The following is a 114,636-nucleotide window of genomic DNA, read 5'->3' as shown; positions in this document are numbered from 1 at the left end:
CCGTCATGCCGTCATTCGATTCCCTCTGGGTTTTTTTTTTTCTTTTTAATGCTTTCTGATTTGGCCGAATGTTAACGGTGACAGAATAGTTGTACGCTTTAGCACCACGGCAGATTGGCGAAAGGCGTGTGACACTTGGGGCCTTGGGCTGTCAACACCACCAAGAGCAGAGACGCGTGGGGCGGCGGTATTGATGGATGTCATGAGATCATGGTTTTTGCCGAGTTGGGGACCACTAGTTCGCTTCTCGCTTCCTTTTCGAGCGTAACGCAGACAAACGTGCATCACGGCTGGTGTTTGAAGGTTGCGAGATTTCCCTTTCTTGCTATAACGTCTTTGGATGGTTGTATCAAGACTATTATGTGACACTGATTCTTATTCATCGAAAGTTCGAAACTACCGTTGGTTCCACACTTCCACTGTTTAACCACGGCGGGAGCAGGAACGACCCAGCCCAGAGACAAGTCCCGAGCCAGCCTATGCTAATTTCTCATGGTAATTCTAGGCAGAGTATCTTCCTTGTAACTATGAGGGTGTTTGGGAGAGCTACTAAACTTTAGTCCCTCTCTCCAAAAAATTAAGTCCCTAGATTTAGTCCCTCTCTCCTAAACACCCTCTATATATCTCAACATGACATGATGAGTAGTCGGACTTCTGATCCTATTCAAAAACATCGGACGGTGTTTCATGGTTTCTTCGAATTGCGTTAGCATCGATGGCAAGGGGTGCTCCCTCTGCACCATCTTTTTCTGAGGTAGACATTGTGTCCCTTTCTTAAGAATCAGTGGACGACATGGCATGATCCACATGGCGGTGGACCCACGACGAGGTCCAATCATAACCATGACTAGTCGAGCGTGTCTGAAGAAGACCACCGAGCAATATGGCGATGCGACCCTTTTGTCACGTCATTGGACTTACCACCCCTAGACTCTCGATGGTTGAATAGCTAGCTCGCTCAATGGTCTCCCTCAGCCACACCTAGTTAGTCATGGTTATGGTTGGATCTTACCATGGGCCTATTATTGCGTGGACCACATCGTATATCAATCACTATTAAAGAGATGCAAATTTTGTCACTCTCAGGTAAATAGGAGATGAACATTACATATCTATGCCTGTGAAGCTGACATACGCGCTATTTTTTAATCATCTATCGTCATGGATAGCCGCAAACCTATACAATAACCCCTGTGTATGCATGGATGAACTTCATTTCACTTCCGTATTTGTTGATCTAATAATGACACTACAGTTGCCCATGACATCATCACTATTTTTTTTACCATGCATGACATCACTATTTCACTAAGATGATGTTTAATAGAGCTCCTGGGTGGGTCGGGGGCTTTACCACAGGATGAGGACATGAGAACTGTGCCAAATTACGCCGACAGGATAGGATGGCCACTATGAAGGGAAAAGGTGAGGAGGGCATGGCTAGTGTGCTTCTCGATGTGATTAACGGCTAAGCTAATATAACGTGAATGGCATTTAAGAAGAAATTTTAAAACAGTGGCGACCAGAGAAGAATACTACTCCCGATAATATAACAACTTAAAATCAGGTGAAACATTTCAGAGTACAAAGAATTTAGTCACGAGCTTGTCAATATTCATTGTATTATAAGGTAGTGTTTGGTTTTGGGACTAAGTGGGATGGGATAGAACCATTCCTGATTTTTGAGTTGGGATGATTCCACTCACATGTTTGGTTTGTAGGATGGGACGATCCTAAATTTTTGTTTGGTTGAAGGGACGAGGGAGAGATGGGATGGACGCTGTTTACAACCACTGTCAACGATCACCTGATCTGCCCCCACAGTCCTCCCCATCGCCGGAGGAAGAGCAAGAGGAAGAGCCGGCAGCGAGCAAGAGCAAGAGCAGGAAGAGAACCATGGCTTGCTCACCTCCCCATCACTGGATCCGCCGCTGCCCCTCAACCTCCTCCTCGCACTCCGCCGCCGCTCCTCCCTATCGCCGAATCCGCCACCGCCCCATCGTCGGATCTGCCGCTGCCCCTCAACCTCCTCCTCGCATGCCGCCGCCGCTCCTCCCCATCACCGAATCCGCCGCCACAGTCCTCCCCATCGCTGGATCCGTCGCCGCCGCCCTCCCCACCACTGGATCCGTCGCCGCCGCCCTCCCCACCACTGGATCCATCGTCGCCGAGTCCCCCGCCATCGCTGTCGCCAAGCCCCCCCTCCCCCCCTCCCCCGCCGCCGTCGCCGTTGCCGAGCCCGCCGCTGTCGCTGTCGCCCGAGCTGTCTGCCGCTGCTCTCGAGGGCGAGTGCGCGAGCAAGGCGCCGTCACGCCGTTCGCTCGTCCCAGGTGGGACGAGTTCGTCCGCCACATTTTCCCGGATCGGTTGGTCCCGGATCTGAGAGGAATATTCCTCTCTAGGGACCAACCCATCCTACTCACCCCTCAACCAAACACCCTTAAAAGTGGGTTCGTCCTATCCCATCTCATCATTGCAACCAAACACTACCTAAAATGTTCCATCCGATCCTAAATTGCTATATTATGGGACATAGAGTAGCAACTTTTAGGTCAAAAATAAGAAAGCTTGCCAAGTTTGAGAAGAAAAAGAAAAGATATTTCGCTATTAAATAGTAAAGATAAGAGTTAAATTGTCTCATTAAATTGACTATATTTCAACTGATTAAGTTTTTCTTTGGTGGAACATACCATCTTAATTTAAGTAACAAACTTGATAGTTGACACGAGTACTCGCATTCTAACTTTACCAATCTTAAGACACGGGGCCTAGCACCCTTCCTAGAAAGACCCGAGCTTATTTGGAATGATTCGTGGGGGAGGGGGGAGGGGGCAAGTAAGGGTAGGGAGTAGTATTCTTCTCTACTCTGCCACTGTTTCTAGCCAATAGAACACATGTGCATACGCATGCGCACATCACACACGCGTACGCGTGCACGGCAATGATGAGATATACTAGTGAGCGCCGGTATTAAAGGGTTGTCTTATTTATTACAGGATCTATTAAGGTAAGGTAAGATATGCTAGAGTGTCTGAATTTATACTGATTTTTTTAGAAGTAAAAAAGTTGTCTCATTTGTTGCACGATCTATCAATTGTTTAAAGGTTTTCTTTATAGTCCTTTCTAATATATGTCGTTTGAGGTATCACCTATAGAATTATGGGACCCATCCTTTCGCTTAAGCCAAATGCCATATTTGCAAACGAAAATAATGTGTGAATAAAACTTTTATATACATGTTTTTAGCAATTTAAAAGTAAAAACTGAAAAATAAACTTCGATGAGAAAAACCCCAAAATTATATCGTTGATAATTCAAATTTTGACTGATAAGCATAAGCGAAAAGATGAGGCTATGTACTACCATATAATTATTTTCTATAATATATATCTCGTGATTACCAGTTTGTCACTAGAAACATACTTTTATCTCTTAACACGTACTCTCTTCGTCGCATAAGGAATAGGAAAACTTGAAAATGCGTAGTACACTGTGATTATTACTAGTACCTTAGTCCTTATCCGGTCAGAAACACCAACAAAAAGACATATAAAAGAGAGATAAGTGCGATATTCTGCACAAGCCTCCGACGTGGCAGAGCATGCATGTGGAAACCTTTCCGCAAAAGGCTCCGACGATGATGTACAGACGGACTCCAACATTCACCTCCACCATCCAATGAAGTAACAAATGCAACGAAATTTCGCCTGCAATCATCCATGTTCTTCCATCCCAAGTTTACTTGAGGGATCGGAAGACTTCGTTTGTCGTGTAGGTTTCACATGCGTACACATACACCGAATCCCTATCACCTATCATCACCATCACCCCCGATGCTATCCTACAGCCGCCCGGTCGTTTACCTCCTCACCTCTCTTGTGCACGCTAACATACAAGTAGCTTGTTTTAATATTACCCGCGACGACCAGAACACGGCGAGTCAGTCAGTCAACGTGATACGGATGCGATTTTCTCCTGTAGTTGAGTAGAAAAGCTAGGAACAGAGACTAAGTTGGGTGTCGTGTGTGGTGGAGTCCACCATGGATCCATGATGCTAGCGCTGCTTGCTAATCCTGCAACGTTTGTTCGGTGCGTGTCCACGGTTGTTGCCCCGTTGGAGCTTAGCTAGTTGGCGACCACTCGATCGACATCCGATCAGGATGATATGTGTCATACGTGGTCCTGCCTGCCCCTGTAAAACCCCATAGCGGCAAGGGCCATCGACCGACCGGCCGCGTCCGCCGTACGTACTACGTTCGTGCGGCCGGCCTGCCGTCTCCGGCAGGAATTCTCCGCCGCGCGTGGCGGGTGCGACACGGTGCGCACGTACGTACGGGCGCGGCCGCTGGCGTTGGCATATTGGCATGGTCCATCGCGCGGACGAAACCGAGTCTTCGCTACCGTCGCTGTTGCGGTGGGGCTCGTATACAGTTTTGTGCTCGTTTCTCCCTCCGATCGAGTGCACGTTTCCCGAAGCAACGATCGTCTTTCATTTGGTGGTTGTTGTCATGTTGGGCTCGCAAGTGGGGGCGGCTCTGGGAGATTGTGTTCTTTTGGGCTACAATACGCTGGGCCACCATGAAAGGGAGGTCGGTTTTCCGGTATGGATCCGGACCTGGCCTGGCTGGCCCAGCATGTCATATGGTCCATGGCGCGGTGTGTAGTCCAGCGAAAACCATCACCCACCCATCCACCCACCGCACTTAGGGTTAGGGACGCGCGTTTAGTTAAGAGCCATGTCACTAAGGAACGCGTTAATTAATTTGTTGGTGAGCGATTGAAAAGCCATAATAACGATTGCGTTCGGAGTTGCGGTTTGTCTGTATATCCAAATTAAGAGTTTTGTATAGGTTGCGTCAACTAGAGTTTGGGGTCCGCTCGCCTAAATAGATATATAGGTGTCTGTTTAAATGAAGTCAAGCGTCAACAACGAGAAACTGGAGTGTACTCTCTCCCCGTATCAAAATAAACCAATATATCATTGGAGGGGAGTAAAACTTGATGATAATAAAGAGATGCTCCCCTGCGAAATCACGCATGATTGCAGGACGGGATGCTTCAGCACGACATGGAAGCTCCAACTGATTGTCGAGTTCTCGATTTAATTAAACGGAGCACGGGAGCAGGATATCTCCTAACAGGACGGTGGTATATGAGACCGGAAATGGATCCTCTGATTTATTGTCCTCTGACTTAGAGTGACTTTTGAATCCACATATTAGTGACACAAGTTAAAAATAAGTAAGTTTGAGGATTTTAATCCCTATTAGACGTGGGACGTTAGCTAGATGCTAACGAACAGTTGATCTCAACTCCTCAAGTCGAAGTCACGGTGTTGTGACTTTGTTATTCCCTCTGCTTGCATCAGAGGATCTGCGTTCACGGCACGCGCGCATGTTCGGCCATGCATGTGTGCACGGTGCAGGCCCTCAGGCCACACGTACGCGGTACGCGTTAACAGCTCGATCGATCGCCGTCGCGTGTGCGGGCCGGACATCTGATTGCGAGGTTGGCGATAGATGGGCCGTGTCCCGTGGGCGTATGTGACGAGATCTCTAATTAGTTTTTTTCCCACCACTTTCCTTTTTTTCTTTTGGCACATATAGTTTTTTTTTCAGGTTAATTTAAAGTTTAAGCGTCAAAATTTTATAAGTTAAAAGTTTATATATCCGATTCAAATTTAAATTTAGATTTAAATATTTTTTATATAGAATATTTATATATATATATAATTTATACGTACGAAATTTACAGTATATATTTATAAGTTCTATGCACGTGTATAAGGGTATTATTATTTTTATTTTATTTTCTAACTTGTTTTTTATTAATTTATGGTGCATGAGGAGGAGGAGCGTGGGGGTTAGGGGAGGGATCGCTGTGGGTGATCATCCGCCTATTACCCCTCTCCCGTACGTGAGGCGTGGACTAGTCTCAGCCCGCGCGCTCGTCTCCACGAGTGTTTCGGCAGCTCTAATGTAATAGTCTATACTATAGTAATGGTGGTGTCTATTCTCACATCATTCCTACCATTAACATTTGGCTCCCATAATATATATTATTACACCCTTTGAACAAGTCCTCTCTCATTTCATTATAGGCTCCTCAAATTTTAAAATTATCTACTTGTATAATAAGAAAAATCATAGTACTACTAAGACTAAATAAGTAAGCTAGAAACTTAATTTGTTTTCTGTTGCAACTCACGGACTCTAGGCTTACTAGCTAATTAACGTACCCTTACGTCACGTAGGATCAAGTTATAGTGCTTTCACAGCCTACTATATAGTCCTTAGTTTTTTTAAAAAAATGTGTATTAAAACTTAGTCCATCCTATCTAACCCTTGAATTTTCACTAAAATTTGAGACCTATTTCCACACCCTAAGTACAGTATGCACGCTTGTCCATTCTCCCTACTCATGAGGGAGGGACACAGTAGATAACGGTATCCATGTCGACCCGGTTTAAGACTTAATTGTTTGACTTATGCTTGTGCTTTTAAGCTAAATTTTGAATTTTACAACTTAATTTTAAATTTATTCATTTTCTTATCATAGTTTATTTTACAATATTTATTTTTGAGTCGTTAAGAACACGTACACAAAAGTATTACTCGCAAATACTTTTTTATTTGCTAATAAGCTGGTTAGAGCATCACCAACCGTATCTCTATATTCTATCCCCAAATAATTTTTATGGGAATCCTAAATAAAATTTAAGATATAAAAATAGTGTTCCCTCGAACAGACTTGCTAAAACTGACCTCCTAAAAACTAAAAAGTGGACCCATGAAAAATTACCAACTGAAATTGGCTTCTCTCTCCCTCCCATGAGATCGTACCAGCCACGCGTCCACTGATCGTGCTAGATCACCGATCGGCATCGGCCCTCTCTACATGATATAGCGTGACCGATCCCATCCAGTGGCGTAGCTACCTAGGTGGCACTGTGGTCCATGGACCACCTAAAAATTTTATCGAGATTAAAACTATAGTATATGTGCTAGTTAATATAATAAAAACTGTATAGTGTACTACCTATTAAATTGACCTATTACATATGGATAGACCACCTTTACTCTAAATTCTAGCTACGCCACTATTCCCAACTCCAGTTCCCCTGCAGCTTCCCTTGTTCTCTGCATGTCTTGTGTCTTCTGCTCCTTGCCCTTGCTGGGTAATCTTCATTCCCCTTCAAAGGAACAAGGAAAGATATCCAAATGCTATGGTCAAAACCTTAACACCTATAGGAAATACATCACCATTTACTTCCTTTAAATATTTGTTGTTATAATATTCTTGTTCAGGCTGCAACTTGCAACCATCAACAGGTCTGCTGTTCCTCCCTGGTCTTTGTCGCCAAAGTTAATTGTTTGATTAATAAGATGCAGCTAGCACAATTGTACTGGTTGATCATACAATTTACTGCAAAATGACATGGCAGTGGGTATAGCCAGCTGCTAGCTATACTATTGACCTTGCTCTAAGTGATTTCATCATCTAAACACCAGCACACATCGCGGTTGGCTAGGAAAGGGAGGATCCAACCCAACTCGAGAGCCCGGCAGTGGGGCACCAGGCTGATTCACACCGGCGCCTCGAATCGAAGCGGCGGTGGTGCTTGGGGGAGCGATGACGGCTGTCCACTGCCAGGCTTCGGCTGAAGTGCAGTTGCCACCATATCATGCGCCGCCACGAGGAAGAAAAATTGACACTAGGGAATCATGGGGGAGCTACAGACTTATTCCAGCCAGCCACGGGAAGACAACGCTGGTGACGGGATAGATCGACACGGCGGTGTACGAGAGCGCGAAGAGGAGAACATGTCGCCAACCACGCGCGAAGGAGTGAAGTACGGTGTATTGGGAGGCAGACCTCGTCCCTAGAAGTGGAGAGCAAACAATCCGGAATCAGGATTTCCAACTATTGGGAGCTTCGCTAGGGACTCTGTTGGAGTCTTTTTTGAACAAAAATCTCTAAATTCTAGGATTGGAAATCATATACAGACACTATTGGTGATGCTCTAAACAACGTGACACTTAATAATAATGCTATCTTTTTCTCGATCGCTTCGTACGTGCCTACCACATAGCTGTTCTAAGAGATACTTAGGCTGTGTTCTTCCCCTATTTTCCCAACCCACATCTCTCATTTTTCACACGCACGTTTTTCAAACTGTTAAATGGTGTGATTTATACAAAAACTTTCTATATATGAAAGTTGTTTTAAAAAAAATCATATTAATCCATTTTTCAAAAAATATAGTTAATACTTAATTAACCATGCAATAATACGTGCTTTGTTTTGCGTGCCGGGAAGGAAGGGTTCCAGCCTTAGGGTGTGTTCAGAATCCCCCTTTCCCAACTCACCTCTCTACTTTTCCGCGCGTAAGCTTTCCGAACTGTTAAACGATGTGTTTTTTAAAAAAGTTTCTAGACAAAAGTTGCTTAAAAAAATCATATTGATCCATTTTTGAAAAAAAGCTAATACTTAATTAATCATGTGCTAATGGACTGCTCCGTTTTCCGTGCAGATATTTTAGTTCCAAACTCCCCACAGCGAACACAGCCTTAGATACTCCTACTCTATATCCATTCAGTTTTTTTTTTCTTTTTGAAAACTATAACCATTCGATCAATCAGCGATTCAACGGTTACACGCACAAGTAATAAAGAAAACAACGTACGAGATCTAGTACTGCGTACATACACGGAGTTCCCAAATGTTTGGCGATCTTATCTGGGCCGTGCTTTGTGGACGAGAGCAACTATTCAGATGTACTCTCTTTTTTCTTTTCCTTTGGAATGCCAGTACAAACTTTATATAGCGTGAAGGAATCAATTGGGCTGTGTGGACATGAGTAGATCATGGGCCGTATTCGCCGCACTCTGTTGGTACTGTGGTGCATGGCTCATAAGCTTGCCAGATAGGACAGGTGAGAACGATACGAGACATCACAACTCGATCGCAAGTTGGCGAAACGAACGGTGGAATGGGCATTCGAATTAGAGGTGGAGCATGCGCACTACACTAAAGTGCAATAAGCTCCAAACTAAGTAACAGGCTCATCGTTTGTCCTATACTCCTATATGAAGTCCAGGCGTTGCTAAAAAACAAAATTCAAAACTTAGCTTTGAAGTTGATTTTAGGATGTTTTTCACGTAGTTTTTTATATTACCTTTTAAGTCAATCAATGGTACATATATAAGTAAGTCATTGGTTTCTAATCAACACATGGCTAATCGATGGGGCTTTTGCCGCGCTGTGCTCGCCTAGTCGCCTTGCCGTTCATGCGTTCACGGTTGGAGCTTTGGTCCGATTGGGTTTCACATATTTACGCAAGTTGGGTCATGTTTGGTTCAGCTTATGATTATTATAATATGAATTATTAGAAGTAAGCTGAAACAAGCAAATAGTTTATTATCTATAAACTAGATTACTATAATATGATAATCTACTCTAAAAATGTTTTTTTAATTATTGGATGGTTAACAGCTAACAAACATCTAATAAGCCAGAGAAACAAACAGCTAACAATTTATTCTATATCAGCTTATTATAATTCAGCTTATAGTAATATGGCTTAATAATCTAGATTACAATAATCTTAAATTGAAACAAACAGTGCCTTAAATATAGGGCCGGGTTAAGACGGTTTTAATTATTTGAATCGAATTTGTGGACTCTAAAATCCTCACGTGTAGGACGGTTCTCAAATATGAATTCAGTAAGATCCCAGGACATAGTAGTACTAGTAATTTGTTATTAGGTACTTGAGTTATTTTGTAATTTTTTGAATAAGACGGACAATTAAACGTTATACATAGAAACCCACAACTGCACTTAAAATGAGACGGCGGGAGTAACAAACTCTTTGAAATATTGGAATTTCAAATGTCGATGAAAATTGCCCAAAAACCTGTAAGAGCAAATAAAAATTCAATTAATGTTCCCAGAGGAATCTATTCTGCACGCTAAGAACATATTCTGCACGGTCAGCTCCAGCACAGTGGCACAGCATTTCGCGTAGGCATGAAGTCCTAAAATACTTTAGTATTTTTCATCTTTTAAGACATGACTAAATCTTTTTCATACCCGTTCAGCATGGATAAAAATCAAAGTCTCTAGAATCTTCAAGGCTCCCAAAAGGCACGACGGAAAATAAGCAAAAAGGTGGTAAAAAAAAAAAGAAGAGGATGCAAGGAAAAAAAATCCTCTTGAACCTCGGAACGTGCCATGTGATGTGGACCGCAACATATTGTGTTCCGTACCGCCGATGTGATTAAGATGGTTTTAGGTCAAAATTAAGGGGCCCATTCCGTCCACTACGTGACGTCCAGATCAGAGGAGATCACGCACCTGTTCTCGTGTTGGCGTCACCACACATGGAAAAGGAGAATACGAGTATCACAGAATAAAAACGAGAGGACTAATAAATAGTTTACTGTTCTAAACATGGTTTATTAGTTCGTGAGTAAATGTAAACAAATATGACCCAGAGAGCATCACTTGTTGGAATTTGGAAAGTGGCTTGACTAGTTAAGAGCTATGACGTGCAGTACTATCGGATTCGTCCAAGTCTCTCTCTCTCTGTTTTTTTTTTGGGAAAAAAAATGGGGGTAAAATGAGTGTTCGATCTGTAGTACCTACCGTACGCATAGTCGTCAGTGTGTGCTACGCGTGCTACAGCGGAGACTGGAAAGTTGCACGCTCAACCGTGTGACGACCGTAAGTCTTCGGGACCCAGGAAAGTGAATTGGATTACTACATCGATGATGGGAGTCCAGGAAAAATCTGTTCGATAAAAAAGAATTGGCCACTCTCTGTTCGCCAGATTGTATTAGGCAGGTGAATGTAGGTACAAAGCAAAGATTCCAATCGTACGTATCTGCAACAGCATTACAGGTGCAAAGGTGGTTAGTTCTGGGTAATTTTGTTCGATTGTTCTTCTTTTATCCTTGTAATCAAGTTGCACCGACTGAACAGATATGTACGTAGACTCTAAAGACAAAACAGATAATGTAGAAAATGCAATTATTCTGGCCTCTCGATATGTGCCTCAATGTACTACCTTGCTGCTAGCGACGGATCTGATTAAAATGATTATTTGTGCTGTTTAGGAATTCTCGGTGATGCCTCACATCTCATCCATAATAAATTTCTCGGTACTACCTTGCTGCATGCTGAAGTCTGAATACTATACTCCGTACTTCATAATTCATAAACTTCATTGGCAGAATAGGTCATAGACAGCGAAGCGGTGCGGACTACAGAAACATATATAGAGGACCCATGTCCTATAATCATGCATGAAAGGAATCAATATGAACGGAGTAGACCAACACGAGATAGCATGCATGTGAAGGAAAGGCTAGAGCGCGAGTCGATCACGAACGGCATAGTACATCACATTGTTTTTTGTCCCCGGAAAGAGAAGTGAAAAAAAAGGCGGTAACAATGGTTAAAAAAAGAAAAGAAATTAAAACAGAATGGACGGAAGTTGATTTAGGGCTTTATATGTCTAGTCTATATCTGCATTTATGTATACTGATATATATCCCACATAGATATATATATAAGTAGAGCCCGGCCAGAACTATATATATATATTTCATACACATGTCACGTAAAGTCGAAGCATATAAGGTCATCATAAGCATATATTGGCAAAGGTTAACAAGGTGATATCGCTTTTCTATTCAATTCTACAAGTTGTTCTTTTATACTCTCAAGAAAAAGTTGATCTTTATTTTATTTAGAATTTATCAAGGAAAAGATATGCGGAGCGTTGTGCTTAAAGAAAAAAAAAAGGAGGAGCTTTAATTTCTAGTAGGAGGTTTAGCGCGCTGTCCACTTGTCCAGGGTTCATTTAGGATTTAGATGACTAATGCTTTGTCACAGTGACATGTAATTAAGGTGAGTTGTCCCAATTAACCAAGCAAATTTGTGTTAGATAATGAAATTCATCCATGCTTTACTTAAAAAATATATATAACCAATTATTATAATATAGGTTGCAGGAAGAACGTTTATCAATTACAAAACTACGCGGCTTAATTAAAAAACAAGAAAACTACAAAGCAAATATATATATATATATATATATATATATATTATATACACACACACTAAAAATACGTGTATGCATGGCATGTGGAACAGGAATCAGGATGCTGAAATATTGGCACAATAAACTATATCTAGTATTTCATCATGTGACAGTATGACAAGTTTACTTTTGAGAAACTGATTCCTGTATTTAAGCATACGTATGGAAATACAAGTATTTTTAAGGCAACCATACGTGTGTATATTAAGCATTTGAGAAATTATTATTGCTCATATTTCCAAAAGTTAGATTAGATCTGATTTTAAATGTTAAATATATTATAACTAGATGGAGTATCACATTTTTACGATGCAAATGGACATTTCATTACACATAAAAAAACAAGAGGACACAAAAATATCATGGTCCCTAGTGACAGCTAACACTCTTATAAGTAAGATGAAAAGGTATATAGTTCTCCATAATTGCGCTTTCAAGAAAGACTTAACGTTTGTTGTTGATATCATTCGAACCAACCTAAAATTAGTAATGGATTTTCATCCATAGGCCTTTAATAACAAAATAACAAATAAATGATAATGCCGTCAAACCCAAATAATTACCAGACCGGTATTTCTACCCCACTAAGTACCTCGCTAACATCCACGAACAAAGAGAGCATGTTGATATCTTCCACCCACCATAAAGACAATCAAAGAAAACCTCACACAATCTTCCATAACCATCTTAGCCACCTTGAACCGACCTCGAGTAACGCTCCAAATCATGATGGAGGGCACCACCTGTGTAGTTACCTCTAAATGATTGTCATTGGTTTGGTTGTTTTTGTAGAATCAGAACCCAAACACTAACTAGCGAAGTGCTTCACTCGCCAATTCACCTCCATTCAGGCCTAGGCGGATCGTGCTCGATGAAGGCACTTTGAATTTTCCTTGACTAATATTTCAATCATAAACCAAGGCACTACCCATATAGTTGCCTTTGATGGTAATTGGTTCGTTTCTTGGTAGAGGTTGAGCATGACCATATACTAGCGAAGAGCTTGACTCACCAATCCACCTCCATTTAGGCGTAAGCTGATCATAAGTGCTGATCAGGCGCTACCATTCCCTTCGATCATCATGCACGCTCCGATGGTTGGAGCGAGCTCCGCATCTCCATGTGCCCTTGTCGATCGAATTGAGAGGATGCCACTCCCATGGATGAAGAAATCAGTAATACCATTGGAACCCTAGAGACAATGATGGTAACGGCAAGAGAATGAGGCACTGATGGCACTAGGTTGGCTATTGTATTGAGTCACCCTACCGATAAGTGATGCAGGAGTTGTAACTAACATACTTGTCACTACATGTATGTGGTACACATTGACTTGAATACCTTGGTGACATATCTTTCAATCCGCGATCATGCCGGAGTTTCTAGTGTTTTTTATTTAAAGGGACTATAAAAAAAATTGCCGCAATTTTTTTAATGATAAACTTTTAAATGTAACATAGTTGTAATATAATTCCACCACAAGTATACTATAACTACAATATAAATTGTATATAAGAATTAAAAATATATATGCAATTGTATACGTAAGTTATACATAGATTACAATATAGTTACATTGTAGTTAATATAAATATAGTGCAATTCTAGTGTAACTTACTACAATATAATTACACTGTAGTTACATTTGAAAGTTTTTGAAAAAGAATTCAACAGTTACTTTTTAGCAATTTCATTATTTAAATTTGCATCTCTCACATACCAAGCTTACGTACCTGATGAGCAGGGGCGGACCTAGGGGTTTGCCGGTTGGCACTGGCATACCCAATTTTTTTTTGGAAAAACACTAGGATGTAATATGCAATCAAAGGACATAAAAATAAAATCCTACCAAAAAATAGAATATAACAATGATCACGAATGATCATGAATTGTCTGGAGATTTTGTAATCGTCAAAAAATCAAATCAAGAGAAGCGAAAAGGACTAGATGAAGAGAAACAGTGGGAAAAAAGAAAAACAGCTAGATAGATTAGGACATGGATTGATTGTTCTAAATTTTATAGATTTTTCATGAATAGAACTTTGAAAAATCCTATCAAAATCTGCCAAAATTCTTCTATCAGAATTGGGTGTTTTCTTTTAAAAAATGCTAGCATGATGGCCCGCAGATTACGTGCCTAGCATCGTTATCTTTTTTCTCACATACTAATATATATATATATTTCGCATTTTATTATTAAAATATATTAAAAATGACAACATAATTTTAAATTATGTACTAACTTGACCAAACTGGCCAATGTGTAATATTTATATTGTATTGTATATGCGTGATAGTTATTAATTATTTTTAAATTTTTAATTTTAGTTATTTCTAAATTGTATTCTTATATATACTCTAGACTCTTTTGGTATTCTTTATTTTTGTGAAGGTAATTATAGTTTTGTGAAACTTAATCAACTTGTTTTTACTACTCCGGAAAATGCATTAGTCGTGTTGCTTAAAGCCATCGAGACCATTAGCCTCTCCATGCTGTCGGGACAGGCGGCCTAGATGTGATCGCTAGTCACCCCTTCAGTGGTGCATCAATTTAGTTCATCTCAATTCATTGATCCCTCTCGATTTTCACACTGCTGTGTATGACCATTGTTAGGCTGGTCTACATGACCGAGAGCTAAACCTGCTTACAAAACTGATTAAATCTCAGCCATTAATCTAAACTGACCATAATCTATAGTGCTTCATTAGAGTTTTTTAATCCCATATAAATCTATAGTGCGATTGGTTTGTGTTTATTTTGTTTCACACGGTTTCCAAAAATTATTTGTCCGTTTCCACACAATCCTATAATTATATATCTTTGGATTTTTGTTTATTCTTGTCCGTTTCATATTCTAATCCTAGTATACTTAGGTTTTTCTATTTTCTTTGTTTTTCTGCGATTAATGTGAGATTTTCTAGGCTATGAGAGCGAACGTGGAGTTTTTTTCATTACTTTAATTAGTTAATAGATATATGGTAGCGTGATCGCTAGAATGAGCACACCCAGTATAATTTTAATTTTCTTGGTCCGCCCTGACGAGTGATGACAAAGGTCACCCATTCACGTGTAACTGTGTAAGGCCTTGTTTAGTTGCCAACTTTTTCTTTAAACTTCTAACTTTTCCATCACATCAAAACTTTCCTACACACATAAATTTTCAACTTTTCCGTCACATCATTCTAATTTCGACCAAACTTGCAATTTTGACGTGAAAAATACACCCTAAGTTAACTCCCAGCTCCCCGCAAGAAAAGAAAAAAAAATTCCCAGCTAGCTTATTAATAGTGTCCCTTTGCCGAGTCAAAAGGTTGCAAATATACCACCACGATCCCTACGCAAGCATACCGGCCGGACCAACGAAACGATCGTGGTTACTTGCCGACTATTCCATCACCTTTTCTCATTCGCATGCTTTGATTTGCCGAATCAAACGCTAGCTTAAGACACCAACAAGAAAGGCGAAACGCAAAAACATCTGCGCCGGAAATTTCCGATACGGAACTTTCTCCGGACCGGAGAAAAGCACACAGTCCGGGCCGGGCGCCGCGCGCCGAAACGCTAGAGGATGAGAGGTTGCTGTCCGCTCGACCCACTGAACATTCGATCCATCTCTTTGTCTCTCCCAAGTCCCACCCCCATTGCTCCCAAGCATGCGACGTCGAAAGCGTGTGAGACAAAGCGTAAAAAGCGAAGATAAAAGGGCACGAAAAGAAACGGAAAGTATTTTGCCGATATGCATCCATCCGCGCGCTAGTGGTGTGTTGTACGTACGACGGCCGTGTACAACTACTGCGCGCGATCCATTCTCGAGTGCGCGTCCCATTCCGGCGAAATTAGCGGATAGCATTCATGGTACCAGTTCTTCGATCTCCTGCGGAATCAGTGCGGATGAGCATGGGATTCATCGACGAGACGCAAAGCGCCAGGCCAAATGCCGGTGGCTGTCTGCCTCTAGCTCGCGCTTGTCGTTTTACCGGAACGCGCCGCGCACAAGGAATGAGTGTTTGATCTGCCAAGCACGAGTAAATATGGGTGCTTGATCTGCCATGTTTGCTCTGCTATATCTACCGTTGTTCCTACGTACGGGTGTACACACCACTGAATTGCAATCATATCTGAAGGAGTGGTCCCACTCCCAGCCCAGTTCGACGCGGCTGTGTGGTTCCAGTTCAACACGGCTGTGTCAGAAACTCGTCGTTAGAAGACGCGGCCCAGGCCCAACGGGCAGGTTCGGTCGTACGCAGAGGGGACCTACAGTACATACGGCGACCACAGGTATCACGTGAATGCACGCCATTCTACGAGATAGATTGGATGAAACATGTGCTTCACCATCGCCTGTAGGAGTATGTGTACACACAGTGTGTGCTCTCCAAGACTCGCCTGTCGGTGCTATCCCCGACTCGCAATTAATCTCTCTCGATTATCAAGATAGTATATCTATATGGCATATACACACGGCCGTCGTCGTCCCAGAAACCCTCCGGCCGCGACGAGGGCGGCGGCGGCCACGCGCAAACCCGGCCAGCCACCGCTCGACGCGCGCCTGCTCTTTTTCCCCCGTGGAAAACCAGTCAAAACCACGTACACTTTTGCACCTGTAACGCATCGCGATCGAGGACCAACAAGTGCGACGTGATCGATCGAGCAGCACGCGCGCGCGCACCGGGCCGCCCGGCCGGTTTAGTATATCTCGTCGCACGAAACGCTCGTCAGCTTAAGCTTGGCTGTCGATCGATTTCTCGCGCGCGACGATATACACGCCGCATGGGCTAGTGTTTTTGTGCCGGCCGGGACGCCACCTGTCCACAACCCTCGCGACCTACCCTCACCTATACGTGTATCGATTAGTTCGCGCACGTATCTGCTTATCACCTCATTATCTTGCAATATCTGCAGAAACCAACGTTGGCATTGTAGTACTCCACTAGCAGTACTCTATTACTGTATAGTATTATTATTATGTTTGTGCGGTCACATGCATCTTGCTAACCATGCATCGATATATATGACGTTCGATTAATTAATTAATTGAATTTTGTGGCACATGCATCTTAACTTGTTAATTTACTGATCGATCAGATCTATAATATATACTCATCCTCCATGGTGCACTTACACGTACCGGCCGTTACACGGGATGGAAAGTAGGCTGGAAATAGATCATATCCATCGGATATGCATACGGCGTCGTCATGTTTTGACGTGCAATCTGTAGCAGCGGGAACGAAACAGCAAACCACTTATTCCCGACTTGTTCGTTTGCGATAAACTTCTGGTCAAAAGTGCGAATTCAGCCAGCTATCCAAGATGTGCAACTCTTTCATCGGCTGAGTAATTCACTGTTACTGCCGTCGAAACACCTCTATGTCTTCTACATCTTATGCTTTTGGGCGCTTTGGAACCATAGGCATGATGTGGTCTTCAAAGGGCAGCAACCATCTTTAACTGCTTGTTTACACCGAGCGATAAGTGAAGCAGCCCTTTGGGCAGAAATACTAGCTGTGCAAGATCGACATGTAATAGATGTCTGGAAACAACTTTTCTCTTCCGCACTTCAAACTCTGAATCTGTTGTAACGAAACCTTTCAATCTATTATGCAATGACAATTCAGGTGGGGAATCTCTCCCCCCGGTGAGTTAGTCAAAAAAAAATGTTTTGATCGATTTATTATACTCCATTTGGTTTTAATAAATGATATGGTTGATTTTTATTTGATTATTCTTTTCATTTAAAAATGTTACGTAAATATGAAAAATATAAATCATTCTTAAGGTACCTTCAATGAAAAACAAGTAAAAAAATGATATGCAATATTTTTAATAAGACAAATGATCAAATATATGTGTAAAAAGGCAACTACATCATCTATTTATTTAAGACTAAATGGAGTATTTGTACATATGGTTAACGCCACCTGTTTTTGGATTTGTTAATTCATGAGTTGCATGATTAATCTTATTCCATTATTTATGTTGAATGGTTTAAATTGTATCAAGATCCCTATCTCACTTTGTAACCCTATCTCAATCCATTTCCTCCACCCGTTGCTCCTGACCTAGACCCCACCGCAACTCATTGTAGATGTGCACGTCATTCGCGTTGACTCACTTCGCCTTGCAAGCATGTACCGGTGCCAACAAGACTTCATGGCCACCCCTTTCTACTATCTTTCATATACTTCCTCTTCCTCCTATTCTGTGGCGCCACCTTCACCCTCTAATAGTATTGGCAAGTTCTCTTGGGCTACCTCACCACCCACGCATCTCCAATAGCTCGCGCGGTCGAGGGAGTCACCATTGATAGTGAGTGTTCTCATCCACCAGCTCCACTTTTCCATGTCTTGTGCGGGAGGTTGAAGATGAGTCCCTAACCGTTAGATATCAATCCAACAGCTAGGGTGCAAGTCACTGAGATCTGATTTGGCGAAATATTATTCTAGACAAACGTATTACTAATGAATGATTTTACATTTTTTAGAAGGTACCAGAAGATACCACATTTTATAGCGTAAAATTTAGTATCTCTTCTTATCTTTGGTATTAAAAGATACCAAAATTTGCAATACAAATATTAATACTTCTTGGTAGTACCTCTCGAGCAACTGTAAACTAGATAATAATGTGGGCCAAGGGTTTAGGTGGTAACAGTTATTACAAAGCTCACAATGTGCTATGCCTATTAGAGCAGGTATAATAGCAGATTATTAGCTGGCTACAAATATATTTTAATGAGATAAAAGATGAGAGAGAAGAGCAGCGGGCTACAGATCTGTAGCCAGCTGCAGCACGGACTCCAAGACACAATGTGTGTATGACAGGTGGGACCATATACTAATAGTGTAGTAAGCAATTATTGTATGAATTGGCTATTAGGTTGGCTATAGATGAATTGGAGATAGTAGTGGGTTATACTATTAAACTTGCTCTTATGCAAGTTAAGGTGTGGTCCATCTTAAAAAGAATCATTGTTAAACTATCTCCTCTAGCCATGCTAGCACAAAAGATTCACATATCTAAAAAAAATATTGTTCTTTATTCTCTTATTACCGGCAGTAGCACAATAGCTCAGTAGCAGTTATTGTCTCTATCCATAATACTTCTTATTACCTGATTATATATAAGCTTATCTTAATTGCTTGTTATCTTCTTTTGTTTAACATTATGGTAGCCCTAACACACACTGTACACCTGTAGGCTATAGCCAGCTTGTCCAATACCACATGGCACTTCGATCACCCCTTCATTCTTACTTTGCATCATGGGTTTGCACCACCCAAATTGAAGTTTACGTGTGATTCCATTACGATTTACCCAGTCCTAATCTAAAATTGCCCTTTATTGATTTGTTAAAGCACCGGCTGGTCACCACAAATGCGAATATATATATATATTGGTAGTTTAAAGTGTGCAAAAAGCAGGGGCAAGCAAACCAGGGCCTAAAAATCACCTAACTAGTTGAGGTGTGCATCCACATGCACGGAACTAGTGGTCCACATTACATGGGATCCCATGCAGACATATACGATGATATTTCAGAGAAAGCGTAAGATGGTTGATTAATTAAACTACCAGCTTCATATATAGTAGGGATTAAGTAAGCGTCTAGGCTGCTTTGATCCTGGGTCTGTTTCGGTATGTCTGGCCAGTGGCCAGGTTAATTGGGTCGCCCACTTCTTGTTGGCGTTGTTGGGTCAGATCGATTGCTTTACCTGTTCTGGCCGGGCCCCGGTCGTATCGTAGCTAGCAGAATGGGAGCGAGACACTAGCAGAGTTCACAAGATCATGGTATAAACCGCGCGCTATATAAGCCGGTCAACTAAAAAAAATCAAACTAAAGTAAAGTTCAATTTTTTTAAAGAAGAATATCTGAATTTTCACCGGTTTTCATGAATTCTAATGAAACCACTAAGTAGTGGTTTTGGATCCAAGTAATGACTTTGTGAACCCTGAACCAGTAAAAACTAAGGAATTTGTCTACTACGTAATGAAAGCTCTTTCACATTGCCAACATAGAAAATAAGGAGAAAACTCATTGATTTTATGGAGACTCCTGCATGGCTGCATCTAACACACACACGAAAAAAAATAACATGCATGCTGTATGTTCTTCACATCTAAAGACTGCTAGTAAACAATCTCGCATATAAACATATAAAGTCATTGTTTTACTTATTCTGATACTGGTGAAATCAATTATAGTCTCTTAATTCTATAAATAAAAAATATAAATTATTTATTCAACAAGAAATAGAGAAAAAGTTACTCACTCCGATTTATATTATAAGTCGGTTTGATTTTTTTAATAGTTAATTTTTTTTATCTTTGACTAAGTTTATAAAAAAAACATAGTAGTATATCCAACACAAAATATACATATAATAAAAAAATTCAATGTTACATTCAAGGGTACTAATTTGGTGTTTCAAATGTTACTAAATATTTTTATAAATTTAGTCAAACTTAAAAAAGTTTAATTAGAAAAAAATCAAAACGACTTGTAATATGAAACAGATAAAAGGCAACCGAAAAAGCTTTCAACCATTGAACCATACTAATGCAACACAAATCAATAAGATAGATATTTCAGAATTATCTTGGGAAAAAGGAGCTTTGTACTAGAAAGGGAGCACACACAAGTGGTACTTATCAAATATTTCGATGTGGTCAATTTTCCACGCCAAAAAATCCATCAACCCTACTCCCCAGCTAGCTGTACGTACGTGCCATCTTTGTGCAACGCGCACCAGGCGCGGCCTTCCAACTTTTGGCCAGGTCTGCAGCGCCTGACCACTGCCGGGTTCGGGGGCCATCAGGCGGACGCCCGGTCAGGTGGGCGATCGACACGGCGTCCCTGGCGCCGTTCCGTGAGCGAGCCGCCTTGTGACCCGATCGACAGATCGACTGATGAATCGCACGAAGTGGTTTTCGGTGACTCTCTTTCGGTCGGGTCTTGAGTCAGGCGCGTCGGGCGCGGCATGCGATCGATGGCAATGTGGCTTTTACAATGTCGTGTGCTTTCCGGCCGTCTCGGTCCAACTGCGACGGCCGGCCGCCTCTTCCGCCGTGCTGGCCGCGCCGGTATGTTGGAAAGGTGCCGGTGCACTAGCTAGCTAGTGTGGTTAATTACCATCGGAAAGCAGACACGATTTCTCATCTCAAGAAAAAAAAAAGAAAAGCAGATATACATTTTCTCATGCATTTTCACACACACCATATGCATCGGTCGGCCGGGGAGAATAAGGAAAAGGAGAAAACATTTCGGTGAATTTTCACAGGATCATATCAAATGCACAGTCGTACTGTCTTTTAACGACCACATGTGTCCAATCTGTTCCTTGGAATTTGGTTCCATTCTGACGTGTTATATGCGCTGAAGTACGTACTCCCCGTGGCTGTTACGTACGCCGCACTAGCACATATGGTTCGATATTCCTGTTCTAAACTTCAACAACATCCTGATTTTTCCTCGGTTTTCGTTAGCACGTTTTTCAAACTACTAAACGGTGTATTTTATATGAAAATTTTCTATATAGAAGTTGCTATAAAAAACAAATAAATCCATTTTCAATTTTTTAATAATTAAAACTTTATTAATTATATGATAATGACTTGTCTCATTTCACGTGTGCACTTAATCTTCATCCCTACCTCCCAAGCTAGGGCTAACCATGCCGGGTCGGATGGGATCCAACTTGGGCTGAAAACGGGTGTTTCCCAGGCAAATTTTCAGCATTATATTGACCACCATGCAACATACAAAGCCAAAGCTAGGCTGCAGAGTGGCGCCTTTTGGACCGGTTCTGGCGCATGCTAATTGCAAGCTAGCCTCCTCTCCTCCGGGAAAACCCATGAGCCGGACCCATGCCCATGATCGAAATCAATCGATCGTAGCTAGCCTCCCCACTTGCAACAGTTGCGGTGCACACTCTGCAGTACAGCACGCAGTACGAACACCACCTTTTACACATCGCTCCACGACGCACTTGAGTACTACTTGGCGGTGATCATGTCAGGATCACCGATTATTCCTCTTCATCAAAAAGAGTCACTGATGATGATAACCTTTCCTTGGCCCTATGTCCGTGTCCAACCGATCGAAGAGCGATCGCCGATCGGAACTCACCTGCCCGAGTAGAAGCCTCGTCGCGAGCACAGGCTACAGGCGTGGTAGTATAGGGGCCGGGGCTAGATCCTGACCGTTCCTACATGGCACTAGCTCAGATCACAAAGTCACTGACCAATGGCCGCTGACGAAGATGGTGGCCACTATCTTTGCCGACTGGCTGACGCATATCTCCCGTAGCAGAGGGCCCCCCATCCTCCTTTTGTGCGTGAGGTAGGAGTAGATCGAAGGATCGGCAAGCATATGGCTGCCATCGTGCACGACCTAATTAAACCATCCCTCCATCCCAAACACACATCAGATACACACCACCATACACGTCGAGACCAGTTGTGGTAATTCAATTTCTCCTCGTCGTTTTAAGTTAATTAACTACTTTAATTAGTTCACCTTTTTTTTCCAAGCTACCCTATAAAAACGGCGGCCTGTCTCGAGCTCCCAGAGTGCGAGAAGCACTACGACCACTGCCTAGCTCGGACTAGCTAGCTGCCTTTTGCTTCGCTTAAATCTTTCCGCATTCACCGCGAAATAATCCCATCCATAATCCGGCATCTCTCTAGCGATCTCGCGGCGGCGCCGGCAGCAGCTAGCAGCAGCAGCAGCAGCCAAGAACTGCACACGCAGCCAGCTACCAACAGCGGGGCAGGTGGTCGCTGATTTGTCGTCGAGGTCGCGTCGTTTTCGCGCATCTCGCGCGCGGGCAGGGCACCGCGCCGTCGTCAACGTTAACCGCAGAGCAGCGGCGGCTACGCTTGGAGGCTAGCGGCCGGGCGGCGACTAGCCAGGTACGTACGGATATACGCCGAAGTATATTACTTACTGACTTCATTCATTCCCCAGTTTTTCTAACTCCTCTGCCGCTAAGCTAGCTATAGCTAGCTAATTTATCTGCCGTTTGCTTACGCGATAAGACATGGACGTGAACCTCTAATTTATCTGTGGTATGTATTGTACCATACATGCATGGCTAGATGAGGACGGCCCCCGCTTGTCGCTTGCCGAGTTCTCGATTTATTAGTCCGTTTTCACAAAAGGATTTGGTCGGCTTGTTGTCCGTTTGCTCGATCGTGCTGGGTTTACTTCCAGGCTCTGGAGCCTAGTTAAGTGTTATCGTACGGCAATTGCTCTTAAGTTAATCCCGTGTCATAGCTGTCCACAACTAGCTGCGTACGCTAGCTTAGCTAGTATAGAAGCTACGGCTACCACTGATGTTTATATAGTGTACGGGTAGGTGATATTTTTGTTGCTACTAGTCATGTTTCAGATGATGTAGCTAGGTCGATCCGGAGTATATATTTGCTTGGTTGGATCTATTCAGCTGCTGACCTTGCTCCCATTGTCAGCTAAGGAAAAAGAAAAAAGCTAGCCCTCCGTTCTTAAAGATAAATATAGTATTTCTAGGTTATTTAGTAAAATTCAAAGTTAAAAGAGAACTATAGGCTAAATTTAAAATTACATGATTTTTCTCTTTTAAGCACTTGATTGGCTGAAAATGTTTTGGATATCCGGAATCAGCGTAAATAAAATACTCCATATACTTATTTGTAACTAAAAAGCCAAAGCACTAGCAAACTACTAAGTAACTTCTAAATTAGAAGCCTAATTGGTCCCATGCTGGCTTTTGCCGCCTAAAATAACCTCGGCAACAATATTTAATGAGAACGCACATTTTCAATTTTCGACTAATAAAATACTTAAGTAATAATTATATTGTAAGCTCCTTGGAGACTTCGGAGTCTGACTCTGATACTGTAGTAGTAGCATTCACCTTGTCTCTACGTATAGTACTACTAGTCTTACCGAAATACATAGAATAAATTAATTAGAGATAGCAGCTTCACGTTGTGGTCAAATAGTTTGTTTGCGTATGGTTGGTCGGAGAGCTACGTATTTTTATATCCGCTGAATTCAAAGATGGATCGACTCAAGGGTCCTTCTTTCATATTTAAATTGATTCAGATCTGTTTATGTTCCAGCATTAAAAAATATATATGGGCCTAACAAGTGCCAGCAGATTTCAAGTTGCTTAATCAGTTCATATGAGTTTAGCAAGTATACAAGCTATAATAATTAATAAGTCCCCTTCTTGTGTTGGTCGACGTCTATGACGGTAACGTATGACATATACTCCATAGTAGATCCATACTACTTACTCTGTTTCACAATGTAAGTCATTTTAGTATTTTTCATATTCATATTATTGTTAATGAATCTATATAAATATATATGTCTAGATTCATTAACATCAATATAAATAAATGCTAGAATGACTTACATTATGAAACGGAGGGAGTAGCTAGTATACTAGCTTACTACACTAAACCATCTCTTTTTGATGTTGTATATAAATTTTGTACTAAGTTTTGGACGGTATATACTCATCGCTGATTTTTATGTATTTGCAGTAGTACCATAAAGGAGAGACATTGGTATGTACTCCCTCCGTCCCAAAAAAAGACAAACCCTGGTTTCCGTGCCCAACGTTTGATCGTCCGTCTTATTTAAAAAAAATATGAAAAAAATTAAAAAGACAAGTCACGCATAAAATATTAATCATGTTTTATCATCTAACAACAATGAAAATACGAATTATAAAAAAAATTCATATAAGACGGATAGTCAAAGTTGGACACGGAAACCCAGGGTTTGCCTTTTTTTAGACGGAGGGAGTATATTTTTCTAACTTAATTAGTACTCCAGGGTATACATACTCTTCGCTGATTTTTGTGCATTTGCAGTTAGTACCATAAAGAAAATAAATCGGCATGTATATTTTTCTAATTAACTTAGTAGTACTCCAGGTCCTATGCATGGGAGTTCATGTGTGCCACTTGTTTTTCAAAGAATGCATGCTGGAATTCCTTCAGCATATTTAAATATTGGTCACACAAAAACTGCGACGTGAATGTTTGGAGGGTCATTTAGGAACGAGGTACAGATTGAAAGGATTGGTTCATGATGGATTTGGAATTCCTTGTTAGACTGTTGGTTTCCTTCTAGAGCTTGCAACATTTTTTTTCTCTATTTCCACAAGTATTGAGTGGAGGAAGATTACAGACCTGTCCACTGCATCATGGAACACACAACTATAGACTATTAAGGTCGGGACTGAGTGAAAGCTCATTCAGGACAAACCGAGGAAAAAAAAACTGCTACAGTATATGCAGATAATATCGAGTTTACCCCAAATCTGTTCTTGAAAATACCAACACTTTTAAATACACCCCCTCCCCTCCGGAAAAAAAACAGCTAGAAAATGTACTCCAAGGTTAAGACCAAGTAAAAAAGCTCCTATCAGGACTTAATTAACAAGATTTTTTTAAAAAATTGGGTAGGACAGAGTACAACAACTATATGCTATCAGAATAGATTTGTCCCACGTTTTCCGAACTGTCCTTGAATGGACAATTAATCACAAATTTGACATAATGGCAGAATGAGTTCATAACAGACGCACTAATCGTACTTTCACTTATTTTCAAGCTTGAAATGACATAAGGGACCATGTAGCCAAAGACTAATGAAACCACGCAGCCTGTCCGGCTAAAATGATGTACGTGGACCGTCGTTTGCCGCAGGCACGAAGAAAACATTATTCTTATTTTTCTGGGAGCCAACGTGAACCCTTGTTCCCAGGCACAAATTTCCTCGACTGAAAAGTTTTGCTGTTTTTTTTTCAAATTAAGACGAAATAACTATCAACCATGTACAATATTCCAGATCAACTGTCCAAAAAGCAATCACCCCTAAAGTAATAACCCAAAACACTACGGCTCCGGCTGGTTCAGCTGCATATCGATCATAATCGAAAGTGATATTTTCTTTCAAAGTTTGATTATTTCTTTTAACAAAAAGATAACGTGCTCCGAACACCCCTGAATCCCTGATAATAGAAGAGTCAGAAGCAGCGAGATGCGAGGAAAGCTGTCGTGGGAACCTAGGACGATGTAAACGATCGAGGGAAAATATACGGTGCAAACCATATATACAGTGAAAACTTGGAAACTACTGTTGGATCAACAAATGGACGTTCGAGATTCGTCCACGTCACCTTGGTAGTTCTAAGTTTTCACTGCATATATGGTTTGCACTACATATTTTCCCAACGATCCAACTGAAAATATCATCGCTTAGAGCTTCAGTTTCTACTTTCTACTGCCCCTATTACTGTAGCAGTCTCACCCATTTTTCTTCGGGGGCGGCGATGGGACACCTGTGCATTCTCCTCCCAAAATTCTCGGGAGAGGGTACGATGAGTACGTCACGTTTGCCTCGGCCGTCGCGCGCGCGCCTCGGCCCTCAGTTTTTATTTTTTCCTTTCTCTCTCTCTCTCTCTCTCCCCTCCTCCTCGACGCGACGCCCCAGTGACATCTCGGAAACGAACCGGCTCGCGCTCGCCTCTCGTACCCCCTTGGCCGGTGCCCGGTACACGGGCAAGCAGAGGCTACGCCGCGATCTCTCTCATTCTCTCGCGCGCTCGCGGATGCACGGGAGACGGGGACGCTGCTGCGGCGGCGGAGGAATCGTAGGAAAGCGTAGGGAGCACGTGGTGGTGGTTTCGTCGCGCGGTGCGAACGGTCGCTCGCGATTGGTCAAGGCGGGGGCACGGGGAGGGAGACTGTGCCCGACTGTGCGTGGGGCCCCCCCCGAGGAGTACGCGGGTTGTTGTTCGTCCGTGCGTGCGCTCTCGCTCGCGCTTTGACTCGCCACCTTTTGTATTTCCACGCTGTCTCTGCGCCCTCTTATTCTTTTCTCTCTTTTCATTCTGTAGGTCACTCATTTTTTTTTTCTCCCATTCTTTTTTTTCCGTCTTTGATTAAGAATGGTGAGGACACCCTGGGTGCCCTGCTTGACTAGTTCTATATATACTCGGTGAGCTGCGGTTGCGGCTATCACCTTCCTCAGCAGCACATAGCAAGCAGCTTCCTCTGCTGAGTGCTGGGCTAGAGGCTCTGCTTCCTTTGCGAGCTCTTTCATCTGTGTTCATCCTCTTCCAGTTCCAGCTTCATACATCGTAAGAGATCCTGCCGTGGAGTGTCGCACTGACGAACAGATTCTTAGGCCCAAGGTAAAGTATGCAGAGGAGTATGTAGTATAGTATGATTTTAGGAACTCTGCAGCGGCGTTTTCCCGTGTTTCGGTGTCATCCCTGTCGGTAGAGAAGATGAAGTTTATCTTTGCCTGCGCTAGCTTTGAGAGGTCTAATTTGGTTTTAGAAGCTGCTCTAATTCTAGCACGGGTGTCCATGTCCTCATGTCCTGTAGAGTCAGTTCTCTGTTCGTTGTTGCATGGGCATGTCTAGCTCAGATATGGCTGTGCAAGAACGACGTGTACGCGATGGATAGCTTGCCAACCTACCCCCAGCATCCAGGCAAGATGTTTGGTGGTGTCCGGGGGACTCTCGGTCACATCTGGGGGTGGGTCCCGGTTCAACACTTTCAGTCGGTCCAATGCTGCCCCGTAGCTTAGACTGCGACGTTAATTCGCATGTTGTTTTCTTCCATGGCTAGTTTATTGCGTCACATAGTAAGAGCAGCTAGTTTTCCGGTAATCTGGCGGCTCAGGGAGTCAGGGAGATCGACCGCAAAAAAGTCGTACTGGTGATCTACATATTCTCAGCGTGATCGATCTCTGAGATTGATGTGTCCGTGTGTCACAATCGTGTAGGACGTACTGGTCGGTCCGCCTATAGCCGGTCGTACATGTTCGGTTTCCACACGAGTCCGTCTAGGACCACACATTCTCATCTTGGTCTCCGGGCTCATATCTGTAACGAAAAACCTTTTGGAATTAGCGATATGTCATAATGTCAAACCAAGCAGAGCCAGCGACGGAGGCCGATCGTACGTTCGTACCCTGCTTGTCCAAGCCGATTAGTTATTGACTGATTTATTCCGGTTTTGATGTACTGTACTGTACCAGGGGAGACTGTAAGATTTTTTTTTTACTCCTAGTTTTCAGTCAAGGAGGAAGAAGTGTCGAATTTTGACAAGAAAAGACAACTGTTATTATTTTTCTTTTTCATTTTTCCCATTGCCGACGGCGACGTGCTTATTGGCGGTACACTGAACCTTCGCGAACAGTGGAGACGAAAACGGCCGTCACCGTCCCGTCGCCGTCATCCGGCCGGCGGCGTGCTCTGCCGCTCCACTGGCATGCACCCACAGTAGCACACCCCGGCGCGCATGCGGGAAAGGAGAATATCGTAGCCAACGTGCATTCCGGCCTCGTGCTTCCCCCAACTCGCGCGCGTCTCTATAAATCGAGCACCGGTCGCGCCGTGCCGAGCTGAGCCAAAATCGAGCCAGAAACTCCGGAAGCGTACGGGAGAAAAACTTGTTGTTTGCGTTTAGCGAGCTGTGAACTGTTTTGATGGTGCATGCTGAACGCGTGTAGAGAAGTAGAGAGAAATCCAGGTAAGATTAACTGTAGGTAGGATAGGTTGATATGGCCAGGATCGCCATACGGGAATGCCCACCCGTGCTTCGGCCGAATTGGCGTGTGATCTGGTACTGCGGTACTTGATGATTACGTTCTTGAGAAATTATTAAAACTTTGCTTTTTTTTTGTTGCTTTACTTGGGAGATTGATCGCTAAACGAGTCAATCTGTCGTTGTATGGTGTGCAGGTTTCGTGAACGGTATGGAGTTCGGCAACGACGTCCGGATCAGAATGGACGGTGGTGTGCACGGGGAGAGCGAGCAATCGTCCGGGGAAGCCGCTCTCCCGCGGCTGCTGATCGAGGTCCCCTCGCAGGTCATCGACGGCTTCGACTGCGTCGGCGGCGGTGGCGACGCCACGGCCACGGCCACGCTCAGCGAGCAGAGCAAGGAACTCGAAATGCTGGGCGAGGAGAAGGACGTCGTGATTAGCATCCCGGCGCCGGTGTACGCTCCACGATCCGTGTCGGTGTCGGCGGCGTACGAACACGAGGGCGCGCAGATACCGTACTCCGTGTCGCTGAGCATGCCGGCGTCGCCATCGGGGTTCCACTTCTCGCAGTTCGGGATGGCGGCGGCGAAGGCGAAGGCCGTCCACCGCGACGAGGCCCGCGTGGCGCCGGCGGAGACCAGGTTCGACGACGCGCACCCGCCGGCGGTGGGGCGAGTGCAGGCACACTCCCCGCGGCTGCTGCTGAATCAGACGCGGTTCCACTCGCAGCCCATCCTGCACCTGTCCAAGAACGACGAGACGACGCGGCGGTGCGACAGCACGCGCGACAAGCGGTTCGACCAGTTCAAGACCTTCTCCGGCCGCCTCGAGCGGCAGCTCTCCACCCTGCGCGGCCGGCCGGCGCAGGAGCACATGACCAACGGCGAGGGCGCCCCCGAGCCGAACATCGCCGAGGAGGAGACGGAGCAGGTCCCCGGCGCCGACCGCTACTTCGACGCCCTGGAGGGCCCCGAGCTGGAGACGCTGAGGGCGACGGAGACGACGGTGCTGCCCAAGGACGAGAAGTGGCCGTTCCTGCTGCGGTTCCCGATCAGCGCGTTCGGGATGTGCCTCGGGGTGAGCAGCCAGGCGATGCTGTGGAAGACGCTGGCGTCGGCGCCGCCGACGTCGTTCCTGCACGTCAGCCCGGTGGTGAACCACGTGCTGTGGTGGATCTCGCTGGCGCTGATGGGGTTCGTCTCCTTCATCTACCTGCTCAAGGTCGTTTTCTACTTCGAGGCGGTGCGGCGGGAGTTCTACCACCCGATCCGCGCCAACTTCTTCTTCGCGCCGTGGATCGCCTGCCTCTTCCTCGTCCAGGGCGTGCCGCGGCCGGTGACGGAGGTGCACCACGGCGTCTGGTACGCGCTCATGGCGCCCATCTTCTGCCTGGAGCTCAAAATCTACGGGCAGTGGATGTCCGGCGGCCAGCGGCGGCTGTCCAAGGTGGCGAACCCGTCCAACCACCTCTCCATCGTCGGAAACTTCGTCGGCGCGCTGCTCGGCGCCAAGATGGGGCTCCGCGAGGGCCCCATCTTCTTCTTCGCCGTCGGCCTCGCCCACTACATGGTCCTCTTCGTCACGCTCTACCAGCGCCTCCCCACCAATGTCACCCTCCCCAAGGAGCTCCACCCCGTCTTCTTCCTCTTCGTCGCCGCCCCCAGCGTCGCCTCCATGGCCTGGGCCAAGATCCTCGGCGAGTTCGACTACGGCGCCCGCATCGCCTACTTCATCGCCCTCTTCCTCTACATGTCACTGGTACGTAACACTTACGTGCAACGAGCACACTAGCTACTACAGTACGTAATTAATTAGTATTACTAAGCTCTGCATGCGTACTTAACAATGTCTTAATCCTGTGACCAGGCTGTGAGGATCAACTTCTTCAGGGGATTCAGATTCTCGCTGGCGTGGTGGGCGTACACGTTCCCGATGACCGGCGCGGCGATCGCGACGATCACGTACGCGACGGAGGTGACCAACGTGCTGACGAGGGCGCTCTCCATCGGCCTCTCCGGCATCGCCACCGTCACCGTCGCCGGCCTGCTGGTCACCACCATGTTCCACGCCTTCGTGCTCAAGGACCTCTTCCCCAACGACGTCTCCATCGCCATCACCCGCAAGAAGCCCAAGTTCAGCAAGATCCTCGCGCACTTCCGCTCATCCAGCTCCGACATGAAGGAGTATGTGCTCTCCATCTCCAAGCCGCCCAGCTCCGACTCCGACTCGTCGGTGTCGTCCAAGGCCACCACCGTGACCGATCCGTCGGTGACCAGAGTCAAGGCGGAGCCCTAAATCGACCCCAAGTATAGCTATCTCGTCGTTAGCTATACATAAATTCTTTAAATTATGATGTCTTGGGACAAAGATCATCGCCTTAATATGGTTGGACATTACGAGTAGTTAGTAATATAATATAATACGATCACATATAGTATAATATCCTTGGAGCAAGTTCGTGATGATGAGGATATAGAGGTCGAACGGGCAGTTTGTAAATCTACGGATGTGTGAGCTATGTGAATTATATTATTAATAAGAGAATTAATTTTGATCATTTTTTCCTACGACCTTATAATATCAATCTTAAACCTAGGGAGAGACATCCCTCCGAACATTTTTTATAAAACAATTGTGAGCATTTTAGATATTGAACACGAGACCTTAGGGTTGAAACCACACATCTTTTGCCACTACACTATCAAGTGCATCTCAATTTTGGACCTCAAGCTTTTTCTTTTTAACGGACAGGCCATTACCGACGATTTATATTAAGAATAAGGTGTCCTATTTTAAAGAGTAAACGAGACCAAACCTTATAGTGCCCAGTTAATTTGGGAAAAATGAGCAAACCACAATTACAACGCCTCACCAACAGCTAATCTAACCTAAGCTACCACGACGGAACCGACACAAGGCATCCGCCAAGTTTGTCATAGAGACGACACAATAGCCCACATATGTTATTGTTGCCAAGCTTGCCACCCAAGCGACACAACAGCTTCGACTTCACTGCAATGCTACTCCAACGCCAAAAAGAGCAAACAGAAATGATACTCATGAAGGACATCAGTCCAAACTACCAAAGAACCATTTCCTGCACGCAACTAGCATCAACAATCCTATAAAGAGATTGCAGTACTGTGTCATCGTTGCCAAGCTTTGTCGCACCCTTACAATGAAGTAGCTCCGACTCTACCCAGCAGCAACCAAATAAGAATGCTGAACACCCACGGTAGAGCAAGGAACGGAAGCAAGGCAGCGAAGGCCTCGTCAAACAGCTAGACTTGTAGGGCTTTGGAGGCATTGCAGGAGTCCACCGATGGCTACCATTGTGCGCGAAAGGTTCTTGATGCTAGGAGATGTCAACGCCAAAACGACGCCTCCAAGAAGGGGAACGACACCTAATGGCGTCGTCGTCATGCCGGCCCATGGCCTGGCAAGGCTTTCACCAGTGATTCCTATTCAAAGGTCCACACAACCATCGTGTACAACAACCATCGTCGGACCACCACACCAACCCTTTAGCACCCAAACCCAGTCAATGACCGTCGTCAGTCACCACCGCTACTGCTAGCACCCAAGCGACCCACGCCGGCTTCCTCCTCACGCAGACCCCTGCCAGGCATGGCCACGTGTCACTACGAGCCTCATGCATCGCCATCCACGGCGTCACAGTGACTCCACCGGCGTCGCCCTCGCGCCGCCACCAGCACGGGCACGCCGCACCGCACCTCCCGTCCACGCCCTCCTGTCCACGCCGCGCCGTTGCGACCTCCTGCCGCGCGTCGCCATCGGCACCGCTGCCCACGCCGGCTGCTCCCCGCCTAGGATTGAGCAGGGGTGCCGCCGCAGAAACTGGATCTGGGAGCTCCAGATCCAGCACTGCCGCCATCATCTTCGCTCCCGCGACCAAGCTCCACCGCCGCCTGCGTCTCCGTCTTGGCAAACGCCGGATCCATCTCCGGGAGCACTGGATCCGTCGCTCCCTTGCCATCTCTAGCCGTCGTGGCGGCGCTCCGTCCTCCCGCGCCGAGGATGAGTTTCACGGGCCGCCTTGTCCACGTCGCCGCCTTCCTGGCTTGCCGCCCGGTTTTCTAGCGGCGAGCTCCAGGGGCGGCAAGGTGTCGAGGATTGGTGGGAGGTGGCGGCGGGGGAGGCTAGGGTTTCGCCCCCGAGCCGCCCGCGCGAGAGCGACGCGGGGACAAGAAGTTGGCAACTACTCCCTTCGTTTCAGGTTACAAGATGTTTTGACTTTGGTCAAAGTTAAACTATTTTAAGTTTGACTACGTTTATAGACAAATATAGTAATATTTTAATATCAAATTAGTTTCATTAAATCAATAATTGAATATATTTTCATAATAAATTTGTCTTGGGTTGAAAATGATATTATTTTTTCTATAAACTTAGTCAAACTTGAAGTAATTTGACTTTAATCAAAGTTAAAACGTTTTGTAAACTGAAACAGAGGGAGTAAATAACTTGGACCTCAAGTTTGCGACCTCTTTTAGTTGAATCGATTCATACATACAAAAAAAGACGATGTTTCCTGGTTCAGAAATCAGAAAGTGGACTGAGCACAGCCGGATAGCACGAAGCATTTAGCACGCATTGAGTGCGTTCCCGAGTAGTGCACTACTACATGCTGTTGACATGCACTGCAGCAACCGATCTCTCTGAACAGTGAACGACCAAATTCTTGTGGAAATCTAGCAGATGCTGATGATGGTCTGATCTGTAGTAACTGACAAAGTCGCCGGCTTCAGATGGAGAATGTGTTGTGTGTCGCAACACGCTAAACAAGCTTTATAAAAACACTTTCTGCATGCATGGTTATCCTCCGTACTGAATGACTGAATGATGAATTCCCTGAACGTTTTCCCAATTCTAAAACACGCAGCCTTAATTTGACTGCATTTCTCTGCAGTGTACGTTTGGCATCGGTTGGACCCTTGGATGTGTGCATTTCTCCTGGCATATTTTCGGCGAGCTGTCTGACTGGGCAAGGAGTCCTTTAAATAAGGATAAAAGAATTGATGTCATCACGTGCGACTGTACTGTCAAGGCTGATTAATCTGAACTCCAAAGTTTACCTAATGCTGATTGTTCTGTACTTTCAGGTAGTGTTGTCCAGCGGGATAGTAATCAACCAAAGGATGAGTTTTCTTTGTCTAGTCTGGCAGTCCCTGTGGGTGACAGTCACAATTCTGTATGGGCACTGGGCAGCATGGCTAAGGCATGAAGCATGAGATCGCGCAAATTGGTCCATTAGTGATTAGCTCAGGTTCAGAGCCCCTTCACAAAGTTAGGTGCGTATCCAGTCAGAGGCTACACATTTGCGGCACACCAGATTACCAGGTGGAATCGAGAAAAACGGGGACAAAACAAAATTGCTTCGAGAAAATTTGCAACGAAAATAGTCCTCTTGAAAGATATTGAACACATAGTGTCGTCTTGAAGTACTGAATACAGTGTAGGGGACAAGATATTAATTGTATCATTGTATGTTCAGAAATCAAGGATTCAGGATGGATATAGCTGTAAGGTAACGGAGAACTCTTGTTTCTTGATCCATAGCTGAGCCCATTGAGCCAGCTATATGATCTGGAGGCCTTTGGGCCTCTTATTGGGCTACCTGGCTTTCTTGCTTCTCATTTCTCTTCGTTGATTTTCGTTTGTTTTCCTCGTTGCTGAATTCTGAAGACCTGGGGTCTGAGAAAGTGCAGCAAGCAAACCTGAAAGACTGAAACGTCAGGATGACCTGTGAAGAGGAAGGAACTAGTGAATTTCTACATTTGGATAGGACAACGAGGAAGAATAACTTATCAGAGGTTTTTTTTTTCTTTTTGCCCATGTCATCGTCAGTATGGCTTGAAAGATCAAATATTTGATCATTTATTTCTCAGTCTTGCTGTAATAGTAATCTTGAAATAACCATCTGCATTTCAGTTCATCAATAGGGTTATGACACTGCAAACATTAGCCTTTGCTATAATGACACTGGACCCACATTTCATAGACATAGATGGACCCATTTATCATCCACTCGGAGTCTCAAAACAGCGAAGCCCCCATGTTTGCAGTCCGAATATTGCAATTTTCTCATGAAAATGCGAGCTGGGAGTAAAACGAAATGCAGTCAGGTAGACCAGTGAGCCAGGGATGGTAGTACTCTGCAGTCTGCAAGAACAGCATTAACCTTTCCTCTGCATCTCAACTACTGCCTACTTGTGATTTTTCATCCACAACGCTAACTTCAGGCTCCAGATTACGAACGTCTTGATCTTTTCGCGAACGCACGAACGTCTTGATCGAACAAACAGCAACTGTTTACACTGCCACTGAACCGCTGAACCGCAGGTCGCCTGTAGCAAAACAATACAAAAACAATACAATTACCAGATCAAAATTGCTAGCAGAGGCATGCTCTCACTGCTCCATGCCACCAGGATGTCGCGCAATATTGTTCAGTTCCGATTTCCCGTGAAACCAATTGAATGCAGGCAAATCCTCAGTTCATTTACTCCATTTCTCCCCCATATCCCGTGACCACCATTTACTCGTCTCTCGCCGCATTCACCCGCCACGAACACTGCGGCCTCCGCGAGTCGGCGGCCTCGGCGCGCGCGCCTCTGACACTATAAAACCTGCGCCTTCTGCCACCCTCTTCCCTCCAAATTCCCAACGGTCGTGACCCTTCCGAGCGCATCGCGTCGCACGAGCGTGCAAGGTGATATGGTGGCCTCTGCGCTCTCCGCGACGGCGGCGGCGGCGGTGGTGGTGGCCGTCGTGGCGGTGCTGGTTGCGGTGTGCAGGGGGGAGTTCACGGTGGTGGTGCCGGACTCGTCGTCGTCGGCGGCGCTGGTGAACGCGCCGCAGACGGGGCTGTCGGACCGGGCGCGCACCGACCCGGCGGAGCAGCGCGCGGTGCAGGAGGTGATGGCGGCGACGGGGAACGGGTGGGCGTCGGGCATCGCCGACGTGTGCCGCGGGCGGTGGCACGGCATCGAGTGCGTGCCCGACCGCGGGGAGGTGTACCACGTCGTGTCGCTCTCCTTCGGCGCGCTCTCCGACGACACCGCCTTCCCGGCGTGCGACGCGGCGCGGGCCACGCTGTCGCCGGCCGTGCTCGCGCTGCCGCACCTCAGGTCGCTCTTCTTCTACCGATGCTTCACGGCCAACCCGCAGCCCGTCCCGGCGTTCCTCGGCCGCCTCGGCCCGGCGTTCCGTTCGCTGGTGCTCCGGGAGAACGGCCACGTCGGGGCGATCCCGCCGGAGCTCGGGAACCTGACGGCGCTGCGGGTGCTCGACCTCCATGGCAACAACCTCACATCCGCCATCCCAGCCACCGTCCAGTCCCTCGCGCACCTCCAGCTTCTCGACCTGAGCTACAACCAGCTCGCCGGCGAGGTGCCACCCTTCAAGTTCCAGCACCTAAGCATCCTGGACCTCAGCCACAACGCGCTGCAGGGCGGCGTCCCGGCGAGCCTAGGGCAATGCCGTTCGCTGCTCAAGTTCGACCTCAGCCAGAACCGCTTCGCCGGCACGATCCCCGACGCGCTCGGCGACCTGTCCGACCTCATCCTGCTCGACCTCAGCCACAACGCGCTGTCCGGCCCGATCCCGGCGGCGCTCGGCAGGCTGTCGTCGCTGCGGTCGCTCATCCTCGGCGACAACCGGATGCAGTTCACGACGGTCCCCGGCGACATCTTCGCCGGGCTCAGGGCGCTGACGACGCTGGTCCTCTCCGGCATGGGGCTGGAAGGGTCGTTGCCGGAGTCGATCGGGGAGCTGGGCCACCTCCGGGTGCTGCGGCTGGACAACAACGAGTTCACCGGGGTGATCCCGGCGAGCTTCCGGCGGCTGGAGCGGGCGAGCGAGCTCCGCGTGGACGGCAACCGGCTGGTGGGGCCGATCCCGTTCGGGAAGGAGATGATGTGGCGGCTAGGCAAGAAGCTCCGCGTCGGCGGCAACGAGGGGCTCTGCTACGACGCCAAGCAGCAGGGCCTTGAGGGCGTCGTCGCGCTGGCCGGCGTCGCCGACTGCGACAGCGTCAGGAGCCGCACGACGCAGCACCTGGGAGGCCGCCTGAGGAACACCGGCGGCTTGCCGGCGGCGGCGGCTGCTGCTCCCAGCGTCGGCGTCGGCGCGGGCGTTTGTGTCGGGAGTTGGCACGTTTTCGTCGGCGTTCTCGTGTCGCTGCACCTTGCGAGGTTGTAACGTTCTGCCTTGTGTTGGTTGAAGCGTGCCTGCCAGCGTGGGCTGCACGCATGGACCTGACCAAGGTCCATGGTGTAAATTAGGGCGTAGGGAAATTTTGATCAGGAGGATTTGTACAGTGTTCTTGCTGATTGAGGTGTTGTTTGTTGTTTCGTCAGGAAATAAAGGGAACGTTCGATCTGTCCTGTCGTTCTGGTTTGCTTCTGTCGTCTGTCTTTTGCAGTTAATGTCTGACCCGTTTATATTAGGCCCATGGTGGCCCATCCGCGGTATAACGATGTGGATTGGAGTAAGTTCATTTTTGGTCCTTAACTTGACAGCGAGTTCGATTTTCGTTCCTGAATCAAATTACCATATACATCAACAGTCAAAACCAGTGCAAATAAGATCCCAATGTGGTTTAGATGGCTTTCTTGTCTTACGTGACGGTGAAATGGCACCGGAAGCAAATTATAAAGATTAAATAGTATGTAAGACAAAAGATAAAAAAAAAAGTTAGACCCACATGTCAGTGGGTCCCACCCTCATCTCTATCTCCATGATCGATAGCACGTCAGCGCCTCCTTCTTCCCTCTTCCTCCCGGCCATCCTCGAGCTCCATTGTCACCGACTGACTGACTTTTTAATTTTTATATTTTGCCATGTCACTGACACGTAGAACGAGAACCAAGTCAAACCTACTATGTAGGCGCCACGTCAGTCACAAGGCCCGAAACGTCTTGGGATAAATTAGCTATTAATTAAATGCTTACGACGTGATGAAAAAATAATGGCTAATTGATTACTACCTCCGTCCTCGAATATAACAACTTCTATCTATAAATCTAGACATATATATGTCCAGACTCATTGCTAGAAATGCTTATATTCTAGAACGGAGGGAGTAATTGCTTATGATGGTAATTAATTATTTAATCATGCAAGTTCGTTCTGTAGTGCTGTGAGTTCGCATCCGTCCGATTTCCTTCGTGCAAAGCCGAGCACTCATCGCGCTAAGTCCTGATATAAAACTCGCCCCCTCCCCTCTCTTCAGCGGTAATAATATACTTTTGCTAATTTCTTCTAGAAAACCGGTGAAAATTATTTATTGAGTAAATTTCACAAAACTACATATACTTTGACCAAATTATCACAAAACTACAGATTTAGCAACAAATTTATCACAAAACTACATGTTTAAGACTAATTATCACAAAACTACATATTTAATAATAAAATTATCACAAAACTACATATTTTGGGGGTTAAATTCGTTGCACTAATATTATGTTTGAGTTGAAAATGTTCAAGTTTTATGATTAATTGATATTAAACATGTAGTTTTGTGATATCTTTGTTACTAAAATCTATAGTTTTGAGATATTTTATCTTAAATCTGTAGTTCCGTGATAAAATTAGTGTTAAATCTGTAGTTTTGTGATACATCATGTTAAATCTGTAGTTTTCTGATAATTTGACCAAAATACCTGTAGTTTCGTGAAATTTACTCTTATTTATTTTTTTTTGAAACGTTTTAATTTTCATTAGGCTTGGAGCCTTGGACCCACTGTGTCTTTTTTAAAAAAAAAAAAACTGACACACTGGGTTAAGTGGGCACGCGTAGGTGTACGAGAGCGCAAGCATGTGGAGCATAGCATATGCCATGTGTAGGCCTTGCTTGGGCACATTCAATGACGATGTGCTCACACTGACCATACATGTGTATCTTCATGCTCAATATTATTCGTACATGGCAAGCCATCATGGTTAAATTATGACTACGGTTATTATGGGCATGTTTGGTTCATTGCCCAAATGAACCAGGTAAAAAAGGAATAAGTTCATTTTACATCCCTAAGCTTTTTGTTTATCTAAATACACCTCCTAGCTACAAAATCTATTAACTTATTAAAGAAATAGAAAAATGAGCCTCCACGTTCGCTCTCACGGCCTAAAATTCCCACATTAATCGGAGAAAAAGAAAAACAGAGTCGATATAGAAGTACAATTTAGAAATAGTTGAAATTCGGAATTAAGAAATAAGAAATATTGGAAGAGGAGACTAGAGTCCATATAGAAATACAATTTAGAAAGAGTTGAAATTCGGAATTAAAAAATAAGAAATATAGGAAGAGGAGACTAGAGTCCATATAGAAATACAATTTAGAAACAGCTGAAATTCGGAATTAAAAATAAGGAATATTGGAAGAGGAGACTAGAGTCCATATAGAAATACAATTTATAAATAACTGAAATTCGGAATTGAAAAATAAGGAATATTAGAAGTAGAGTATAGAGTCCATATAAAAATACAATTAAGAAATAATAGAAATTCGGAATTAAAAATAAGGAATATTAGAAGTAGAGTATAGAGTCCATATAAAAATACAATTAATAAATAATATAAATTCGGAATTAAAAATAAGGAATATTAGAAGTAGAGTATAGAGTCCATATAGGAATTTAAAACTAATTAAAATTCGGAATAAACATAATAAAATTAAAAGTAGAGTTTAGAGTTCGTACAAAAATATAATTTACAAATAACTAAAATTCGGAATTTAAACAAAACATGGGAAGAAGAGTCTAAAGTCAATATAGAAATACAATTTAGAAGTAGCTGAAATTTGAAATTAAAAATTAAAAAATATTGAAAGATGAGTTTAGAGTCCACATAGAAATATAATTAGAAATAATAAAAAAAATAAGAATTAAAAATAAATAATATTGGAAGAAGAGACTAGAATCTATATAGAAATACAATTTACAGATAACGAAGATTCGGAATTAAAAAAATATTGAAAGACGAGTCTAGAGTCCATATATGAATATAATTTACAAATAACTAAAATTTGATATTAAAAATAATTAATAACTAACACGCATATAAAATACAATATGAATATTACACATTAGTAGTTTCGTAAAGTTAGTACAAAATTTAAAATTATGTTGTCATTTTAATATATTTGAATAATACATTAAGAAAACATATATGCTATTATATGAGAGAAAATATAATGATGCTAGCCGCGTAATCTGCGCGGGCCACCATGCTAGTTAGGTATAATGCATCACCTAACTATCAATACTGAATATTTTACCCCCTCGAGTTGTTTTACTATAGTTTTGCTACACGTGGATATCTCATAGGATGCCAACTGTTCAATAAATCCACATCATCTAAACAATAGAGGGCTCACCCACTTCATCTTCTTCCTCCTTTCTCCCTCTCCTCCGTCTCTCTTACCCCACACAGTGCGGCTAGTGAGGCTTCAAGAGCGGCTAACGATGAGCGCTTTTTTCCCCTTCTCTCTACTCCCCCTTTGTTGCCACACCCCTGAGCGCTAGTGAGCTTGATCTCTCCCTCCCAACTACCCTTCTAAGAGCTGGTGAGCTCTAGATCGCCCTCCCCCGTCGCCGCCCCCTTCTCACTGCCCCATTCTGGGCCGAGCGTTGGCGAGCACAAGCTAAAGATCCAACATCCTGCCTCCCTTCCTCGAGCTGGAGCACAAGCACGAGCTCGAGCTACTTGGGGATGCCGAGTTCAGCGAAGGCGACTAGGCTTTGAGATGAGGAGTTCGAGCTAAACGAGGAAGAAGCGGATGCGGAGCTTGAGCTGGACCGAGCTGGACCTTGTCCTTGACCAGGCGATGATGCCTTGTCAGATACCGCGCTGCCGCTTGACGTAGCTTTTCCCCCCTCCGTTGCATGTGCCTTGTCATGGATGGGCTAGCGGGGAGTGGAGGGAGGGAGCTCATTGGCTGCCTCCAACCTTCCATTCCTCGTTTTCCTCATCACAGCCCCCTCTTCCTTGCCCCTCTCCACACGTGACCGGTGAGATGGTTTGACTGGTGGGACTATGCTGATGTGGCGTTCAAATGAATCAAAACCAGTCTTAAAATTGCTCGAGGGCGTAAAATGATTGGTATTGATAGTTAGGGGTATATTATACCTGATTTTGTAGTTCGGGGTGTATTTTAGGCAAACATAAGAGTTTGGGGGTGTAAAATGGACTTATCCCTGTAAAAAATCTATCATCCATTTGGTTTTGTTTTTTTAAATGGCATTGAAAAATTATTTGACATCCATTTCTTTACAATATTACAAATCTAGGGCTAGTTGATCTTGCCCAAAAAAAAGGAACACTCCAAACAACTTCGTTAAAGTTTTGGTAATTATTAAATCTTGTCGTAGACAAAAAAAAAAAGAAAATTGAAAGCCTAGGATTGACATAGAATAAAGGACTTGTCCAATTTGTAGCCACTCTCAACTCTACCTTACTAAAATTTGGTTGAACTTTGAAAAGTGCAAATATCTAGAAGTATCAAAGTTTGGTAACATAGCTGATGTGAAAAACTACTAAGATTTCTAACATATGTTTGGTTTGTTACCCTACTAGAGTTTTATAAAGCCAAAATTTAATAAGGTTAAAAGTTACAATTAAGTGAATAAGTTTAAAATGTACTGTATGCGCCATTGCCCTCAAGGGATGGTGTTGGTAGGACACATTTTGTTTTGTTTTTTTTTTCTGCAGCTAGAGTTTCACCATGCCTTCTAGTTCTAGGTTAAAGGGTAAATTGGAACAATGCCATTATAATTTTGCAAAGTTTGAGATATGCCATCGGTATCTCAATGACATGTAGGACCCACATGAGTCAATGATATGTGGGTCAGGATGGCATATCTCAAATTTTGAATTAAGTTGGAAAAAACAGACAATATGCCACTCCACAAGATTGTAAAGGATAAAATGCCATCCATTAGAGTGCAAAGGATAAAATGCTACTCAATAGCTTATCATCAGTATACTTTGCCACTTTGAGTAGTTTTGAGACCAAAATACCCCTACTATGGAGAGAGAGAGGAAGGGAGAGACGAACGACGTCGGTCGTGCTCGTCGCCGGTGGGCAGCGAGCGTGCGGGGGTGGCGGCGAGAAGGGGAGGAGGACGGCGCCGCCGAAGGGGGGAGGACTGTGCCGCCAGGGGGACGACAGTGCCGGCTCCATCGGGGGAGGGCGCCGACATGGGGAAGGATGACGGGGGGAGGAGGATGGCGCGGCGACGGGGACGACGGTCTGAGGCTCCATCGCCGTCGTCTCTTCCTCCACCCTGTACTCCTCCCCCCTGTCGTCCCCGCCGGCTGCCGCCGCTGCTGTCCGCACGAGGCATCCGGCGCCGCCAGCCCGGCCCTCCCCAGCGCTCCTCCCCCTGCGTCGCCTCCTCATCCTCCTCCTACCCCCGCCGCTGCCGCCTCCTGGCGAACGCGCTGGTAGGCTCGCCGCGTTCCCGCGTCGTCGCCTCCACCGCCGTCGCCTCTTCATCCCCCCACCGGCCGCCGCCCTATCCTCCTCCCAGCCGGCCGCCACCGCCACCGCCCAGAGAGGCCTCCACGCCGCCCGGCCGGCCCTCCCCTCTCCCTCTGTTCCCTCTCTCTCTCTAGGGGCATTTTGGGTACAAAAATCTCTAAAGTGGCATTTCATCCGGTAGGCAACGTATTGAGTGGCATTTTATCCGGTGCATTGTATTGAGTGGCATTTTATCCCACCCATCTTATAGAGTGGCATATTGTTCGTTTTCTCAACTAAGTTGTGGCGTTTTGTGTAACTACTTTTGTCCATTCGAAATCCACTTAGATCTAATATGCGTTTGAGCTAGGGAATTCCACATCATCAGGGCCGTGTGGCCATGTTTAGTTCACCCCCAACTACCCCGAACTTCCAACTTTCCATCAAATCTAAAACTTTTCTACACACATAAACTTCTAACTTTTTTTCAAACTTCTAATTTTTTCCCAAACTTTCAACTATTTTCAGGAACTAAACACAGCCCAGATTTTGTATAGGGTTTGGAACAACTTCTATAGGGTTTGGACGTGTCTGTGTTACTCCATGAATTGAAATGTATTTATCATGAACAGTAACGGATACTAATAGTGTATGCCCCTTTTGTTTTGACAATGAAAGCTGCACTTGATGAGTTCTTAAATGTCATTGCGGGATTAGGTGCACCTAAATGCATCTAGTCAATCCATCAAGCAGCCAAAACCAAGAGCATTCATGAACTACTCTACCTGGCAACCACCGGGTTTGCCCCATGGAAACTTTGTACTTGCAACAAACATGGGACAGGACTCCCCTCCTTGCTTTTTCAGCAACCGATCTAAATTAAAACCTGCTTCCTATTGGCTATTTCTGCAGGTACATAGGGTCCGGCATCATCTCACTGTCCAGGCTAAAATTTCTTTGCTCTGAACCCATGTGCTTTCTTATTTTTTTTTAAGCGGTAAGTCATGGACTTTGAATTAGTTGAATATATGTGTCCGACTGTCCCGTTGGACTTTTTGGTAGGACTCCAATTCAATAATGCAACATGCGCTCACTGGTGGATCCGTTTCTTAGGCTAGATGAACGGCTGACCGGGCTCTAACCATGTTTCATCGTCGGAAATTAACTGCCGTGAAAACATGGGTTGTAGTGCTAGTTGTTTGTTGCCTGGGCTTTTTACCAAATACCTGACTTTTCTATTAGTACGTAGAATACACAATATATAGAGCCGAGTGTCCTTTAAAATGGAGGATTTTTATAGAAATCTTAACTAATCATGCAAGTTAAGGCAAATACCAAAGCAAATAAAGATTGTACGAGCAAACACCATGATCTCGTGCATACCCATCTACGCTATTTCTTGAACGTGGTTAGGTGCGCCGCATCATAGTTATATGACATCAAGAGGCTAGGCTGATGGTGGAAAAGAGATGAAATGGGAGCTAGAAGGGCATCATAGCTAAAAGGGAGAAAAGATGAAACCAAGGATGGGACAATCTAGTCTTTCATTTAACTGTTCGTTGCTCTAGTCATCTGTTGTGTTGTTCAGTGTATATAAACATTGAAATGCGTAGAAATTGAACAAAATGTTGTTTATGTTATTTCAGTTGTTTCTTTTAGGTTTCTTTTCGCTGTGGTAGCTGCTGCTCTAAACCAGTTCATTTCAGAAATAAAATGGTGAACAATACTCTTTTTCTTCTTGTAATATGCAGTAGCCACGACCAGCACTACCTAGAAAAGCCATTGTTTTAGAGTTTATATTTTTCCTCAAAATACGAATTAACATTAAGAGGTTTGGTACCAGATCACATACATTTTTAAATCAACGTTTGAAAGGAGGCCCCGTACTCTTTTACACTCACTGTGCTAACATAGTTAAAACCTCTGTTACGAGGTATAAGTACTGTCATGGACTAATCTCCAGCAGCCCCTTGACAGCTCTCCCTCGCCGTGCTTGTACCCTGCAGCTTGTAGTTTACTCCAACCCAAGAACTAGTACTACCACTGCACTGCTACAGCCAAGTGGCCCAAACGCCCAGGACACATTGCTCCTCCCTCCTCAGAACAAGTACTATGGACCTCATACCTATAGTACTTCCTCCGTTTTATATTAGAATACTTTCTAACATTATCCGTTCACATATATATATACACACACACACATATATATATATATATATACATATATATATATATATATATATATATATATTAATGAATCACATATATGAATCTAGACAACATCTATATAAATATGGGCAATGCTAGAAAGTTTTATAATATGAAACGAAGGGAGTACCATGTAAGAGCCTCATGGGTTGCCAATATTACTTAATAAATCGTTTAGACTTATTAGGGAATAAAATTAATTTATAGGTAAATTTTTATACACTTCTTCGTAGCGGTTTAAAAACCAATACTAAAAAGAAATTACATTAAAAATGCTTCAAAATCAAGTTTGAAAGTTCATATTTTGCCCTTTTGCTTTGGCTTATTAGGCATACCGATGAGGCTCTAAAATTACATAATGAGATAGAAAAGAGAAAAAAAAGAAAGAAAGAGAGGAGTTGCCACCCCTCATGTAAAGGGTAGTCTCTATACAAACTCCTAGATAGATAAGGGAAAAAAAATCAATGGATTGAATTAAAACAAATAAGGTATGAGTAGTATATTGGGACAAGTGCATTAGAGGCAATATGTTGTATGGGTAATTTTATCATCCTTAATAATGTACCTAGAGGTACCATATTTTCTAGTGTAATATTTGGTGCCTCTAGGCACTGAGTACCTTAAAGTACCAAAAAAATTTAGAGTAAAATTTAGTTACCTCGAGGTTGTTAAATAGATGCACAACGGAGACACGAATTTTATGTGGAAAACCTTTGCAGGAAAAAAACCACGGGCGCCGACCGGCAATGATCACTACAGAGGAGTTGGATACAAACGCATGGGGTACATTGGACTGTCGCACCCTCCCCGTGCGGCTTACAAGAGTATGGGGCTGTTTGGATCCATGCCACAGAATGCCGCACCTCATGTTAGTCAGCCACAACCGCTTAGCCCTTGTTTGTTTTGCTTCCATAGTTTAGCCTGCCAAAGAAAGTTAGGCAGCTTCTAGCTGCTTTGCCACACATTTTTGAGCCAAAGCTATGGCAAGGATTTCGTTCGCCACACTTTTGGCATGTGCTAACTTGAGGTGTGGTAAGTTGAAATACCCAACCAAACAAGCCCTATATATAGGAGAAATCTAGGAGTCCTAGTAGGGAAAGACTTAGAGTCATACTAGGAAACTAATCCTAATAGTCAACTTCTATTAGGAAACTAATCCGAATATATTGTAGGCCCAAAATTTGAATCACATATTTAAAAGAGATTTCTCAAGGACCATAAAATTCCTTATTTCGTATAAACTATCTCCTAATTAATAAGAAGATGGTGTGTGTAAAATTAGGAGAAACGCCTATAGGGTTTTCTGGTTAGCTCTATTTATTTGATATTAGGTCTTTCCCTAATAGTCATATTTTTTTTTATAAAATTAGAAGCATGTTTAGCACAGCTCCAGCTCCAGCTCCACTTCTCCTAGAGCTATAACTAGCCAAACAGTTTCAGCTCTCTCACAAAATAAACTAGAGAGGTGGAGCTGGGTTTAGGTAGCTCCACAACTCCACTCTAAACCTAACTCCTGTAGCTAAATTGAGGATTTGGAGCTCTACCAAATAGGCCATATGACCATCACCTCTACCGTGAAACTTGCTCTCATAGCCTGGGTGGCCATAGCGAAATCATGCGCTCCTCACTCCAAGTCGTCGTCGTCGTCGAGATGACGAGGAGAGACAAACACGCGCCTTTTTCTAGTGGCCGCAAGAATCAAGATCCATCCACCGGCAGAGAACCGAACCACGCAAGCTAGCTGGTCGATCGATCCATCCATCGACAGGCGGAAAAGGAGGCAATCGATTCCCTAATCTCGCTACCGCCATCCGCCAAGCGAAGCGAAGCGAAGCATTGACTCCTACTCCTACTACGAGCGGCTTAAAGTGACCAGTAACCACCACCACCACGCCGCGGCCGCCGTCGCCATCCGCGCGCGCCCCCACCTGCCTCCGCTCCCACTCGCGCACGCGGCCACCACCCCCACCGATACGCTTCTCCTGCCTGCCTGCCTGCTGCTGCTGCCGCGCGCCGGCAGGGAGAGGAGAGGAGGAGGAGCATCGCTTCCTTGCTTCCTCCTCACGTGCCTTGCCCCCGCCGCTAAGTAGCCGGCTTCCTACCGAACAAGAACTGCAGCGAGCGACTCGGGAGGAGGAAGGCGAGGGGATATGCAGCAGCAGCAGGCGTGGGCGGCGGGGCTTGGCGGCCTCGCGGTCGCCGGGGTCGGGGAGGAGGGCGGCGGGGGAGGTCCCGCTCCCACCACCGTCGACGAGGCGTCCATGGAGCGGAGCAAGAGCTTCGTCAAGGCGCTCCAGGTAGGCCTGCCGGCCGGCCGGGGACCCGGATCCGGGAGAGATCCCGCGGCGCCGCGAGGCTCGTTTTTTTTTTCTTTCTCTGAAATGAATTGCAGTTCTTGATTCTTTTGGTTGAACTGATGTCGCGCAGGAGCTCAAGAACCTGCGGCCGCAGCTCTACTCGGCGTCGGAGTACTGCGAGAAGTCGTACCTCCACAGCGAGCAGAAGCAGATGTGAGTTTTTTTTTTTTGTTTTCGTTTTCGTTTCTACTGCGATTCGAATCCCAGCTCTAGCAGGCAAAATTTGTGGCAAGAATTTGTGCGTGTGGGCAAATTATTGGTTGCTTGATGCTACTATGGGACCATGAACTTGTTTATGATTGCTCTATCCACATAGTTTCTCGTTTGGTGCTAGAAAGGTTGCGGTTGGTGTGTAGTAGGTTTAAATGGTGAATCAGTTCAGAGTTAGCTGAGCATATACAAATAGCAGAAATGGATGAGGAAATTACTTGTGAACTAGAAACTTGGGCCACATTTGCGAGTTGGAACACAGGGACCTTAAATAATTCTTGCGAAATCTGATTTTTTTTTTTTTTGCATGCGAAATTCCTGCATTCATAACGATCCCTTACCGAGACACTGGTAGATAATTAATCTTGGTGCAGCATAGGGTCTGGAAATGTTGAGTTTACTTGCAATAATCCATCCGTTGTTTATTTCAGTCTACTTTGTACTAAGTTCTGATATCCTCACTGCATATCACTTGCTGTCAAATGGTTGTGTTCATTTTCTGCATCTGGCTGCTAGGATTTGAGTACACGAAAATGTGACAATCATTGGGAGTCTGATCTGATTTCATATGCTTATTTATGTCAGGGTTCTAGACAACTTGAAGGATTATGCTGTGAGGGCTTTGGTGAATGCGGTTGACCACCTTGGCACAGTTGCCTACAAACTGACAGACCTGTATGAACAACAGGCTTCAGAAGTTTCCACTCTTGAGCTGAAAGTAGCATGCTTGAACCAGGTACTGCTGTTTAACTCAGGAATTTGTGTTGATGCAGACCAGGAGTTAAACTGACATTCTTATTGCTCAATATCTAGCAAGTCCTCACCTGCCAAACTTACACGGATAAAGAAGGCATTAGGCAGCAGCAGATGACTGGAACCGCCACAAGACATCACAAACATTACATTGTACCGAGTAAGGACGTGTAAAAAAAGATGTAATTCTCTACTGAAGAAACTATTAGCACCTAATTTAACTTGCTATTTTTTCTCTATGAGCTCAGCTTTGGCGAACAAAAGAATGCAGGCTTTCTCTGAGATGCAAACTGATGCTGATATTGACTCAAGGCCTAGGCCTTATCCCTCAGGTGCAATTTCTTGGCACTCAGCACACAATTAAATCTTGATATAAAGTACCTGCACTAAAATGGTTTTTTCTCTTCAGCAAAAACCCTTTTCTGGCATTTGGCTTCAGAGAAAAACTCCAAAACCAATGGAGCACGCCAATCTGAATTTGTGTAAGCATTCCAGCTCTATTTTGCCTATTGTGAATTTGGTCGCTTACTCTATGATTCTTCCTGTGTAATTCTGTTTCTCTATTTTTTTCAGCCTAGAAGAAACAAAGGCTACAAAACCTGCATCGAGAGGTTTTCCACCATTCTATTTAATTGCTTTTATTGCTTAGTACACCCCAGTAGTGTGATTTACTTTCATGATTGGCACTGAGTGTATCTTAGGCAGACTTCTGGATAGTTTATAAAATTTGTACAGGTGGCTAACACCTCATTTGGAATTGCTTTTGTTTCAGGTAAGGAACCATCAACATCTCCATTGCCCAAGCATCTGCAGACAAACTTGGCCAGCTCTGATTTTGCTATGCATAATGTTGGCATGAAGGTAAACAACTTGATGAGTGGTTTAAGACCTGACTATTTTTATGCTGTAAAACTTGCAAATGAGCATTACATTCTCTAGGAATTCTTAATTTTCCAGGTTCAAATTATCATTTCCTACTAATGTGAAATCACATGTTCTGTATTTGCAGGATCAACCTGGTGTCAGGCATCTATCGTCATTTAGTTCTTTTGACAACCCAAGAGGGCGTCAAATCCAAAAGGCTCCCCTCCGTACCAAAAGTATGCTAGCTGCTTTCTTTGTCAAGCACAAGTCGGGAAAGATGAAAAACGTTTCTGTTCGTTGATCAATTTCAAGCCTCCAGTTTGTCCAGCCCTGTCACAACGAAGTACAACCACGGAATTCAGATTACATCTACAATATGTCTGTGTCTTGTATATTAGTGCTCTAGAGATGAATCTTTTGGATAAAGTTTTTATATCTTAATGTTAATGTCATCTTTCTGATGACTTAAATGTTTAATATATGGGTATAGAATAACAGTTTTCAGTATAAGTGGATGTAAAAGGAGTATGTCAACCATCATTTTCATTCATGTAGATTGTATGATGTGTTTGTACAGAAGAAAAAAAAAAGCCAAAAAAGAAAAGCAGACTACTGAATTTTTGCCTCCTTGAAGCATGCTCAGAAATGAGGGATCTATTGGTTGATTTATGACGCGTGCATAGATAAATAGTTAAATACTGTAGATGACCAAATTGTTCTTTGCGCAGTGTGAGGTGAGAGTATGGTGCAAAGCGAAACTCCAGTAAACGCGCAAGCGCAAGGTTTGTCCTGACGAGAACAGCGAGAGCAATACTGCTGGACAGATCGAACGGTTTCAGCTCGAATAGCACGTTCTCATACGGCCGGGAAATTCAGAAGCAAGATTAAACTGTTTCTCCAGAATAATATAACCTTGCCTGATCTTATCACTAAAATCTGTTTTACAACACCTGATCTAATACAAACGATCAAGTGGCATATAGTCACAAGTCGCAACACGCTCGGAAGAGCAGTTGAACTGATCATCCCGTTGAGGTTACACTCCAAATTGAATGATGAGGCAACGAATAACAAAGCAGCACTCAGAAATCCATGATGGTCCAGGCATCTACAAATGATATATCGCGCAACTCCATTTGAGTACAAATGGGTCCAAGCCCTGGCAACAGGTGTATGGATCTCAGATGATCAAGCCTCTTAAGGGGTGTTCTTGGAATATAATGAGGAAAGATGTCCAAACAATATTCTTTCAACAATTGTAAAGGAAGTTAGAACATGCGCCGCCGGTTGGGAGCAATCTCAGGGTTGTTGTTCCTCATCATGGCGACAAACTCCTGGTAGTTAATTCTTCCATCCTGTGAAAACAAAAAATGGAAAAATTAGCACTGTAATAAATGGGCCTCGCAGCCTGTGTTTGAGCTCAAATTCTACTTAAGAAAGGTACTTTAGGATTGGAAATCTTTGGCATTCTCCTTGTAGGATGGTTGGGACATGCACATTTTGTTATCAAAGAGCTTGCTTTAAGATGTGTTACAGAATATACTTACATGATCAGTATCTACTTCAGCGATGATTTCCTTAATCGTTTTATCGTCCCCCATATCATACTTCTTCAGAGCTTCTTCCAACTCATCTACTGTTATGTATCTGCTCAGAGAGATTTAAAATTAGCAAATTAATGAGAACTAACAAACAACAGATAGAACAAGACCCAAAAAAAATCGATTTGAAGTTACCCGCTGTGGTCCTTATCAAAATACTCAAATGCTTTAAGTATGTGGTCTTCCTTCTCCAATCTGTTCATGTGCATTGTCGCTGATATGAACTCAGCATAGTCAATGGTTCCATTTCCATCAACATCAGCCTGTTTGGGAAAACAAGGAAATAATGATATGATAGCATGTGCTGGAACCACCAGAACAGTTGTGTATACATGCTACTGCCAAATACTCAAATTCTTCCATATAACCATTCCTTTCAAATGAGCATCTTGTTACTGTCTCAGTCTACATTAAGCTTAATGTGGCTTCATTCTAAGTAGGATCAGCTGCTAACATTGATCCAGAAGAAGCTCAGCAGGCACTTGAAATAGCCGAAGCTAGGCAGCTAGAGACTAGACTGTTCCGGTCCCTTTGGGCAAAGCATAACTAGTATTCTCTCTCGCCGTGCACGCGCACGTGCACGCGATAGGCGCTCCGCAGTCACACATGATTGCCAGAGTCCAAAGATACTTTTAAGGCCGACCACTACATAGGAGCGATAGGAAACCAAGCCATGAGCGGGCGCTCCGAAGTAAAGGCCAAACACTTCGGCAGGATGCTGCTTTATGTTTAATTTATTTCGCTTTCTGTGGAAAACTTGTAATAAGTGATTATAGTTTTGTGCATCTATGGGTGCAGTGACTGGGATATTAATATTCCATTATCTAAAAAAAAAATCAATTGAAAGCTCAAGTGTCTGCCTGCAGAGCAAAAACATACCGCCTCCATCAGCTGTCTAATTTCTGATTCAGAAATTTTGGTGCCAAGTTTCGGTAAACCAGATCTTAGCTCCTCAAGAGTTATTGTCCCACTGTTATCAGTATCCAAGGATCTGAACATTTCTTTTAAGCCTGTAATCTCTTCATCTGACAAGTTCTCTGCAACAACCTAGTTTTATAAACAAAAGGGTCAGAATTATCTAATGATGCAATACTAGTTGGTAGCAGCGAAAATAAATACTCAGAAGACACCTTCAATGCAACTTTCTTAAGCTTGTTCATTGCCCTGAACTGCTTCATCCTGCTGATAACTGTAATGTCAAGTGGCTTGTCTGGGGCTTCTCCATCCTCTCTAATCCATGGGTGGTCTGTATATTTAAAGTATTAGGTGCATTAACTATATTTGCAAACAGTAAAAATGATAACTCGGTTTATATAGAAACAAGAGCAGAAATTATCTATTAAAAAGACCCGAATACTCTTTAAAAAAAAATTGGACGGTAAAAGTGAGCGTCTTCGCTCTGAGATACTACAGTAACTACTAGCTACAGGTCAAGGCTTTTGCATGAAAAAGTACAATAGGAAGAAACCAGAAGAATTGTTTTAATATCAATTTGCTACTGAACTACTAGACAAGTGTGCATTTTTCTGTTGATAAGAATGCCATTAAAGAGCTATGGTGGACTTACTCAAAATTTCAGCAGAAGTAAGGCGCTCTTTTGGGTCTTGCCGCAACATCTTCTTAACCAAATCTTTTGCACCATTGGATATCGAAGGCCAAGGTTCAGACGAGAAATCAATGTGACCACGTAATACGGCATCAAATATACCATCTTCACTCTCTGAAAAAATGAAGGTAGAACATCTATGTTAGCAACAGAAGCAAAAAAAGTTGACTGAAATAAGAAGCGGCAAACGTCACCTCACCTGCCCAAAAAGGTGGAACACCAGAAAGAAGGATGTAAAGAATAACGCCAGCACTCCATATGTCAGCCTCTGCTCCATAGTTTCGTTTCAGCACCTCAGGTGCAACATAATACGCACTTCCAACAAGGTCCTTAAAATGCTCCCCTGCAACATCCACAATAGGCATTTTCATTTACCATCTCAAGGAAAATCCTTTTCGTTCCACTTAGTCCTATTGGGTATTTTAGTGATAGGTTCTATAGGAACCAGACGATCCTATTTGGTCAAAACCTAATTGAAAAAAAAAAATCTTATTTTCCTTCCACTAAGGTATGAGGCTTCTTATTCCACAAGAAAAGAACGAAAACACCTTTCCATTCTTTCATATACTGGGGGTTTTTACTTGGAAAGACATTGTTCCATACTAAAGAATTCGGGTCCATAACCACGAGTTCCAGTGCAATAGATCTTGTAGCACTTAGCAACGAGGCCCTACGGGACATATAGCACTCAGTTTGCACATGCCAAGTGTAAGAAAAATAAAGCCAAGTTCAGAATGAAGAATCCCCCACCATCATTGTAAAAGAAAAACACTAAAACAACAAAATCCTCCACCGTCACCAACATTTCTGCATAATGAAGAGTCAAGCTTCACCCACTAAGTTCAGATGGCATTTCTGATATTGCTGAGTGCATTTTTGAAGATCTTGCATGCTATGCCGCCAGCATTTAGCTACCAGTGGGGAAAATATCCAGTGCCTAAAGTGCAAATCATGCAAATGTACAATGCCATCTCGGTAAACGCAAACACAGAGATTGCCCAGGCTATAGTGGAGTAAGGTGGATGGATCCAATGCTAACTAGAACACTGCATCTGGAACATCTATAAGTATAAACATAATGGCACTTGCAGCGTTGCATCTAGCCCCTAATTCTAGTAACGGTGAAACTTTCAGACCTGTCAAACCCAACAACTCGATCTAAGTAAACCCAAAATCCTCATGAAGTCAAACATTGGAACAATGAAATATCTCGCGATCCATTCCTCTGTAATGAGATAGTGAAGCCTCGAGCACGCACCAGGCTTGAAGAAAACGGAAAGACCGAAGTCAGTGGCCTTGAGCGGCGAGTCCTCGCTTTTACTGAGGAACAAAAAGTTCTCCGGCTTGAGATCCCGGTGGAAGACCCCCATGGAGTGGCAGCTGTGCACGACGGCGACGATCTCGCGGCAGAGCGCGGCGGCGGCGCGCTCGGAGTAGTGCCCCCGGGCGATGATGCGGTCGAAGAGCTCCCCGCCCTCGCAGAGCTCCATGATGAGGTTGACCGAGTGGCGGTCCTCGTAGGCGCCCCGGAGCTCGACGATGTTGCGGTGGCCCGTGAGGTGGTGCATGATCTGCACCTCCCGGCGCACGTCCTCGATGTCGTCGCGGTGGGCGAGCTTCCGCGTGGCGATGGACTTGCAGGCGAAGCGCTTCCCCGTGGCCTTGTGGGTGACGAGGTAGGTGACCCCGAACTGGCCCCGCCCGAGCTCGCGCCCGAAGGTGTAGGTCGCGCGGACGTCCTCCATCGGCCGCCCCAGCACCCTCCCCATCGCCGCGTCCGGCGCCGCCGCCGGCGGCGGGGTCGGCTGCTGCGGCCTCGGCCACTGCTGCTGCTGCTGCTGCTGCGGCTGAGGCTTCGGCTTGGGCTGGGGCGGCGGCTGCTCGGGAGCGGCGCGGTGGTGGCGCGACGTGCGGTTGCCCATGGCTACTGGAGGCTGGGTCAGTCGGGGTGGGGAACGAAGGCGATGTGGTGGAGCGTTGGGTTTGAACAGGAAGCAGAAGCGCACGAGTAGTAGACGCGCTCCGCGGAGACGACCGAGGGGCGACCGCGACCCGCCGCTGCGGTTATCGCGTGACGAGGCGCGCGTTGCGACTTGCGAGTTGTGACAGTGGGGATCGGGTGCGGACGGAGTGCGACGGCGACGCCGGCGGGGGATCGCGTGTGGCGTTCGGTTCTGGCTTGGGGGTGGGGGTGGGGGTGGAAACGCGTGGGTGGTCCCGGCCTCCAGGGTATGGTGGGGTCGTGGAGTGAGTGGGGAGTTGGTGGTGGGGTTGCGGAGTCAGTGGGAAGTTGGTGGGTGGGTGCGGTCGCGGTTGTCAATGGAGATTTGCTGTTCCTCTGCTCGCGGGCCGCGGCGGGTGGTGACGACTGGCGACTCGGCGTGGATATTTTCTTGGACAGCGAATCCATGTGCCGCGGACGAGTGTATTGTGGTGTGGTCCGGTTGGACGCTGCCGCCAGTGACGGCTAAGGGTAAAATCTCCCTTACCATTTACAAAACTAGACATTACGACGCGCGATGCGCACCCTATCGGGGCTTTACAGTCATGCTAAGATTATCTTTTGTGGTAGCAGCGGAGTTGACATACCAACCACCTTCAGTTAAAAGAAAAACAGGTAAAAACCAATGAAACGATAACATAATACATATACAGCATAGCATATGCCCAAACATCCTTAGATTTCTATCATCACTTGTCTTTTTTTTTAAGAACAATCATCACTTGTTATGCATGTGCTGTTGTTTCTTGATCAACTCTATGTCCTCTGTCGGCTGGCTGCCTCAGTAGCTTTCCATCGATGGAGAGGGAGTCGAGGCCCCAAGCCTAGGGAGGCAAGAAAGGGGAGCTTCATGACCTCAAAAGGGAGATCTTGCAGGTCTCTTTGGAGATGAATCTAAAAAATAAAACCTGGACTCCATATGTTGTGTCATTATAAAATCTCCCAGACATCATTCATAATCCAATAACCAAACACATAAAAAATGATACATCTTTCTTATGCCACATAGCTATAACTTGTAAGAGATCGGCCAGAAAGATGTGCCACACCTTGCAAGTAGGGCAAACTCTGTAAAGAACATCGACTTTACCTCTACAAACCTACAACAACACAATATAAAATGCATAGTAATTTTTTTGGAAAATGAAAAATCCTCAAGCTAAACATACCTACAAATAGGTTGAGTGTATAAAGTAAGAACTACCATGTTATTCTTGTAAGGATTGTAACAAAGAATAACAACTATTATTATTCCGATAGTGAATAAAATCTTTCAGAGTTTCCTTCTCTAAAGGAGAAAACAAAGGGTATACCCTTGAATTGTCTAGTTTGCAATCAGAATCAGATCCTTCAGTATCATGGGAGTGAACTGAAAGAATAGAAATGTGTGTTTCGAAATAATGGATGTTGGCACTGCCATCATTTTCAGAAAGAAGATAACTACTATCTAACTCTGGTTACCTTACAAAAGCGCAATCCAATTATTCCTTGAATCCTAAACCTACAGCATGACACTACTATTAATTTGTAGTAGCAATCAATAGTACTTTCTTCACTGGAAATTATGCATAGTCATATATGGATTATGGATATTTATTCAAGTAAAAACATTGTACATAACATTCTAGAACCTGGGTCCACATTCAAACTGAATTGTTGTAACGAAAAAGGGAACATAATTGGAGAGCTGCACGTTGAGCCAAGAACACAATAAACAATGACTATTACATGTTACAATAGCTAAAATAACTGAATTTAGAATCTCTGAAGCAAAGCTCTGCTTTGGACTTTTTGTTAGCTTCATTGCAGAGAAGAAGCATACAACAAATCAGGATGGAGAGCAAAGACCATAGAAGATTTGGAAGCCAAAAAAAGAAAGGTGTAGATCGCGTCAAGGAGAAACACAAAACAGAGGTGAAGGGGACTCACACCTCCAAATGGGAAGCCCCTAGTGCTTTAACTTGAAAATTGTCATAATGTCTTCTCAATTAAGTTTAAACAAAGAGGACAATTCTATATATTTGCTAGGAACTATGAGGAAAAAATATGGTCACCCTCCAAAGTATGCACATATCTTTCTTTAATACCGATTTCAAGGTTTTAACCCGGACCAGAGATTGGGCCACGTGGCGTCGTATAAATCAAGCTTCGCCTCTCGTGAAAATCTGCCACGTGTCACCTTGCTCTCTCCCGCACCATTTCCTACACGGAAACGCCGATGAGCACCCGACTGCAGTTGCACCTGTTATCCTGACCATTTAGCCCGCTTTGAGATACGTGCTTGTTTATACCAATGAGCAGTTAAAGTGTTGTAGAGTGGCATGTAATTCCAGAAACTGTGCAATTAGATTCAATTGTTAGGCTTGGGACCCATGTCTTTGGGACGGGGCCATTTCAAATTTAAACTGCACCACGGTGCATGCGTATACAAACCACAGTGCAAAAATGGAAGAGTACAAGTATTTGTGCATGATGCATGATTTAAAATAATGTTAAAAAACAAATGTTCAATGACCCAATTGGTAGAGCCAAGGTGCACATATATACATTTTCCATACGCCCTTTTCTCAGAAGTTAAAAAATGATAATGTGGAAGTGAAATACATTTCCATGCACAGTATATATTATGCTGATACCAAATGAACTCTCAGATACATTTATATCACAAAAAAAAAAATCATTTTAACATAGTAGTGCATACAAACATTCAGAAATGTAATAAAAAATATGATCTCCCAAAGTACATTCAAATTGCAGAGTATTGCGTAGTAATGATTTCTTCAACAAAAAAAATGGTGTACTTTGTTTCAAAATATGCTCTTAATGTATCTTTTGTTTCAGAGTTCTCCCGCTTTTTGAAAATTGTTGTACCATGAGTACTAGTTGCTTGGGTTTAAATTTAGATTTAAATTGCAACACTTATGAATTGCTCAAAAGGCAAATATATGTACGACATTGCCAGAAAACACAGAATACATTTATCTTTACAGCATCATATATAGATGCATTGTGTTCTATGTACATTTTGCACAAGGAAAAAATGTTCTTAATAATAACTTAAAATTTGAATGCACAGTAATATACACGTGCAAATTTTGAATGCACAGTAGTATACACGTGCATTCAAAATGTAATGCATTATTTCTCACCATAAAAAAATGCTACTACCAAAAACTTATATATCTGCATTAAAACTTAATGCAGTATTTTCTTACAGAAGAAAAAAAATCCTTTGAGAAAACATTTGAATTGCACAACATTTATAGACAGATGCATTCGAATTGTGTTATTAAAATAATAGATTTTCTCGATTTTTATAGACATACAGAGGCAAGGGCGGAGCCACCGCCTGGCTAGCCCAGGTGGCCGCGCATGCTCACCGACAAAAACTCCACTAAATTTATATGTTATTGAATGAATTGATGATGAAATTTATACAACAATTACTAGAAGTGAAGTTTGCTTAGGGTTAAAAATCTTTCTAGCTCCGCCACTGTGAGGAGAGATAAAATGGGAATAAGCAGTTTCATTACTTTGGTTCATTGGAATTTGGAATTTTTGTGCATATATTCGACTTCCAACTTATGTCCATGAATTCAATGTCTTGCTGCTTTAAATTAATATATGAATAAAAGGGTAAAGTTTCATCATTTGAGGCATTAAATAAATAAAGAAATTAGGTGTACGTATCAGACTCCCTACATTCCATATTGATTATTATATAACTTTTTTCACCTAGACCAACAAAAAGTATTAACTTTCCTATATTTCATTTTAATGTAAGTATGTGGTAGGGAAAAATCAAGAAACATGCACACTTTAACTCCTTCTGAGCCCCATATATAAGAAATGATAGCTTTACTACCTCAAATTCCTACATTCATGCGCAAACTCAATTTTGATGCTTAAATGCAATAATATTACATGTCTAACGAAGGGGGTGATGATCAATTTGAAAATTTTAATTTGTGTTAAACGTTGATCAATATGAAACAGATGGATTATTTTATACTGGTTGGTCCATTATGCGGCAAAGCCACGTCTATTTTCTAGTATATTACTAAATTAAAGAAATCTTTTCTTTAGAAAAAAAACATTAGTTTGGGCTATAGCCTCCATCTATGACTAACAACAATTTTTCCTTTCCAAATAAACAGATTCCTCATAAACTTAACATTTTTGTGCTGGACCAAATTGCTAGACTATCATCAGCAAGCTAGCAATTAAAGGCCTTGTTGACCATGCAGAAAAGGAATGATCGATTCTCTGAGCTCATGACCAAAAATAAAACATGCATGCATACAAAATAAATGGTAAGTGTCAATCTTAAGTGTAATGAACACCCTGCACATCTGGTACTTAGAGTAAATTCAAAATTCAGTTGGATGATTGGTGTACTCAGAAAATCTTAGGCGGCTGAAAAATATAAGTCCATATTAACTATTTTGCATATGTTTTAGTCCCCTATCTTTACAATATTTTTTGATGGTGAGGAGTTTACAGGTTTATCGACACAGTTCGGTATGAAATCTGAAACTGTGGCACAAATTTATCAATAGACATGGTACCTTGTCACTGACCTCATCATTCAGAGATTGAGTACACCGTGTATTGTTTCCTTTAAAAAAATCTGAAATTGATCAAAGGAAAATGTAAACATAACACTGCAAAGCTAGATAAAGGCTTTCAGCCAACTATTAAAATGCAGTACCCCAAGCATGCATAACAGCAGATGCTAGATCATTCTAGAGCAAGGGAAACCAACCTATATTATTCTACTTGTAGAAGATTAGCAATAAGCTAATACAACTTTTTTTTCCTAATGGATATAGTCCAATTAAGAATAGAGAAACAGATCGATGGAATATAAGGAGCAAGCAAAAGATTTGGACAAACCTGATTCAAAGCAGGAGATGTAGAGGAGGCAGCAGGTGGGTGATGAGGGTGGCCAGGAGATGCTGGTGGTAAAATCCCTTGGCTTGCCATCGTGTCCAACATCAGAGCTGCTCCGGATCAAGCGCTGCACCACCATATGGAGCCCTCCTCTGGATTATGGGAGGCGGCACCAGATGAAGCAGCGAGGGGAGGACGGAGGATACAGCAGCGGCGGTAGGCGATGCGAGGTGGCTCGTGATTGTCCAAAGCAGGCGAGAGAAAGGCGCGAGGGGGACCCCCACCTTGGAGAACACCGTGCCGACGCCATCTTCTCACAAGCTCGAGGCGTCCGCTTCCTGGGCCAATCAGCCTACACCACCACGGTGGCTGTCATCCGCTTCAGCTCCACCACCGTCGTGGGCTCCTCCCCCCTCCCCCTGAGCTCGCCAAATCCGACTGTTGCAATGCAGCCGTCACCAGATCTGAAGGCAGAATGGGCTTGGATTGTAGAGACAGGTAAATCGACGACGAGGTGATGCAGAGGACGGAAACCTAACCCAATTGAAAGCCGGATAGACTGACTCGTCGCCGACGGACGGAGTCGGCCTCTCACCATTGAGCTTGAGCTCAGAGGAACCAACGGCAAGGAGAGAGAGAGAGAGAGGTAATGGAGGACGGGCAGCGGGGCGCGGCAGTGTTGGGCGCTTACATCATTGGCATCGCATGATTAAACATCAGGACGCGCACTTCCCTCCGTTTTCGATGCTGACAGGGGCGAGGATTGGTGCTGGAGAATGGAGCGGCGGCGGGGCGTCGATGGGGCGGATAGGGGAAGGAAAGCAATGATTCTAGGGTTTTGGGGGAAGGGGTATAGGTATATATTGTTTTTCAAAAAAGCCCTTTCATGCTTGTTTTTCAGAGCGCGGTCCTATTTTTAGATTTCTCTCTTCTTCATGTAAGATTTTCTTGGTTACGGAGGGCTTATACGTAAAAGACCACAACGTCGCACCGTATTTCTTGGGATCTAAACACATTAACAATGCAACGGAGGGTTTTTTTTGAAAAATTGCCACCACACTCTTGACGATGATCGATCTTAGCCGTCGCTGCGACGAATCGAACGGCTGGGAGCTGCACGGCGCGGACGCACGAGAGGGCACGGATTCCGCCCGCCTCCCAGCGCTCGCGGGCGACGTGGATGCCTTTGCGTATGAACACGCCGCTCCGAATCGCTCTCAGCTCGCCAATTCCCAGTAGGTTTTAATATAACCGATTTCATCCGAAACATTATCTGTGTTATACTCCTTTATACTGTCTTCATTTTTTTTATATAAACTATATTTTTTTTATATAAGACAGTTAACATTTTTGACATATGTTCGGTCATTCGTTTTATTAAAAAAAAATCGGACAAGTTTCACAAATCTTCCATAATTGAACAGTTTCTTGTTTTTCACCTTCCAATTACATGTGTTTAGTAATTTCCACTAACACAAGTTTAATCCCATCCTTGAAACTTTTGAGCATGTCAAATGTTTGACAGTAGTTTTTCTCTTGGGAAAAAAAAATCTAAAGCACCAAAGCTCCCCAGAGCTTAGTTAACCTTGATGCTTCATGAGTAATTTGGATTCCTCTTTCTTTTGTTCATGGAAGAATTGAATTGAACTAAAACAAGAAAATAGTCATTTTGAAGGTTTTTTTGGTGAGCCATATTGTCTATAAAAAAAACCTTTTATATATTTTTTTGGCCATCTCAAATAGTCCCATCCATCCCATTTTGATCATTCCATAAACAAAGAGCAACGAAAGGACACCAAGCATTCATCATTTTGAAATTGATTTAAGGCGGTTCTCTATTGTTTCGTTCCAATAAAAAATAACTTACACTTTAAATGTTGCATGAGTTGAACCAATTCAAGTTAATATTGATTGGCTACACGCATATAGTTGCACGCACGCATGGTATTCCACGATGCACATTTATAAATAAACATAAGGTATTTTGTTAAAATGATAATTATTTTGAGAATATCTCTAAAATCTTATGTGATGAATAAATTGTGATGGATGAAGTACTAGTTTACAAAAAGTTTCCACATATAAGGGCAACACATGGAGTATGTTGCTAGAGTTGTGGGTGTCCAATGCCACGTAATAAAAGTCCAAAAAAGGGTCAAATTTTGGCAACAAAATGGATTAGGGCCAATGTAAAAAGGGACCTTATTCGAAATGTTTGTAATACAAAATAAATATAAAGGCTTGAAATGAGTTTTTTTTTTCTCTTCGTACTAGCCACGGTGGCATGCCAGGTCCTTCCCCGTTGGCCCACGAGGCCACGAGGGCGCGGAGGCGGAATCCGCACCAGCAGTTGCTCCTTCTCCACCCAAACCCAAACTCCCGACCCCAAGCAGGATTAGATAAGCAAAACAGCCACCTAAGCCCACGCCGCGAAGTCGCCGCCACCGCCATGATCTCCGCGACGGCCACCGCCGCCTTCCTCGCCGCGGCGCCGGCCTCCTCCTCCTCCTGCACCACCCACCGCCGGCGCAGCCGCCTTCCCGCCATCTCCGCGTCCCTCGCAACCGCCTCCTCCACTGGTAAAACCAACCGCCCTGCTGTTACTACTCTCTCTCTCCTCCAGTTTTCCTCCATTTTCGTCCTAATCTGACCTGCATCTGGGCCTCCCGCATGTCCAGAGGAGCCGCTGCTGGTGCGGGCGGCGAGGGGCGAGGACGGGCTGCCGCGGCCGCCGGCGTGGATGATGCGGCAGGCCGGGCGGTACATGGAGGAGTACCAGGCGCTCGCCAAGCGCCACCCCTCGTTCCGGGAGCGGTCCGAGACGACCGACCTCATCGTCGAGATCACGCTGCAACCGTGGCGCGCCTTCGCGCCCGACGGCGTCATCCTGTTCTCGGACATACTCACGCCGCTGCCGGCCATTGGGGTGCCGTTCGATATCTCCGACTCCAAGGGGCCTGTGATCCAGTCTCCCGTGAGGTCCGAGGAGCAGGTGAGGGAGCTCACCCCCATTGACTTCGAGAAGCTCCGGTTCGTCGGTGAGTCGCTCAAGATTCTACGCAGTGAGGTAATGCGCAGCCATTTTTGTGGTATGGAAAACCCCCTTTCTGTTAAAATTTGTTGTATGAAACTCGGTTTGGGGGCTCATGATGAATTGGTACAATGTAAATCTAGTTATATGAGCTGGCAGTTATTGTGAAAGTAAAACGACAAGCTGTGTTGGCCTTTACAGGATTCAAGTAAAATTTGGTTCAGCATTATTTTTATGAAAATGCTAATAGGGGATAGAGGTTTTTTTACATTCTAGTTCTATGCTGGCGTAGTTAGCTGATTCACGAAAGCTACTTCGTTAGGCTAGTGGCATTGTATTGTCGCCACTAAACTCACCTACTTATATAAATATAATTTTGTTAATGTTGGTGCAAGTGGTGCTGAAATATAGTATGCGTATTTGCTGGCAGCGTGTCATGTTTATAGACTAAGGTGATTTGGAATCAATAGTGCATAATTATTATCAAGCCCGCTGTGTAGCATCTGCAAAACAAAACGGTAGTGGAATTACCTGGTGTTCATTAGTAGAGTCGAGTAATTCTTCTGCCGTTCCTGACAACTGACTAAAATTAAATATCAGGAAAATTTGGCTTTCATAAACACTAAGCAAGTTAAGGAAGTCTTGACATTTTTGTGGACCTATCATTGCTGCACCGTCTCTTCTAAACATCGATCACATGCTTATTTCCAGAGTCTGCTCCTTTACTATGCTTGATTTGAATGTTTGTGATAATAGTTGTTTTAAATTTTTGGGATTCATGATATTGTGTGATTCACTTAAATCCTTCCAGCAACCAGTGAGTTGCAGACCAGGTTAGACCAGGTTGTGACCAAACATTGGTAATTTGGTTACTGGTGTCTGCTCTACTTGTATATTTTTCTCCAATTTCATAACTGTTTGGGAACATCAACAATGTATAAGTATCATTCTGTGAGAGTGTATTGGATTAAATTCAGTTTTCCTATGCAATTTGATCCAGTATTATTTTGGTTCTTATACATCTCACTTTCTCCTCTACCCTCTAGATTGATGGACAAGCTGCTTTGCTAGGATTTGTGGGGGCCCCATGGACAATTGCAACTTATGTTGTTGAAGGGGGGATGACCAACACTTACACAAATATAAAGAGCATGTGCCACACAGCACCAAATGTGTTGAGGGGACTTTTGTCTCACCTTGCAGACGCCATATCTGAATACATTATTTACCAAGTAAACTCTGGGGCTCAATGTATACAAATATTTGATTCATGGGGTGGACAACTTCCACCTCATGTGTGGGAGCAGTGGTCAAAACCATATATCAAGCAGGTAGCTTACTTTTACTTTTCTCGGTCCTGTTTGCTTCCTTAATCCTTATGACTAATTTCATGATGGGTGGCTGCTCTAAGGTTAATCAGGTTGGATCTACAATGTATAGTACTGCATCAATGAGCATACCCCCTAAAATTTCTGAAGTTCTTTAAAATGTTGAGAAATATGCCTCTATGTATTTAAACAAATACTTTATCAATTGATTGGATTCCACACAACTTCTGGCAGCGCATTCAAGCTTGGTATGGTTATGGTTGCAAGTTACTACATAACCTGTGAAGAAACACATAAATAAACAAGGAGTGCATAAAGAACCAATCCGTTGTAAGCAATCAGAAACAAATGTAAAATGCTAATGCTAGCTTCACGTTGTCATATACATGCATTTGAATGCAATGTTTCACTATAGTTTAGCTGATCTGCAAGACTGCATATTGACTTAGTTTCCCATTGATCTTGGCATCTTGCCCTCCAAAACATTCCAGTTTGTAAAGTTTGTGTGAGTTTGAATTTTGTTGTTCATTCTGTTCTTTGAATTTCATGGAACCATTTCATTGGCAGATTGTGAATAAGATTAAGATTGAATGCCCCAATGTACCACTTGTTCTCTATATAAATGGAAATGGAGGCTTGCTTGAGCGAATGACGGACACAGGAGTCGATGTTATTGGTCTTGACTGGACAGTGGATATGGCAGATGGAAGGAGACGCCTTGGTAACAAAATTAGTGTACAGGGGAATGTTGACCCAGCATTTCTATTTTCTCCATTACCAGTACTGACCGATGAAATTCATAGGTTAGTTAAAACTTCATTGTGCATTTTCATTTTCTGTTCATTTAAGTTTCTAATACTTACATTTGAGAATGCTTCATCAATGAGGTCTCCAAATTGTCCACACTGTGTTTTTGTATCATGTAATTATGGCACTCATATCATTCATCTTCTAGTGCTGCCATCTTTGATTAACTTGGTTCATATATGTACAGTTTGCACAAGTGAATTCGTTTATGATCTGTGTTTTGTGGTTTACGAATGAATTTTTTTTTTGCAGCATTTACCCTTGAATGTCTTAAACTCTTGATTATAGAACAAGTAATAGATGAACACCATGCATTTTTATTATTACTAGTCAGCTTGCGCATGGAACACACAGCCAAGAAAATAAAGCAAAACGAAAATACACTAGAGGGGGAGGTGTAGGATGTGGATATGGGCACCAGGAGGGGTGAGGAGGTGTTGAGGTTGGTTTCGCTCAGTGTGTGGGTGGCATCACTGGGTGTCAGGTGGGTGGTGTCAAGGTGTGCTGGATAGTATGACTTAATCAAGAAAGAGAATTAATGTACAAATTAAATATTTAGGATGGATTTGGTGGTAAGGATCCAACCACAGATCTCAGATATATGATTAAATAGCAGCCATATAGTTCCAACCATATAGTTACAGATCTCAGTTATGATTAAATATTTTGGATGGATTAGGTGTACCAACCATATAGTTATTTCACAATTTCAAATCTCATGCTTTTTTATACTGTGGTATAAATGTGAAACATGTATAAATACAGCTATGCTCACTGTTAAGCCCTTGATATTTGTTTGTGGTCTAGTAGGAGTTGTATCTGTTGATGGACTGAACCTTCTACTCATTCATTACATTCCAAATACATTTCTGGAACCAGCACTGGAGGCTGCTAATGGTTCTTCACCCAATCTTCTGCTCTGCAGGGTTGTCAAATCAGCTGGTCCAAAAGGTCATATACTAAACTTGGGCCATGGTGTTCTTGTAAAAACACCAGAAGAAGCTGTAGCTCATTTCTTTGATGTCACGAGGAGCTTGAGATATGACACACTTTTCCAAGGTTGTGTTACTGAAGTTTTGGAGCCTGTTGCTTAACAATGGCCAATTGTCAGATATTTTTTTTAATCAGCTGATCCATGGTGTACCATCGTAGTTTTGTCTGCAAGCTATGTTGCTCCTTTTGTTGGCCATGTCTTTGTAGGAATATCACGATTCGTGACCAGGTCAATTCAATTTTATTCATTACTCTTAATAGCTGTATTCCTTCATCCATCCACAAAACAAAAACAAAAAGGCATGCCACCTGGTTTTACAAGAAAAGCCAGAGTAGGTTCAAGGTGTTTTGTCCATTTGTCTTTCTTGAGTACGTTGCATCTGTCTTTATTCAAGTTTGGAACTAGGATGAATATGCTGCTGTTACTGCTATTTGTAGCATATCTTCTTCGCTGGTATTATATTTTAACCTACCTAACATTAATTAGATTAGTACCAGATCACCTGTGAAACTATTTGTTCCAGTGTCAGATGCCCATGTGTTGACATGCCGTCCAAGTATAAAATATCACCGTTCTTTCGTTTTGGCCATTTGTTTGGACATTAAGGATGATGCAACAACTAAACAAAAGAAAATGTTTACTGCCTTTGTACCAAGTTCACGTCACTTTCAGTCGTGCATTGTTATACATCTTTGATGCATTAGCTTGAGTTTGTTTTTCCTCTAAGTTCCTGTTATCTCATTGTGCCTAATAACTGTTTGATACTGGGCTTCTTTGTTAGATTATACTCCCTCCATTTGAAATTATAAGCTCTATATTTTTTATACGGTCTTCAATGATATAATTTGACCATTAATTTATTCCAACTTATGTTCCTAATAAATATGAAATTAGCATCACATGAAAGTACTTTAAAATATATATCTAGTAATATAACATGCATAATACTTAGCATGTATATGGTTAGTATGATAAATAGTTAAAAGTTATCAAGTTTGATTTACTTTAAAAAGAGAACGCCCTATAATTTGGAATGGATGAGGTAACTTTGTAAGACTGATGCCCTTTTTGCAACTAACATATGTTTTTTTCTTTAAGAAAAATTATAATCTCGTTGATAGCATTTGGTCTCATATTTGAGTCCCATACTAAAATTGCCATGTTCATTGATGTTTGATAGCATCTGTTCCCAGCACATGAGCTTGGATTCTCGTGGAATGCTGACCAGGACTGGGCTGAAATAGAATCACTGGATATACAGAGTTATCCACAAGCTAATTTTGCTACAGAGCAGGATAAGCTCGGAGCTGAGATATACTGATATTTGCCACCGGTGTCCGCGATTTGTGGTTCTGCCGCTGAGCAGGAACTACAAGTGTCGGCAACTTTTAAGAGGGGTGGGTCAATCGCCTTGGTGTCTTTGTCTCGATCAATCAAATATGATTGCCTTTTCAGAAACAGCACAACGGAGAATGGACCATATGATTTTGATTCCTGTGGGGTATTGCCCTACCTGCTCCATTTGCTTTTTCCTAGCGTCCTGGTGGTCTGGTTGATGTTACTGGTTAGTTTACCACAAACATTTTCAACTCTGCATGATTAGTACATGTGGGTCGTAAATAACCAAGCATGAATTTTACAAGAATTTGCATGAATTAGTTCAATTCATAAAAAAAATTCTCCAAAATTCATCCGCTTGAAAGGAGACCTTATTCCGACCAGTCCTGTGAGAAACTGAGAATGTATTGCATTCTGTTGCAAACTGTCATCTGAGCTGCCGTTGGTCTAGAACTGCAGCACACGACTGGGGCGGTGAATAGACTGTTGTGATCTACAGTACACGTTCATGATGGGAGAGCGCATTGTTGAATGCTTAATTATTGTGCTTGGATTGCCATGATTAAACTGACTGTTTACTTGATTGTAAAGCAAACTGATTACTGATCGGATACATCAGTCTCGACGATGAGTGGTTTTAGTGCGAGAAGGGATTGAGGAGTCTGAGAAGATACGCAAAACGAGGTGAGCTATTAGCTCATGATTAATTGAGTATTAACTATTTTAAATTTCAAAAATGGATTAATATGATTTTTTAAAGCAACTTTTCTATAGAAAATTTTTATAAAAAACGCACCGTTTAGTAGTTGAGGAAACGTGTGCGTGAAAAACAAAACAAAAAAACTCACTCTCTCACCCTCTAGAACGCTGCCTAAGAGATGGTGACAATCTCTAGCCTACTTGTGATGGAGCCCCTTTTGTCCAAAATCTCACTCCACTACCAGTCTACCACTATGCAAATGAGCAAATCAATGTCAGCTGCCGTGCAGATAGGTCCTCCTCTTTGCACGCTTTGGCATTCAACACGCACATGACCGCGCAATTTGCATGCTTATATTCTCCAGCTCATATTGGCCATTAGTAGCTAGGAAACCCATGAAGATTTTGTTTGCACGTGTTAACACGCTACTCCGTTAGTCGCTAACGTCATTAAGAACTAAGCATCCAACGCCCAAACCGTACCGTCCCACTTAGTTTAGTCTAATGAGCGAATCCTCTTAATTCCCAAAGACAATGAACTGCGTAATCTAAAATGCCCACTTACAGCTGCAGGATTATAAATTTCCAGCGGATTCTCTTTAAGTTTGAATCCATGTTAGTATATTCTTGCTGACTTGTGTTTTCAGTGGTAGGCGACGTATCCGTCGACAGCGAGGCGTCTGTGGTGACTTCGTCAATTTCTTCAGGATTTGCCGGCAGTCTTCGAAGATGCTCGTAGGGATAGGGTTTACGTGCATGCTTTCATAGGGATGAGTGCACGTGCGTTATGAGTGTCTGCGTTGTACTGTGTAATTCTATAAAAAAAAAAGGTCTCCTTTGGAACACAAGAATTTTGTATAACTTTCTTTTAACAGAAATTAGTTTGTTTCTTTTGAAATTTCCGCTAAATTCCTCGGTTCCCAGGGAGGCCAAAACTACAAAGGCGATGCTTTCTACACATTCTCCAGCCGCCATTGTGCTCTGCATCGGCCGGCCGCCTGCACATCCACACTTTGGCACGGCCACGGTTGCGATCTTTCCGCCTTTCGGTCACAGAAACGCTTCTGCTGTGGCTGTGCTGAGCTTTCACAGTCACAGCCTCATTTTCCCCGAAAGATAAAGATCTAAACCCCCGTGTACCCCACCCCGCTGAAAAACTTTACGGGCGGACCAATCAAAGCTGCCGCCACCACCTGCAGAATCCTTTCCTCTCAAGATTTAGTTCGTGGTAGTAACACTTTTCCATTGCGTGCCAAGAAACGATAATGACACGGAATTATCTTACTAAGCCCGGATTAATTATTTATTCCATTTCCATCACCTTCCAGTTCCACCACAGCGCTGCTCGAGAAAAACATCTCGTCGAAAAGACCGAAACGTGACCCCCGCCCGAGCCGCGAGCAGTATTTCTCACCTGCCACACGGGCTTACCCAGACACTGCAGCTGGGGCCCGGACGGTGCGTGGTCCCACCTGCCATACCTACCCCGGCGAGGCGAGTTGGCGACAGCGCGCGGAGCCCCAGGCGGCCGTGGCCCGTGTGGCCCCCATCCCCATCCGGTTCCCGAAACAGCGGGGCCCATGCTCCGGGCGCCGGAATCCCCCGCCGTGAGCCGTCGGATCGAGATCGGACGGCCGCGAGCTCGCCTCGCCACGCTCGCGTTGCCTTAAACGCCACCACCTTCCTCGTCTTCCTCCTCCCATCCCCATCTCCAAGACCAAAGCGAACGGAACGCCTCGCGGAGAGGAGAGAAGAGAGAGAGAGAGAGACTTGTACTGCTCACGAGTCCAGCACAGTCGACTGCCACCACCACCGCTGCCGCCGCCGCTGCTGCTGTTGCTGCTGCTACTACTGGTTCATGGCTTCGGCTAAGCCCTAGCGTAGCAGCCATGGGGTCCCTCGAGGACGGCGGCGGTGCGGGTGCGGGTGCGGGTGCGGGTGCGGGGGCGGGGGGATACAAGCGTGGCCACCCGCCGCCGCCGTCGCCGCTGCTGCGCTCCGTGGTGGGGCCGACGCGGCGGGGGAGCGCGAGATCCCGGCTGGCGCGGTTCCTGCTGTTCGAGAAGGTGGACTACCTCCAGTGGATCGGCACCGCCGCGGCCTTCTTCTTCGTCACCATCCTCGTCGTCGCCTTCCTCCCCGGATCGGCCGTCTTCGAGCGCCCGACGATGCTGCTACCCTCGCGGAGAGCTGGCGGCGGGAGGGGAGGGGGAGCTGAGGCGCTGCTGCCCCGCGGCCTCGGGGTGGTGGAGACAGGCGAGGGCGTGGCGTTCGAGCCGACGAGGCTGAGGGAGAGGTGGGCGAGGGAGCGGAGGGAGGAGGCCGACGGCTTGGCGAAGCTCGGGAGTCCCGTGAGGAGGTTCGGAGTCCGGAAGCCGCGACTTGCCATGGTGAGGAGTTGAGCTGGGTTGTGTGGTGTTGTGGGTGGAGGATTTGGGCCAAGTTTCTTCTCGCGACGTGGGGTTTTTGATTCGTTCGCTGTTTGTGTTTGGACTCCCTTGTAGGTGTTTGGGGATCTCTCTCCCGGTGCAATGCAGCTTCAGATGGTTAGCGTTGCCTCGGTGCTAGAGGCGATGGGCTACGAAATGAAGGTGCGTGCTGAACTGGTTCGCTCTGAATTCATTACTGCGTAGTGAACTTACCGGTCGAACGAAATGAGTGCAACCTGTGTCTCTTGTTATGTTTTCCGTTAGTTTTTTTATTATCGTAGAAGTTGGGTATATTGTTGCTTTTGCTTTTGTTATCGCATTCTATACTTTGCAATAAGTTCAGGTTCCATCATGTGTGAATTGTGATAGTATCCAGTAATGTAAAAGTTGCATATGCTAATATGTCAGTTCTGGGCTTCTGGCTTGCAAAAAGAAAAAAAAGTTGGAATGAAGAGAAGTGTGCTGAATGAGAACATTATGCATGAGTTTCTGACACTGGTAGCATCCGTAGCATGTTGGGTGCTAGAATCTGACCTAACATTTGTTATTTGATCTATAATTTCGCCAAAAAATAGTTTTGTGATTTTGCCCTTGACCCCCTTTACAAATTATTGTTGCAGGTTTTCACATTTAAGGATGGTCCTTGTACTAATATTTGGAGAACTATCGGGGTCACAGTTGACCTTTTACCTGAGGACACAGACTTACATATATCTGTAGATTGGCTAGAGTAAGTTTCTGAAGTATATATCTCATTTTGTTGTATCCTGCAATACATTTTTTCTCGCTTTGTACAATTGCATAACATGTGGCCTCAGCCTCACTTCGTAATCATTTCCTCATCAGGTTTATTTGCATTATTTCTGCAGCTATGATGGCATACTTGTAAATTCTATTGAAGCAAGACCGGTATTTTCAAGGTAGGTATGAAACAACAGGTTCTATAGCTGTTTGTTGATTTGTTTAGCATTATGATATACCTTAAAGTTTACACAAAATCTATTGTTTGATTTAGACTATCTACAGTCTTCTGCAGGAGCCTTTCAAATCCATACCTGTCATTTGGAATGTTCAAGAAAGTTCTCTCGCTCATCGTATTAGTGAATATAATTCTAGTGGAATGATCCAGATCTTAGATGGTTGGAAAGAGGCCTTCAGTAGGGCGAATGTTATTGTTTTCCCCAACTATGTATTGCCGGTATTTACTTTTGGATCATATAACTTATTGTCATTGAATATAGTCGTATGACCTAAAAATAGACTATTTAACTGTATTTGCATCCTGCAGGTGATGTATGCTGCATTTGATTCTGGTAACTATTTCGTGATTCCTGGTTCCCCTGCAGTACCATTTCAAGATAGAATTTCAGCCAAAAGTTATGACCAAGATGTGAGAGTCAGTATGGGTTTAAGTCCGAGTGATTTTGTAATTTCTATTGTTGGTAGTCAATTTTCATATGGTGGTCTTTTGATGGAAGAAGCACTTGTCTTACAAGCAGTAGGGTCTCTGTTACAACAGTATCCTTCTGAGAATAGCACACAACTTGAACTCAAAGTGAGAATCTTGGCAGAAAACGTAACTGAGAAGCATAGGATGGCCCTTGAGGTTATTATTTAGCGCTCCTTCTGCCTTTCTTCACTAAATTTGCTTTTCAGAAGTTTTAAAGCTTTAAAATTTGGTCTAATTGCTTGTGCTGTTTGATTATTATAGGCTGTTTCTTTAAATGTTGGCTTTCCAAGGGGTGCAGTGGAACATGTTGCTTCTGAAGATAAGGACAACCTCCTTGGTATATCTGACCTTGTTATATATGGTTCTTGCCTTAACGAGCAATCCTTCCCGAGTGTGCTAGTCCAAGCTATGTGTCTTGAGAAGCTGGTTATAGCTCCAGACCTTGAAATTATCAGAAAATATGTATGTTCACGGATACATATCATATTCTATCAGGATTGTACTTGTCAGCTCAAATACCAGTTATTGTAGATTTTAAGATGCTAACTGACACATTTATCTTGATGTCTTAGATTGATGATGGGATGAATGCACTTCTTTTTCCAAGTAAGAACATTGGCAAGTTAACACAAGTTCTATTGCAAGCAGTATCAAATGGGAAGATATCTGTTCTGGGGCAAAAAATTGCATCAGCTGGAAAGGTCCATGCCAAGAATCTTATGGCTTCAGAAACCATTGAAGGGTATGCTGTGCTATTGGAAAACGTTATCAAGTTTCCTGCTGAAGTACTAACCCCATTAACTGCTGGGGAGATTCCTGTTGCTTTGAAACAAGAGTGGAAATGGCATCTTTTTGAGGATGTGAAGCACTTGTACCATATGAATGGGACTTTGGCTGGCTACAATGTACTCCAGAAACTAGAGGAGAAGTGGCGCAGCAACCAAATGGAAGATCATCACAGTAATGCATCAAAGATTGATGATACGTTCTCTCTTATGGCATGGGAGGAAGAGAGAGCAGATGAGATAGCAAACATTAAAAAGAGATTGGAAGAAGAGGAGGTAAGTACAAAACTACAAATGCAATTGCTTTTAAATTTGACATGCAGTTTACAGTTTTGGAAAGAACACTTGCAAGTAAGTGGATGGATTGATATTATGCAGCTGAAAGAGAGGAGTGAACAGCCTCATGGAACATGGGAGGAAGTGTATAGAAATGTCAAAAGAGTAGAGAGGATGAAGAATGACTTGCATGAAAGAGATGATAAGGAGCTGGAGCGGACAGGTCAGCCACTTTCTATATACGAACCTTTCTTTGGGGAGGGGACTTGGCCCTTTCTGCATAGAAGCTCCCTTTATCGTGGAATTGGTCTGGTAAGTTTTTGTTGTCTCTTTGCGCTTTACCTGAATGGTCGAACTAGGAGTTCATTGAAACCATTTCTGATGTTATAAACGAAAAAAAGAGCAGTAGTTGTAGATTCCAAAATTTTGGACCACTCCTTTCTAAACTGGTATATACCTGATTTCATGACTTGTTACATATGTTCACTTAATATGGAGTGGGAATTTCCAACTTTTGATGAAAACCTAACAGTATTTCTAAATGTTAACTTGGAGATAACTTGCAAACTGTCGCATGTGGCTTGAAGAGCCACTTCAGGAGGGAGAGATCCTCATGATTTCTCAATCTTTGAGGGGATTATTCCAGAATTATAAATCCATTTAGCTCTCAAGCTTCTGTATATCTAATCCATCTAAACTTTATCCTAAAGTCTGAGAAGAATGATGTATCATAAAAGGGTAATTGATGAAACATATATATGGCTAGCCAAATATAATTGACTGTTTCCAAATATTCCAATGACTTACATTGATCAATGAAGTTTATTTTTTTGATTAGTCTTCAAAAGGTCGAAGGCCTGGCGCAGATGACATTGATGCTTCTTCTCGTCTTCCACTGCTGAACAATGGGTACTACAGAGATATTCTTGGTGAATTTGGAGCTTTCTTTGCTCTAGCCAACAGGATTGATCGAATTCATAAAAATTCTTGGATAGGATTTCAGTCGTGGAGAGTGACAGCAAGAAAGGTAGAAGATCAAATTTTATTTGCATTTAAGCCCCCTTAATTTTAATCGACGTGTATGATTGGTAAATCATGAATTTACTTGATGAATGAATCATTGGTTAACCATGTTATTCATATGCTTTGATCCTTTTAAGAATGCAAAGCAGAGAGGTCTTGCATAATGATTAAGCCAACAATTTATACTAAACAGGCAAACTTGTCGAAAAAGGCTGAAACTGCACTTTTGGAAGCTATTCAAACTCAAAAGCATGGAGATGCCTTCTATTTTTGGGTTCGGATGGACCAAGATGAAAGGAACCTAGCAAGCCAAGATTTCTGGTCCTTCTGTGATGCGATCAATGCTGGGAATTGCAGGTTAACCATTTATACATGCTGCATAGACTGCAATTCCAGTATTACAAATGCTCCAGTTTAAAATGATTTTGTTTGGATTGGACATAACTCATAAGTTTATTCTACTATTATTACTAAACCGCAAGACTTTTTTCATTACTTTTCTGTTTATGAATATCAATGTTCCAACCAAAAGCAGTTAGCTTCATCATATAGAATTTCCGATGATGCTGCCAAACTGAACTGAATGCTGTTATGGATGAACTAATCCACTACACAATTACTATCTTGAAGGTCAGCTGTTCTGAAAGCTTTTCAAAGGATGTATGGCGTGCAGCTTGATGATGATTTGCATACCCTGCCACTAATGCCTAATGATGGAGACACTTGGTCTGTGATGCAAAGCTGGGTTTTGCCTACGAGATCATTCCTGGAATTTGTAATGTTCTCAAGGTGCACATTATCTCTTTTGGAATTCAATAGTCAACATAGCAGTATTAAGTGGAAGATGTCACTAGCTAACTGTTGGTGTATACATTTCAAAGCACAAGTACACCAACACTGCTACTAATATTTGCTCAAAATAGCTAAATGCCTGTTATCTTTCTAGTAGAGAAAAATGAATCGTACATGTGATAATATTGTTTGAAACAAAGAGTTTTTTCAGTGAACACACTTCACATTATTGTTACTTTTGTTATTATAGGGAGCACTTGACTTCTTTTTACATTGTTCTAATTGCAAATTACCATTTCTGTGATATGTATATGTGATGATTTTGTAATCATGGACCTTTCCTTGATAAACTTGAGTTTTAGGGATGGAAATATGAAATTAGCAATATTTAGAAAGACTAAAGTGTAATAGGATTCACTGCCACCAACTACTGTTGCCTTTTAAAAACTTGTAAAATTAGAATTTGTATCACAGTGATAAGCTTGCTGTAGAGACTGAAATTAGAGATTAACAATATGCTGAAACGTATAACATTAAAGTACGCAGAATTGGTGTGGTGGCAATGAATGTTAACATGAATACTTTCAAATGTTACAGCGTAGCCTGTGATTACCTGGGCAGATATTGGGCGGTCTAAAGTAAACTCTTTCAATTTCAATTGGCATGTGGTCAAAGTAATTCTTGCTATAGTAGCATCATGGTAGGCATCTAAATAGCCTTTTCTTCAATTGATTTGTTATATAGCTGCATTGCTCGTCTTTTATACCCCACCCAATGTGATTGTCTTATAATCTACTCCCTCCGGTCATAATTAGTTGACGTTTGAGACAAGGAATTTACAAAGAAAATAAGCCAAAACTTTTGTCTGAAACGACAAATAAAAGTGACCGGAGGTAGTACAGTTTTAGCTACTTGGTTGCCACTACTGATATGCTGCAATTTTCCAGAATGTTTGTAGATGCTCTGGATGCACAAATGTACGACAAACATCATGAAACAGGGTATTGCATATTGAGTCTTCACAGGGTGCGTCCATCTCTTACTTTATTTAGATGAAACAAATTTCATTTTAATGTTCTTTCAGTTGCAGCGCAGTTCAGCTGTATTCAATGAAATATGCTCACGCGTAGTGTCATGTATAGATCTGAAAATTTCAAAACATAGTGAGAGTTCGAATGGATACTATTATACTTCCACTAGTTTTCTTTATGGCCTTCTCTAATTCTGTCTCGTTGCTCTGTTGATTTGCACAGGACCAACACTGTTACTCCCGTGTTCTTGAGTTGATCGTAAACGTTTGGGCATTCCACAGTTCAAGGAGGATGGTTTATGTAGACCCCGAGACTGGTGCGATGCAGGAGCAACATCTGCTCAACGGCAGGAGAGGTCAGATGTCAATCCAATGGTTCTCCCTCGCCACTCTGAAGAGCATGGACGAGGACCTGGCAGAAGAGTTCGACGAGGATCATCCTGACCGGAGGTGGCTCTGGCCGAAAACCGGCGAAGTGTTCTGGCAAGGCGTGTACGAGCGGGAGCGGAACATGAGGCAGCAGGAGAAGGAGCGGAGGAAGCAGCAGAGCAAAGACAAGATCCAGAGAATCAAGAAGAGAGCTCGACAAAAAACTTTAGGGAGGTATATAAAGCCACCGCCAGAAGACGCTGGTAGCTTGAATGATACTAGGACGGTAGATCGGTAGCACTTAACCACATACTTAGGGCGATGATTCTTTCAGCAGGAAATTTTGTTCATTCTTTGCCTCGACTAATGTCCTAACCGGTCGCAACCTGATGGGTGTGATTGTTTTTGTCCAGTTTTGTCCTGCCCCGCTGATGTTCGAGGCTTTGTAAATTTGCCCATTTGATGGGTGTGATCATCCAGGACATCGAGTTGCAATCCTAGATTCTGTAGATTTGGCTTTGCGCCGGACCTTGTGTTGATCTCGCATACTTTTTCTTGTCATTCTCTGGACCGAAGATTATCAACTCAATAACGGGAGATTCCACTCAACTGTCCGTGCTAAATTGCAAAGAAAAAATAATTGTATTATGGCCTTGCTGTATCTATGAGAAAGCCTCTTCGGCAAGAAAGAACAGAACGATCAGCTGCAATAATTGTAAAACAAGAAACGAGCGTATTAACAGCTAGGCTTGCAACGAAAAGGCAATATATATAATCTATCAACAAAAATACACGACAATTTTCCAACAGCAAAGCAGCAAGGCAAATCACTGACAATACAAATAAACACGAAGTACCAAGATTACATGAATTCTGACAGAAGGGCAGTTCAACGACATCAACTACAATAGCACGGAAGACAGAAAGCCCGGTACTCCACGCTCTACGAGCTCCTTATTTATATATAGCACACGGGAGAGGGCCATAACAACAAATCCAAGCATCACAAGAACATCTGGTGAAATGTGAAAACACTTGTTTTTCCCGTCCGTCACAGCACAAACTCTTGGAAACAGATCAAAACTGCGAGCCACCAATTTCTTGAAGAGAATCTCACTCCCATGTCATCATGGTAGAAGGGCCATTCTTTGAGTTACCTGCATTCGCATGGTTTCCACCCCGTGAAAGTAAGGCCAGTAGCCCACCACCATGCACTCTTCCTTCAGAAAATCGATCCGAGGTGATCGCCGGTACAGCAGGAGGATGAGCACCACCGAGATGAGACTGGTCGTCGCTGCTTGCCTGCGCGTGAGGATCTCCCTTCACTGGGGTGACTTCCATCTCGTCGAATTTGGCATCAGTTGCGAACTGGAAGGTTGCAGCGCCTAATGTACCACCACGGACACAATGGTCCTGGACTAAAGCACAGTGAGCAGAACAGAGACCAGTCTTGCTCCGAGCAAACTTATCACACTGTGGGGCGCCGACACCGAAGTTCGAGTCAACCTGGCCCCATGAGCAGCGCTTACCTCCACCATGAGCCTTGCAGAAATCGGTGCTCCCCTGCGCACTCTTCGCGCAGCCCTCAAACTTGCACCTCTTGCCACCTCCATGGCGCACGCAGTACTCTGTACGCCCTCTAGCACTCTTGGTGCAACCAGAAATAGCACACCTCTTCCCACCACCATGAGCAACACAGTATTGAGTTCCGCCGTGCACGCTCTTCGGGCACACACCACCACCCTGAAATAAGCATCGCTTGCCTCCACCGTGGCCCTTGCAAAAGAGAGTGCTGCCTTCAGCTCCTTTGTTGCAACCCGAGAATGTGCATCGCTTTCCTCCACCATGCGCCTTGCAGAACTTTGTGCTTCCCTGTGCACCCTTCGTGCATTCTGGAAATTGGCAACGCCTCCCACCCCCATGAGAGATGCAGAAGCCTGAATGACCTTCGGCGCTCCTGATACAGTTCTCCTTCTGACATCTTTTGCCACCTCCATGCCTGATGCACAAGCCAGATTTGCCACGTGCAGCCCGGGAACAACCATCATGACTGCAGCGGCGACCACCACCATGAGCTATACAGTGGTCTGTGCGCCCTTCGGCACTCTTTGTGCATCCAAGAAATTGGCATCTCCTTCCTCCACCATGGGCCTTGCAATATATGGTCCTTCCTTCAGCACCCTTCTGACAACCAGGTTTTTGGCATCTCCTACCACCGCCATGGGCTATGCAATGCCCCGATGCCCCTCTGGCTCCTTTAACACATCCTGGAAACTGACAGTTTTTAGTGATACTGTTGCGTTGTTGGGGATTAATTGACCCAGAAGTACAGGCAACTGGGCTTTTCATACTTGTTACCAAGGTTGACGATATGACTGGAGAAGACATAGCAGCATCCCCTGTTTTGGGTACCTTCGAAAATGGGAAGGTATATGTTGCTTCAGAGGCATACGAAGATGAAATCACTGACTTCTCGAAAACCCAAGTACAGGGTACAGATCCTTCCCCTATAATAGCTGGTGAACAGTTGGTAACAGGTATCTCCAAGCCACCGTGAATAATCGGTGACACCATATTTGTGTTTGTGACAGCTGATTCAGGTGATCCAGTAGACAAACTCAGCTGAAGATCCAATTTATGAGAGTTTGTCAATGGTGAATTCTCAGCACCAACAGGGGATTTCTTTTGACAATGTACCATATCATTGCCAAGGCAAAGCTCAAAATTCAGGCCAAGATCAGCTGATGATTCCTCATCAGCCTCTTTCAATGAAGATGGAGACATTGCATAAGCTGTGGCAGAACTAACTTTGCTATTGTCAGATGAACTTGGTGAGTGCCCTAAAACCAAAGTAAGTAATGGGTTTCCAGTACCTTCTGGTCCTGCCATAGCACTTCGCTTCCTTTTTAGTGTTTTTGAGCTTGCAATAGAAAAACTGGAATACGTTGAATAGTCAATTGTAGTAGCTTTAAGCCCAGAAGTATGCTGAACAGTGCTCCAATGACGGGACTTGTCTAAGGAGTTGATACTATCACCAAACCCAAGGCCACATGATGCTTTGTCCATTCCAGTTAACAAACTTCAAACGTCAACCAAATAGTAAATGAAAAGAACCAGTTGCCTGACTTCTGTATATCATAACTCTATTATCATCTACTTTGTCAGAAACTCAGAAGCCCTTGCAACCTCCACTTACGAAACCAGCTATATCATCACGATCCATTTCTCGCCACTTTCTGAGTATGAAATTAGTATGATGAAGTTCCAAACTAAGCTTCAGCTTCTACCCAGAAGGTTCCAGTTGCATTCACTCAGGCAAAACAAAAGGCCAATGAACCTGCTAATTAAAAAGTTAAGCCACAGTCAAGAATCTCATCCTGTGCAATGCTTTGAAAATAATGTCTACAGAGGGCCATAATAGTGAAGGATCATGACAGTTGAAGAACAAAGGGAAACCAAAATCTATTTAAAAAATTCAGTGGACTTTTGACATGATCAACACTAGTAGATCACATGGTAAATGGTCTTTACAGTTTAATTTGGATTCAATTCAATGTTTGCATATCTTTAAAGCAAATCCTTATGTATGTACAACATTCCGTTACTCAAATATACTGCATTCGTCTGTAAGTGAATCATATCGGACATTAGTATCTCCACAATTAACTTTAACCATTAGTGGTTACATGCATATGTTAACAAAAGATTGAAAGTTTCAAATACTATGATTGATGATATTCTTTTATAATGTATACTTCTATATCGGTATCATTTTCATGCATACAATATTATGGACATGCTAATGCTCAAAGTTGGGCTCCATTGGTAGATGCCATCTGGACTGAATTGAATGGTTTCACTTACTTAACAGGTAGCTAAACCTAACAGCTTCGCAATTTTAACCCTGACTATGGGTACCATATCAAGTTATTACTCTTGGCAACTTTAACCGCGACTATGAACACATTTTCTTGTTATTGAAAGCACAAAGAACTGAGATTAGTGTGTCGTTGCATATAACGTGAAACCATGATTTACGATGTGAGTACCAATGGTCCAATGAAGAAAATTGTAGCTACTCTGGGCAGAAAATAGAAGATAGGAAAGGTGAGTGGTACCAAATAAAGCAAGGTTCTCTCAGTGTAAACTGGCTTTCTTGAATAACAGACGGAGGAATGCAAGTACCAACAATATCCTGCAAAAAAAAGCATATTGTGAATATTTCAGTAACAAAACATTACGACTTATATCAAATACTTGTATATAACACTGTTTCGTTTATTTGTAAAGTAAATAGGAGGAGGGAATTGGCAAAATCTATGTAACATCGAATATATAAGTCAGGTTATTTGTACCCCATGGTATTGTGCAGCATAACTAGTTAGGTATTAGCCACAGGGTAATTAGAAGAACACCAAATTCTTTTCAGATTCCATTAGAACTAATACTAGATAGCCCATCTATCAGTTTTGCAGTCTCCATCGAAACAAACAAATGTCTTCAGTAGGTGTGTGAAGCCACTAAACACTCACTTCTATCAAGTATCAACTATTAAAGGCAATATACCTATTATACTATTCTAAGTGACATTTTCTATCAGCTACTAAAGAGTTTTGTTTTTACCGAAAATATTAAGAGTATTATACTATAATATATTATAGTGCCATTTAGCACAGCAGATTAACACTGCAAATGATATTCCACTTCCCTCATCAAATGGAATAATTAACTATTTGCCACTCTTACGAGTGGTGTCATCAAATCAACGTAAGTAACCCCAACCAAGTAGAAACTGAAACATATCAGATGAATTTGCACATCCTGCAGTGAAGGATTCATAAAAAGGACCTAGAACCATGAGAGAAAAGGACCAAACCATCAAATTTGGTGGCGATATTACCAAATTGCTCACCCTGAACAGAAACCATAAAAGAGGGCAAAAGGAAAAGGTCCGGAGTGAACACAGACCGTCCAAATAAATGGAACCCATAAAAATTTGGCCCTTTTAAGAGCAAAAAGATCCTTGTAAATACAAAGAAAAGAACAAAAACTTGTACTATTACAAATCGCAAAGGAAAAAAATACAACCTACAGAGAAATCACTCGATTTACAAGAGGCTGAGGCGAAGAACACCAACCTGTATTTCAAAAAAAGAATCGCCCAGAAAGCTTCGAAACAAACTCTACGAGATCCAAACAAGAACATACACAGATTTGAGCAGGGGAAACGACAAAAAAAAAAACTAACAGCCCCGACCCACCGCTGCATCAAACGGTTAAAAAAAAAAGAACTCGGAAAAAAAATCAACATGAACAGGGAAGAGAGAACAGAGGATTCGATAGCCCCCGCGCACCTGGAGGAACGAACCGAATGGCCGATCCAATCGAAGGCCCTGACCCGGTCGCGAGGGCAACTAGGGTTTTGAGGCTGCTGTTGTTGCGCGCGCGAGAGAGACCCGCCGCGGCGAGCAGCGCCCACGGCTTTGTAGGAAGAAGCGGAGGGGAGAGAGAGAGAGAGAGAGAGAGAGAGAGAGAGAGAGGTGAAAGCGCCGCGGAGAAAAACCGAGAAAGCATACGCTGGTTGTTGCTATAAAAGAGATGGAGAGGCAGCACGGGGGCACCACAAAATCGCTGAGGCCACCCCGCGGGCGTGTACCCAAATGGGACGCGATGGGAAAAAAGTGCCAAAAATATTCATTAAAAATACCAGTGTCGTGGCGGTGAATGTGGTCGTGAATGTGAATGTTAGTTTTGCACCTAGCACGACATACTGTCTAAGTACGAATGGTGGTACAGCTTTTTTACATCTTCGGTGTTGCTTATAATCTTGGACGGTTCTCATGTTTTAGAAGCTAATGTTTTCGCGTTAACATGATGGAAAGGATATGTTATTTTGGAGGAAAGTTGCTTCTTTTCAATGAAATATGCATCCTTCCAAAAACATAATGAATATTTATTGGTAACAAAATTTATTTCTTGCAACAAAAAGTTTGCGACAATTTTAATCACATATGAATGTTTCGCAAACTTCGAATATAAAGTTTGTTTATAACAAAAATGAAGTTTTAGAGTATGTGGATTTTAAATATTAGTACTCCCTCCATACTCATAAAGGAAGTCGTTTAAGACAATGTTTAAGTCAAACCTTGGGAATATAAATCATGAATAACTCTTAAGTTGTTGAGTTTGAAAATATAAAAATTATATGAATAGATTTGTCTTGAAAAATAATTTCATAAAAGTATACATATATCACTTTTCAATAAATATTTTTATAGAAAAAAGAAGTCAAAGTTGTGTTTTAAGACCATGTCGCTGTCCTAAACGACTTCCTTTACGAGTACGGAGGGAGTGGATGCATATACCTGTCTTATTAGAGAAAAGGTAATGGAAACAAAGTAGAATCATGCCTTTTTAGAAAAATCCACTATAGATATAGGCCGTGTTTAGACGATATTTTGCGGTTGCAACAGTTTTATAAGTGCTACAGCTTTTAGCAACTTTTAACAATTGTAACGGTGCCTACCAAACAAGGCGATGTTGGTTATGAGGAACACAACAATGGAAAAAAAATATACTAGGATAACTCATTTAGCAAGAATCCACGTGAAAACAGAAACGGTTGCATCCACATGAAAAAAATCCATATCTTATATGTATATATTAAATCTCATTTGACAAGAATGCGCCACTCCAAGCAATCACCGAAATCCAAACCAAACCTTACTTGTCAAAAACATTTGCTAGTGGCACCTGATCTGCACTGTACAGTATACTCCAGCACGCACGAATCGAAGATTCATTGAACCTGGCCCTTTCAGCACCATCCATCCAAAAAAGGCCACCATTTATCCGCCCAGGTTCCCGTCCGGGTACACTCAAACGGGTGCGCTGAGCGTAGGCGGGCGCAAGTTGGGGGTGCGTGCGGTAGGAGGCGAGGCGGCGCGGCGCGGCGCCCGGACGGAAACGAGTCGGGTGAGGAGCGTACTACACCCCCGGCTTCGATCGCTTCTTCGCCCAACCAACCAACCAAACCACCCGGCGCGCGCGCTGGGCTCAGAACCGAAGCCGTCGAGCAGCCGCGCGCCGCGTCGTCCCGTACGTACTCGCGTGGTGTGTGGGGTGGCGTGCCGACGCGCGCCCCGTTTGGTGGTGGTGGAGGAAGGGGGGGGGGCCCGCGTGTCATATTCCGGCCTCGGGGCGCGACGTCACGCGGGGCGTCAGGGTCCACGTGGGCGGCAGGCGCCCTCGCCTCGCCACCGTCCGTGGTGCGCTGGGCTGGGCGGGGGATGCGGGGCGGGGCCCACCGCCCGCGGCCCCCCAAAGCTCGTGGCCTCGTGCTGCCACCTTCCTTTTTTTTTTCTTTTCAATTCTTTTTTCCCCTCCTGCCTGTCCGTTTGCTAAGGCGTGGCAGAAAAAAAAATTGTTTTAAGGTGTCGGATATACGGATACATTTTTAACGTATTAAACGTTGTGTAATAACAAAATAAATTACATATTCCATATGAAAACTGCGAAACGAATTTATTAAGCCTAATTAATCCGTCATTAATAAATGTTTAATGTAGCATCACATTGTCAAATCATGGCGCAATTAGGCTTAAACGATTTGTCTCACAATTTACGCGCAATCTGTGTAATTGATTTTTTATCTATATTTAATATTCCATGTATGTGTTCAAATATTTAATGTTACAGGGTGAAAAATTTTGTTTTGGGAAGTAATTTTGTTTTGGGAAGTACTTTTTTTCTACTTTGTTTATTTCAGCTGAGTTATCACTGCTATGTTTTTGGGATTACCAGATGAGATTTCTCGTACAGTCGTACACTCTTATTGCCAGTACTAGTACACGTAATAAAAATTTGAAAGGTGTTTTAGTACCTCTACGTCATTAACTAACTACTCTATCCTAAAATATGTTAACTTTCATACATAAATTTGGATATTTTCAAAATAAACCAATTTTTTTAAGGAGGTAGAACTAGTAGTAATGGGACTGGGGCTGTTTGGTTGGTTGCCACACTTTGCCACGCCACACTTTAGTTATGCCACAATTTCTTAGGTATGTGTTTGGCTCGCTACGACAATTGTGTTATGCCACACTTTCATAGCCTTAAGGACCCACATGTCATACTCTCAAATTTGAAGTTAAGCTTGCCATATTTTAGCTAACTATTTCTAAGCCACACTTATACTACTATGCTTTAACTAGTTATGGCAAGGTTAGACATCAACCAAACATCACCTTAATCTCTTTCTTTTGTTTTGTGACGTGTACTAGTTTTGATCTGTTTTGGTCGCAGCCACCATGATTATTTAACAGACAAGAATTGGACCATGGACTCGTCCGGACGGCAGGGCGCCGCGTCCGTTGGCTCGGATTGGATGACATGCGCTTACTTTTCGTTTCTTTTTTCTTTATTTTTTATTCACTCGTCTGTCACGACTGCCGTGTCACGCGTAGAGGCCACTCATCGATCCGGTGTGATTTATTGCCAGCATAACACGTTAGTAACATGTTCTTTCTTCTTCCCAGTTTTCTAATCTCAAATCAAATATCTAAATATGAAATCCGAGAATGGAGCATATAACACTGTTCAATTTTGATATAACGTTTTACCGTTTATCTTTCTTTGAAAATAAATATGTTAAGTAATTTATTTGGTTGTGACTTGTTTTCTTTAAGCATATTTTCATGTGTTTTCATCAAATTTTTAAATAAGATAGATGGTCTAACTAATATCTTAAAGTCAATATCGTCGTATATTGAAAGAGGGATTCGTCGTATTAGGATGTCTCATTCAACCAAAACTTCTTATATTTTGGGACGGAGGCAGTACAAAATTTTCTAGCCGGACAACTTTCACTGTACACGGTGAACAATTCGCACGCGCATATATAAAGACCATAGTTATGCCAAACGTACATACGCGAGTTAGGCCTTGTTTAGTTGGGGAAATTTTTTTGTTTGATTATCACATCAAATATATGGATACACATTTGAAGTATTAAAGTATTAAACGTAGTCTAATAACAAAACAAATTACAGATTCCGCCAGAAAACTGCAAGACGGATTTATTAAGCCTGATTAATTCGTCATTAGCAAATGTTTACTGTAGCACCACATTGTTAAATCATAGCGCAATTAGGATTAAAAGATTCGTCTCGCAATTTACACGCAAACTGTGTAATTGATTTTTTTCCATATTTAATAGTCTATGTATGTGTCCAAACATTCAATGTGATGGGTGAAAATTTTTGTTTTTAAAACTAAACAAGGCCATATTAGTACGTGCCTTTGTGTTGTTTACCCTTGTGACCAACACCGATGGCTCCCGTTGATCAGCAATCCAGGACCGCCCTTTTCGCCTTGTGTTTCCGCGGCGACCGAACAAATTCTGCTCCTATCTTTGCTCTCCAATTCTAGCGTGAGCTTACCACACGCCAATCCTTGGCTGATCCGATAAGCTAGCTATAGCTAGCTGCGAATCCAATCAATCCATCATCAACCGCTCGATCGCGATAGGAGTAGCTAAAGCATCGTTTCCTTTGGTCGCCCAATCATGTCGCTCGGATGACCCGCGCGATCGATTGAAAAGCCGTCTGATTGTGCTTTTAGATTTGGATTATGTGATGCTATTCGGTCGAATGTGATTCGGTTCACCGTAGAATTGTATCTCTGTGTCAATTACTACGGGGTTTATATGCATGTGGTAGGTTTTACAAACCATACGCTCTCCTTTCCCTAAAATAAATTTATTTTTCATACATCTCACGCATAAACAAATATAAAAAATACCTTTATTTTATTAAATCATAATGCAAATATCCCCTATTTTCTCTACTTCCAATACATTCATCCTATATTTTTCATAAACACCGATGCAATGATTAATCAAAGATAAACTTATTTTGTTATAAATATAAGAGGGAGTAAAAATAATTTTATTTTGGGATAGAGAGAGTATTAAGGTTTAACAATAGAAGTTATCTCTCTCTAGACTAGAGTTTTAAGTTTTTTTTTTAATTGAGATGCGATTTGTAATTTGCGGTCGCTTGATCTACGGGCTCTATAAGTAATTGTATGCAACGTTTTTTAAGATAAAGGCCAAAAGATTATCTTCAAAAAGTACATACATGGTTGTTATAAAAGAGAGATACCTCATGGCAAGAGTATGTTAAAAACAAGGGCAAGATATAGAGAAAAAAGACAATGCTTTCTCATATATTTTTTTTTCATTTTGATATGTAAATTGAGTTGCTAATGAAGGGTTTTCATTACTGATAGGAACGGGTTGATTTTCATGAAAACTGACCTTGCCAACCTAGGTCCCAAATCTATTTTCACTAGAAATTTTGGTGAAACCACTCAAATTTCAAGGTACTCTAAATTTGAATTCAAATTTTGGTTTTTAAAATTGGTTTGGAAACTATCAATTTTTGCTTGATTTTCGCGAAAACGGTGCTACGGCCGGTCCCTTGTCATCACTCGCACTCAGCAGGACGTTTGTCATTGATTATGCTTTTCTCATTATTCATAGCCAGCGTTTTCGTGTGCACTATTGTGCCACGAGGGCATGCATGAGCCACACAAACTGTATTTCAAGTGATTTTGTTAGAAAACTTTTAGGGCGCCACAAGATAAGCAAAAAAAGAATGGAACAAAATTAAGATTTGTTTCAGTGTTGTACTTGGCGATATCGCAATGAACTCTTTCCACATCGGTACAGTAAATATTTCAGTTTCATTGGTATGTATACGCTGAAAGCGATTCATCCGCGACTTCCAAGATCTTTCTTTCTCGACGTGCATGTACTAGTATTAGTAATTCTTTAATTCTTTTGAACGTCCAAATCAGATGAGCCAACACGACAGGTTAAAAAAAATATATTAAGGATTGGCGTGGACAAATTCGGAGTAAAAAGTGAGCGGCGTCGGGTTCCTGCTGGAGCATATTCTTCTTCGATGGAAGTTCGAAACAAAACAGATATATCATGTTTCAATTGGAATTCTTTTTAGTTTTTTAAGGGGATTGGAAATTATTCTTAAATTTCAACTTTAATATTCTTAAAATAAACCCTCTTCTAAGTTATTTAACTCAAAGATTATGTGTTAAGCAATTGACTTTTTTTTCCTTGTTAAGATTCTTAGTCTAAGTTTAAGGACCAGACCTATATTTTACTCTCTTTTCTTAACATTAGACCAATATCAACAACTCACACGTATGATAATTGTTTTCTTGTGGTGAAGCAAGTACTGTTCTAACCTGAAAGTTTTTTTTTAAAAAAAAGGCTTCCCTGTAAATTTTTGCCATTACGAAACTAAAAATTAGTATGGTTTATATAAACATAAAAATTTAAGTAGATTAATCCAAAAATATAAAACAAGCAAAAAGTTGCACTTCATTTGTACGAGAGTTGCAGTTTTTTATATCGTTCAAGTTTGGTGCATAACCTGTGCAAGTATAGGTGACTAACCTGACGGATAAGAAAAAATCAGGCCACTGATAAATCGTAAAACATCATTTTATTTGACCAATGGAAACACTCTTGAAATAACTTATCCGAGAGTCCTGTGTGATTTACGCCCTAAGATATGTACATATAACTAATATATGAATTTATACTGTTTAAATTTCTAGGAACTAGATCAATAATACTGCTCGCTATAAAAAAAAGACACATAATTTTAAACCAGTCAAATAGGGGCAGGTATTTCCTGACCGACCGTCCGCCCGACCCAAGGCTTGCGGGAGGAATATGGGAGAAAAAATAGGGTACCCGATACTATCCGAGTTCGAATCCAAATTTGTTAGGAAAATATGGGTTAGGATACGGGAAGACATGTATATACCCGTATGTCTCGTATTATAAAATATGTATGAAAATTTATTATAAATCCACCTAAAACATGATAAAATATTGGTTAATCATTATTTTACGTGCTCACATGTAATATTGTATAATTTTTTCTTGATGCATCTCTTTTAATACTTTAATTACTTTATTATATTTAATACCTATAAATTAGAGATACAAATTGATATCCGTTCCCGAATCCAATTGGAAGGAAATAGTGTGGGATAGGATATAGGATGAGTGATATGTTATTCGGTACTACCTGTACCCGGCTCTGAATTTAAAAGACAATATGGGTTATGATATGTGAATGTCATAATTCAATCGTACTTGTCCGTTTTCACCCCTAGCTACTAATACAATAGTTAGTTATAGATACGTACTGCATCCTCTCTCATTCACTTTTAGCACAAATTTAATATGGCAGCTTTTATAACCTGTTTGTATTATCTAATTGTACTCGCTCTTGACTAAATTGAGAGTTTAAAGCTAAATAAGTTGATATAGTGTTCAAGGTTACTATTTTCCTCCGCTCACATGGGTCTATTTCCCCCTATCATTTAGTATTATTATGTTGCGCGATACCAAGAATCCTCCTCACGCTGGACATGTCGATGATGATGGGGATCACTTTATGTGAAAAACAGCCATGAAGGCCTTGTCGAGTTCTTTTTTTTTCCCTTTTCTGTTTTTTTTAATCTCTAGCTAGTCTCATATTCTTTTTTCAAGTAAAATAAAAAAACAGAAAACAGGATGAGATATGGCAGGAGTTGGAGTCTACCATAGTGAAAAGCATTGGACAAAGCATGGGCGTAGCGTGGACGAGTCCAAACATATTATTTTTACTAGAAAAAATACACGTACGTTGCAACTGGTGAATTCTATTTTAATAATATTATTGTTATATTGTTAAGTTAAGATAAAATTCACTGTGCGAGTTATAAAATTCACTATGCGAGTTCGCTTGGATATATATATTTTTAGAAAATAAAGTTAGCATGCGAGTTTTTTAAACAGATTTCTTATATGATTCCTTCTGTATTACCAGAGGTGAACGATCTTAAAAACCGACTAAAATACGGATATGTATTTCCAAAAGCAAACGAACTTAAAAACTGACTCATACACGGATGATATAGCAAAATACCGACAAAAACAAGTTTATTTTTTTATAATAGTAGAGATGCATGGTCCATGAAACTCGTTTGTTTCTTTTGTTTTCTGGAATCAATAACACGGGGAGGAAAAAGAGTGAGGACTTTTTGAAGCGCGTGATTTTTGAAAATACAGATAGTAGAAATAGTAATATGATGTCATGTCTCACTAAATTCCATAGTAGGCTGCAAAATTTGTTGTTTGGTAGCACTATAGGAGAATTCTGAGAGACAAGGAGAGAAAACATAAGATCTTGCCTCTTGGTAAATTTCTTCCAAAATTCCTAGGAATTCCAAACGATTTTATGGGCCTCATTCCTTTGTTCCAAACAATCATATAGGAATTGTTTTCAAAGGATTTCAATACTTCAAAGTCTTCCTTTTTCCTTTGTTCCAAAGGAGCCCTGAAGGTAGATTATTTTTATCACTCATGGTCCATAGATATATGACATCTACGATAAGTTTCCGGCAACCTTTTGAGACTTCAACCATCCATAACTTCTCGAATGCATCATTCGGTATATTTTAGTACTACCTCCATATTTTAATGTATGACGTCGTTGATTTTTAGTCCAACGTTTGACCATTCATTTTATTCAAAAAATTTATGTAATTATCATTTATTTTATTAGGACTTGATTCATCATTAAATGTTCTTTAAGCATGATATAAATATTTTTATATTTTCACAAAAATTTTGAATAAAACGAATGGTCAAACATTGGTTAAAAAGTCAACAGCATCATACATTAAAATATGGAGGGAGTAATAAAAAAGGTATGCATAAATTTGACGATTGATCTTGTATTAGAATAATCTTATAAAATATAATTACTTTATACTACTTTTAAAGGCAAATTTACTCATTCTTTCTAACCATTGAGAAATTATTGATGTATAAAGTTTTAAGAATTTAACTAAATCTTGTCCTAAACATAAAAAATTATCGTCAAATGGAGTAAAAAGCTGTGGATCCATAATGTACAGTGCACTATATTAGTACTCCATCCGTCCCAAAATAAGTGCAGTTTTGCATTCATGTCCAACGTTTGACCTTTCGTCTTATTTGAAGTTTTTTTATGATTACTATTTTTATTTTTATTAGGGTGAATAGCTAATGCGGTCCCTGAAGTTTCGCTCCAGGCTCAGTTTAGTCCTTGAGATTTCAAATAGTCCAAACAAGTCCTTCAAATTAATCATTTGGTTTAATATAGTTCTTGGACCCACAAAAAGTGCCACGTGAGCACGCCAAGTCATCCTTGCATGCAGAGGTATGAATGAAATGGACCATTCTACCTTTATATACCATATATAAAAGAAAGAAAAAAAGAAGATAAATGTTTCACATGTGTATGATCGTTTTAGAATTGTCACTTATGATTGCTGTAGCCAAGCATTGATCGTGTAATCCCTTTGTCGGCCATCCATCCATAACAATGCTAGGCTTGGGCTGGTCTATTATTTTTTTGTTTGTGTCTTTTCTTTCTTTTCTATATGGTATATAAGGGTAGAATGGTCATTTTATTCATACCGCTGCATGCGAGGATGACTTGGCGTGCTCACGTGGCACTTTTTTGGGTCCAAGGACTATATTAACCCAAATGATTAATTTGGAAGACTCGTTTGGACGATTTGAAACATCGTGGACTAAATTGAGCCCGAAGCGAAACTTTAGGGACCATATTGACTATTCACCCTTTTTATTAGATGATAAAACATGAATAGTATTTTATGTATGATTATTTTTTAAAAAAATTATAAATTTTTCAAATAAGAAAAACGGTCAAACGTTGGACACGGATACCCACGGTTGCATTTATTTTGGGACAGAGGTAGTAGTACTTAGACTGAGTTCGGTACTAACATTTCCCAACCTTTACTACTTCGTTTTCCGCACACACGTTTCCGAATGTTAAAATGTATTTTTTTAAAAAAAATCTATAAAAAGTTGTTTTAAAAATCATATTAATCCATTTTCACTTTTTTTAAGCTAATACTTAATTGCTTATGTACTAATAAGTTGCTATGTTTTACTTGTATGGAGGATTAATTTCCAACTTGTAGGGCTTGTTCAGATTAATGATATTTTCATCCATACTATTATTTGGTAAAATTGACAATTATGTGGCTACGTTTAATTTGTTACCAAATATTGGCTATGTGTATAGAATTTTGGCAATATTATTAAGCCAATCCTATCAAAATTTTGGCAATGATGCCAATTTGCCAAAATTTTGGCATTGTGGGCCTGTTCAGATTGTAGTCAAAATAAACTTTACCAAATTTTGGCATTGCTAAAATTTTGGGAAGATAACAATATTGCTAAAATTTTGACAGGATTTGTTATGTATTACCAAATTTGGCAATAAACTAAACGTAGACTTTTCTTGGCAACTAAAAAAAATGTATGGTTGAAAATAGCATCAATCTGAACAGCCCCTTTGCTAAGGTTTATTTTGACACCAAACTGAACATACCCGTAGTATCGAACATAGCCTAAGGAATATGCTAAAATTCCATTTGGCATGCATGTCTATTGACATTACTGAAAGAACACTTTAACTATTTCAGTTTTGCTCACCCAATCTCCAAGGAATATGCTTAGGATATCTCTTAGTGTGGATTAGAGTCAGGCCAAAGCCGAAAGCTGTAGCGGCCAGAGGAGAGACCCACCCCAGAACAACCACAACCCACGCACAAACAATGCAGATGAGCCGTGTGGCATCTGCATTTGTGTAAAGTGGCATGCTACTTTATATATGCTGAGTTATCGTTTGAAGAAATATGCAGGAAAATTATAACCCCTTTCATTGGCAACTCTGTAGGCCAAAAAGCTCCTGATCTTGTCGTGTTGGGAAGTATTTTGGATATAATATTTTGATAGTATGTATGTCAAGGTCTTAGTTTTGTCAAAATATAGCAAGATGGCAACAGAGAAGGGAAAAAAAAAACTGGCTGATCTGATCTTTGGCTGTAAATGTGCAGATTTCCATGTTAGCTTTCTGTACATGTACTGTATATGTTGCTGTTGATACACATGGTGCCTGTCTATCTGCTGCTGCCCTGTCTACTCCTTTCTCTGATCCCGGACAAGAAAAATACTGCTTACTGTTTCATATACTTTCAGTTACCTTTATCCATTGGTGAATTTTCTCATGAGCGAGAGAGCCAGAGAGTGATGGCTCTGCTACTCATCACCATGTCGGAAGCAAGGTTCACAATTCCGTTCTGGGGTTAAAATGCGAGCCCAGCGACTACCGAGATGTCAAATTTCGTGAATTCTGAATGAACTCCGCCAAATTTCATTCAAAATTCGATAGAAAAAAAAACAAGCAGTTTAAGAGTGCTTCGAAATTTGTACGACGAAATTCTAATGAAATTGGGAACCTGATTGGAACCGGTGAAAGAGCAACTGATATCATAAGGCTATGTGCTTATGTTGGTTGGATATTGTGCTGTCAGCATCACTACCACTATTTCTTGTGCCATCAACTCGTATTTCCATCACTCTGGCCTGAATATTGCATGGTTACATTCCATCGAACGCTGGTTAGGTACTGCTCCCTCCGTCAAAAAAACAAATCTAATACTGGATGTGATATATTTTAGTACAATAAATATGAACAGAGATATGTCTAGATATATCTAGATTCGTAGTACTATGATTTATCATATCCAGTACTAGATTGGTTTTTTATGGGACGGAGGAAGTACCACTTACTACTGCTTAACGATTACTCCTACTGAAAATCTCGGTAGCTAGGCTCGGATTAGCAAGCAAACCAGAACGCAATTTGACCAATCAATCTCTCCCTCTTTTTTTTTTCTTTTCATCGCAAAACTCCAAGGCGGAGATCACAATTTCACAAGTGGTTTGCATCAAAAGGGAGGCCAATGTGTTGCGATGCGAAGGTGGCCGTCCCTGTCAAGGCGATCTTGTGTTCGTGAGGTTGGCAGGGCTAGTGATGTGTGTTCGTCGCTTCTATTCCATCATTTTCTCCGAGGATAGAAAGAAAGGATAGATGGATATGTGGAGATCGTAGATAGATCAACAGTGATATTTTCTTTCCCCGCGGTTATGTGGTCGATCGTGGTCGCCCTCCGCAATATTCTCCCCGTTCTTTCAGGAAGTTCAGGTTCATGCATGATGCATGGGAGTATGATGGCCTTTGGGCTCGTGATAGGGTAGTAACTCATTGGTAGGATCCAGTTGGTGGAATTCTGTAGCACCAATAGACACATATCTGTCTGGAGGATGAAGAAAAAGGGCACATATCTACTGATCTCGACGTGTGATAAACTTTAGAAGATCCCTCCTCCAACCGATACTCTCTCCGTATTAAAATAAAATATATGGTAATCTAGCATTTTATTAGATACCACTTAACATTATTCATAATATTATGTAGTATTTAATCGAGTACTAAGTTACATGAAGGTAGTATGTTATCGTAAAAAGAAATCAGAGAAAATAGTGTATACGCTTGCTGGAAAAGACGTACTTCTTGTATGGTCAATGACTTGTATACGTGTTTCTAAAATACAGTAGGCTGTGGACTTTGCTATTTTAATTAGCTGGAAACGAGAAAAATGCATGCATGCGAATATGCGATGCAATTTTGTGGCGTCGCGTGCAGTGGAACTGGAACGAGCCAACGACGACGCGTTCGCAAGACTAGCTAGCCAAAGCACACTTCTCTTTGAGCTCCTTTAATGAATATTTTAAGAAACCATATAGTTCAGTGACTTTTCTCATGCAAACGTTGCCACTTGATAGCACATTCGTTGAATCATGCTGTTCTAATCCTAGGCAAGTACGGAGCAAGGACAAGTGACTCACTCAATAGGGGTCATTTACTTAATCAAAAGGTGATTAGTGATTCTCTGGGAAATCAGAGTGAAACGATCTCATCTAAGTGGCCGTTCCATACATGCTTTGTACGACTAAATAACAGATCAGCTGTACGCTCTTAAACATGGCTTAATTCGCGGAGTTGCGTGGCAGCTTTCACGGAGCATCTATACCCAATATCTAATTTGCCATGCTTGGTTGTGATTGTGTTGTTTATACAGAAAAAAAAAATGAATTACTATTAAATAAGAAGCAGTGCTCCAGATGAACTCCTCCCCTGATCTGGACAGACATTGGACGGACAGCCTTTGTTATACAGTGTGGTAGCGCACCATTTGCAGATATTTTATGGCATATAAGTTGGTGGAACAGCGTCCCAAATCAACGGTGGTGTGCCAAAGTCTGGAACAGTTTAACAGCTGGCCACATATTCCATTTTTCTACTTTGGTCTCGATTGTATCAATGGTTATGTGGCCCAATGTTGACTACAAACATAGAGCTAGCCATGAATAAATTATTCCATTCTCCAAAAGAGTGAGCCGTCAAGACTCTAACAGACAAAATCGAAATTCCAATAGCACAAAAGTATGTGGCAATAGCCTATGATAAAAAGAAAAATCTAGCGATAGTGTATATAGTCAGCGACAGGTCACCTTTTTTTTTCCCAGAGAAACATCAGAGAAAATAGAAGGCACAATACATCAAAGAATTGTCTGTTTGAACTTTGCATAAAGAGCGCTGATAAGAATCCCTTGAAACTCGAAGAACTGTACATTTTACAGGGAACAATCATACATAATTTCTCAATCATGACTTCGCCTTCGCCTTGTGCGTGATCCTAGTTTTAACGCCTCCTGTATTGAAAAATCAGCAACGTGAGCATTCATCAAGCAAAAGTGTTTCGAATCTAATGTCAAGTATGAAGCAATAGCATCTAAGAACGCATTGCATCCTTCTTTTAAATTTTAATGGAAACAGGATAGATCGCCAGCATTAGCTAAACAAAAATCAGCAATGGCACCGGAAGAAAATGCACACGATTGAGTGTAGAACTCATAGAATCACTACAATAGACCTATTCCAATTTCTCAATAACCAAGCAAATGATATCATCTAGCGCTCATGAAGGATGAGATACATACCTTCAGCTTCCTCAAACTCAACTTCTTTAATCACTTCAGCAGCAGCATGGTATTCAAACCTACAGAGAGAAGAACCTGACAAATTAGACTATCATAGACTGGCAACAAAATGCAGTAAATGTCTAAAGGCATCTGAGGTGCTAGATCAGAAGACTGAACCCAACGACACTAACCAATGCTGAGAGGTTCAGTAAAAAGTAGCAACTAATCACGAATAATGTTATCACGACAGTTGGCATTTGCTCTCATAAAGTATATGCTAATAGGAAAATAGATATCAATAGCAGTTCTAACTTCCAAGTGTTTTTGGGATTTAAAATCTCATACGTTTGCATTCCCAGAAAAATTAGCTACATGTGAGATGTTGTTCAGAGTACATCCTATGGTTAATAGTATGGGATACCAAAGCTTCATCACAAAGACCGTAGCCATATACCTGTTAGAAGAAGCCACTTGAGGCTGATATTCAGAATTGCTCTTAATAGCCTTAATTATAATATCCACTATTTCCTTCTTTCTAGTGCTGGCCATTAAACAATCATACTCAGTTGGCACGATGATTGCAAAGAAGTTATCACTGAGCTTGCTTATACATAGCTTATCGACAGCCGCGAGCGCTATCCTCCTCTTCAATATATCAGCATCAGGATCAACAAGGTAGAGAGCAAAATCTGTGATCACAAGGATGCGCCTTTTCATCTTTCCTGATTGAGTGAACTTCAATACCTTATCTGCAAACAGAACTTTGTTGTCCCCTGCAATGTATCAAAGGTCATGACCTGCTTTAGAAATCTGGTGATGCTAAATACAAAAAGAACATGGTATAGTGAGAATATCATATGCTGTGCATAGTACAACATATTTAGCAGCAGGAACCAACAATTGCCGTGCCGCAAACAATTTCCTCTGCTTGGAGAAGATTCTTCACGCTACAATAGGCTCTTAAACATCTATGATTAGAAACTAGTACAGCATTCACGCAAACGAATGATTTAAAACGCCTTTAGCAGCTAGGTTGCATCAAATCAGGTTGTCAACCAACTATTGAGCAGTATTAGCCAATTCTATATGTCACTCAAGAGAGTAAAAATCAGAGAGAAACTGCACAGCAGCTCTAATCTCTGCATGGTTCAGCACATCAAATCGCACAATCAAAATCACTTTGCTACGGGGGCTTAACTTGTATATGGAGCTATCGATCGAATCAACACCTAATAGCTGATTGACAATTCGCGACAAATTTATTATCCAAACTACCACTGCCACATCGGAGGGGTAAAAGAAAATCACACCTCCGCCACGGATCAGATCCAAGCAACTGAACCACCGCAACATGCACGATCCGAACCTACCAACCCAAGATCGCACCCCGCAGGCCACAGCACACGAATTTCCGACCAAAGAAACGGGAGGGGCGGGGGGCACCTTGCTTGGAGAGGATCTTGGTGAGGCACGGGTCGTTGGGGATGCCGATGTAGTCGCCCTTGCAGTCGCGGTACACCGCCGAGCGGCGCCGCACCCTTGACGCCATGAGGAGCCCCGCCGCGGGGGCCGCCGACACGTCCTCCCCCGCGCCGCCGTTCGCGGCGGCCGCCGCCGGCGGGGGCGGGGCGGCGGCGGCGGGCTCGGGGTCCACCTGGATCCGCCTGAGAGGTCGGAACCGGTCCATCTCTACGGATCGGAGTCGTCGGAGGGGGAGGAATGAGGTGGAAGTCGCAAGAAAGGAGGAAAACGGAGAGAGCGGTCGCCTGGTTGGGCCGTCAGGTTAACGCGGTTAGGCCTTTGGGCCCAATTTGCGGTCGTGGCTTTGGGCCTTTAATGGAGTAGCATTTATATAAGCTGGCCTGTTTGTTTCGTTAAGAGTTCTTTTTTTTTTCCTTTTTTTTTAGAGACAGAGCGGTTTTCTCTACGTTTTGCCGCCCGTGCATTGCAACTGGCTCATGTGATATGAGAGTGAGTATACTGGGATTGGATCTAACCGATTGCTCTAAGATCAACCGTTTTTTCTGATTTTCCTTTTAACCAATCGTTTGATTTGTTCTTCCTGATTTTCTTGAGGATGGGGTAGTTGTATGTGCAATGTGAGATGAAGGAAAGATACGACTGCCCTTTTATAGTAGTAGGGATAATGGAGTGTATTTCGGTCTCTACTTCAAAGAGGTTACAACCAATTAGTATATAGTTTGTAGTTCAACCGACTATGTATTACCGATCACGGTTTGTTTGATGGATAACAAGAAAATTAATTGGAATTTGGAACACACAGAAACACACCTTCTATAGTTGGTGAAAAATCTACATGTTGTGTGTGATCCTGGTCCTCATCATACCTAGACAAAAATCCTTGAAATCAGTGCCCTGATTGTTCAGTTGATTTGAACTCGCACACATCACCGCTCACACACTGCTACAGAAACTATTTTTTGTTACGGCAATTTTGGTTTTTTGCTGGCGGAATTTACAGCCGCCACAAAGCAAAGGCCAGTGAAGATCAAGATCTTCGCTAGCGGTTATTGACCGCCAGCAAAAATCCATTTTCGCTGGCGGTCATCTTAAGCCAGCTGCCAGCAAAAATACATTTTCGCTGGCGTTGGCTTAAGATAGCCGCCAGCGAAAATAGTCATGCAGCCGCCCAGTGATTCATTAATTTCAAATTTCAAATCAACATCTAGATTCCCTGCTCATTTCCAAATTCAAACATGAAATACAAAATCATCATCAGCACATATCAAACATCATTTACACAATCAAACATGATTTACACAGATCAAAACATGTGCATCATCTGGAACAACATGCAAAAAGAAAAAGAAAAAAAATCAAATCTAGCCGACGACGGACCAAGGTCGACGGCGGCGGATCCGGCCTCCCCGCGGCACGGCGGTGGTGGATCCGGCCTCCCCGCGGCCCAGCGGTGGCGGATCCGGCCTCCCTGCGAGCCTCCGCCCGCTCCCGAACGCCGCCGCGCTCGAGCTCGCCTCCCGCCGCCGTCGCCCACCCGCCTACCGTCGCCGCCGCACGCCCACCTCGCGTTGTCGTCGCCACACCAAAACCGTCGCTGCCGACTGTGGGGTGGGAGGAGCTGGTTGGTGAGGATGGATGGCGCCGGAGGCGGTGGAGAAGAGAGGGAGGAGAGACGCGAGGGAGAGAAGGGAGGGAGGGGAGCTGGAGAGAGGGGGCGGGTGGGTGGTGGACGGGTGGTGGGCCGCGTGGTCTATATTAATAGATGGTGGTCCATCTATGCAAGCTGTCCTTCTACTGCTAGCGAAAATAGATTTTCGCTGGCGGTTGCTTAAGTGAGCCGCCAGAAAAAATAATTGCATTTTCTCTACCGGTCTGTATAACACAACCGCCAGCGAAAATTATTCATCTTTGCTGGCGGCGCACCTAAGTGACCGCAAGCGAAAATATACATATCTTCGCTGGCGGCTGGTATAACACGACCGCCAGCAAAGATCCATTTTCACTGGCGGTCGGTGCCCCTTATCCCCTCGTTACAATTTTGCTGACGGTTTTGGTATTTTTCCGCCAGCGAAAATCATAGACCAACGCCATGAAAAATCGTTTTCCTAGTAGTGACATAGCAACCGCGTCAAAGATGAAGTTATCATCAGAGGATAACTGAACTGCAAATTGATTGCCCGCTTGCCCATATGCAGCTACGGAAGATGTGAAATAGCAAATGACTACTATCAACAAGCTAAGAGTCGGTGTAGGAAATCCAACGACATCCATTGTACGAAGAAGGTTCTCCAGAATGAATTCGAAAGTACCTTTTTACATAGAGTTTCATTGATTATATTACAATGTAGTTAACCACTCAATGTGGTTAGAGAAGCTTGAACAAGGACAAATTTAGTATAGCTTTAGTTCCAGCTTCACTCGATAAGATACTACCTCCGTTTTTTAAATAGATGACGCCGTTGACTTTTTCTGACATGTTTGACCATTTGTCTTATTCAAAAAATTTACGTAATTATAATTTATTTTGTTATGAGTTGTTTTATCACTCATAGTATTTTAAGTGTGATTTATATCTTATACATTTGCATAATTTTTTTTTAATAAGACGAATGATTAAACATGTGAAAAAAAGTCAACGGTGTCATCTATTAAAAAACGGAGGGAGTAACAGAGAATGAACTAGATAGGTCAAACTGAATTCAAATTATTCTATAACTTCACTCTAAATTCAACTACTAGAGTTAAATTTAAAAGTTAAACCTTACTAAACAGACTCTAATTAATGGCCTGCCACTTCATGTGTCCATGAGTGTGGTGGAATCGGCGCAGTTCATGTGTCCTCAAAAACCACTATTGTGTGGCAGATCCTCAAAAATTCTTTCCATTTGGTTGCCTGTGATCGCACCAGAGCGGTTAGAGCAAGTTTAATAGTATAGCTCGTTACTAGCTCTAATTTATCTATAGCCAATCTAATAGCCAATTCATATAATAGTTGTTTATTATATTATTAATATATGGTCCCATCAGTCATACACACTGTGTTTTGAAGTCCGTACTACAGCTGGCTATAGATCTGTAGCCCGCTGCTTTTCTTCCTTATCTTTTATTACTGTTTATAGCTGGCTAATAGTTTGCTATAGTACCTGCTCTGCTGACCGAGCTAATTCAGAAAAAGGAAATATAAATTGATCCAGGGTGCGTCGTGCGCGACTTTTCTGTGACCTGAGCCGTTGTGTTTGGTGCTGCCTGCCAACCACACGAAAAGGGCAGTTCTTGCGCGGTTGGGCCGGCAACCGACCGGACCAGGACGCGTCAACTACCGCAACGGATACCAACGAACCTAGCCGGCCTCCCCCCCTCCCCCACGTCGTCCGGGCTGTGAGCCGCCACGTGGCGCTCCCTCGCTGCCTCTCGTTGTGCTCTCGGCGCGGCGGCGGCGGCGGCGGCGGCCTAATCGTGCCGTGAGCAAGAAAAGTGGCGCCGTGACAAGCAACGCAAAATGTCACCAAAGAGAGAACTAAATATATTTGCTTCACTAGATAATCTACTCCAGTTCCATAGTCCGATAGTTTTTTTTTTCTCTCCCATTATTTCTGGGAGGAGAAGTGGAGAACGTTGACAGATTTGATTTTTTTTTTTTTTGCGTGGTGGCATGGATTAAATTAAATACCTTAAATCATACCGGTCAATGGTACAGAGTTCAGAGTTGGTCGTCAGCGCGAGAAACGGTCAGTGCCGTGCCACACAGAGTCAGTGTACAGCATCGTTTTCTACTTGTATCAGCGGCTGAAAGGCGGTAGGAGAGGAGGTTACACCAGCAGAAAGTACAAAGCCGTTAGTTAGAGCACACACTTACCCCGTTCGTGCGCGGCATTGGAGACGTGCCAAGCGACCGAGCACCTGACGATGACGGCTACGTTATCCACCATCACGTATACAGTTTGTGAAAGCAAACAGCGTAGAGCAACCTGTCGCAAGTCTCAAAAGAGCCTGAACCTGACTGAATACTCAAGTGTTAGTGTATTTTGTATAGTGGTTAGAGCCCGTTGGATGCATGATCGGACGGCTCACACCCCCATGCAATTTCTGCATGTGAAACCTACCTAGAACGCCTATTCGGGAAACTCTTCTCATCACGGTAAATTCAGCAAGTTCAGGCAACAATTGAGCATTTGGGCCAGTGACAGCACACCATTCGCCTGCGTGCTAGTATTAGCCAGTCAATGTACAGCGATGGCCAAAAAAAAGAAAGAAACGGGAGAGATTTTTTTTTCTTTTTAGCAACTGCTGTGTGCTGCTTAAAAATGGGGCTGTGAAAAACCTCTCGCGGTTAGCAGCAGCACGCACGATTCAGGAAGGAAACGGCCGCGTTTGCTTTGCTGCTCCCCATAACTCCCTGCAGTTTAAGCCCCTCCAAAACGGCGCTTTCCTGCTCCTTTTTCTTCTTGTTTCTTCTCCTTCTCCTCGTCGGCATCCTGGTCATCGTCCTCCTTTTGCTTTGGAGACTCCTCCCCCTTTCCTTGTTGTCTCTCTTGCGGGATCTCTACGTCAGAGCTCTCGCACCTCTCTCTTAAGCTTTTCTTCTCTGGCCGATCCTTGAAGCAAGACGCCGGTCCATGGTCGGATAAGGATTTCAGACTGCTGCCCTGGTGCCGCGATCCTACAAGCTTGTGTGAGTTATCTTTCAGTGGCATCTTTCATGTGCATGTTTTTTTTTTAATCTTCTTTGTTTCGATTTCATCTTTTGGTTTCTTGTTTCCTACAGTATGTTTTTTTGTGTTTGATGGATTGAATAGTTTTTTAGTTTATTTCGTTGAATTATTTGGTGTTTGAATATGTTCCGTTCAGATGAAAAGTACTGAATTGCGCAGTGTTGATGAAGTTTTGTTTTGCTGATTCGATGCTTCTCGGTTCACACCAAAATGTTCCTAAAATGGTTGGAGGCTGGAAGAAACAGATGGAAACAACAACTGTAAAATGTTCAGAAATGTATAAAATTTACTTTCTGCATTTATTACCTTATATTTTTGGTGTCATCATCAAACCACAATCAAGTTCGTGTTCATACGCCGATCAAAGCACTTTGGATGAAAATTTCGCACGTTTGACATCAGTTTCTTCCCTTTTTTTTTATCCTTGTCAGGAAAGGAATTCAATCCGTGCCATCCAAAGAAGCAGAGGAAGAAAGAAGCAATCAAGAAGAGCGCGCGCACTTGATCCATCGTCCTATCGGCAGGCAAGGCTGATCGCCGATAGGGATGGAGCAGCTCCGGCAACTCGGCGAGGCGGTGGGTAGCATCAACGCGCTCATGGCGTTCGAGGCCGACCTCCGCATCAACCCGCGGCAGTGCCGCCTCCTCGCCGACGCCTGCGCGCGCGCGCTAGCCGCCGTCACGGGGCAGGTTCGCGCCCAGCTCCGCTTCGACGAGCGCGGCGCCAAGTGGCGCGCCATCGAGGCGCCGCTCCGCGAGCTCCACCGCGCCTTCCGCGACGCCGAGACGTACGTCAGGCAGTGCCTGGACCCCCGCGGCAGCTGGTGGGCGCGCGCCGCGGCCATGGCGCACGGCACCGAGTGCGTGGAGCAGCACCTCCACAATGTCCTGTGGTGCGTCGCCGTCGCGCTCGAGGCCATCGACGCCGCCGGCGAGATCGCCGGCTCCGACCCGGACGAGCTCGCCAGGGGGCGGCTGGTGCTCGCCAGGAAGTACGACAGGGACATGCTCGATCCCAAGCTGTTCGAGCACGCGTTCGGCAAGCTATATCTGGTCTCCCAAGAGCTCGTTGCAAGGATGGACATGGCGTGGAAGGAGGACAGATGGGTGATGTCGCAAATGTTCGACGAAATGAAAGGCCCTGCGGCGTCGAAACCTCTGAGCAAAAACGAGCACCGCCTCGCCGAGCTCCTCGCTGCGGCGATGGGGAAGCTGCACCCGGCATCTGTCCTTCTTGGCAGCGACTACAGCGTCCGGAGGCGGCTCGGCGGCCGGCTCAAGGAGGTGCATTGGATGGGGGAGAGCTTTGCGATGAAGCATTTCATCGGGGACACCGATGCCGCCGGCGCCGAGGTCGCGCTCCTGTGTTCGGTGGCGCACCCGAACGTCGCGCACGCCGCGTACTGCTTCCACGACGAGGAGAAGAAAGAGTACTTCGTGGTCATGGACCAGCTCATGGCCAAGGACCTCGGGAGCTACGTCAAGGAGGTGAGCTGCCCGCGGCGGCGGATCCCGTTCCCGCTCGTCGTCGCCGTCGACATTATGCTGCAGATCGCGCGCGGGATGGAGTACCTGCACGCGAAGAGGATAAACCACGGCGAGCTGAACCCTTCCAACGTGCTCGTCAAGCCGCGCCAACCCGATGGCGGCTACGTGCATGTGAAGGTCGCCGGATATGGGCAGCCAGCTGGCATCACAGCCGGCGGCGCAAAAGCTTCCGCCAATGGCAACGCCAACGGCAACGACAACTCCTGCATCTGGTACGCGCCGGAGGTGCTCAGGTCCGACGGCGTCGCGGACGCCGCGGCGGCGGGGAGGTGCACCGAGAAGGCCGACGTGTACAGCTTCGCCATGATCTGCTTCGAGCTGCTGACCGGCAAGGTGCCGTTCGAGGACAACCACCTGCAGGGCGACAAGACGAGCAAGAACATCTGCGCCGGCGAGCGGCCGCTGTTCCCGTTCCAGGCGCCCAAGTACCTCACCGCGCTGACGAAGCGGTGCTGGCACGCCGACCCGGCGCAGCGGCCGGCGTTCGCCTCCATCTGCCGCGTCCTCCGGTACGTCAAGCGGTTCCTGATCCTGAACCCGGAGCAGCAGCAGCAGCAGCAGGGCCAGACCGACGACGCGCCCAAGCCGGCCGTCGACTACCTCGACATCGAGGCGCAGCTGCTGAAGAAGCTCCCGGCGTGGCAGCGTGGCGGCGAGGCGCCGCGCGTCGCCGACGTGCCGTTCCAGATGTTCGCGTACAGGGTCATGGAGAGGGAGAAGGCCGCCGGCGCCGTGCACGTCGCCAAGGACAGGGCCTCGGATTCGGGCAGCGACGGGAACTCGCTGTACGGCGACGAGAACGGGTTCGGTGCAATGTCGCCGGAGCACACCTTCTCCGCCGTGTCGAACGGCACCCTGCGGTCGCGGCCGGCCAGCAGCGACGGCAGGTTGCCGACGGCCAAGAAGGCGGACGGCAAGGCGCCCAGGCAAGCAGGTATTTATTCTACCACATTTTTTAAATCTCATTCCATGAACTGCAAATAGAATTCATTGGAACGTATGATTTTCAGCTGAAAATCCATAAAATTTATACAGTTTTCCTGTAGAACATCAAATGGAATGCATGCATTGTTTGGTAAGATGGCGTATGATATGATGGATGGCCGTACCCAAAAAGTGATTCGGATAATCTGATTTATGGTACAGCCGTTCCGATGTTTCTTGCACACCAACATCTACATATCTGATTTGCCATTTTGCCATCGTTGGGGTAGCTATCACCGTACCAGAAAGCACTTCAGTTTGCAAGAACCTTTAGATCATTCACAATTTCACATCATTTCGCATCGATATCATAGCTAGCGCAATCAAGCGAGATGATAAATTGGGCTGATACTTTCGCTTGCAGGGCCACAGCCGAAGGTGAAACCCGTGAACACGGCGGCGAGGACTCCGCAGTCGGCAAGGCGGGCGCTCGGCGTGAAGCCCGACGATCACCTCCAGACCAACGGCGCTCCCACCGCCCGCCGGAGGACGCCCGAGATGGCCTCAGAATAGCAGCGCAAGCTGCTCTCGTGTTCGTGTTCTTGATCGAGTTTAATGGGTAGAACGCGTTCGATGGAGACGGTTCTTTCCTCTTTCCTTCCGTAGCACAGCGTCTTTTTGCCAGGGGAACCCGAACCTGCAGGGGCATATCAATGGAGGTTTTGCACGCTACTCATTTGCGTGGGACGAAATCCCACGTGTTAGGAATCCTTGTGGATTGAAAATGAACGGGTTTTTTTCATGCTAGTAAGATCAGCTTCGATGCGTTGTACCGCAGTTTTTTTTTTCTGTCTTGCTTATGCATGGATTGCAATCAGTGTTTTGTTAGCAAAGGTATAAATTGTGGTCTTCCAACATCCATTCCTTTGTCTTTTGGGGAAAACTCAATTCATCCCTTAAGGGATATTCCTTCGTTTTTGCATGTTACTTAAAAAGTTATCAAAAAATTAGAAAAAAAAGTACGATATATCAATATGTGATATGTCACTTCACAAACATACAAATTCGAATTTAACTTATACAAGTAGAAACAAAAATAACAAATTTGACTGGTCAAATTTTTTATTTTTGTTTTGAATTATATAAGTCGAATTTTAACTCGCATGTTTGTGAAAAAATATATCATATATTGATATATCTTGATATTTTTAAAAATATTTTTAATAACTTTGAACGACATGCTGTTGACAGAAAACACGTGGCCTGGAGATCTGCTTAACTCCAGTGCAGGTCCAAAGCTCGCCTTCGGATGTATGAGCATGCCAGTTGATTTGATCCTGTAATCAATAAGAAATAGAAGCAAAGGAACCGCGATTAAATCTATAAATGATAGCCGATCGGCTAGGTGCCGATGACATATCATTTATTTTTGAGCCGATGTCATATGTGAATCGATCGGCGGTTATAGATAGATAATAAAGAACTAAACCTACTCGATCGGCTATAGATATTACCAATATATAGTTCTTATATCGATATATATTTAAATCAAGTGATTGGGATAGATCGGTCGCCATGCCGAGACAGTATAAATCACTTAGATCGAAATATATATTAATAACGGGACTATATATGTTTATAGCATAGCCGATCAGATAGACCTAGCATGTATCGGCTAATACTCCGATACTACTCTATATCAGGATATTAAAACAAGTATAATATATCAAGCAAAATCTTAATATACTTAAATATAACAATATCTTGACGTAAAGGGCAGATTTAACATGTCAATGAGGCATATAAAACAAATATAGCTAAATCAGATAAGATCGGCTGAAACTCCGATGCTACCCTAATCAACAACCAGAAGGCAGGCTAGAGATCGATATTCTAAGCACGACTTAATAGATCAAACTCAACTGATGCAGCATTAAGTATGAAAAGAAGGACAATATCTAGACAATCAAACCGCTGGAAGTTTCATAGAGTGGTAGATATCTTATATAATCTAGATCAACGTCAAAATCTAACCTAATCGGCTGCCCTCTACTAACGGATGTTAGCCGATTATAGGTTAGATAGCGATATTGCCAGAGATTATGTAAAATATATGATAACTCGACGAATTACATAAACAAGATTAGAGTATCATAAAGATGGAAGCACTAATCCTGAGCATACAAGCCGTCATAACAAGTTTTACCTCTTGTTGAAGATCGAAACCGATGCAGCTCAACTCGAAAGCAAGAACTCGTCGAAATAAAACTAAAGCAAAGGGTGGTGATGCGCTGAAATTGTATTGAACGTGTGTGTTATCAATTACATAGGACTCGGGGTCTATTTATACCCGAGAATTACAAGATATGCCCATACCGGACACGACTATTATCTCTAAGAAACTCTAAGATACCATAAGTCTTTGTGGCAGACTTTTGCCCATATTTATCTATAAGGAATTTACATAAAATATCCTAATTAATAGATACAATTGCCTTCCCAGGACTCTATCCGTGCGTGGCAATCATCTTGAAGCACATTAATCTGAACCCGATGTCGTACACAAGTCGTATTGTCGGAATCAGCTAAATCATTTAACCCAATCTGACCCAGACTTAGCCGATCCTAATCGTAGCCGATCCGGACTCCAGCCGATTCTTACTCTGTTTCTACGACAATTCTTATCTTTGATTCCGCTTCGATCCCATTTTCCTCTCCGATGCCGATATTACCAAATTTGGTTGTTAACACATGCATAAAACGAAAGATGTCCCTCGATGGAAAAAAAATCCATTTCCTGTTTTTGGAAATAGACTACTGAATTTTTCGCGTACTCTTAGATTCTGGCACATAGCTTTTCTTGCTAGTAAGAGAAGGTTCCATGTATCGTACTGTTATTTTGTCATGCAAAAGCATGTGTTGCAAATTTGCAATGAATGCTCTCCTCAGCGGGGGTTAAATTGTGGCCTTCCAACATTCGCTGTCCTGTCCTTTTAAAACAGGCTAGTGGATTTTTTATTGTATAAAGCTCGATTTATAAATAGAATGAGATTTAATAAATAGTGTACAATTATTCTATATACCACTTCATCGATTAATCTATATTGTTATACTTTGGACCATCAAGATCGTACTATATGTATCTTCTTTTTGCAATAATTGTGGTCCTTCGTAGAATTCAAAATGAACATAATAATTTTTTCCCTCTATATTAAATTAAGAGTATATGAAAGTTTGACCATCTTTTATTAACAAAGTTTTGTTTTAAACCATTTTTTTTCTACTTTTTAAATTTTGGACTAGGTAATTTTGCCTTTGTCCTAATTTTGACCCTCCGAAACCACTTTTTAACACATCAACGATCTTAAGTCGAATCTGGCACATCAGCAAACTTCCTCCCTATATGGGAGACTTATCTTTGCTAAGAACCACACATTGGCTGTCTAATAAGCTAAAGCAAAAAAAAACAAACTTTAAATTTTCAATCTTAGTTTTGATGTTGATTTTAAGATATTTTCAACGTAATTTCTTTTTCAGCATTGACTTTTAAATCGCTACGAACACATAAAAAGTTTTATAATTAAATTAGTTTTGACCTAAAAGTAAGGCTAAACATTGCTAGAAAATAGAGAATTAAGGTGGTCCAAAGTACAATAAGCATAAAAGTTAACTAGTTGAAAGTAATAAAGTGAAACTTTGATAATAAGAAGCAGCTCAACGGCAATTCATACTTGTGCTAATACTATAAGAGACCAAACATTGAACTTTCTCAAATGCGAGTAAAAATGATATGTTGTAATGATATGCTGATTTTTTTTCAAGATTAGTCCCACAGTAGTGTGGACTAAAATAGTGGACCCATCGGTTGAAGTGAAAATAAATGACTAGATATGCTATGCTTTTGTTTCTCAGAATTTTTAAGATTTTTCTAATTTACGAGAGTTGACATGTGGCGGCTATGCTTTTGTTTCTCAGAATTTTTAAGATTTTTCTAATTTACGAGAGTTGACATGTGGCGGCTTAGAAACACAATAGATTTGGTTAGATGCGTATATGTCCGCTTGTGTGGAGGTCCTTTACGCATCAAATGTGGTATATACTAGAGAAAGGAGTGGACAGTGTAAAGTCCTGGAAATTGAGGTCCTTTAGGCCTCAAATGCGGTATAAATTGGAGAGAGGAATGGTCAATATAGTCCTGAAAATAAATGTCTATTTAGTTGGATGCAAGTGCAACATATATATTATATTTGTTCTGAAAGAAATTGTATGTATTATATTATAAACCCGGCTTAAACAGGTAAAGAATAGAAATTGAGACGTGTCTCCACCAACTTTCCAGTCCTCTCTTGTACAAAACGCGTAGTAAGAACGAGCACACTAGTAGTATAAATTTTGTTAGACGAACAATATCAGTGAGCACAAGAACAGAAGGTAAATTATTAGGTCTCTTTGGCTGTGTATATCTATAGAGATCGGATTAATGAAAAAACTATTATCTAAAAAAGCATTATTAGATCTCCACTTCAAAGAGAGCTTTTGAATATCAATGCTAGCCCAACAACGCCTGTTACCAGGTGGATGTAGAGTGGAGGACGCGATTTTCCTCCACCGCGAGCACGCGATTTTCCTTCGCCGCTGGTGAGATCACAGTAGCGCAGCACCTGTGCCGTGACGATGCCGGAGACAGCGAAGGCGGCACAGTTGGTGTAAGCCTCGCGCCGACGCAGCCTCGTCGCAATCGTCTCGAGGGTCTCGCCCGTCCCGGCGGTGGCGCATCGGCACCGCACATCACCACCACCGCAGTAGCCGCGCTAGCCCGCCGCCGCCGCCGCCGCCGGTGGCCGGGAAAGCAGCGAGCGGCTGCACCAGCGAGACGCGGCCCGCGCGACGGCCTGCATCTTCTCGCTTGATTCGGTCGATCGCTTTCTTCTCCGGGTGTGATGAAGAGGGGACTACGGGAGACGTGAATACGTGATCGATCTGCTGCTATTGTGCGTGGTTGGTCTCGGCTTTATATGGAAACTACCGGCTGTGAGCCTGTGAGTCCGACGCGAGTCCGGGTCCGAATACTAGTCCCATACCGGTTTTGTTGAACACACCAGCCCGAAGGCTAAACTAGTTATCACTTATCAGCGATTCAGCATTACACCAACCAGAACATAAATACAGAGCCAATTATACAGCAACATCAGCACCGCACAAAGATGCTTATACAGGGTTGGTATACTTTTGCATGAAGAAGTCAAGACACGACACACTCCCCTAAATGTGCCGCGTGTCATTGATCCACTTTCATGTCACACCACACCCATCCATCATCTGTGCACGCGTTAGTTTCTGCAGCACATGATGAAGGATGAGAGTTTCAACTCGATCAACGAATTTCCAACACCAGGAGGAAGAAGGAGGATAACACGTGGTGCACAATGCTAGCTCGGATGGTGATGTGCACCGTTTAGGACTAGAAACCATCACGGATCATACTTCATGCCTGCAGATATTGTTGCTCCATGATCAACAACCATTTAGAAGAGAATAAGATACATTACAAGCTGCACAGATTGCAACAAACCGACTAAACATATAGAAACAAACTGACTAAACATATAGAAATGCCAGCAGAAAAAAAGAAAAAAAAACTGACGCGAACGGCGAACATCAAAGTTTTACCGGCCGGCCCGGAGAGACAACCGGTTGGATTGCTCCAGTGGTAGCTGCGCCAACACAGGCACAGTCATGCGCCTTCCTCTGCCTGATCGCCCATGACGCCGCTGCCCTGAACAGCGTTCGCAGCGTCACCTTCCTGCCGGTCCCGGTCCTGCCTCGGCGGTCGTCCCTGAGCACCACGACCTGCTGCCCGTTCCTCTCCGTAGGCGGCGGCGGCGGCGCTCCGGCGGCGAGCCCCTCCTGCCGTGGCTCGCCGTGCAACGACGGCAGGTCGGTGCCGATGTGCCTGTCCAGGATTCGGCACAGCGAGGCCAGCTCGTAGGAGTCGTACAGCGAGCTCCCCATGTCCCATACCACCTTGCCATCTCCTCCTCTCTCTACGACGCCTTGTTGCTTCCGAGACATCTTGCTTGTGATTACGAGCCACGAAACAAGTTCGAGGCAGAATTAAGATGCAATGCAATGGAAGAAGTGGAGCAGGGAGGAGAGTTCAGAAAACGTCTGGGCATCTGATTTATGATATCTCGTTTTGTTTATATTTTATCCCCCATGGTGATGCGCATGACTTTTGCTGATTTGGTCGGGTTAGGAGAGAAACGAAAGGAGATAAGCTGTCTAGTGTCGACTAATTAAAAAGGAGATGCGTAAGATATATTCCTTTGCTTTTGTTAAACTGTTTCTGAGCTAGCGTTTGGGACGGTCAGCTATAAAGAGGCACCACCACAACCAGATAGCTGCTCACCGAACACAAAGGACAAGTCGACTTTTATAAATCCCTTGGATCGTTTCCATTTGAAAGGATCGTGTAAATGACTAATGAGGAGTCACACTCGTGTAGAGACGAACATATGTGACGCAGCTCGGGCCGTTCACCGAGTACGAAGGCAGCAGAGACACAGGATGATGATATTACGCTGGTAATATAACGCGAATGCATGAACCGCATGGTTCGCAAGATGCCAGCCAGAATGCAACTATAAAGCGGTCGATCGGGCATCAGCGTTGCCGTATGTTCTGAACTCGTTTTTCTTTTTTGTCCCCACGTTGTGTACCGTACCGTGTCAGCTCTTCAATTTGTTTTTGGATGGGTGAACGCAGAGCACGTTCATTTCTTACCAACAGTGGCGGATCCATAGTGTTAAGCATTGATGTCAGCTTTGCTAATAGACTATAGAAACAAGAATTACTCTCTTATATATATGTATTGACACCATTATATTTGAGTAGTGACCTCAATGACTCCATTTTCTGGATCTGCACCTGCTTTATTTTTTAGGGCCCCTTTGAATCGTAGGATTGAAAAAACGGAGGAATAGGAAAAACACAGGATTTTGGTAGGAATGCAAGTGTAAAAACAGAGGATTGCAAAACACAGGAAAAATATAGGAATGACCGTTTGATTAGACCACAGGAAAAATGCAGGAATTAGATGAGAGAGATAGACTCTGGGAAAGTTTTCCAAGAGGTTAGAGTGGATGTTAAATTTCCTACGATTTTGATCTAGAATTGTAGGAATAGGAAAGTTTTCTACGTTTTTCCTTTTCTCATTCCTACGAATCAAAGGCATGAATAGTGTAGGATTTCAATTCCTTTGTTTTTCCTCCATTTTCCCTCCAATTCAAAGGGGGCCTTAGGATTAGCCAATATTGTATTTTTAGTAAAAAAAACATATTATATCTAAACTATGTAAACAGTAAAACACAATGTCCGTTCAAGATACATCGAAGCTCTTGTGAAAAAAAAAATGCATTCAGAGCAACCAAGCATATGCACCTTTGTTTTTTCTGCTGAATAAGTTCATCTGAGGTCCCTTAACTTGTCAACGAATTCGATTTTCGCCCTTCAACCGGAAAACCAGATACAACGGGTCCCTCAACTATCAAAACCAGTGCAGATGAGATCCCTCGGCGGTTTTGAGGGTGGTTTTAGCTGACGTGGCGCCTACGTGGCAAATTTGACTTGGTCTTCATCTGATGTGGTATTGACGTGGCACATACGTGGCAATTTGATCGGAAAAATAATAAACTTCGTGGGACCCACATGTCAGTCTCACACATAAATCAAGAAAAGAATGGTGGGGCCCATGTGGGCCCACATGTCAGCTAAAAAATAAAGATGGTGGGGACCACGTGGGCTCCACAAGTCCCTTTCGGCTCTCGTTTCTCTTCCTCTTCGCTCTCCCTCGTTCTCGCGGGGAGCGGCGGCAGGAGCATGCCGGCTGACGGAGCGGCGGAGGGGCGGGCTGAGCGGCGGCAGGAGCATGCCGGCTGACGGAGCGGCGGAGGGGCGGGCTGAGCGGCGGCAGGCCGCGGGCGGCGGAGGTTGCCGGAGGAGGAAGATGCAGAGGAGGAGGTCGCCGGAGAGCGCGACAGCTACACTCCGACGGCCGCTTCGCCCGCGATGCCCAGCCGGACGGCACCGCCCCTCCTCGCTCGGTAGTCGCACGCGCCGCCTCCCTCCTCGCCGAGCCGCCGAGCGCCGCCTCCCTCCTTGCCCGGCCGCCGCGCGTCGCCTCTCCTCGCCCGGCCGCCGTGCGCCGCCTCTCCTCGCCGGGCCGCCGAGCGCCGCCTCCCTCCTCGCCAGGCCGCCGCGTGTCGCCTCTCCTCGCCGGGCCGCCGAGCGCCTCCTCCTTCCTTACCAGGCCACCGCACGTCGCCTCTCCTCGCCCGGCCGCCGCGAGCTGCCATCCCTCACCCGAACACCGCCCGCTGCCTCGGGGATGGGAGAAGCGGGGATGGGAGAAGGGAGAGAGAGAGAGGAGGAAGAAGAGGGGCTCTAGTTGAAGAGGGGGAGATGCTGAGAATGACATGTGGGGCCCATGTGGACCCCACCGTTTTTTTAATAATTTATGTGTGAGACTAATGTGGGTCCCATGAAGTTTATTATTTTCCGGATCGAATTGCCACGTATGCGCCATGTCAATGCCACATCATATGAAGACCAAGTCAAATTTGCCAAGTATGCGCCACGTCAGCCGAAACCGCCTTCAAAACTGCCGAGGAACCTCATCTGCACTGGTTTTGATAGTTGAGGGACCCGTTGTATCTGGTTTTCTGGTTGAAGGACGAAAATCGGATTCGTTGGCAAGTTAAGGGACCTCAGATGAACTTATTCCTTTTTCTGCAAACAAATCACATATGCTCAAGCTGGGCCCTCGGATGCTTCGTAGAAAAACGTATTGGGCCTTGGGCCATTGCCTTTGTAGGAGGGTGGCTTTGGGAGTTTGGACTATACGTGCGCCGCGTCGTTACCGGGCTCGCCGTCGCCGACACTCCCACCAACAACACCAAAGTCCAAAGACACCCACTTCCCTCCAACCATCCGCCGCAACCGGTCAGACGCAAGCAACGCAACGCAACGCACGCACCCGCCTCACCCTCATGCGCCGGGCACGCGTGCCGCCACGCCCACACCGAGATATAGCAGAAAGCCGCACCCCGCACCCTGCGCCCTCACCGCACGCACGCACGCAAAAGCCTTCGACCCTGCCGTGCGCCTGTGCCGTGCACTCATCAGCTGGCGAGGAAATAGAAAAGAGTATATGAAAAACCACCGTAAGTTTTTTTAAGCGAAAAAGTTTTTAACGTTAAGTATAATTAAAATGTAATTATATTGTACAACTATCTTATAACTATACTGTAGCTATAATGTAATTACGATATAACTTATGTAAAATTTGTATTCAACCTTTATTTAGTTGGTTAGCAACGAGTTTTTATACGTGATATATATGAAAATTTCTTTTTAACTATTTTTTATGCATAAATCTTGAGGTAATCCGATAACTATAAATTTGAAAGTTCTGCGGGTAGCAATTCTGAAAAAAGAACACGCCCTTCCCTTATGACAATTGACAGACAGTTTGGCACACACCAACAAAACGGTGCTAGGTACGGGGGGAAAAAGTTTTTAAAAACCACCACCGCGGAGGCAAAAACAAGACGGTGGCAAGCATGGCACATGGCCGCGCGCAGGCAAGCGCACAGCCGCGCCGCGTGGCCGCGAGTGCGGTGAACAGGGCCGCGCAATCACGCAGTGCCACCGTCAGTGGCCGTCTGTCTATCTCTCTCTCTCCAGCTCCTCCACGGGCCCCCACCCGCGCGCGCGCGGCCACTGTGCCGCACTTCACCCCCCCCCCCCCCCCCGGGCCCGTCTCCCCTATTCGGCCCATGAGACGGCGCCATGCCTCCGCCTGCCCTGGCCGCCGGGCCAGTCCAACTCATGATCACGGGGAGTCAGGCGGTGGGCCCCCACGTTCGCTCGGACCACAGAAGCCGGTCCCCTGTACCACACTGTGGGTTCTCCGGTTCGCAACTATATCGTCTTTATTGGGGATTCCGTGGTACCGGCGGTCCAGACCGGTTCGTCATCATGGAACGAGTTTTGGCTGGGCTAGCTACCTGTATAGGCTTGGACAGCTGAGCTGGTGCTGATTGGAAGCTTCCTTTCAAAGGCAAAAGTACAAAATCGTTTCTTACTCGAAAGGGATTAAACCGTTTTCTTTGTAATTACCGTTTTCAAAAGCTGCAATGCAGTTGTGTGTAAAACAAGGTTAATCTCGAGCTCAGTAATAGGAAATGCCTCGACTAGTTTCCTACCAACGCCGTTCGAAAAAAAAAAGAGAGACTAATTTCCTACCAACCAGACCTATTAAGCAACTACTACGAGCATTTCAAGTTACGACATGTGACTTTGTGGAATTGAAAATTCAAATTCGTACACGAAGAACACATTGTTGACTGTTGACTTGGAATAATTTTAGTTGGAAATAGCACATACTGGAGTACATATATACATACTGACATGCCGGGTAAGCATGTTCCAATGCTTGACAAGCACAGATTCGAAGGCCAAAAACCACATGTGTGGCATCATTTTCATTGCCTACGATTAGGTCGCGTTGGGACCTCACATACAGTTTGTTTCTTCCGCCTTGATCTCGGATTTAGGCCGCTAAGCTTGTTGCTTAGTGAGAATGCAAAAGCACACGGCTCCAGTCGATGACAATTTAATTGACACGGGTTTTGCATCACTAAACATGTCCTTTGCAGAGCAGTTTAAGCAAGACAAAATCACACAGCTTCCATCCGTCGGTGCCAGTGCCAAGACAGGCATTGACTCTGCACTCTTTTGTGCAGGGACCATGGAGAAAAAAGAAGTAACCATTTCCTTGTGGCTCAATTCTCAGTGCAGAGCTTTGCTTGGTGTCCCTGTTTCTCCTCCTCATCCTACCTTTCGGCTGGATGTATAAAGCATTGCTGAAAGCTACTAATGCTTCAGGAGCAGAGCAGCTCTCTCTATCGTCTTGTTCCTACGCGTCATAGTATTGAATCTATCTCTTGTATTGTCCCCATAATCCATTAATTGTAGTTAATACGATATCTATTCTTCTCTATTACAAAAGACCACACGCAAAATTTATACTCCAAAAGAACCTTTCACCAATTTCACAGAAAAACTTGTGGTGCTTACACAAGTACTAATAAAGCTGTTTGGGTGTCGAGAAATTCAACAAAGTAGGCTGCTTTTTACACCCATCTTTCCTACTGTTGTTACGCTAGCTTGTTCTCCCTTTCACTCTCTCTTCAGTATCCTGTCGATTCTTTGTGATGGCTACAGTTCGATTCGTATCGGCGCTAGCAACAAAATTGCGGCACTGGCACACATCGATCGATACGGACGATGGAAACGGAGACGCGGCTGTTGTGTAATGGCATCTTAACAAAGGACGGCGAAGGAAACACGGAAACATTTAGGTCCATATAAATGCCTTGTTTATATCAGCTGATGAGAGGAGGAGGATGACAGCTTGAAAAGAAAACTGTGTGTTCTAGAAGCAAGCAAGGGTAGGAGTACATAATTGTGATTTATGAAAGGCCCTACGGGAAATTTAAAGCTGCAGACATGTGCTCAGGGAATTAAACCTGTTAGTTCTCTGATACTAAAGAGCTTAACAAGTACTAAAATTACTAATTGTCTAGTGGCCATTGGAACGACATTGCCCTGCATGTGCAGCATCCTTAGAGTTCAAGCCGTTTAATCCGCTAAGATTCTACTGAATCATACCAGTAATCATGTCCGCCATTTTTGCGGCTTTGCAAGTAGGCCTACTTAATTGGAAGGCCTGATGAGAGACACAAACAGTTGGCTATTTTGCTTACACGAAATCTGTTGTCAAAATGTTAGTAGTAGTAAGCTCCCAGCTAAAGGCAAATGCCATTCTTCAGGTCGCCTTCACAAATAACCAACTATCCCACGTACAAGCATCACTGGCCTTATTTTATTGTTTCTCCCAGTGAGATGTTT

The 114,636-nt window shown here is 43.5% G+C and overlaps 10 protein-coding genes and 1 long non-coding RNA gene across 20 annotated transcripts; 6 read left to right on the top strand and 5 right to left on the bottom strand.

The window, feature by feature from the left end:
• Nucleotides 1-22,694: 22,694 nt before the first annotated feature.
• On the top strand, nt 22,695-31,228 carry LOC127760289 (S-type anion channel SLAH2-like). 4 transcript variants are annotated; one of them, XM_052284527.1, is made up of 3 exons: nt 22,695-23,024; nt 28,868-30,429; nt 30,538-31,228. In XM_052284527.1, exons 2-3 carry the CDS (start codon nt 28,882-28,884, stop codon nt 30,964-30,966), a joined length of 1,977 nt encoding a protein of 658 aa, XP_052140487.1. In that variant the 5' UTR covers nt 22,695-23,024; nt 28,868-28,881; the 3' UTR covers nt 30,967-31,228. The 4 variants fall into 4 exon arrangements, with proteins under 4 accessions (XP_052140487.1, XP_052140488.1, XP_052140486.1 ...); XM_052284528.1 differs by lacking the exon at nt 22,695-23,024 and adding an exon at nt 27,125-27,307; XM_052284526.1 differs by lacking the exon at nt 22,695-23,024 and adding an exon at nt 28,419-28,655.
• A 4,021-nt stretch (nt 31,229-35,249) lies between these two features.
• Nucleotides 35,250-37,078, top strand: LOC127758018 (protein TOO MANY MOUTHS). The gene has a single exon (XM_052283626.1). The coding sequence runs from the start codon at nt 35,410-35,412 to the stop codon at nt 36,892-36,894; it is 1,485 nt and encodes a 494-aa protein (XP_052139586.1). The 5' UTR covers nt 35,250-35,409; the 3' UTR covers nt 36,895-37,078.
• Nucleotides 37,079-46,071: 8,993 nt separating this feature from the next.
• Nucleotides 46,072-49,186, top strand: LOC127763566 (probable protein ABIL1). Its single transcript, XM_052288307.1, has 9 exons — nt 46,072-46,666; nt 46,797-46,879; nt 47,522-47,672; nt 47,750-47,849; nt 47,938-48,021; nt 48,099-48,171; nt 48,263-48,300; nt 48,462-48,550; nt 48,699-49,186. The coding sequence occupies exons 1-9, from the start codon at nt 46,520-46,522 to the stop codon at nt 48,852-48,854; spliced, it is 921 nt and encodes a 306-aa protein (XP_052144267.1). The 5' UTR covers nt 46,072-46,519; the 3' UTR covers nt 48,855-49,186.
• A 251-nt stretch (nt 49,187-49,437) lies between these two features.
• LOC127763556 (calcium-dependent protein kinase 1) lies at nt 49,438-53,867 on the bottom strand. Its single transcript, XM_052288296.1, has 8 exons — nt 53,019-53,867; nt 51,960-52,103; nt 51,722-51,874; nt 51,285-51,400; nt 51,034-51,201; nt 50,290-50,417; nt 50,101-50,200; nt 49,438-49,908 (listed from the first exon to the last, which is right to left on the bottom strand). The coding sequence occupies exons 1-8, from the start codon at nt 53,680-53,682 to the stop codon at nt 49,822-49,824; spliced, it is 1,560 nt and encodes a 519-aa protein (XP_052144256.1). The 5' UTR covers nt 53,683-53,867; the 3' UTR covers nt 49,438-49,821.
• Nucleotides 53,868-54,293: 426 nt separating this feature from the next.
• LOC127760540 (uncharacterized) lies at nt 54,294-59,458 on the bottom strand. 4 transcript variants are annotated; one of them, XR_008015096.1, is made up of 3 exons: nt 58,659-59,458; nt 58,331-58,392; nt 54,294-56,098 (listed from the first exon to the last, which is right to left on the bottom strand). It is a non-coding gene; the product is annotated as an uncharacterized LOC127760540 (long non-coding RNA). The 4 variants fall into 4 exon arrangements; XR_008015101.1 differs by having other exon boundaries at nt 54,294-56,012; XR_008015095.1 differs by having other exon boundaries at nt 58,343-58,392.
• Nucleotides 59,459-61,032: 1,574 nt separating this feature from the next.
• On the top strand, nt 61,033-65,169 carry LOC127759957 (uroporphyrinogen decarboxylase 1, chloroplastic). The gene is made up of 5 exons (XM_052284169.1): nt 61,033-61,234; nt 61,334-61,722; nt 62,733-63,017; nt 63,582-63,817; nt 64,747-65,169. The coding sequence occupies exons 1-5, from the start codon at nt 61,105-61,107 to the stop codon at nt 64,913-64,915; spliced, it is 1,209 nt and encodes a 402-aa protein (XP_052140129.1). The 5' UTR covers nt 61,033-61,104; the 3' UTR covers nt 64,916-65,169.
• Nucleotides 65,170-68,562: 3,393 nt separating this feature from the next.
• Nucleotides 68,563-75,527, top strand: LOC127754469 (uncharacterized). 2 transcript variants are annotated; one of them, XR_008012835.1, is made up of 14 exons: nt 68,563-69,242; nt 69,357-69,443; nt 69,902-70,011; nt 70,151-70,201; nt 70,308-70,479; nt 70,570-70,887; nt 70,993-71,193; nt 71,304-71,792; nt 71,895-72,104; nt 72,631-72,819; nt 73,009-73,172; nt 73,446-73,604; nt 74,205-74,307; nt 74,555-74,631. XR_008012835.1 is itself a non-coding variant. In XM_052280021.1 (14 exons), the coding sequence occupies exons 1-14, from the start codon at nt 68,742-68,744 to the stop codon at nt 75,302-75,304; spliced, it is 3,174 nt and encodes a 1,057-aa protein (XP_052135981.1). In that variant the 5' UTR covers nt 68,563-68,741; the 3' UTR covers nt 75,305-75,527. The 2 variants fall into 2 exon arrangements, 1 of the variants encoding a protein (XP_052135981.1); XM_052280021.1 differs by lacking the exon at nt 74,205-74,307 and adding an exon at nt 74,861-75,527 and having other exon boundaries at nt 74,555-74,633.
• Nucleotides 75,528-75,805: 278 nt separating this feature from the next.
• LOC127754483 (uncharacterized) lies at nt 75,806-80,562 on the bottom strand. 2 transcript variants are annotated; one of them, XM_052280039.1, is made up of 3 exons: nt 80,361-80,562; nt 79,125-79,201; nt 75,806-78,346 (listed from the first exon to the last, which is right to left on the bottom strand). In XM_052280039.1, exon 3 carries the CDS (start codon nt 78,070-78,072, stop codon nt 76,120-76,122), a length of 1,953 nt encoding a protein of 650 aa, XP_052135999.1. In that variant the 5' UTR covers nt 78,073-78,346; nt 79,125-79,201; nt 80,361-80,562; the 3' UTR covers nt 75,806-76,119. The 2 variants fall into 2 exon arrangements, with proteins under 2 accessions (XP_052135999.1, XP_052135996.1); XM_052280036.1 differs by having other exon boundaries at nt 75,806-78,343.
• Nucleotides 80,563-93,373: 12,811 nt separating this feature from the next.
• On the bottom strand, nt 93,374-95,701 carry LOC127763320 (uncharacterized). Its single transcript, XM_052287987.1, has 4 exons — nt 95,441-95,701; nt 94,452-94,770; nt 94,016-94,074; nt 93,374-93,727 (listed from the first exon to the last, which is right to left on the bottom strand). The coding sequence occupies exons 1-4, from the start codon at nt 95,682-95,684 to the stop codon at nt 93,681-93,683; spliced, it is 669 nt and encodes a 222-aa protein (XP_052143947.1). The 5' UTR covers nt 95,685-95,701; the 3' UTR covers nt 93,374-93,680.
• A 4,139-nt stretch (nt 95,702-99,840) lies between these two features.
• Nucleotides 99,841-103,577, top strand: LOC127769562 (uncharacterized). Of its 2 annotated transcripts, none has more exons than XM_052295161.1 (3): nt 99,841-100,151; nt 100,623-102,673; nt 103,088-103,577. In XM_052295161.1, the coding sequence occupies exons 2-3, from the start codon at nt 100,738-100,740 to the stop codon at nt 103,234-103,236; spliced, it is 2,085 nt and encodes a 694-aa protein (XP_052151121.1). In that variant the 5' UTR covers nt 99,841-100,151; nt 100,623-100,737; the 3' UTR covers nt 103,237-103,577. The 2 variants fall into 2 exon arrangements, with proteins under 2 accessions (XP_052151121.1, XP_052151128.1); XM_052295168.1 differs by lacking the exon at nt 99,841-100,151 and adding an exon at nt 100,342-100,468.
• Nucleotides 103,578-107,741: 4,164 nt separating this feature from the next.
• Nucleotides 107,742-108,822, bottom strand: LOC127760326 (uncharacterized). The gene is made up of 2 exons (XM_052284568.1): nt 108,334-108,822; nt 107,742-108,154 (listed from the first exon to the last, which is right to left on the bottom strand). The coding sequence occupies exons 1-2, from the start codon at nt 108,733-108,735 to the stop codon at nt 108,149-108,151; spliced, it is 408 nt and encodes a 135-aa protein (XP_052140528.1). The 5' UTR covers nt 108,736-108,822; the 3' UTR covers nt 107,742-108,148.
• Between the last annotated feature and the right edge of the window lie 5,814 nt (nt 108,823-114,636).

Source organism: Oryza glaberrima, chromosome 1, assembly GCF_000147395.1.
Source record: "Oryza glaberrima chromosome 1, OglaRS2, whole genome shotgun sequence".
In the NCBI taxonomy this organism is placed as follows: Eukaryota; Viridiplantae; Streptophyta; class Magnoliopsida; order Poales; family Poaceae; genus Oryza; species Oryza glaberrima.
The sequence above is the reverse complement of the archived record's forward strand: the minus strand, read 5'-3'. Positions and strand labels throughout refer to the sequence as shown.

Excerpts from the sequence above, each read along its gene's own strand:
- LOC127758018 (XM_052283626.1), top strand. The coding sequence starts at position 35,410 with ATGGTGGCCTCTGCGCTCTCCGCGACGGCGGCGGCGGCGGTGGTGGTG.
- LOC127763566 (XM_052288307.1), top strand. The coding sequence starts at position 46,520 with ATGCAGCAGCAGCAGGCGTGGGCGGCGGGGCTTGGCGGCCTCGCGGTC. Across the intron at positions 46,667-46,796 it reads GCTTCGTCAAGGCGCTCCAG|GAGCTCAAGAACCTGCGGCC; the intron begins GTAGGCCTGCCG and ends GATGTCGCGCAG. Across the intron at positions 46,880-47,521 it reads CACAGCGAGCAGAAGCAGAT|GGTTCTAGACAACTTGAAGG; the intron begins GTGAGTTTTTTT and ends TATTTATGTCAG.
- LOC127759957 (XM_052284169.1), top strand. The coding sequence starts at position 61,105 with ATGATCTCCGCGACGGCCACCGCCGCCTTCCTCGCCGCGGCGCCGGCC. Across the intron at positions 63,018-63,581 it reads CAAAACCATATATCAAGCAG|ATTGTGAATAAGATTAAGAT; the intron begins GTAGCTTACTTT and ends TTTCATTGGCAG. Across the intron at positions 63,818-64,746 it reads CTGACCGATGAAATTCATAG|GGTTGTCAAATCAGCTGGTC; the intron begins GTTAGTTAAAAC and ends TCTGCTCTGCAG.
- LOC127760289 (XM_052284526.1), top strand. The coding sequence starts at position 28,619 with ATGCTGAACGCGTGTAGAGAAGTAGAGAGAAATCCAG. Across the intron at positions 28,656-28,867 it reads AGAAGTAGAGAGAAATCCAG|GTTTCGTGAACGGTATGGAG; the intron begins GTAAGATTAACT and ends TATGGTGTGCAG. Across the intron at positions 30,430-30,537 it reads TCTTCCTCTACATGTCACTG|GCTGTGAGGATCAACTTCTT; the intron begins GTACGTAACACT and ends TCCTGTGACCAG.
- LOC127754469 (XM_052280021.1), top strand. The coding sequence starts at position 68,742 with ATGGGGTCCCTCGAGGACGGCGGCGGTGCGGGTGCGGGTGCGGGTGCG. Across the intron at positions 70,480-70,569 it reads TCCCCAACTATGTATTGCCG|GTGATGTATGCTGCATTTGA; the intron begins GTATTTACTTTT and ends TGCATCCTGCAG. Across the intron at positions 70,888-70,992 it reads AGCATAGGATGGCCCTTGAG|GCTGTTTCTTTAAATGTTGG; the intron begins GTTATTATTTAG and ends TGATTATTATAG.
- LOC127763320 (XM_052287987.1), bottom strand. The coding sequence starts at position 95,684 with ATGGACCGGTTCCGACCTCTCAGGCGGATCCAGGTGGACCCCGAGCCC. Across the intron at positions 94,771-95,440 it reads CAAGATCCTCTCCAAGCAAG|GGGACAACAAAGTTCTGTTT; the intron begins GTGCCCCCCGCC and ends GATACATTGCAG. Across the intron at positions 93,728-94,015 it reads TGAGTTTGAGGAAGCTGAAG|GAGGCGTTAAAACTAGGATC; the intron begins GTATGTATCTCA and ends TTTTCAATACAG.
- LOC127754483 (XM_052280039.1), bottom strand. The coding sequence starts at position 78,072 with ATGGACAAAGCATCATGTGGCCTTGGGTTTGGTGATAGTATCAACTCC.
- LOC127769562 (XM_052295161.1), top strand. The coding sequence starts at position 100,738 with ATGGAGCAGCTCCGGCAACTCGGCGAGGCGGTGGGTAGCATCAACGCG. Across the intron at positions 102,674-103,087 it reads CAAGGCGCCCAGGCAAGCAG|GGCCACAGCCGAAGGTGAAA; the intron begins GTATTTATTCTA and ends TTTCGCTTGCAG.
- LOC127760326 (XM_052284568.1), bottom strand. The coding sequence starts at position 108,735 with ATGTCTCGGAAGCAACAAGGCGTCGTAGAGAGAGGAGGAGATGGCAAG.
- LOC127763556 (XM_052288296.1), bottom strand. The coding sequence starts at position 53,682 with ATGGGCAACCGCACGTCGCGCCACCACCGCGCCGCTCCCGAGCAGCCG. Across the intron at positions 51,202-51,284 it reads TTAAGAAAGTTGCATTGAAG|GTTGTTGCAGAGAACTTGTC; the intron begins GTGTCTTCTGAG and ends TTATAAAACTAG. Across the intron at positions 49,909-50,100 it reads CTGAAGTAGATACTGATCAT|GATGGAAGAATTAACTACCA; the intron begins GTAAGTATATTC and ends TTGTTTTCACAG.